We start from the raw sequence: 144179 nt of genomic DNA on the forward strand, positions 1-144179 counted from the left end.
TAAATAGTGCATACAACAACAAGATAAATAGTGCATACAACAACAAGATAAATAGTGCATACAACAAGATAAATACTGCACACAACAACAAGATAAATAGTGCATACAACAACAAGATAAATAGTGCATACAACAAGATAAATAGTGCATACAACAACAAGATAAATAGTGCATAAAACAAGATAAATAGTGCATACAACAACAAGATAAATACTGCACACAGCTCCCAGATAAATAGTGCATACAACAAGATAAATAGTGCATACAACAAGATAAATACTGCACACAGCTCCCAGATAAATAGTGCATACAACAAGATAAATAGTGCATAAAACAAGATAAATAGTGCATACAAGATAAATACTGCACACAGCTCCCAGATAAATAGTGCATACAACAAGATAAATAGTGCATAAAACAAGATAAATAGTGCATACAACAAGATAAATAGTGCATACAACAACAAGATAAATACTGCACATAGCTCCCAGATAAATAGTGCATACAACAAGATAAATAGTGCATACAACAAGATAAATAGTGCATAAAACAACAAGATAAATAGTGCATAAAACAAGATAAATAGTGCATACAACAAGATAAATAGTGCATACAACACGATAAATAGTGCATACAACAAGATAAATACTGCATACAACAAGATAAATAGTGCATACAACAAGATAAATAGTGCATACAACAACAAGATAAATAGTGCATACAACAACAAGATAAATAGTGCATACAACAAGATAAATAGTGCATACAACAAGATAAATACTGCATACAACAAGATAAATACTGCATACAACAAGATAAATAGTGCATACAACAACAAGATAAATAGTGCATACAACAACAAGATAAATAGTGCATACAACAAGATAAATAGTGCATACAACAACAAGATAAATAGTGCATACAACAAGATAAATAGTGCATACAACAAGATAAATAGTGCATACAACAACAAGATAAATAGTGCATACAACAAAATAAATAGTGCATACAAGATAAATACTGCACACAGCTCCCAGATAAATAGTGCATACAAGAAGATAAATAGTGCATACAACAACAAGATAAATAGTGCATACAACAAGATAAATAGTGCATACAACAACAAGATAAATAGTGCATACAACAACAAGATAAATAGTGCATACAACAAGATAAATAGTGCATACAACAACAAGATAAATAGTGCATAAAACAACAAGATAAATAGTGCATACAACAACAAGATAAATAGTGCATACAACAACAAGATAAATAGTGCATACAACAACAAGATAAATAGTGCATACAACAACAAGATAAATAGTGCATACAACAACAAGATAAATAGTGCATACAACAACAAGATAAATAGTGCATACAACAACAAGATAAATAGTGCATACAACAAGATAAATAGTGCATGCAACAACAAGATAAATAGTGCATGCAACAATAAGATAAATTGTGCATACAACAAGATAAATTGTGCATACAACAACAAGATAAATTGTGCATGCAACAACAAGATAAATAGTGCATACAACAACAAGATAAATAGTGCATACAACAACAAGATAAATAGTGCATACAACAACAAGATAAATAGTGCATACAACAACAAGATAAATAGTGCATACAACAAGATAAATAGTGCATACAACAACAAGATAAATAGTGCATACAACAAGATAAATAGTGCATACAACAACAAGATAAATAGTGCGTACAACAACAAGATAAATAGTGCATACAAGATAAATACTGCACACAGCTCCCAGATAAATAGTGCATACAACAAGATAAATAGTGCATACAACAAGATAAATAGTGCATAAAACAAGATAAATAGTGCATACAACAAGATAGTGCATACAACAACAAGATAAATAGTGCATACAACAAGATAAATAGTGCATACAACAACAAGATAAATAGTGCATAAAACAAGATAAATAGTGCATACAACAACAAGATAAATAGTGCATACAACAAGATAAATAGTGCATACAACAACAAGATAAATAGTGCATACAACAAGATAAATTGTGCATACAACAACAAGATAAATTGTGCATACAACAAGATAAATTGTGCATACAACAAGATAAATTGTGCATGCAACATCAAGATAAATAGTGCATACAACAACAAGATAAATAGTGCATACAACAACAAGATAAATAGTGCATACAACAAGATAAATAGTGCATACAACAACAAGATAAATAGTGCATACAACAACAAGATAAATAGTGCATACAACAACAAGATAAATAGTGCATACAACAACAAGATAAATAGTGCATACAACAACAAGATAAATAGTGCATACAACAACAAGATAAATAGTGCATACAACAACAAGATAAATAGTGCATACAACAACAAGATAAATAGTGCATACAACAACAAGATAAATAGTGCATACAACAAGATAAATAGTGCATACAACAACAAGATAAATAGTGCATACAACAAGATAAATAGTGCATGCAACAAGATAAATAGTGCATACAACAACAAGATAAATAGTGCATACAACAACAAGATAAATAGTGCATACAACAAGATAAATACTGCACACAGCTCCCAGATAAATAGTGCATACAACAAGATAAATAGTGCATACAACAAGATAAATAGTGCATACAACAAGATAAATAGTGCATACAACAACAAGATAAATAGTGCATACAACAACAAGATAAATAGTGCATACAACAACAAGATAAATAGTGCATACAACAACAAGATAAATAGTGCATACAACAAGATAAATAGTGCATACAACAACAAGATAAATAGTGCATACAACAACAAGATAAATAGTGCATACAACAACAAGATAAATAGTGCATACAACAAGATAAATAGTGCATAAAACAAGATAAATAGTGCATACAACAACAAGATAAATAGTGCATACAACAACAAGATAAATAGTGCATACAACAACAAGATAAATAGTGCATACAACAAGATAAATAGTGCATGCAACAACAAGATAAATAGTGCATACAACAACAAGATAAATAGTGCATACAACAACAAGATAAATAGTGCATACAACAACAAGATAAATAGTGCATACAACAAGATAAATAGTGCATAAAACAAGATAAATAGTGCATACAACAACAAGATAAATAGTGCATACAACAACAAGATAAATAGTGCATACAACAAGATAAATAGTGCATACAACACGATAAATAGTGCATGCAACAACAAGATAAATAGTGCATACAACAACAAGATAAATAGTGCATACAACAAGATAAATAGTGCATACAACAAGATAAATAGTGCATACAACAACAAGATAAATAGTGCATACAACACGATAAATAGTGCATGCAACAACAAGATAAATAGTGCATACAACACGATAAATAGTGCATACACCAACAAGATAAATAGTGCATAGAGCTCCATTGATAATTTGTGTGATTTTTTTTTTTTTTGTCAGCGCATTCAACTATGTAAAGACGAAAGTATTTCATACGATTAGTTCATTCATTCAGATCTAGGACATGTTATCTTAGTGTTCCCTTTATTTTTTTGAGCATTGTATAATTTAGGCATTTAGAAAGAGATCCTTTAGCCACACCACAACCTCATACCCTTGTAGCGGGAGCACTTTACATGAATTGATGGCCAATCCATGGCTCTTCTGGACATCGGAAACAGTCATTGTCCTTGTCTGACCCACGTGTCAGATCATTTCTTATATAATCCATCATTGAATTACATTATGTGATTAAAGATTTGTAGACATAGGTCATAGTAGTGCTAAGTACTTCTAGGGAGGAGCAGGATTCCATGATGGGATAGAACACAGGTCTTAGTTTTCTTTATTAGTTCTTGTTAATCCTCTTAATTATAATACCCAAGTAAATCCTCTTGCCTTTTTATATATATATATATATATATATATATATACACATGCTTAAAGGGGAACTCCGGCCATAAGACATCTTATCCCCTATCCACCTCTGGGAGCTACACACAGCGCTGCAGCCTCAGAGTCTGCCGGGTCATGACTAGGGGGCGGGAGTATCGTGATGTCACGACTCCACCCCCGGGTGCCATCACACCCCGCCCCCGCAATGCAAATCTATGGGAGGGGGGCGTGACGGCCTTTGGATAGGGGATAAGATGTCCTAGAGCCGGTGTACCCCTTTAATAAATGTTTCATAGGGCTACAGGCTGTACATAGCGATCTCTTCAGCATCATAAAAGAGAGTAAAGCTGTCAGTCACACTGCAGTCCCGCCCACGTTCAGCCACTCACATTGCAAACACGTGCGGTGCTATGCCGTCTCCGCACATACCATTTACTTCTATGAGAGTTAGAGAAACAGCGTAAAACAACTCCCGACTGATGTACATGTGTAACTATGCAATACATGTATTATCTTTTCAGAGCAGACGATAAGATTCTGAATGCACTCCTCCCCTTCCCCCCCCCCCCCACAAAAAACAGAATACTTACAGTACTCTGATCTGGGACGTCTACAGCAGGCGCCATATTGTAGACATGATGTCCCCAGGCCCATCTGTGAACCGTGCAGATATGGTGTATGCCCCTTAGGATTCATTCCCACTACAAAATCTCTGCCCAGAGATATTTTGTGCGAAGATTCCATCTGGAGCAGGTGTCTGCAGAACAAGCTGGCACTAGGACTGCTTGGCAATGCTCTGTCTCAATAGACAGCAATGCATTCCAGAGCAGATTCTACCGGAATAATGAACAAGTTCATTTTTTCAGAAGAGTCTGGGGTCCGGAACTTTCGCAGCAAAACATTCTGTGGCGGAAATTCCATAGTGCGAATGGGGCAGCAAGATCCCAAAAAGCGCAAGAATTGCTAATTTTGGTTCAAAAAAGGAGATTTTTTTGTACTCCCTGTAAAATCTTTTTCTCGTAGCCTTCATTGGGGGACAAAGAGACCATGGGTGTATGCTCTTGCCACTAGGAGGCGCTGACACTAGGAAAAGTGGCAGGATATACCCGCTCACTGGAAGTGAGGTAATCAGTTTTGTCACAAAGCAGTAATAGAAGCCAACCAAGAGACAAGTCTGAAGGACTGTAGAAAGGAATCCCGGAGAAACACTCAAGAACCGGAAAAGGTTATCCGGACAAGAATGAAGACATGGGTGGGTGCTGTGCCCCCCAATAAAAGCTATGATAGTACAAAAAAATCTCCTTTTCTGGGTCGCTCTTGTTGGGGGACACAGAAACCATGGGACGTACCAAAGCAGTCCCTGGGGTGGGAAGAACAACACCAGAGGTAGAGAGTAAGTCCAGAGACTGAACCCCAGCGGGCCGTAAGACTCACGGACGAGACCCTAGGCTAAAAGGCAACCGAGGCCTGGAACTGAGCTTCCGGCAGTTCCCACTGTCCATGGAGATGGACTAGGACGCCAAGGAAGGGACTGTCCTTAGAAGAGACTCTAAACCAACAGGCCGCAGAGCGAGACAAAAGGGGCGATGCAGAGACCTGATGGGCTGAACCAACCTGGAAGGAGGTAAGAAAACAACTCCGAGAAGCACAGAACCAGACAAAGGGAACAAAAAAGAAAAAGGGAACGACAAGAGAACCCCATACAGAGGACCAACCAAAACCAGAGAACCTGGAGAGAAAACACCAGGGAGAGCCGAAGGCGAGTCAGTCAAGGCGAAGACCAGGAACTTTTGGAGAAGAGAGACGGGAACCGTCTCCGGAGAGGCATTATGCTGAAGATCAGAACCAAAAAGCTGTAGGCACCAAAAAACTCTGTCCCAGTGGCACAGCATGAGCACCCGGGGGAGAAGAGTGAACTCAGAGAGGACGCCGCAAAGACTGAACTGCGGGAAGAAACCACAGCCATGCTGCAGCTGAAAAATGGCCCGACTCCAACCCCAGAGTAAATGGACCCCAAAGGAGGAAAAGGAAAGGAGTAACCCGGAAAACCGGAACCGCGACATGGAAATGGAGACGTTCGAGACACCGGGAGGTGTGTGGGGCGCAAAACCAACAACCTCAAAACGCTCCGGGAAACATACTGCTATGTCAGGACAAGAAGAAGAGCGGCACAAAACGACCGCCCCACAATGGAATTGTGGAGAAGCCTGGGCAGGGGCACTACACGTGCCCAGGACCTCAATCATCACAAACAGGACTAGGAGGACCGACCCAGAAAATGAAGGTACACCACAGCAGTCTAGGAGAGAGCCCAAAACAAGGATTAACTGGTCTTGGACCCAGCGGTCGGAGCGAACCAGACCACTCCCAGCAACGTCTCATCAGGACAGAAATGGAGGAAAAAGCAAAAGGGGTCCCAGGTGGGACTCTGGACACAAGAAGGTTACTCCAAAAGATCGGAGTGGCAGTGTAGTGCCACCGACACTGACAAAGGGAAGGATGAGCACACCTTTCCCGTGTATTGCGCCAAGGAAGGAAGAGAGCAATGGCAGACTAGCTATCGCTGAGCTATACATGATTGCATAAACCCCTACTACAGAGGAAAATGCCCTAGCTGCATGAGCAGCAGTAGACAAACAGTAACAGGAAGAGAGTCAGGATGCAATAGTGAGCAGTAGGCACACAAGCAGAACCGGAGAAAAGCACTTCCGATTGCGCCCAGCAAATAAACAAAGGCCAAGCAAGGTACACCACACCCTTCCCTTCTCACTAACACTCCTCCCTCAATTAGTCTCCAGATCCCCGTGCCGAGCACGGGTAGAAGGGGGCGGAGCTACCTGCCGCCATTATGGGTCCCGCTGGCCAGCAAGCGCCAGAGATCCGACCAGCTCAAGTAAAGAAAATCAGTGGCCGCAGAAGCTGGTGGCTGCCCTGAGACAGAAACGGCTGCCGTAACTATGAGTCCACGGGCGGGCGGGGGGGGGTTTGGAGATTATTATGCTCACCCACGGTCTTAATATACTCACCCAGATGGCTTCAACCAGCTTATGGCCACGCTGCATCATGCGAGGCTAAGATAGCGGGGCGAGCAGGGGCAGTAGGGGATCCGGACCCAGGGTACAACCTCCAGGTGCTGGCCGTTGGCGAGAAGGAGTTAACCGTACATAGTCTATGTTGTGCCCCTTTGTTGCATATGAGGGAACAGGTAACGCCATGCTCGTGAACCCCCACCTGAAAATGAGATACAAAAGGGAGGAAAAAAAGCTAACTAAACAGCCCTTACTAGAAAATAATAAAAAAGACCAGGTATGGGGAGCTCCCAGACATGTGTCTTGCCTCCTGCTAACACTAACTAAAATCAGTGGGTGGGTATATCCTGCCAGGGAGGAGCAGACTTTTTTTTTTTCTAGTGTCAGCGCCTCCTAGTGGCAAGAGCATATACCCATGGTCTCTGTCCCCCAATGAAGAGCGACCGAGAAAGTGGAATAAAAAATTATCAAAAGGTAGCAGGTATGGCAAAAATGGAGAAAAAAAAAAAAGGATTGTGTTGTGAAAAGGAAAAAGAACATTAAAAGATTATATATATATATATATATATATATATATATATATATATATATTGGAAAATGGGGCAGTGTTATTAAAAGGGTACTCTGGTGGTAAACCAATTTATTCAAATCAACTGGTGCCAGAAAGTTATACAGATTTGTAATTTGTATTTGTAAATCACTTCTGTTTTCAAATCTTTGGGGGAGATTTATCAAGACCTGACCAGAGGAAAAGTTGCTGAGTTGTCCATAGCAACCAATCAGATCGCTGATTTCAATATTCAGAGGCCTTTAAAAAAAAAAAAAAAAAAAATGAAAGAAGCGATCTGATTGGTTGCAATGGACAAGTTTTTTTTTTTTTTGCACAGGTTTTGATAAATCTCCCCCTTTATTCTTTCCAATACTTATCAGCTGCTGTATTCTCCAGAGGAAGTTGAGTTGTTCTTTCCAGTCTGACCACAGTGCTCTCTGCTGACACCTCTGTCCGTGTCAGGAACTGTCAGGAGCTGGAACAAATCCCCATAGGAAACCTCTCCTGCTCCGAAGAGTTCCTGACGCGGACAGAGGTGGCAGCAGAGAGCACTGTGTCTGGCTAGAATGACTACACAACTTCCTCTGGAGCATACAGCAGCTGATCAGTACTGGAAGGATTAAGATTTTTAAATAGAAGTAATTTACAATTACAGTAATCTGTATAACTTTCTGGCACCAGTTGATTTGAAAACATTTAAAAAGAGATAAAAACTGTCAGTCAGCTAGATTGGCATGAAGAAGCAGGAGGTTCACTGTGGCACAGATCATCCCGTCCTGGGTAATTGGTATAATGAGATTAAGTAGGCTTCTGGGAATTCTCAGTACAGAGAGTGTAGAACAAGGTTTATTTTACTAAAAATTTCTTGGTAATTCTATAGTTAATTTGCATAGTGACATCTATGAGGGCTCAAGGCGATGTACTGAGGAACATTCTAACACCATGAGACAGAAAACACAAAACACAAGCATCTAATGAAGGAAACTGGTTTATCAACTTTCACATTAAAACATAAAAAGGCAATAAGCACAATATATTCTGATGGATTGGCAGGGAAGCTGCGGGGAATGTGAAATCCACAACTATCCCAATGCGCGATCTCCATTACTACTTTATATAAGGGAATAGTTATTATAGCCATTACCTAACATGTTCAAAAAATCTGCTCCTAAGTGAGCCTGAAAGTTAAAGGGGTACTCCGGCGCTAAGACATCTTATCCCCTATCCAAAGGATAGGGGATAAGATGCCTGATCGCGGGGGGTCCCGCCGCTGGGGACCCCCGTGATCTTTCACGCAGCACTCCGTTACCATCAGCCCCCGGAGTATGTTCACTCCGGATCTGATGACTGCCGATCACGGGGCCGGAGTATTGTTACGTCACGCTCCGCCCCCTCAATGCAAGCCTATGGGAGGGGGCGTGGCAGCTGCCACGCCCCCTCTCATAGGCTTGCATTGAGGGGGCGGAGCCGTGAAGTAACAATACTCCGGCCCCGTGATCGGCAGTCATCAGACCATCAGAACATGCTCCGGGGCTGATTGTAATGGGATACTGCTTGAAAGATCACGGGGACCCCCAGCGGCGGGACCCCCCGCGATCAGGCATCTTATACCCTATCCTTTGGATAGGGGATAAGATGTTTAAGCGCCGGAGTACCCCTTTAAAGTAAATGGCCACTTTATGACAGCCCCCATTTAGTGGGGTGTTGGGCCTCTTTTTGGCCTTCAGAACTGCAGCAATTCCTCATGGCAGATTCCACGAGATGATGAAATCATTCTGAAAAGGATATCGGCCTATATGGACACAATAACTTCTCACAGTTCACTCCGCACATTAGACAGAGGTCCTGACATGCTCTTAACCTCATCCCAGAAAGATCTTGGGGTAGGAATAAAGGGGTACTCGGGAGGAAAAACATTTTCCAATCAACTGGTACCAGAAAGTTAAACAGATTTGTAAATTACTTAAAATCTTAATCCTTCCAGTACTTATCAGCTGCTGTATGCTCCAGAGGAAGTTGTGTAGTTCTTTCCAGTCTGACCACAGTGCTCCATGTCAGGAACTGTCCAGAGGAGGAGCGGTTTGCTATGGGGATTTGCTCATGCATACAGCAGCTGAAAAGTACTGGAAGCATTAAGATTGTTATAAGTAATTTACCAATCTGTATAACTTTTTAACACCAGTTGATTGGAATATCTTTCCTCCGGAGTACCCCTTTAAGATCTAGGAACTGTGAAGGCCATGGAGGACCAAAAAATCTACTGTAGTGTTCCTGAAACCAATTCATGACTAGATGTCCTTGTGGATGGCGCATTGTTCTGCTGACAGTCTTCATCTGCTATAGGTGAATCAATTGCTAAGGGATAAACTTGGTCAGCCAGAATACTTAAATGAGCCCTACTGTGCAAATGTCCATCCACAGGTATCAGAGGGAGCCAGGGTCCAACAAGAAAACACTCCCCACAGCATTACACTCCACCTTCAGCTGGAACTGTTCACACCAGGCCATGTTTCCCCACAGAGATCTGGATCCATCTGACCAGGTCATGTTCCTCCACAGAGATCTGGATCCATCTGACCAGGCCATGTTCCTCCACAGAGATCTGGATCCATCTGACCAGGCCATGTTCCTCCACAGAGATCTGGATCCATTTGACAAGGCCATGCTTCTCTATAGAGATCTGGATCTATCTGACCAGGCCATGTTCCTCCACAGAGATCTGGATCCATCTGACCAGGCCATGTTCCTCCACAGAGATCTGGATCCATCTGACCAGGCCATGTTTCTCTATAGAGATCTGGATCCATCTGACCAGGCCATGTTTCCCCACAGAGATCTGGATCCATCTGACCAGGTCATGTTCCTCCATAGAGATCTGGATCCATCTGACCAGGCCATGTTTATCCACAGAGATCTGGATCCATCTGACCAGGTCATGTTTCTCTATAAAGATCTGGATCCATCTGACCAGGCAATGTTCCTCCACAGAGATCTGGATCCATCTGACCAGGCCATGTTCCTCCACAGAGATCTGGATCCATCTGACCAGGTCATGTTTCTATATAGAGATCTGGATCCATCTGACCAGGCCATGTTTCTCTATAGAGATCTGGATCCATCTGACCAGGCCATGTTTCCCCACAGAGATCTGGATCCATCTGACCAGGTCATGTTCCTCCATAGAGATCTGGATCCATCTGACCAGGCCATGTTTATCCACAGAGATCTGGATCCATCTGACAAGGCCATGTTTCTCTATAGAGATCTGGATCCATCTGACCAGGCCATGTTTCCCCACAGAGATCTGGATCCATCTGACCAGGCCATGTTCCTCCACAGAGATCTGGATCCATCTGACCAGGCCATGTTCCTCCACAGAGATCTGGATCCATTTGACAAGGCCATGCTTCTCTATAGAGATCTGGATCCATCTGACCAGGCCATGTTCCTCCACAGAGATCTGGATCCATCTGACCAGGCCATGTTTCTCTATAGAGATCTGGATCCATCTGACCAGGCCATGTTTCTCTATAGAGATCTGGATCCATCTGACCAGGCCATGTTTCTCTATAGAGATCTGGATCCATCTGACAAGGCCATGTTTCTCTATAGAGATCTGGATCCATCTGACCAGGCCATGTTTCTCTATAGAGATCTGGATCCATCTGACCAGGCCATGTTTCCCCACAGAGATCTGGATCCATCTGACCAGGTCATGTTCCTCCATAGAGATCTGGATCCATCTGACCAGGCCATGTTTATCCACAGAGATCTGGATCCATCTGACCAGGTCATGTTTCTCTATAGAGATCTGGATCCATCTGACCAGGCAATGTTCCTCCACAGAGATCTGGATCCATCTGACCAGGCCATGTTCCTCCACAGAGATCTGGATCCATCTGACCAGGTCATGTTTCTCTATAGAGATCTGGATCCATCTGACCAGGCCATGTTTATCCACAGAGATCTGGATCCATCTGACCAGGCCATGTTTATCCACAGAGATCTGGATCCATCTGACCAGGCCATGTTTATCCACAGAGATCTGGATCCATCTGACCAGGACATGTTCCTCCACAGAGATCTGGATCCATCTGACCAGGTCATGTTTCTCTATAGAGATCTGGATCCATCTGACCAGGCCATGTTTATCCACAGAGATCTGGATCCATCTGACCAGGCCATGTTTATCCACAGAGATCTGGATCCATCTGACCAGGCCATGTTTATCCACAGAGATCTGGATCCATCTGACCAGGACATGTTTCTCCACAGAGATCTGGATCCATCTGACCAGGCCATGTTTATCCACAGAGATCTGGATCCATCTGACCAGGACATGTTTCTCCATAGAGATCTGGATCCATCTGACCAGGTCATGTTTCTCTATAGAGATCTGGATCCATCTGACCAGGCCATTGTTCTCTAGAGATCTGGATCCATCTGACCAGGTCATGTTACTCAACAGAGATCTGGATCCATCTGACCAGGCCATGTTTTTCCAGAGATCTGGATCCATCTGACCAGGCCATGTTTTTCCAGAGATCTGGATCCATCTGACCAGGCCATGTTTTTCCAGAGATCTGGATCCATCTGACCAGGCCATGTTTCTCCACAGAGATCTGGACCCAAAGGATAGGGGATAAGTGCCTGATTACAATGGGGAAGGGTCTGACCTCTGAGAACCCCTACGGATCTCCAAAAGAGGCCCTGTCTCTCACCACTTCATTGGCTGGTGGGTCAGCCATGCTCTATGCATTATATATGGGAGTGCCAGAGATACCCAAGCGATATAATAATTAAATCCAATAATCCACAATGTTTCATACAATTGCAAAATAAAATGAATGCTACAGTAATGTAGGATATCCACCGTCCAAACCATGTGACACAACCTTGTTCTAAGCTGAAGGCTGTCCAGACATGATGGTAATGGAGGTACCCTGGTTGGAAAATACTGTTCTAGGCTATTAGGCTGTACACAAAAAAAAAAAAAAAATACTTCTAACCAGGAAGCCACTGCCCCCTAGTGGATATTGGAAGTTATTGCATATAACTGGTTGATTTTTGCTGCTTTGTTATAAATGAACAATCTCTTCAGTAATAAAATGTGTTTAATGATCATATACATTGGGAAATGATTCAACTGTACAAAACAAGGTAGGAAAATCAGGACTGAAAATAAATATATTTCTGATAAATAAAATAGCTATCTGACTGAAGCAGAAGTCATGTCCACTGTGTGCTCGGGTAACATGACGTGGGGTGTTTCCTCCGGGCCTGTGAGGCCAGTTTATGTCTGAGCTCTCGCACTTCTGACATTAGGGCACGTTCCTTACTCTCCAAGGTCTCTCTTCCTCGATCCAGAGAAACTACGAAAAGAAAAAGCACAGATTATATTTATATCTGTACATATCTCATTTCTATCTATATCTCATATCTATCTATCTATCTATCTATCTATCTATCTATCTCATATCTATCTATCTATCCATCTATCTCATATCTATATATCTTTCTATATCTCATATCTATCTATATCAAATCTATCTCTCATATCTATCTATCTAAACAAAGAATAAGTTGGCCAGCACTATTGATTCCAAACTATTATACGGACCTATTCTTTGTTTGTATTACACATATGGGGGAGTGGCTACCTCCATGTTGGTTCTTGCACCCCACCCACCTCTATCAGGTGTATATAAGGTGATTTGGATGTTCCAGATCTTGCAATGCCTGCTGATCTATTCACACAGAGGCATATTCATAGTGTAGGGTCCGGCCCAATGAGATCACCTTACCGTGGTGGGACGGTCCAAGCTATTTGGCCGCCAAATTGCAAGCTAAGTATCTCACTATTTCATTACTACACCATAGCTGAATAGCTTCTCATGTTGTATCTATATACTCATGTTTTATCTATATCTTTGTGCTAGCAGTGTGCTGCTGTATTCTCCTGTTGCTGTATCTATCTATCTATCTTTCTATCTATCTCCTATCTATCTCATATCATATCTATCTATCTCATATCATATCTATCTATCTCAGATCTATCTATATCTCATATCTATCTATCTTTCTATCTCATATCCTATCTATCTATCTCTCATATATCTATCTATATCTCATATCATATCTATCTATATCTCATATCTATCTATATCTCATATCTATCTATATCTCATATCTATCTATCTATCTCATATCTATCTATCTCATATCTATCTCTCTATCTATCTCATATCTCTCTATCTATCTCATATCTCTCTATCTATCTCATATCTCTCTATCTATCTCATATCTCATCTCTCTATCTATCTCATATCATATCTCTCTATCTATCTCATATCATATCTATCTCATATCATATCTATCTCATATCTATCTCATATCATATCTCTCTCATATCATATCTATCTCATATCATATCTATCTCATATCTATCTCATATCATATCTATCTCATATCATATCTATCTCATATCTATCTATCTCATATCTATCTATCTCATATCTATCTATCTCATATCTATCTATCTCATATCTATCTATCTATCTATCTCATATCTATCTACCTATTTGCTGTATTATAGTTTTTGCTTATGAAGGAAATCACAATGGTAGTGTAGATAAATCCTACAATTTGTCCTACATTACAATACCTGGTATAAAGTCTACCAGCCTAATGTGCTACTACTAAGCAGAAAAGACTGGTGAATCCTGGAAATAAAAGTCCAGTTTTCCTTATGAGGCTATGTTCACACGTGGACGTCCATGCTTCCGCTCAGATTCCTTTCTGCCAAGCTGGCAGACGATTTTTTGCAGTTTTGCCGATTCCTTCCAGAATGTGCGTGAAATTTGTTCAGAATTTATGCAGAATTTCTTGCTCTCAACACGCAGATTCCAGAAGAAATTCAGGGAGCCCTGTTTACTTCAATAGGACTCTGCTGAGGAATTCTATAAAAACCACTGACCTGTTCAACGTTTTTGCAGAATCCGCAATGCAGAATTCCCACAGTGGAAAATCGTCCATATGAATGGGACAGCGAAAATTCCATTCACCACAATGTTAACTTTATATAGCAGAATTTCCGAGCTGAATTTTTTTTTCTCCAAATTCTGCATGGAAATTCTGCCGTGTGAACATATCCGGAGAAAGTAACTCACAATGTGTGGATGAGCTGGAAGAAGAGACGTCATTTAAGCAAAGGTTTTGTGGTTTGTTCTGAGCTTCTTTCTCACCCTCCGGGGAATGTAGATTCACGTCACGAAGGCGGTCTGTAAAATAAAGCAAAGTATGAGACAGCCGGTCATATTGGGTGATGTGATGTGCGCCACAATAATAATAATCTGTAGCTTAGGCCTTTACTGACAATATCCTTCTGGTATAAAATTCTAAAAATCCATGATAACCTGCCAGTAAGTGTTGTGCAGCATCACCAAGAGAGCTATGGAACACTACATGGTGTATGGACATATTGGGGTCTTTAGAGCGGCGGTCTTCAACCTGCGGACCTCCAGATGTTGCAAAACTACAACTCCCAGCATGCCCGGACAGCCGTTGGCTGTCCGGGCATGCTGGGAATTGTAGTTTTGCAACTTCTGGAGGTCCGCAGGTTGAAGACCGCCGCTCTAAAACAACAGGTGCCCTTTTTAGCTGCTCTTTTTAGGTCCTGGCCACTGAGCTAATCAGTTTTAGTCCCAGAGCAATAGGAGAGGACCGACAGGTCAAGGAAAAGCACGAAATGTCCGAGAACCAGAAGAAAAAATATAACTGAACTCACCCTCGGACAGACAACCAAAGAGAAACCCAAAAAGGGTGGGAGCTGTGTCCCAATGGATCCTTCGAGAAAGAGATTTTACGGTAAGCATAAAAAATCTCCTTTTCTCTATCGGCTCCATTGGGGGACACAGACCATGGGACATACCAAAGCCATCCCTTGTTAGGTTAGGCAAGATGACATTTCAGACTGCATCCTACAAGGGTGGCGCATAGTGAAGCGACTTATTATAAATGAAAGATGGCGGGAAACTTATTTCAAGCTCGCTCACAAAGCCCTTAATGGTTTCAATATCCTCCCTTCTCCCGATCGAATAACATCTTGCCCGAAGTGCTCTACACCCCTGACTGACCTGTGGCATGGGATTTGGACGTGTACACACACCAAGACATACTGGCACATGATAATGTCTTACATTAAAATCGTATGGGATCTCATTTTACTTTATTCACCCAGAACCCTGCTGTTTCACCAATTCCGCCCCCCGAATGTAGCAGGATGTCCAGGACCTAGGGTCCCCCCATTGGTTCATATCACCTTGCACATAGCTCTCCGCTATCTTTTTGCTTCATGGCTTTCACCCTCAACACCAACTTTGGATATGGTTATTACGCAAATGATATTGTATTGCAGAATAGATAAATTAGACACGAGAGACATAAAAACACGAAAACAGAACAATTCTTTGAAAAGTGGAAGGTCTTTATTGTTTCCCAATACACTCCGACTGAGATTGCAGAAATCATTCGACCGTTTAGCGCAACGGAGTGGTATTGTATGGGTCTGTTGGGGGACACTCTGGGTGCCTTACGCTTACCTTCCTAAGAGTTAATTGTACGCCATCGTTCTCGGACATTGTGACAGCAAATGTGAATCTTAATAGAGGGTACTACATGATGGCCTATATGAGTCTTCCTGTATACCTAACGCAATTGCGTGAACGACTTCTGTATCCTGAGGCCCGCCACACCTTCCGGACTGCTCCTTATCTCAGGGACTGTTTATCGATGGAGAAGTGGCGAGTCTCGGAGAGGACTTTTCAGTGACTGGATGGGCTGAGCTATATGAGCAAATAGTTGTTCTTCTTTTCCTTTCTCATTTTACACAAAAAAGTTTTCCTCTTCTTACTCCTTTGCAAGGAGTATATTTCATGATCTCTATTTATTATGTATAACTGAAATAAAATGTGTTTAAAAAAAAAAAAAAAAACCCGGTTAGGCAGACGGCTGACCCACCGGCGCCTGCAGCACCTTCCGGCCCAGACTAGCATCAGCCAATGCGAAGGTATGAACCCAGTAAAACCTCGAGAAAGTATGCAAAGATGACCAGGTAGCCGCTTTGCAGATCTGCAAGGCTGAGGCCTTGTTCTGGAGAGCCCAAGATGCCCCAACACAACGGGTAGAATGAGCCAAAACCCTGAAGGGAGGGATCTTCCCCCTGCAGCGATAGGCTTCCGGAATGGCAGACCGGATCCACCGAGAAATGGTGGCCTTGGAAGCAGGTTGTCCCTTACGACAACATTCCGTAAGGACAAAAAAGGAATTGCACTGACGAAAGGAAGAGGTGACAGAGAGGTAGGACCGAACGGCCCCCACCACATCCAGATTGTAAAGGAGTAAACGCTCCTTGGGATGAGAAGGAGCAGGACAAAAGGACGATGTCCTCATTGAGATGAAAAGCCTTAGGCAAAAAGGAAGGATCTGGCCGGAAAACGACCTTGTCCTGGTGAATCACCAGAAACGGAGAACGGCAGGAGAGAGCTGCCAATTCGGACACTCTCCGAATAGAGGTGATAGCTATAAGAAACGCCACTTTCCAGGAAAGAAGGACACTTCCCTAAGAGGTTCAAAAGGGGGACCTTGGAAGACTTTAAGTCCCACGGAGGAGAAGGGGACCGATAAGGAGAGGCAGCATGTGCCACTACTTGAAGGAAGGTCCGGACATGAGAATTGGAAGCCAGAGGACGCTGAAAAAGAATAGAAAGAGCCGAAACCTGACCCTTGAGGGAACTGAGAGTCAATCCTGACTGCAAAAAGGAGAGAAGACGGGGAACAGAAAAAGTAACAGGAGAAAAAACCTGAGCTTCACACCAACGAAAATAAGACCGCCAGGTACAGTGGTAAATTTTTGCCGAAGAGGGCTTGTGAGCCTTGAGCATGGTGCGAATGACTTGGGAAGAGAAACCGCGGGCTCTCAAAACCGCGGTCTCAACCGCCACGCCGTCCAATGCAGCGACTGTAAATTGGGGTGGCAAAGAGGACCCTGGAGAAGTAGAGACTGGAGAGCCTCCCGAAACTGCTTCGCTAGTGAAGGAGACCGTGGGGACCGGGACTGAAAAAATCGATCCCTCAGAAGGGAGGCAAATTCGATGCCGTATCCGTTGGACACCACGTCCTTGACCCAGGAGTCCTGAATGTGTGTGGTCCAGATGTCTCGAAAGAGTAAGAGACGACCTCCCACCAGAGAAAAATCTGCGGGTGGGGGTTTCCCTTCATGCGTAAGTGGGTTTGCGTTGCCCGATTTGGCCGCATAACGGCCAGAACGGGTGAAGTCTGACTTCCAAGAAGGGCGCGCCCGGAATAAGGGAGCTTTCTTGTCCCGCGAAGGCGCCTATCTAGACCCTTTATTGGGGCCAAAAATCCGAAAGGACCGGAATGAGGAGGACTTCCTCTGAGAGGTAGTGCGGGCCTTATTTTGAGGCAATAAAGAACTCTTACTCCCCGTCGCCTCAGAGATAATCTCGTCAAGGCGCTTGCCAAAAAGACGGGAACCAGTAAATGGAAGCTCAGTGAGAGACTTCTTGGAGGCGGCATCCGCATCCCAATCCTCAAGCCACATGGAATGGCGGAGAGCCGCTAGGTTACCAACAGCAAAGGCAGCGCAGCGGGCTGACTGCATAGAAGCTGTACACAGAAAGTCCCCAGCTTTAGAGCATTGGAGAACCAGTGCAGAGAGATCCTCTGGGGAGGATCCCGCTAGGATACCCTGACGGAGTTGGGAACACCAAACCGTAAGGGCCTTGGACACCCAGGCAGAGGCGAAGGCGGGAAGAAGGGAAGAGCCTGCTGCTTCAAAGGCACACTTCGCTAAGGACTCTACCTCCTTGTCTGCCAGATCTTTGAAGGCAGACACCTCTGCTAGAGGCAGTGTAGTAGCCTTAGAGAGGCGGGAAACTGGTGGATCCACCGCAGGAGGGGAGGTCACCTTTGAAACAAGGTCCTTGGTGAATGGATACTGCATTTGAACCTTCTTTATTCCCGGGAACCTCTTGTCAGGATTTCTCCAGGCAGATTCCAGAAGGGTGTCAAACTCAGCGTGAGAGCTGAATATTTGAGGTGCTGGTTTAGCACGATGAAAGGATACTTCAGGAGTCACGTCCGAAGATCCTGGGTCCTTTAAGTGAAAGGTGTCTCTTATGGCCGCAACCAATGAGTTCACCGTATCAGCTGTATCCGAGCGGTCCTCTGAGTCAGATGCCGATTCGGAAGAGTCTTCTGCAAGTTCTCCAGGAGAATGTGAACGAGTGGAGGCAGCCCTGGAGGAGGGAGACACCGACCGGGTACGCGGCTCTGGAGAGGAGGAGCGGCGACCCGGGAATGTCCTCTGGAAGAGCGACGCTTGTGCCCAGATGAAACGGAGGGGCGGGACCCACGAGGGGAGCGCCCACGTCTACCTGAAGACTCACGGGAAGAGTCAGAGGAGGCACCCCTAGCACGCTTGTGAGGGCGTGAAGTACGTGGAGAAGGGGAGCCGGTCCCTCTAGGGGGCCGGCGTAGGGCAGACCTCTCCAAGGCAGACACCACGTTACGGGAGGCCTCAGCCACCGAACGGGAGACATAAGTCAAATCAGCCATATACTGAGATAGGGAAGAAACCCAGACTGGAGGGGCAGCCGAATCCACCGGGTCTGTAAGAGCATCCGGGGGAGCCAGGGGATCTGGGGGAGCAGTGGAGCAGGCAGAGCAAATGGGTTCAGCAGAACCAGGCATTTTGGAATTACAGCTGTTACAGACATAATTATAAACTAACGCTCCAGTTTTCTGTGCAGAGGGAGGAACAGTTCTGGGGATGGACATAGTGAAAAAAAAGAACTCTCTCACCCAAGTCTGTGACCTCAGGGCAGCTTCTGTGAGGAGAACTCCGCTCTAGCGTAGTAAGAGAAGGAAAAAATGCCGGCCAATAGCTAGAGGGGGGCGTGCCAGAAGCAGGAGCACTGCTGATTGGCCCCTGTCACCTCCAATCGCGCGCACAGCACTGATTGGAGGAAAATTCGCGCCTCACAGAAGCTCCGATGGCCTGGGTGGGCGGAGCTAGGGCGCCCTCCGCCGAAATACTGAACAAGAAGGTCAATAATGGCGCCCACTCCTTGTCCAGAGCGCACATGTCATTCGCATATGCACTCGCGGGGAAGCGAGCGGGCGAGACGCCGCCGGCAGCAGTTCGCTACCGAAAGCGAAAGTAAACTGGCGCTTTATGCGCCCGCATAGAAAAACACAGTGGCTGTCAGCCGCATACAGTAAAAACTCACACACACACATCCTTAAAAGGATAAGAAATACACTGTGCCCCCTTTCAAAATGCCACTGCTCACCCCCACCCCAGAATGCAATAAAGAAAAAAAACCTGTCCATGCCAGCCTTATTGATAAAAGGTGGGTAAAAAATGAGGGTCTCCAGAGGTTGCAAGACTGTACCTAAAGGAGAAGGGAAAATATACTTACCTCAGTCAGAAGAACTTACCTAATGAAGTCTTCTGTGAGGTCTTCAGTCAGCTTTCTGTCACCTGCATCACGCCCAGCTACCATGTGCGAGCGAGGCGAGCAGGGAATAGGGTGACCCGGACCCATAAGGTACAAACCCCAGGCGTTGACCGTTGGCGAGAGGGGGTTGACAGTACATAAACGTGATGTCTGTGTCCCCGCAATCGCAATGAAAACAGAAAATAAACAGAATAAAAAACCTAACACATCCCTAAAACTAGGAAAATAATAAAACATAAGACCTGGTCTGGAGAGAACTCCAGACCATGTTCACTTCCTTAGGACACTAAGCTAAAACTGATAAGCTCAGTGGCCAGTAAGCGGGTATATCCTGCTGGGAGGAGCCGACCTTTTTTGGTTACCATAGTGTGAAGCCTCCTAGTGACAGCAGCATACACCCATGGTCTGTGTCCCCAATGGAGCGGATAGAGAAATGGAGATTTTATGCGCTTACCGTAAAATCTCTTTCTCGTAGCCTTCATTGGGGTACACCTAACTGATGGGTATATGTTCTTGCCACTAGGAGGCGCTGACACTAGAAAGAAAAAAAAGTCGGTTCCTCCCTGGCAGGATATACCCGCCCACTGGAAGTGAGGCAATCAGTTTTGTCACAAAGAAGTAGGAGAAGCCGACAAAGACGTATGTCCGAAGGACCCCGTAAAAGAATCCCGGTGGACAGGTTCTTCCTAATTTGGTTTGTTGCCTCTAATCCAATCTCTGTTTATTATACTGTAATGATTCATTTTGGCTATATATCCAACGTATACATCTAGTGTAAAGCAGCCCTCGAATTATTATGTAAGATACAATGCTTTTGTTACATTGTAATCGAATGTTCATACATTTTAACTACTGTTGGAGTAGCTGCGACTACTCTTTATCTACTTTTTCTGTTGTGGAAAATGTTTGCTTCTGTTTTTCCTTACTGAAGAAAATTAATAAAAACTATTGAACGTAAAAAGAATCCCGGAAAATGACCCTGAAAAAGATCATCTGGACAAAAAAAGGAAGATATGAGTGGGTCCGGTGTCCCCCAATGAAGGCTACAAGAAAGATTTTACGGTAATCACAAAAAAAATCTCCTTTTCTCTATCGGCTCCATTGGGGGACACAGACTCTGGGTATATGCTGCTGACTCCAGGAGGCTTGACACTATGGTAACCAAAAAGTCGGCTCCTCCCAGCAGGATATACCCGCCTCCAGGCCACTGAGCAATTCAGTTTTTGCTTAGTGTCTTAAGGAGGTGGACATGGTCTGGTTTTCTCCAGACCAAGTCTCATATTTTTTTATTATATTAGGGAATGTGTTAGTTCTTTATTCCTTTTTATTTCTGTTTTCAGGTGGGGACTCAGGAACGCAATGTTCACTGTTTCCCCATTGTGAGAGGTGGCAGGCATCTTGGATGTACTGTTAACCCCCTCTCGCCAACGGTCAGCGCTTGGGGTTGTCCCTCATGGGTCCGGGTCCCCCTACCACCCTGTTCGCCTCGCTATGAGCTTGGCTTGCCGCAGGTGAAAAGGCTGACTGAAGACTACAGTCTGAAGACTTCTTTAGGTTGGTTCTTCAGCATGAGGTGAGTATCTTTTCTCCCTAGGTCTTGCAACAGCTGGAGACCCTCTGTTTTTTGCCCTATGCTGCAGAAGCTGGGGCTGGCCTGAATTATCTTATTTCCCTGCAGGGGGATTGTTTTGTATTATTGGGGGAGCAGTGGCTACAGTAAGGACAGTAAGGGGGCACTTTATTAAGTGCGTGTGAGTTTTATAGTGCACGCACCGCAGGCTTCTCCATGCGGGCGGGTGCACTTTTTACTTTCACTTTCGGCAGCCGCGGCTGCCGACGGCACTTGGCCCGATCCGTCCCCGGGTGCACAGAACTCACTGCAGGCGGCGTGTGCGCTCGGGGTTCGGAGCGGGCGCCATTACAGAGAGAGTCCCTCGGTATCCTTCGGCGGCCCGGCGGACATTAGCTCCGCCCACCTGGCAGCATAAGCGCCTCGGTAGCACAAAATGGCCTCCAATCAGCACGGTGCGCGTGCTGGGGCCGTGCAGGGGCCAATCACAGAGCTCCTTGCTCTGACCCGGCCTCTTCCTTCTATTGGCCGGCGTCTTTTCTCTCTTCCCTCAGCACGCTGCGGAGTTCTCCTCACAGCAGCTGCCATGGGACACAGATTTGGGTGAGACTGTTCATTTTTTTTGTCATGTCCGTGTCCAGAACTGTTCCTCCCTCTAAGCAGATATCGGGAATATTAGTTACCCATTACGCTTGTAAAAACTGCTCTGCAAAAATGCCAGGTTCTGCTGAACCCACTTGTTCTGCCTGCTCCACTGCTCCCCCAGACCCCCCTGCTATTTCTAAGCCAGATGCTCCTTCAGACCCGGTGGGTTTGGCCCGCCCCTCCAGCCTGGGTTTCCTCCCTCTCTGTCTATATCCGACTTGGCACAGGTCTCCCGTTCTGTGGTGACTGCCTTGGAGAGGTCTACCCTTCACCGGCCCTCTAGAAGGTCCCGTTCCCCTTCTCCCTACGCTTCACATAAGCGTAATAGGAGTGTCTCCTCCGACTCTTCCCCCGAGTCTTCTGGTAGACACGGGCGTTCCTCTCGCAGGTCTCGCTCGACCACTTCTTCAGGCCACACACGTCACTCTTCCGGAGGACGTTCCCGTGGTCGCCGCTCTGGCTCTCCTGAGCCACGTACCAGGTCGGAGTCTCCCTCTTCCAGGGCCGCCTTCGCTCGTTCGCACTCTCCTCGAGAGCTAGCGGCCGAGGGTTCCGATTCGGCATCCGATTCGGAGAATCGTTCGGACTCAGTGGACACGGTGAACTCATTGGTTTTGGCCATAAGAGACACCTTTAACCTAGAGGACCCAGGAACTTTGGACGCAGCTCCAGAAGTATCCTTTCATCGTGCTCGACTGGCAACCAAGGTGTTCAGCTCTCACGCTGAATTTGAGGCCATTCTAGAATCTGCCTGGAAGCACCCTGAGAAGAAATTTCAGGGACTGAAGAAAGTCCGAGCGTGTATGCCTCCTGCTGACACTAGCTAAAACTGATTACCTCACTTCCAGTGGACGGGTATATCCTGCCAGGGAGGAGCCGACTTTTTTTCTTTCTAGTGTCAGCGCCTCATAGTGGCAAGAGCATATACCCATCAGTAAGGTGTCCCACAATGAAGAGCGACCGAGAAATATATAGTTATTATACACACAGAAGGAACTTCATTGGGGAACACAGGAACCGTGTTTTAGCTATGCCTCCAAATGAAGAGACTGTAAAATCTTTCTTGTGGCCCCCAATGAAGTGATCAAGAAAAAAAAAAAAGTGTGTGTGTGTATGTATATGTATATATATATACAAAAAAAGAGGATTGCAGCAGCACACATTGGTCAAAAAAATTGAGGCTCTTAGCGCACTTTTTGATCAAAACGTGTCCCCCATCCACCACGGGGAGGTGGCCTCATTTAGGATGGGAACCTAGCACAAATTCTGAGCCTAACACTCAACTATCCACTCACCTCTGCTGGGCATATAGCCTCTGACTGGGTGACATGCTGGATCCATTTAAAACTCTCACAGGTGGAGTTTTAAATGGATCCAGCATGTCACCCAGTCAGAGGCTATATGCCCAGCAGAGGTGAGTGGATAGTTGAGTATTAGGTTCAGAATTTGTGCTAGGTTCCCATCCTAAATGAGGCCACCTCCCCGTGGTGGATGGGGGACACGTTTTGATCAAAAAGTGCGCTAAGAGCCTCAATTTTTTTGACCAATGTGTGCTGCTGCAATCCTCTTTTTTTGTATACTCTGATGCCATGGCAGTGTGCATCCGTGTATTAGGCTGTTGTGCTGGCTATCTTTCTTTTTTCTTGTGTATATATATATATATATTTATTACCGATACCGATAATCGGTGCAGGTTAGGGCCGATAGCCGATAACTTATACCGATATTCCAGTATAAGTTATCGGCTATTTAACCCCCTGCGACACCGCTGCAGATCATTGATTTAAAGTGGGCGCTTTAAATCAATGATCTGCAGTGGCTTTTGCGGGGCCATAGGCCGCCGCCGCCACCCGCTTCTCTCTCCCTACCTGTCAGGGTGGTCCGGGCCATCCTTCCTTCCTGTAGTGTCCGGGGCGTTCCGGGTGAAGATTGAAACGGTCCGCGCTGTCCTTCTTCTCCGGCGGTCATCTTCTCCACTCCGGGCAGGCTCCGGCCTAGTAACGCTGCATAGACGCCGCTGCTCAGTGACGCCCGTACGCAGCGACGCACCTGACGTCACGGCGCAGCGGCGTCTATGCAGTGTACTAGGCCGGAGCCTGCCCGGAGTAGAGAAGATGACCGCCAGAGAAGAAGGACAGCCCGGACCGGTTCACCCTCCACCCGGAACGCCCCCGGACACTACAGGAAGGAAGGATGGATGGCCCGGACCACCCCCATTACGGGTAAGTTAAATCGCCCTTATGGCGACTAAACATGAATTTTATTCACTATGTTTTAATATTGTTTTATGATTATTTGTGATCACGGTATTTTACACTGTTTTGATATTGTAACCTAATTAATTATGCAAAACTATTGCACATGTTTCACCCCTATATATTGTAAGCACTTGCACATGTTATTTGCTTGACAAAGACCATGAGAGACGGTTGAAACGTCGTGGCATCTGATGAATAAAGCCTGACACGCTTTCATCTAAATCGGAGTGCTGCTGTTTTGCTTTGCTGCCTGTTTGTGGGGGCTCTTGACCTGGGCCCGACCAGCTTGCACCCGTGGACAACCCGGGAGTGCGGTCCTTTTTGTTGAACTGTATATATATATATATATATATATATATATATATCTCTACACACTTATACATACACTACATATATGTAGCGCACAGAGCTCTACAGTGTGAGGATTTAAATGGATACTCCAGTGCTCCAGCGTTCTGAACATTTTGTGGCCCCCCTCGTGACGCCCCCCTCCATTCATGTCTAAGGGAGGGGGCGTGTCGGACTGAGGGGTCCCATAGACATTAATGGAGGGGGCGTGTCGGCCGGAGGTGTCCCATAGACATTAATGGAGGGGGCGTAGCTGTGACATCACGATCACAAGGACCCGGTGTTTGTTTAGAACGCCGGGTGCTGCGGGAGGTCATGGGGGTCCCGCTGCTGGTATACGGGATAAGATGTCTAGCAGCGTAGTACCCCTTTAATGAACAGCAGCCCTAAAGGAAAACTGTCAGACAGTTCACCCACACTAAACACAATACATTGGTTTGTAGTGTGGGTGAAAAGGAGTCCATACAGGGGTCACTTATTTTCGTCCACTGGCCGCCAAGTTATGCCCCTATAAAGTTCCTTTCTTTGGTGTATGACTCGCGCTTTCAAGGTGGGTCCCCCGCCGGCAGTCTACCTCCCGCACTGAAGTTTCTTAGCCCATCCCCGTTGTTTGCATATTCATTATCTTCAACTCCACCTCCTAGTGATGTGGAGTCACATGTCCCCTGAGCGCAGTGCTCTGTCTACAGAGCGCATGCGCATGAAGATTTTACCCAGCTGCTGAATGCTGTGAATGGAACCGATGCACGTGCAGCGGCACTACGCAGAGCGAGAACAGTACACAGAGCTCTGGCGTCATCAGGATGTGAGAGCTGGGTAAAATCTTCATGCGCTCTGCAGACAGAGCACTGCACTCAGGAGACATGTGACTCCACATCACTAGGGCGTGGAGATGAAGATAATGAATATGCAAACAACGGGGGCGGGCTAAGAAACTTCAGTGCGGGAGGCAGACGGCCGGCGGAGGACCCACCTTGAAAGCGCGAGTCATAGACCAAAGAAAGGAACTTTACAGGGGCATAACTCGCCGGCCAGTGGACGAAAAAAAAGTAAGTGACCCCTGTATGGACTCCTGTTCATCCACACTACAACCCAGTGTATTGGTTTACAAGGTAGAACGTCCAGCACACAATGTCCGTTGCAATATGGTTTATTGGCATAAAAGCTGATACATGAACAGAACAGAGCGTAAGCCTACGCGTTTCGGGTGACAAGGCCCTTAGTCATGGCAGTGTATTGGTTTAGTGTGGGTGAACTGGCTGACAGTGAAAGAAAGGCTGTCCTAGGTCTTTGTTCATTGGCCATGTCTGGGATTGCAGATGAGCTCCATTTACTTCAGAGCCAAACTGTAATACCAGACACAACCCATGGACAGATGTGGTGCTGTAACAAGAATTTTTTTTTCTTTTTTCTATTGCTGGACAACCCAAATTATCAAGTTATGGCTGGTTTTAGGTTTTGCAGTGTACATTCAACATTGTGGGCACTTTTCTGGAAAATGCTTATGGTTCAGCACTGTGCACAATCATTTTTCGTGCTTTTATTTTGATTTTGGTGCTGGATTACCTCCACCGAGTGGCCGTTCTCTGTTCCCCAATCGCTTTTAATTGTGCATTAGAACCTGTAGCCAGCGCAAGAACCAGCATAACGTGAAGCTACAGAATTGGGTCTTATGCTGACTACAGATGCTTTGGACATAAAGTGGGAAGTTACACACGGCGGCGAACGGGGAGAACAGGCGCTCGGTGAAGCTATTCTGACTCAAAACCCGAAATAAAAGCAATTTAGAAAAATTATTTTTGGGCACAGTGCAGCACTATAATCAGTTTTTATAAAACTTAAGAGATACACTTTAAAGGGGTACTCCGGTGGAAATTTTTTTTTTTTTTTAAATCAACTGGTGCCAGAAAGTTAAACAGATTTGTAAATGACTTCTATTAAAAAATCTTTGCCCTTCCAGTACTTTTTAGCAGCTGTATGCTACAGAGGAAATTATTTTCTTTTTGAATTAGTTTTTTGTCTTTTCCACAGTGCTCTCTGCTTACACCTTATGCCTGTATCAGGAACTGTCCAGAGCAGGAGAAAACCCCCATAGCAAACCTGTGCTGCTCTGGACAGTTCCTGATACAGGCATCAGGTGTCAGCAGAGAGCACTGTGGACAAGACAAAAAACAAATTCAAAAAGTAAAGAATTTCCTCTGTATACAGCTGCTATAAAGTACTGGAAGGGTAAAGATTTTTTAATAGAAGTGATTTACAAATCTCTAACTTTCTGGCACCAGTTGATTTAGTAAAAAATGTTTTTCCACCGGAGTACCCCTTTAAGATCAGAGAGAACTTTTTAGCAAGCAAACCTAAAACACTGTGTATACAGACCAGAATATTCACTCTCGGTCTCCGGCAGGACGTCCTCTGGCTGCACCTCTTGCACTAGGCCTTTATGTAAAAACTTCCTCCTTTCTGCATCTAATGCGGATTGTGAGAGCTGCTCAGTTTCCAGCTGTGACCGTCTGCTCGATACTTCTGCCCACTGAGAATAAACATCACAATATAGAAATGCCTTCTCTTTCAATGGTGAAAGCAAAATATACCAGATCAATACATAAATATATATTAAAGGGGTACTCCGGTGGAAAACTGTTTTTTTAAATCAACTGGTGCCAGAAAGTTAAACAGATTTGTAAATTACTTTTATTAAAAAAATCTTAATCCTTCCAGTACTTATCAGCTGCTGTATGCTCCAGAGGAAGTTCTTTTATTTTTGAATTTCCTTTCTGTCTGACCACAGTGCTCTCTGCTGACACCTCTGTCCGTGTTAGGAACTGTCTAGAGCAGGAGAAAATCCCCATAGCAAACCTATCCTGCTCTGGACAGTTCCTGACATAGACAGAGGTGTCAGCAGAGAGCACTGTGGTCAGACAGAAAAGAAATTCAAAAATAAAAGAACTTCCTATGTAGTATACAGCAGCTGATAAGTTCTGGAAGGATTCATATTTTTAAATAGAAGTAATCTGCAAATCTGTTGAATTTTACGGCACCAGTTGATTTAAAAAAAATAAAATAAATAATAATTGTTTTCCACCGGAGTACCCCTTTAAGGCTTTATATAATGCGGCCTATTAAAAGATTTTTACATAGAAGTCATTTACAAATCTGTATAAACTTTCTGACACCAGTTTATTTAAAAAACATTTTGTTTCCTCTTGAGTACCCTTTAAAGAATCAGCATCGTTACATGGAACAATGATCTTGTGGGTTCCAACCAGGGTGCTTCCAGCTATTGCAAAACAACAACTCCCAGCATGCCCATGGGCATGCTGGGAATTGTAGTTTTGCAACAGCTGTAAGCACTCTGGTTGGGAAACGTGGATCTAAAGGGTTTAAAACGTCGCTTCTGGTAGCTGTCTGGTCCCTGATTTTTTGGGTGCAATGACAGCACCAAGGAGAGCACCATGATGAAAATGTAGGTTGGGGGGGTGGGCAGGGAACAAAGAGTCCTGTGACAGCCTGAACATGAAGAAATCCTATTACAGCATGTACGCTCCTCCGTCAACTCGCTGTAATAGGGCCCTCCATGTAGGAATGTATAGAATATTGGTAATGATGACATTTATAATAGGAGAACACTGGATATCTCTGATATAGCAGTATATGGACAGGGGGTTACAATCGCTTATTTCCCTTGCCTTTCTCTCCTCCAGTTCCTTTAGGACATCGCACAACTGCTTCTCCTGCTCCTTGATGCTCTCCGCTAACTTGGCCACGTCTTCATAATGTTTCCCACGATGCACGTCATCCTGCTTCTGTTTCTGAAGAGCCTGGAGCTTCCACTCAGTCTCTGAACATAACCGGTCGGCTTTGGCCAAACTCTCTTCCAGCAACTGTGGAAAAGACAAAAAAAAAAAAGTGCATGCCCTGTGAAAAGTACTAGAAATACTTATAATCAATCTGTAGAAGTAATTTTTACCCCAATATGTAGTAAAATGGCAAAAAAAATATATATATATAATTTTAAAAAAAAGGAGATTTTTGTACACTTACCGTAAAATCTCTTTCTCGAAGGATCCATTGGGGGACACAGACCGTGGGTGTATGCTGCTGTCTCTAGGAGGTGTGACAATATGGTAATAAAAAAAGTCGGCTCCTCCCAGCAGGATATACCAGCCTTCAGGCTCTGAGCTAGTCAGTTTAAGTTCCAGAGCAATAGGAGGAGACCATCAGGTCAAAGAAAAACCCCCAAAACTGTCCGAGAACCAGAAGAAAAAACATAACTGAACACACCCTCGGACAGAGAACCAAGGGAAACCCCAAAAAGGGCGGGAGCTGTGTCCCCCAATGGATCCTTCGAGAAAGAGATTTTACGGTAAGTGTACAAAAATCTCCTTTTCTCTATCGGCTCCATTGGGGGACACAGACCGTGGGACATACCAAAGCCGTCCCTTGGGTGGGCAGATAAGCAGTCAGGCCGTTCCACTGCCGCCTGCAACACTGTACAGCCCAGACTAGCATCAGCCGATGCGAAGGTATGAACTCAGTAGAAACTTGAGAACGTGTGCAAAGACGACCAGGTAGCCGCCTTGCAAATCTGCGAGGCCGAGGCACTATTCTGGAGAGCTTAGGATGCCCCAACAGAATGGGCAGAATGAGCCACAACTCTGAAAGGAGGAATCTTCCCCTTACAGCGATAGGCTTCTGAAATGGCGGACCAAATCCACCGAGAATTGGTGGCCTGGGAAGCAGGTTGTCCCTTGCGACGACCTTTCGTAAGGACGAAAAAGGAATCACACTGACGAAACGAAGAAGTGATAGAGAGATAAGACCGAACAGCCCGAACTACATCCAGCTTGTGTAGTAAGCGCTCCTTAGGATGAGAAGGAGCAGGACAAAAGGACGGGAAGACAATGTCCACATTGAGATGAAAAGCCGAGACCACCTTAGCAAAAAGGAAGGATCCAGCCGGAAAACAACCTTGTCCTGATGGATCATCAGAAACGGAGAAAGGCAGGAAGAAGCTGCTAATTCCGACACCCTCCGGATGGAGGTGATAGCAACATGAAACGTCACTTTCCCAGAATGAAGGCGGAGAGACACCTCTCTAAGGGGCTCAAAGGGTGCACCCTGGAGGGTACACAGAACCAAATTTAAGTCCCAAGGGGGAGAGGGTGACCGATAAGGAGGAACAGCATGCGGCACTCCTTGAAGAAAGGTCCGGACATGAGAATTAGAAGCCAGGGGCCGCTGGAAAAGAACAGCAAGGGCTGAAGCCTGACCTTTAAGTGAACTGAGAGACAACCCCAGTTCCAACCCCGACTGCAAAAAGGAGAGAAGACGGGGAACCGAGAAGGGTACCGGGGAGAAGTCCTGAGCTTCACACCAACGAAAATAAGACCGCTAAGTACGGTTGTAAATTCTTGCGGAGGAGGGCTTACGAGCCCTGAGCATGGTGTGAATGACTTGGGAAGAGAACCCGCGGGCCCTCAAAATCGCGGTCTCAACCGCCACGCCATCAAATGCAGCGACTGTAAATTGGGGTGGCAAAGAGGACTCAGAGAGCGGCCAGGGCTTGAGGGTCCCGGGACTTGGACACAAAAGGAAGGATCTTCCGATTGTGCCGGGACACAAAGAGGTCCACGTCCGGAATGCCCCAGAGGTCGCGGAGTTGCGCGAAGACCTCCGGATGAAGAGACCACTCGCCGGGGTCGGATGAGGACCGACTGAGGAAGTCCGCTTCCCAATTGAGCACCCCCGGAATATGAATCACCGAAATGGCTGGAACCTTGCTCTCCGCCCAGGGGAGAATCATGGTCACCTCGGCCATGGCTGCCGAGCTGCGAGTGCCGCCCTGCCGATCTACGTACGCCACGGCCGAGGCGTTGTCCGACTAAACGCGGACAGGACGGGACTGGAGACGGAACTCCCAATGAAGAAGACAAGAAGAATCGCCCGTAATCCCAATATGTTTATCGGAAGAAGGGCCTCCTGGGGGGAACAGAGCCCCTGAACTGTCCAATCGCTGAACACGCCGCCCCAGCCCGACGGGCTGGCATCCGTTGTAACAACCTGCCAGTGAAGGGGAAGAAACGACCGCCCTTGGAGAAGAAGGGGGGAGCGGAGCCACCAGAGCAGAGACTGACGGATCCTGCGAGGGAGACCAATCTGACGATCGAGGGACAGGGGGGACCTGCTCCATCGGAAGAGAATCGCCAGTTGAAGGGGACGGTAATGAAACTGGGCAAAGGGTACAGCCTCCATAGTTGCCACCATCCGACCTAGTACCTCCATACAAGTGCGGATGGAGACTGATACCTGGGTCCGAAGGGAGCGGACCCCCGACCGGAGCGCCAGACGTTTGTCCGGCGGAAGACAAATTCGGGCAGAGGCCGAATCGAAGTCCCAGGTAGAGACTGGGTAGGACGGAGAACTGACTTGTCCTGGTTGGCCATCCACCCGAAGCGAGTCAGAGTGTGGAGAGTGACGTCCAGATTCTCTAGAGTCTGGGCTCTGGTTGGAGCCTTGATGAGAAGGTCGTCCAGATAGGGTATCACTGAGATTCCCCTCGACCGTAACAGGCCCATTACTGGCGCAAGGATCTTTGTAAAGACCCGAGGAGCAGTGGCTAGTCCGAAGGGGAGGGCTACGAATTGAAAGTGCCCCTCCGGAACCGCAAAGCGGAGGTACCGATGATGGCCTGGGAATATCGGCACATGGAGGTAGGCGTCCACCACCGAACGGGGAGATTCCATTCAGAAGTGGCGGATGAGAAGGTGACCGTTGAGACGCTTGAGGTCTAAGATTGGTCGCACAGAACCGTCCTTCTTGGGGACCACAAAAAGATTTGAATAGAAACCCCGAAACAGTTCCCCTGGAGAAATGGGAACGATAACCCCCTGGAGAAGCAGAGACTGGAGAGCCGCTCGAAATTGCTTCGCCAGAGGAGGAGACCGGGGGGCCCGGGAGCGAAAAAAGCGATCCCTTGGAAGGGAGGCGAATTCGATTCGGTAACCACTGGACACCACGTCCTGAATGTGTGAAGTCCAGATGTCTCGAAAAAGCAAGAGACGACCTCCCACCCGAAAAGAAACCGCGGGTGGGGGCCTCACTTCATGCAGAAGTGGGTTTGCGGTTGCCTGAATTGGGCGCAAAACGGCCGGACCGGTTGGAGTCCGACTCCAAGACGGGCGTGCCCGGAACGAGGGAACCTTCTTGTCCCGCGAGGGCGCCTGCCCGGACCCTCTGCCTGAGCCAGAGGTCCGAAAGGAAAAGGACTTCCTTTGGGAAGTAGGGCAAGCCTCATTTTGAGGTAACAAGGAACTCTTACCTCCCGTTGCCTCAGAGATAATCTCATCAAGGCATTTGGCAAAAAGGCGGCCACCCGTAAAGGGAAACTCAGGAGAGACCTTTTGGAAGCGGCATCCGCATTCCGAGCGTTATGCCACATAGAGCGGCGGAGAACCGCTAGGTGACCCATAGCAAAGGCAGAACAACGGGCTGACTGCATGGAAGCTGTGCACAGGAGATCCGCAGCTTTAGAGCATTGGAGAGCCAGAGCAGATAGATCCTCTGGAGGGGATACCGCTAAGATATCCTGGTGGAGCTCTTGGCACCACTCCGACAGGGCCTTGGACACCCGTGTCGAGGCGAAGATGGGAAGAAGAGAAGAGCCAGCTGTGTCAGAAGCAAACGTCGCTAAGGATTCTACTTTCTTGAAGGCAGCGGCATCTGCCCAAGGCAGTGTAGTCGCCTTAGAGATCCGGGAGATTGGTGGATCCACTGAGGGAGGGGAAACCACCTTAGTGACATAGTCCTTGTCAAATGGATAACTGTCTTGAATCGTCTTGATTCCCGGGAACCTCTTGTCTGGATGTTTCCATGCAGATTCCAGAATGTCGTCAAGGTCAGCGTGAGAGCTGAACCTTTGAGGTGCTGGCTTAACACGATGAAAGGATACTCCTGGATTGACATCCGAAGATCCTGGGTCCTCCAAGTGAAAGGTGTCTCTTATGGCTGTCACCAATGAGTACACCGTTGCAATTGAGTCCGAGCGGTCCTCTGAGTCAGATGCCGGCTCGGAAACCTCGTCCACCAGATCACCAGGGGAATGTGAATGAGTAGAGGCAGTCCTGGAGAAGGGCGACCCTGATCGGGTACACGGCTCTGGCGACTTGAGAACGTCCTCTGGAGGAGCGACGTTTGTGCCCAGATGACGGGGGGAGGGGAGTTGGGGGCGGGACCCACGAGGGGAACGCTCACGTCTATCTGAAGACTCAATAGAAGAGTCAGACGAGGCACCCCTAGTACTCTTGTGAGAGCGTAAAGTATGTGGAGACGAGTAGCGGGCCCTCTCAGAGGCCCTGCGCAGGGTAGACCCCTTCAAGGCGGACACCACTTCCCGGGAGGCCTCAGCCACCGAACGGGAGACTTGGGTCAAGTCAGCCATATACCGGGTCAGGGAAGAAACCCAGGCTGGTGGAGCGGCTGAATCCACCGGAACCGAAAGGGTACCAGGGGGTACTAGGGGGTCTGGGAGAGCAGTGGAGCAGGCAGGTCAAGTGGGCTTAGCAGAGCCAGGCATCTTTTTATTACAGTGCCTACGGGCAAAATAAATCACTGACGTTCCAGGATATTATTTTAGAGGGAGGAAAGCCCTGGGTACTGACATAATGAGAAAAAAAGACAGGGACTTTCTCACCCTAGTCTGTGACCCTAGGCAGCTGCAGAGAGGAGAACTCAGCTCCGTGCAGCTAGAGTGTCAGCCAATAGGGAGAGAGGGGCGTGCCTGGAGCAGAGGCACTAACTAATAGGTCCCTCCTAACTGAAATTCGCGCCCACGGCGCTGATTGGAGGCTACTTCGCGCCTCTGAAGAGCTCCGACCATGCTGTGGGCGGAGCTATGAACTGCCGAGAAGAAGCAATAATGGTGCCCGCTCCTTGTCCCGAGCGCACATGTCAGCCGCATATGTGCTCGGGGGAACAGAGCGGGCGGCCTGTATGCTGGCAGAGACTGCCGGAGAAAATGAAAGTAAGCCAGCGCCGAGAGCGCCAGGCCCGTACTAGCGCCGCGGCTGTCAGCCGCATATAAGGCGCTGCGTGAGAAGAGAAAATGAGCCGGGGCTGAGAGTGTCCGGCCCGAACCAGCGCCGCGGCTGCCAGCCGCATAGAAGGCGTTGGCGGAGAATGAGAAAGTAAGCCGGCGCTGAGAGCGCCAGGCCCGTACCGGCGCCGCGGCTGACAGACGCATATAAGGCGCTGCACGTACACACACACACACACACATACAGTGAAAAGCACACACACATACAGTGAAGTGTCCCATAAAATTACATGCCCCCAGAAATGCCACTGCTCCACATGCCCCCTGAAATGCCCCTGCTCCCAGAATAAAAAATCCAGCCCCTGTATAAGCCAGCCCCATAACCCTAAAGGTGGGCAAAAAACAGGGGGTCTCCAGAGGTTGCGAGTCCGTACCTAAGGAGAAAAGGGGGGGAAAGTACTTACCTCAGTCAGAAGAACTTACCTAATGGAGTCTTCAGTGAAGTCTTCAGTCAGCTTTAGTTACCTGAATCACGCCTAGCTGCTATGCGCGAGGTAGGCGAGCAGGGAAATAGGGGGACCCGAACCCATGAGGTACCAACCCAAGCGCTGACCGTTGGCGAGGGGGGGTGAACAGCGCATATACGCAATGTCTGTGCCCCCTTACTCGCAATGGGGAAACAGGGAACCGGAGTCAGAGTCCCCACCTGAAGACAGAAAAGAAAAAGGAATAAAAAACTAACACGTCCCTATACTAGGAAAACAAAAAAATCAGAAGACCTGGTCTGGAGAATTCCAGACCATGTCCACCTCCTCAGACACTAAGCTTAAATGGACTAGCTCAGAGCCTGAAGGCGGGTATATCCTGCTGGGAGGAGCCGACTTTTTTTTATTACCATAGTGTCACACCTCCTAGAGACAGCAGCATACACCCACGGTCTGTGTCCCCCAATGGAGCCGATAGAGAAAATTTTATATTGAAGTCTATGGGAACTGGATGTTCAAAAAAAACTTATCAGTTATTGTCAGGTTTTTTAACATCCGTTTTTTGTACTGAGCATGCTCAGTACAGCTTTACAAAAAAAGGGTTAAAAACCTGATAAAAAAAAACCAGATGTAACTGGTAATAACGGATGAACAATGTCAGTTTTTTTTAAGAAAAAAAACATAAAAAATTATGGATGATGGTCATCCATTTTTGTTTTTTTCATCCGTTATTGTATAATAACGGCAGTAAAAAAGCAAGATGATACCTTTAGTGTGAAAGCGGCCTTAAAGGGGGTTCTCCAGTGAGTGTAGATCGTCAATGTTTTATGGGGTTTGTTTGTTTTTGTAAAACGTATTTTAGAATAAAAACAATCTGACTTATAAACAAAAAGAAAAAGAAAACTTTCCCTTTGAAGGGGTACTCCGGTGGAAAACATTTTTTTTTTTAATCAACTGGTGCCAGAAAGTTAAACAGATTTGTAAATGACTTCTGCTTAAAAAAAATCTTTATCCTTCCAGTACTTATTAACTGCTGAATACTAGAGAAAGTTCTTTTGTTTTTGGATTTATTTTCTGTCTGACCACAGTGGTCTCTGCTGACACCTCTGCCCGTATCAGGAACTGTCCAGAGTAAGAGCAAATCTCGATAGCAAACCTATCGTGCCAGCAGTGTCAGCAGAGAGCACTGTGGTCAGAAAAAAAAAAAAAGAAATCCAAAAACAAAAGAACTTTCTCTGTAATATACAGCTGCTAAGAAGTACAGGAAGGATACAGTTTTTTTTAATAGAAGTAATTTACAAATCTTTTTAACTTTCTGGCACCAGTTGATTGAAAAAAAAAAAAGAAAGAAAAAAAGGTTTTCCACCGGAGTACCCCTTTAAGGCAGTGTTTTCCAAACATTGTGTCTCCAGCTGTTGCAAAACTACAACTCCCAGCATGCCCGGACAGCCTTTGGCTGTCCGGGCATGCTGGGAGTTGTAGTTTTGCAACAGCTGGAGACACAATGTTTGGATTACATCTCACCCTTTTCCCTGTATATTTTAAACGTGTACAACAATGACGCACATGTACATCTTTGACCATGTATTTTGGGGTGTAACGTGTGCCTAGAATTATGCCACAAAAACTGTAGTGTGAACCCGGCCTAAAAAAAATTAACCATTTACTCGCTGCATTAATATTTAGACTATAGAGTTGTTTTCCCAACCTGTTTGTCTTTGAGATCAGCCTCCGTTTCCATCAGCCTCCAGAACATCTGTTCTTCCAGGTCGGCCTTCTTCCTGTTTGCATCGTGTTCTCCTTTCACTTCTTGCCTCTCGGCCTCCAGCTCTTTAGCCAATTGCTACACACAAATTTTAATGAGATTTATTTTTTATTTATTAAATTATTATTTTTTTAATTATTATTATAATGATAGATTTTTTATAATTATTATTATATTTTATTTTTTTTAAATACAAAGCAAAAATAGTCCCTATTATTATTATTATTATTTTTTTTAATACAAAAGCAAAAAAAGTCCCAATTATTATTATTTATATTATTATTATTTTTTAAATACAAAGCAAAAATAGTCCCAAACTAGTGACGACTGTGGTCACACAGCCGTACCTGTTCATAGAAGCGTCTCTGAGCCTCCAGCTCCATCTGCCGGATCTCCACATCTTGGACCACAGTGGCTGTCTCCCTTTCCCGTATACACATCTTCCGTTCGATCTCATCGTCCAGGCGTCTTAGTTCGATTTTCCTCTGATCCTGCTGGTATTTCATGAAACGTCTCCTCGCTGCCTCTAGGAGCTGAAGTTCCTTCAGTTTCAGTTCTCGCTTTACAGCTGCCAGCCTGGCAAAAAACCAAGGATTCATTTTTACTTATAATTTCTATTATTGGGGTCCCTGTTGCATGGTGGTGGGGTAGGCAAGGCCCCAATAAACTAGCAGTGTCCAACCTCTACCACAGTGTTTCCAAATCAGTGTGCCTCCAGCTGTTGCAAAACAACAACTCCCAGCATGCCCGGACAGCCGCTGGCTGTCCGGGCATGCTGGGAGTTGTAGTTTTCCAACAGCTGGAGGCACAGCGGTTGGGAAACACTGGGGTCGGTGTTACTGCAGACACTTTACCTTTGCCTTTGCTGCAGGAGCCTTTGTTCCTCCTCGATAAGAAGCTGACGCCTCTGCTGTTCTGCTCCTCGGAGAAGCTCTTGTTGCTGGTACCAGGCTTCATCATCGGCGCGACGTCTCAAAGCCTCGGCCTCCATTTCATGGGACATTTGTCTGCAGATGACAACATTAAAAAAAAAATAACTATACATATGAATACTATACTATGAATTTTAAAGTAGCAGTCTGGAAATTTTGTTTTCCTTATATAGTGCAGCATAGGCTATTTTTAGAGATCAATGTAAAGGGTTCTTGTGTATGCCTTGTACTTACCTGTTTTAGCTGATGCAGCAGGCATGGGATTTTAGCTATATTGATTCTATTTAAATCGCTGACATTTTCTAATGCTGCCTACGTTTTGCACAAATTCTCTGACTTTGCAAAGAGAGGGGGTGGAGTCTCATCACTGTACCTGGAAATCTATTTAGGCTGCTGGCACCGGAGGTCACCAAGGTGAACTGATTAGACTAATAATGTGGATGGGATAAGTTCACATTATGTGCACTTTTGATGCATTTTCTAACTCAAAGTGTGTTTTTCAGAGAAATATTAACGTGTATTAGGGCTGGGCGGTATACCGGTTCTTACCGAATACCGACATTTTTGTGCTGCACGATATGAATTTTAACCCATACAGCAATACCGATTGGGCCCCTCCCCCTCGGGAATGAATGAATGAGCCCAGTGCTGCACCGTCCCCACATCAGGGAACTAATCACAAGTCACCCGCGAGCGCTGTTCTGCCCCCCAATTAATTATCAGCCCAGCGCTATCCCCATCAGGGTAAATACTGATATGTCACCCGCATGTGCTGCCCTCCTCATCCTCATGTTTGTTGCGGCCGCCGGCGCTGACACTCTATACCAGGGGTCTTCAACCTGCTGACCTCCAGATGTTGCAAAACTACAACTCTCAGCATGCCCGGACAGCCGTTGGCTGTCCGGGCATGCTGAGAGTGGTAGTTTTGCAATATCTGGAGGTCGACAGGTTGAAGACTACTGCTCTATATTGTGTGGTATCCCTATGCCCGGGCTGCAAAAAATAAACAAAATAAACTTTAACTCACCTCCCGTTGGTCCGGTACTGGCCTCATCTGCTTCCTAGTGAATGGAACGCCGGAGAGCAGTCAGCCTATCACCGGCCGCAGCGATGTTCCGCCTCGGCCACCGATAGGCTGAGCCCAATGTCATGTAAGAAGCTGCCCAGAGCTTCTTACATGATAGTGGGCTCAGCCTATCAGCGGCCGAGGTGGAACATCGCTGCGGCCGGTGATAGGCTGACGGCTGTCCGACGTTCCCGTCCCTAGTGTAAGGCCGACGTCGGAACATGCGTGAGTTTATTTTGTTTACCTTGTGTCTGCGCTGGCAACAAACAGCACGAGGAGGGCTGCGGGTGACATGTGAGTATTTACCCTGATGGGGGCAGCGCTGGGCTGATAATTTTTGTTGGGGTGGGGGCAGAATAGCGCAGCGCTGGGCTGATAATTAATTTGGGGGGGGGGGGGAGGAAATAGTTATATACCGTGGAACCGCCGAAAGTTACAAAAATACCGTGATACGCAGATTTGGTCATACCGCCCAGCACTAATGTGTATCATTTGATGTTTATTGCTACACTGATATTGACCGCATTATCGGTTTAAATCTACCGAGACATATCTGCATATATAGGACCACTGTTTCCTTTCCATATGTTTTTTTTTGTTTTGGGGGTGGGGGTGGGGGCTCATATAAGTATTAGACCCCTTGGTTCATGGGATATAATCTTATATCTGTAATCCATGATTATCTTGCCGTTTGTAATACTTCCCTGAGGACGTCGTCATAACAGACAATAGAAACGCGTTGGAAGTTAAGGTTGTCCATTTGGGATAACCTTGATGTACCGTGAAGTCCCGTTTGACGCATCCTGGGAACTCCGGTATTCAGATAATCTATATGGTCTCTTTTTTAACCAATTTTTGTTTTTTGTATGGCATACTCTCCTCACTCAGTCTCACTACATTATTGTTTGAGTTTTTAGAGAGACAAGATTAAAAGATATATTTAAGCACCTCTTTCACTAGTATTGATCTACTGGTGTTACCCAGTTCTGAATAAATCAGATAGTGCTATTGGGCTAGTGATGGTCAGTGTGCATGATATGGGCAAAAACTAAACAAAACCTGGAGCGCTTCTTTCAGAGGGTATTCCCATCTTACAATGTGACAGGATACCACTGCGACATGCCATTGACTAGTAGCGCTCCAGTATATTCCAGATTTTTTAATATAAATATTGGAAAAATTTTGCAAAAAGTAGATTTTTCTACACTTACCGGTAAAATCTCTTTCTCGAAGGATCCATTGGGGGGACACAGACCGTGGGTGTATGCTGCTGTCTCTAGGAGGTGTGACACTATGGTAACAAAAAAAGTTGGCTCCTCCCAGCAGTATATACCCGCCTTCAGGCTCTAAGCTAATCAGTTTAAGTTCCAGAGCAATAGGAGGAGACCATCAGGTCAAAGAAGAACCCAAAACTGTCCGAGAACCAGAAGAAAGAACATAACTGAACACACCCTTGGACAGAGAACCAAAGGAACCCCAAAAAGGGCGGGAGCTGTGTCCCCTAATGGATCCTTCAAGAAAGAGATTTTACCGGTAAGTGTACAAAAATCTCCTTTTCTCTATCGGCTCCATTGGGGGACACAGACCGTGGGACGTACCAAAGCCATCCCTTGGGTGGGCAGATAAGTAGTCAGGCAGACGGTAGAGCCACTGCCGCCTGCAACACTTTAAGACCCAGACTAGCATCAGCCGATGCGAAGGTATGAACTTGGTAAAACCTCGAGAAAGTGTGCAAAGACGACCAGGTAGCCGCCTTGCAAATCTGCGAGGCCGAGGATCTATTCTGGAGAGCCCAGGATGCCCCAACAGAACGGGTAGAATGAGCCACAACCCTGAAAGGAGGAATCTTCCCCTTACAGCGATAGGCTTCCGAAATGGCGGACCGAATCCACAGAGAAATGGTGGCCTTGGAAGCAGGTTGTCCCTTGCGACGACCTTTCGTAAGAACGAAAAAGGAATCACACTGACGAAACAAAGAAGTGATGGAGAGATAAGACCGAACAGCCCGAACTACATCCAGCTTGGGAAGAGAAACCGCGGGCCCACAAAACCGCGGTCTCAACCGCCACGCCATCAAATGCAGCGACTGTAAATTGGGATGGCAAAGAGGACCCTGAGAGAGCAGATCCGGGCGGAGCGGAAGGCGCAGTGGAGCGTCGTCCAGGAGCCTGACTACGTCGGCGTACCACGACCATCGGGGCCAGAATGGCGGGAATGTCCTCTGCCTTGAGCTTCCTCAGAACCCTGGGAAGGAGCAAAAGGGGAGGGAACAGACAGGGTAGGGCAAACCCCGCCCAAGGAATCACTAGGGCGTCCACAGCCAGGGCCTCAGGGTCCCGGGACTTGGACACAAAAGGAAGGATCTTCCCGGGACGCAAAGAGGTCCACGTCCGGAATGCCCCAGAGGTCGCAGAGCTGCGCGAAGACCTCTGGATGAAGCGACCACTCGCCGGGGTCGGGAGAGGACCGACTGAGGAAGTCCGCTTCCCAGTTGAGCACCCCCGGAATGTGAATCGCTGAAATGGCCGGAACCTGGCTCTCCGCCCAGGTGAGAATCTTGGTCACCTCGGCCATGGCTGCCGAGCTGCGAGTGCCAACCTGCCGATTTATGTACGCCGCGGCCGTGGCGTTGTCTGACTGAACGCGGACAGGATGGGACTGAAGACTCCAAATGAAGAAGACAAAGAAGAATCGCCCGTAATTCCAATATGTTTACCGGAAGAAGGGCCTCATGGGGGGACCAGAGGCCCTGAACCGTCCAATCCCTGAACACGCCGCCCCAGCCCGACAGGCTGGCATCCGTTGTAACAACCTGCCAGTGAAGGGGAAGAAACGACCGCCCTTGGAGAAGAAGGGGGGAGCGGAGCCACCAGAGCAGAGACTGGCCGAACCCTGCGAGGGAGAACAATCTGACGATCAAGGGACAGGGGGGACCTGTTCCATCGGGAGAGAATCGCCAGCTGAAGGGGGCGGTAATGAAACTGAGCAAAAGGTACGGCCTCCATAGTTGCCACCATCCGACCTAGTACCTCCATACAAGTGCGGATGGAGACTGATACCTGGGTCCGAAGGGAGCGGACCCCCGACCGGAGCGCCAGACATTTGTCCGGCGGAAGACAAACTCGGGCAGAGGCCGTGTCGAATCGAAGTCCCAGGAAGGTCAGAGACTGGGTAGGACGGAGGACTGACTTGTCCTGGTTGACCATCCACCCGAAGCGAGTCAGTGTGGAGAGTGACGTCCAGATTCTCTAGAGTCTGGGCTCTGGTTGGAGCCTTGATGAGAAGGTCGTCCAGATAGGGAATCACTGAGATTCCCCTCGACCGTAACAGGCCCATCACCGGCGCAAGGATCTTTGTAAAGACCTGAGGAGCCGTGGCTAGACCGAAGGGAAGGGCTATGAATTGAAAGTGCCCCTCTGGAACCGCAAAGCGGAGGTACCGATGATGGCCTGGGAATATCGGCACATGGAGGTAGGCGTCCTTGATGTCCACCGATGAAAGGAACTCCCCCTGTTCCAGGGACGCCACCACAGAGCGGAGAGATTCCATTCGGAAGTGGCGAATGAGAAGGTGACGGTTGAGACACTTGAGGTCTAAGATTGGTCGCACAGAACCGTCCTTCTTGGGGACCACAAAAAGATTTGAATAGAAACCCTGAAACCGCTCCCCTGGAGAAACGGAAACGATAACCCCCTGGAGAGGCAGAGATTGGAGAGCCGCTCGAAATTGCTGCGCCAGAGAAGGAGACCGGGGGGCCCGGGGGCGAAAAAAGCGATCCCTCGGAAGGGAGGCGAATTCAATTCGGTAACCACTGGACACCACGTCTCTGACCCAGGAGTCCTGAATTTGTGAAATCCAGATGTCTCGAAAAAGCAAGAAACGACCTCCCACCCGAGAAGAAACCGCGGGTGGAGGCCTCACTTCATGCAGAAGTGGGTTTGCGGTTGCCTAATTTGGGCACAAAGCGGCCGGACCGGTTTGAGTCTGACTTCCAAGACGGGCGTGCCCAGAACGAGGGAGCCTTCTTGTCCCGCAAGGGCGCCTGCCCGGACCCTCTACTGGAGCCAGAGGTCCGAAAGGGCCGAAAGGAAAAGGACTTCCTTTGGGAAGCAGGTCGAGCCTTATTTTGAGGTAACAAGGAACTCTTACCTGCCGTCGCCTCAGAGATAATCTCATCAAGGCGTTTGCCAAAAAGGTGGCCACCCGAAAAGGGAAGCTAAGTGAGAGACCATTTGGAAGCGGCATCCGCATTCCAAGCTTTAAGCCACATAGAGCGGCGGAGAGCCGCTAGGTGACCCACAGCAAAGGCAGAACAACGGGCTGACTGCATGGAAGCTGTGCACAGAAAGTCCGCAGCCTTAGAGCATTGGAGAGCCAGAGCAGATAGATCCTCTGGGGGGGGATCCCGCTAAAGCATCCTGATGGCGCTTTTGGCACCACTCCGACAGGGCCTTGGACACCCATGTCGAAGATGGGAAGAAGAGAAGAGCCAGCCGCTTCAGAAGAAAACTTTGCTAAGGATTCCACCTTCTTGTTTGTGGGATCCCTGAAGGCAACGGCATCTGCCAGAGGCAGTGTAGTCGCCTTTGAGATCCGGGAGATTGGTGGATCCACTGAGGGAGGGGAAACCACCTTAGGGACAAAGTCCTTGTCAAATGGATAATGTTCTTGAATCGTCTTGTTTCCCGGAAATCTCTTTTCTGGATGTTTCCACGCAGATTCCAGAATGTCGTCAAAGTCAGTGTGAGAGCTGAACCTTTGAGGTGCTGGCTTAGCACTTTTGAAGGATACTCCTGGAGTGACCTCCGAAGATCCTGGGTCCTTTAAGTAAAAGGGGTCTCTTATGGCCGCAACCAATGAGTTCACAGTTTCAACTGAGTCCGAGTGGTCCTCTGCGCCAGATGCCAGCTCGGAAGCCTCGTCCACCAGTTCACCAGGAGAAAGTGAACGAGTAGAGGCAGTCCTGGAGGGGGGGCCACCCTGAACGGGTACGCGGCTCTGGCATGGCAGAGCAGCGACTCCGAGAATGTCCTCTGGAAGAGTGATGTTTGTGCCCAGGTGACAGGGGGGGGCGGGACCCACGAGGGGAACGCTCACGTCTATCTGAAGACTCAATGGAAGAGTCAGACGAGGCACCCCTGGCACGCTTGAGAGAGCGTGAGGAATGGGGAGACGAGGAGCGGGCACTGTCAGAGGCCCTGTGTAGGGAGGACCCCTTCAAGGCAGACGCCACTTCCCGGGAGGCCTCAGCCACCGAACGGGAGACTTGGGTCAAGTCAGCCATATACTGGGTTAGGGAAGACATCCAGGCAGGTGGAGTGGCTGAATCCACCGAGACCGAAGGGGCATCAAGGGGTACCAGGGGGTCTGGGGGAGCAGTGGAGCAGGGCAAATGGGCTCGGAAGAGCCAAGCATCTTGGTATTACAGTGCTTACAGGGAAAGTAAGTCACTGAAGTTCCAGGCTTCTGCTTAGAGGGGGGGAATAGCTCTGTGTACGGACGTTATGAGAATAAGAATAGAGAGAAACTGTCTCACCCTAGTCTGTGTCCCCTGGCAGCTGCAGTGAAGAGAGCTCCGTGCAGCTAGAGGGAGAAAAACAGGCCAGTCAATAGGAGAGGGGGGCGTGCCTAAAGCAGAGGCACTCACTAATTGGCCCCCTATGCCAGAAAATCGCACCCACGGCGCTGATTGGAGGCTGCTTCGCGCCTCAGAAGAGCTATGACCGCCCTGTGGACGGAGTTAAAACGGCCCGGGGAAGAAGCTGTAATGGCGCCCGCTCCTTGTCCCGAGCGCACATGTCATTCGCATATGCGCTCGGAGGAATAGAGCGGACGGCCGATACGTCGGCAGAGACTGCCGGCGAAAGTGAAAGTAAGCCGGCGCTCATAGCGCCCGGCCCGAACAAGCGCCGCGGCTGTCAGCCGCATATAAGGCGCTGCGGTCCTATCCCCCAACACACACACAGTGAAATGTATATAAAACATGCCACGTACACACACAGGTGTAAAATGCCCCTGAATATATGCCCCCTAAGGTGCCACTGCTCCCCCAGAATAAAGTTTAGCCCCTGTAGGAGCCATGTCCATGTCCTGAAAAGCTGTTGCAAATCCGTACCTAAGGAGAAAAGGGGAGAAGTACTTACCTCAGTCAGAAGAACTTACCTAATAAAGTCTTCAGTCAGCTTTGTTACCTGCATCACGCCTGGCTGCTATGCGCGAGCGAGGTGAGCAGGTAAATAGGGAGACACGGACCCATGAGGTACCAACCCAAGCGCTGACCGTTGGCGAGGGGGGGGTGAACAGCGCATTTACGCAATGTCTGTGCCCCCTTACTCGCACTGGGGAAACAGGGAACCGGAGTCCCTGAGTCCCCACCTGAAAACAGAAAAGAAAAGGGAATAAAAAACTAACACGTCCCTATACTAGGAAAACAAAAAATCAGAAGACCTGGTCTGGATAAATCCAGACCATGTCCACCTCCTTCAGACACTAAGCTTAAACTGATTAGCTCAGAGCCTGAAGGAGGGTATATCCTGCTGGAAGGAGCCGACTTTTTTTGTTACCATAGTGTCACACCTCCTAGAGACAGCAGCATACACCCACGGTCTGTGTCCCCCAATGGAGCCGATAGAGAAATATAAATAATTTACCTGGGAACCCAACATTTCTGTGTAGTTATATGAAAACAGTGATCACTCAACTTACAATGGTCTCAACATATAATAGTTTTAACATACAATGGTCTTTTCTGGACCATTGTAACTTGAAACCAGACTCAACATACAATGTACAGACAGTCCAGATCTGTGATACCTGTCAATGGCTGGAAGAACCGACCAATCAGAATGGGCATTCACTGGTAAACCCCTGTATTACTGAAGTGCATGCACTGACTGCTGTCTGGTAGCGCCCCCTACAGTACAGGGAGGTATTACATGTTCTGAACTCTTTACCTGTCCCAGGGTTAGCTGCTCCTTTGGACACCAGGTGAGGGCGGCTCCATATTACTTTTTTAGGACACTGTGTACTGTACAGGACCCTGAAGAAGCTCCTGTCCTCTACATAGGGAGCTGTAATCACTGTCTATGTAGAGGACAGGAGCTTCTTCAGGGCCCTGTACAGTACACACAGTGTCCTAAAAAAGTAACATGGAGCCACCCTCACCTGGTGTCCAAAGGAGCAGCTAACCCTGGAACAGGTAAACTGAAGTGCATGCACTGACTGGTGTCTGGTAGCGCCCCCTACAGTACAGGGTGGTATTACATGTTCTGTACTACACAGAACATGTAATACCACCCTGTACTGTAGGGGGTGCTACCAAACACCAGTCAGTGCATGCACTTCAGTAATACAGGTAAAGAGTACAGAACATGTAATACCTCCTCCCTGTACTGTAGGGGGCGCTACCAGACACCGGACAGTGCATACACTTCAGTAATACAGGGGTTTTATCAGTGAATGTCCATTCTGATTGGTCGATTCTTCCAAAATAAGTAGATAATATAGATAAAACAAGTCCTTACTTTTATATGTAAGGACTTGTTTTATCTATATTAGTTATCTACTTATTTTTCTTTAAAGGGGCACTCCAGTGGAAAACATTTTTTTTTATTTTTTTTTATTAACTGGTGCCAGAAAGGTAAACAGATTTGTGAATGACTTCTATTAAACAATATTTACCCTTCCAGTACTTTTTAGCAGCTGTATGCTACAGAGGAAGTTTGTTTCTTTTTTGTCTTGTCCACAGTGTTCTCTGCCGACACCTCGGTCCGTGTCAGGAACTGTCCAGAGCAGGAGAAAATCCCCATAGCAAACCTATGCTGCTCTGGACAGTTCCTGACACGGACAGAGGTGTCAGCAGAGAGCACTGTGGACAAGACAGAAAAGAAATTCAAAAAGAAAAACATTTCCTCTGTAGCATATGGCTGCTAAAAAGTACTGGAAGGGTAAAGATTTTTCTATAGAAGTCATTTACAAAACTGTTTAACTTTCTGGCACCAGTTGATTTAAAAATAAAAACGTTTTCCACCAGAGTACCCCTTTATAATCCTCACTTTTTCCTATTTTTGGATGACATTTTGGTGGCTTCAGAACCAATTCCCAGGTTTCCATAGAGTTATGGTCTCAACATACAATGGTCTCAATATACAATGGTCTCAACATACAATGGTCGTCCCAGAACCAATTAATATTGTAACTTGAGGGACCAGTGTTTGTATAAATAACAGAAGAGCGCGGTGGTGCGCAGTGACTGATCCGCTCTTACCTCTCCCGTAAGTACTCCAGCTCCTCCTGCCGGATCCGCTCCCTCTCTTGGCTCTGGTAATCCACAATAAATTTGGGGTACTTGTTGAATATGGGATACTGCCCCTTAGTGAGGGGCACAAAGTCATTTAAAAGGTTTTGTGGGTGAATTTCGGCCGGCGTGGCGTCCATAACATGGTACGCCTCTTTAATCATTGCAGTGATGTCCAGGTTATTCCGGTGATGGAAAAAATACTGAATAATAATGATAATAAAAAAAACTTTAAATACCCAAAATAAAACTCTTCACTTTTTACATATAACAAAGCAGTACACTGAATTTCCATATGCAATTTTAACCTATAGATCAGTGGTCTTCAACCTGCGGCCCTCCAGATGTTGCAAAACTACAACTCCCAGCATGCCCGGACAGCCTACGGCTGTCCGGGCACGCTGGGAGTTGTAGTTTTGCAACATCTGGAGGGCCGCAGGTTGAAGACCACTGCTATAGATCAAAGTATTCCATGAATAAAAATAAATCTGGATTATATGTTCTATCTATAGAATAGTTATGGCTGCGATTGCTTTTGTTCCTGTTCACACAGAAGAGAAAAAAAATTACCTCAACGTCTTCTCTCTGGCTGCAGTGCAGTAATGGGGAGCGTGAGCAGAGGATATACGCCACCACCGCCATCAGCAGGAAGGACGGGTGATTGGAAAATACATTGTCAAAGAGCTTCAGCCATTCTTCTCTTGTCAGCACCTCGGAGAATAGAGTCTCCAGCAGAGGCCACGCGTAAACCTACACGAGAGATCACACTGTTACATACAACCACAGAGCAATGACTAAACATTCCGGTCCACAAGAGGTGGTAGTATTATAGTAGTTATATTCTTGTATATAGGAGGCAGTATTATAGTAGTTATATTCTTGTATATAGGAGCAGTATTATAGTAGTTATATTCTTGTATATAGGAGCAGTATTATAGTAGTTATATTCTTGTATGTAGGAGCAGTATTATAGTAGTTATATTCTTGTATATAGGAGCAGTATTATTGTAGTTATATTCTTGTATATAGGAGCAGTATTATAGTAGTTATAATCTTGTATATAGGAGGCAGTATTATAGTAGTTATATTCTTGTATATAGGAGCAGTATTATTGTAGTTATATTCTTGTATATAGGAGCAGTATTATAGTAGTTATAATCTTGTATATAGGAGGCAGTATTATAGTAGTTATATTCTTGTATATAGGAGCAGTATTATAGTAGTTATATTCTTGTATATAGGAGCAGTATTATAGTAGTTATATTCTTGTATATAGGAGCAGTATTATTGTAGTTATATTCTTGTATATAGGAGCAGTATTATAGTAGTTATATTCTTGTATATAGGAGCAGTATTATAGTAGTTATATTCTTGTATGTAGGAGCAGTATTATAGTAGTTATATTCTTGTATATAGGAGGCAGTATTATAGTAGTTATATTCTTGTATATAGGAGCAGTATTATAGTAGTTATATTCTTGTATATAGGAGCAGTATTATAGTAGTTATATTCTTGTATATAGGAGCAGTATTATAGCAGTTATATTCTTGTATATAGGAGCAGTATTATTGTAGTTATATTCTTGTATATAGGAGCAGTATTATTGTAGTTATATTCTTGTATATAGGAGCAGTATTATAGTAGTTATATTCTTGTATATAGGAGCAGTATTATAGTAGTTATATTCTTGTATATAGGAGCAGTATTATTGTAGTTATATTCTTGTATATAGGAGCAGTATTATAGTAGTTATATTCTTGTATATAGGAGGCAGTATTATAGTAGTTATATTCTTGTACATAGGAGCAGTATTATAGTAGTTATATTCTTGTATATAGGAGACAGTATTATAGTAGTTATATTCTTGTATATAGGAGACAGTATTCTAGTAGTTATATTCTTGTATATAGGAGGCAGTATTATAGTAGTTATATTCTTGTATATAGGAGACAGTATTATAGTAGTTATATTCTTGTATATAGGAGGCAGTATTATAGTAGTAATATTCTTGTATATAGGAGGCAGTATTATAGTAGTTATATTCTTGTATATAGGAGCAGTATTATAGTAGTTATATTCTTGTATATAGGAGACAGTATTATAGTAGTTATATTCTTGTATATAGTAGCAGTATTATAGTAGGTATATTCTTGTATATAGGAGCAGTATTATAGTAGTTATATTCTTGTATATAGGAGCAGCATTATAGTAGTTATATTCTTGTATATAGGAGCAGTATTATAGTAGTTATATTCTTGTATATAGGAGCAGTATTATAGTAGTTATATTCTTGTATATAGGAGACAGTATTATAGTAGTTATATTCTTGTATATAGGAGACAGTATTATAGTAGTTATATTCTTGTATATAGGAGACAGTATTATAGTAGTTATATTCTTGTATATAGGAGCAGTATTCTAGTAGTAATATTCTTGTATATAGGAGACAGTATTATAGTAGTTATATTCTTGTATATAGGAGGCAGTATTATAGTAGTAATATTCTTGTATATAGGAGGCAGTATTATAGTAGTTATATTCTTGTATATAGGAGCAGTATTATAGTAGTTATATTCTTGTATATAGGAGACAGTATTATAGTAGTTATATTCTTGTATATAGTAGCAGTATTATAGTAGGTATATTCTTGTATATAGGAGCAGCATTATAGTAGTTATATTCTTGTATATAGGAGCAGTATTATAGTAGTTATATTCTTGTATATAGGAGCAGTATTATAGTAGTTAGATTCTTGTATATAGGAGCAGTATTATAGTAGTTATATTCTTGTATATAGGAGACAGTATTATAGTAGTTATATTCTTGTATATAGGAGACAGTATTATAGTAGTTATATTCTTGTATATAGGAGACAGTATTATAGTAGTCATATTCTTGTATATAGGAGACAGTATTATAGTAGTCATATTCTTGTATATAGGAGACTGTATTATAGTAGTTATATTCTTGTATATAGGAGACAGTATTATAGTAGTTATATTCTTGTATATAGGAGACAGTATTATAGTAGTTATATTCTTGTATATAGGAAACAGTATTATAGTAGTTATATTCTTGTATATAGGAGACAGTATTATAGTAGTCATATTCTTGTATATAGGAGACAGTATTATAGTAGTTATATTCTTGTATATAGGAGCAGTATTATAGTAGTTATATTCTTGTATATAGGAGCAGTATTATAGCAGTTATATTCTTGTATATAGGAGCAGTATTATACCAGTTATATTCTTGTATATAGGGACAGTATTATAGTAGTTATATTCTTGTATATAGGAGCAGTATTCTAGTAGTTATATTCTTGTATATAGGAGACAGTATTATAGTAGTTATATTCTTGTATATAGGAGCAGTATTCTAGTAGTTATATTCTTGTATATAGGAGACAGCATTATAGTAGTAATATTCTTGTATATAGGAGGCAGTATTATAGTAGTTATATTCTTGTATATAGGAGCAGTATTATAGTAGTTATATTCTTGTATATAGGAGCAGTATTATAGTAGTTATATTCTTGTATATAGGAGCAGTATTATAGTAGTTATATTCTTGTATATAGGAGCAGTATTATAGTAGTCATATTCGAGACAGTATTATAGTAGTCATATTCTTGTATATAGGAGACAGTATTATAGTAGTCATATTCTTGTATATAGGAGACAGTATTATAGTAGTCATATTCTTGTATATAGGAGACAGTATTATAGTAGCCATATTCTTGTATATAGGAGACAGTATTATAGTAGTCATATTCTTGTATATAGGAGACAGTATTATAGTAGTTATATTCTTGTATATAGGAGACAGTATTATAGTAGTTATATTCTTGTATATAGGAGACAGTATTATAGTAGTCATATTCTTGTATATAGGAGACAGCATTATAGTAGTTATATTCTTGTATATAGGAGACAGTATTATAGTAGTTATATTCTTGTATATAGGAGCAGTATTATAGTAGTTATATTCTTGTATATAGGAGCAGTATTATAGCAGTTATATTCTTGTATATAGGAGCAGTATTATAGCAGTTATATTCTTGTATATAGGGACAGTATTATAGTAGTTATATTCTTGTATATAGGAGCAGTATTATAGTAGTTATATTCTTGTATATAGGAGCAGTATTATAGTAGTTATATTCTTGTATATAGGAGCAGTATTATAGTAGTTTTATTCTTGTATATAGGAGCAGTATTATAGTAGTTATAGTCTTGTATATAGGAGGCAGTATTATAGTAGTTATATTCTTGTATATAGGAGCAGTATTATAGTAGTTATATTCTTGTATATAGGATGCAATATTATAGTAGTTATATTCTTGTATATAGGAGCTGTATTATAGTAGTTATATTCTTGTATATAGGGGCAGTATTATAGAAGTTATATTCTTGTATATAGGGAACAGTATTATAGTAGTTATATTCTTGTATATAGGAGCAGTATTATAGTAGTTATATTCTTGTATATAGTAGCAGTATTATAGTAGTAATATTCTTGTATATAGGAGGCAGTATTATAGTAGTTATATTCTTGTATACAGGAGGCAGTGTTATAGTAGTTATATTCTTGTATATAGGAGAAGTATTATAGCAGTTAAATTCTTGTATATAGAGGCAGTATTATAGTAGATATATTCTTGTATAAAGGAGCAGTGTTATAGTAGTTCTATTCTCTTATATAGGAGGAGTATTATAGTAGTTATATTCTTGTACATAGGAAGCAGTATTATAGTAGTTCTATTCTTGTATATAGGGAGCAGTATTATAGTAGTTATATTCTTGTATATAGGAGCAGTATTATAGTAGTTGTATTCTTGTATATATGGGGCAGTATTATACTAGTTATATTCTTGTATATAGGAGGCAGTATTATAGTAGTTATATTCTTGTGTATATAGGTGGCAGTATTATAGTAGTTATATTCTTGTACATAGGACACATTACAGTAGTTATATTCTTGTACATAGGAGCAGTATTATAGTAGTTATATTCTTGTATATAGGAGCAGCATTATAGTAGTTATAGTCTTGTATATAGGAGCAGCATTATAGTAGTTATATTCTTGTATATAGGAGCAGTATTATAGTAGTTATATTCTTGTATATAGGAGGCAGTATTATAGCAGTAATATTCTTGTATATAGGAGGCAGTATTATAGTAGTTATATTCTTGTTAGTAGTTATATTCTTGTATATAGGAGGCAGTGTTATAGTAGTTATATTCTTGTATATAGGAGAAGTATTATAGCAGTTATATTCTTGTATATAGGAGGCAGTATTATAGTAGTTATATTCTTGTATATAGGAGCAGTATTATAGTAGTTATATTCTTGTACATAGGAGCAGTATTATAGTAGTTATATTCTGGTAAATAGGGGGGGCAGTATTATGGAAGTGATCATATTTCACAAATGGAAAATAAGAGTTTTTTTAATGCTTGAAAACATTAATTGAGGCTGACAATATCAGACACTGAAATATACATATATGTAAAAAGTCATGAGCGTATATGCAAATTTCTTCTTTAGTCTGTGTACAACAGACCATAAAACGACAATAGTAATATATGATGAGCCATGCATACATACAATAATAAATCTCAAAGACATGTGGACATGTCAAGCACAGGCTGTACTGGTTACCTGTGATGTGATGTCATACTTCACAAAGTGCTGGAGAAGCTCCTTGTCATGATGCGCCAACACATTTTCAACCATGCCAAGAATATTGATTGGAGGATTCGGAAAATATTCAAACCAATGCTGACACCAATTGGCTAACAAGAAAAAAGAAATTAAAGTCTTATCAACTAATTTAAATAATCATATAATATGTTCAATACGTTCATAGGGTTAAAGGGGTACTCCAGGCAAAAACAATGTTTTCAAATCAGCCTGGTGCCAGAAAGTTATAGATTTGTAAATTACTTCTGTTTAAAAAGCTTAATCCTTCCAGTACGTATCAGCTGCTGTATGCTGCACAGGAAGTTGTGTAGTTCTTTCCAGTCTGACCACAGTGCTCTCTGCTGACACCTCTGTCCATGTCAGGAACTGTCCAAAGCAGCATAGGTTTGCCATGGGGATTTTCTCCTGCTCTGGACAGTTCCTGACACGGACAGAGGTGGCAGCAGAGAGCACTGTGCACCAAGGAATGATATGCAGATATAGCTTAGTGGTCTCCAAACTGTAGCCCTCCAGCTGTTGCAAAACTACAACTCCCAGCATGCCCGGACAGCCAACGGCTGTCCGGGCATGCTGGGAGTTGTAGTTTTGCAACAGCTGGAGGGCCACAGTTGGAAGACCACTAATGTAGATCAATGTATGTATGTATGCAACTCATTGTAAGATCTGAAGACATGGTCATAGGTATCTAGACACACACTTTCCGATCCCTATTGCAAATCCCTGACCTTTCCCCATACATAAAACCAATGATCTTACTTATCACTGTGGCCACAACTTCAAAGCAGATGAGCTGGTTGTTCTGAAAAAGTTTTACAAATGGAAATGCCAAGAGGGGCAGGTACTTTGTTTCTCCAAATATCGTAGACCAATGGGCCAATGTAGAGAGAGTCCTAGAGAGCAAATAAAAAATAAATAAAAAAATAAAGAGTTAAATGAGTATACAAATCTACAATGCATATATAGTCAGACGAATGATGTAGCCACAATGATGTATATTTTCATGCATATATTTTATGTAGAAAATGTGTCCGTTAAAAAAAAAAATGTTAAAAAAAATTATAAAAATATGCTGGAAATTTGCATCTGTTCTCTAGGCAATGGTTCACATATCGATTTTGCTATGCGCTTGCAGTATACGTTTTCAATTTGAAAACCGCATGCAACAATATAGCAATTTTATATATATATATATATATATATATATATATATATATATATATATACACATATACACACACATACCATTCAAAAACGTACACAACTAGATGTCTTCGGTTATGTACGTTTTTGTACATATACGTTACAATTTACTTCACAGCCACGCGAGACTTCTGCAGTGCTGCTACTACTTCCATCTTGGAACAGACTCTTTTCCATGATGGTAGAAGTAGTTTTTTTTTTTTTTTTTTTTTAAGAGCCGAGGAACGTGCTCTCGAATCACCCAAAGTGCAAGAAAAAGTGTAAACGTGTTACACTAAAAAAAACGTGCACAGAGGATGCGATCTATCGCAAGCCCTTCTCCGATAGGAGAGAGCCCCCCAACAAACCTCACCCTTCGCCTCCGGACCAAAAGATACCTGTGAGGTTCCAGGTTCGATGTCCCTTTTCGCCGAAGCTACTAGGGGACCACAAATGCTCCCGGGCATGCCCCTAGGCGTTAGCCAAGGTATCTGCCCGCAGAGCCGATAACGGTAGGTACCCTGCCAAAGCAGGATTACCCGGGGTGTTTGCAGGGAGGTGCGGAACCTAATGGCCACACACACCTCCCCTAGACCGCCAGGAGGGACACCCAGAAGGGCTACCGCATCCTGACAAATCCTGTGGAAACAACACGCAAAAAGTGACACAGTGAGACAAAAAAAAAAAAAATAAGTGAATGTGTGCAGATATACTGCCTGGACATCCGGCCGGATTTATAAAAATTTCTCTGATCCTAGCCAGAAGGCCGGAATAAAGAAGTGAGTGCCACAAAGGTAAAGAGATCATGGTGCCCGTGCTTCAACTCAGTGACCCCATCCTCCCAGTGAGTTTCGGCACCTCGGGGTCACCACTCCCCAAGGCACTAAAGTACCTCGGCTCTAGACCCTCTCAGCCTCATGGCGAGACCCGGAGGAAGCAGGTCACATCAGGACAGCCGTCGAGCTGATTCCTCAGAACCAGCCCCGGAACGCCCCGGTACACCTGCTCCCTACCATGCAGCACCCATCCCCACCAGTCCCACAGTGGCATTGCCTGCCACCAACATGAAACTAATAAGAACAGATACTAAACTTGATCTTAGCCAAAAGGCCGAGAAGATGGTAGAAGTAGTTCCCCTGGCTGCAGGAGTCTGCAGGCAGCTGTGTTGACTACAGTAGTGCTTGTACTACTACCCCCATCATGGAAGAGTCTGTTCTATGTTGAGGGTAGGAGTACAAGGGCTAAGGGATTGATCACACTGGGTCTCACTTAGGATGCCCATATGAGATCATAATGTATTAACTAGGGTTGCGGGGCAGCACGCTCCGCAGCTATGTAGATTTCATTCTTGGTACTTCATATTCAAATACCCTGCCGGGAGCCCTGAATGGCCGGCACAGATTGGCCATTCACAGCTCTCGGCAGGGTTTTTATTATACAGTGCGGCTCAGTTTTTGTACACAGAGCTGGCGGCCAGGGAACGCAAAGCAATGCCGCCCGCTTCCCCCACAGGAGCCGTCCCTCCTACTACTGCTCCCATCATCGGCACTGTCTGTTCCATGATGGGAGATATAGGAGAAAAAAATTAGAGATGGCGCTTTCTAGTGCAGGTTATCCATGGTATTAGCGGAGAGTTAAACAGAAAGCAAAAGGACCTGCTCACATTTATAGGATGTGCTATATTACAGGCACAACACTGATAATCGTTTTGGGCAGGTCACTGGTCACTGGTGTGTAGGGAGCAGCTGGCCGTCGGTCCTGTCGAGGACGGTGAAGAATGCAGGAGTACAGATGTGGGAGGTGGAAATCACGGCAGGGGTTTCCTTTCCTTCCAGTGAAGATCCGACTGCGGCACTGTAGTGTTACACCGGCGTGATGACACAGCAATCGGGTGTAAAGTAGTCGTACATTTTACTAGTAATCATAAAAAGTGACATACAGGGGTGGACTACGTGTTTCGAGGGGCTCCCCTCCTTCCTCAGGTCCAGAAAGCCGGTGTAGCGATACAGTGCCACAGTCAGATCTTCACTGGAAGAAAAGGAAACCCCTGCTGGGATTTCCACCTCCCACATCTGTACTTCTGTGTTCCATGATGGGAGCAGTAGTGGGAGGGACGGCTCCTGCCAGGGAAGCGGGCAACATTGGGCTGCGTTCCCCGGTCAGCTCTATGTACAAAATCTGTACCGCACTGTATAATATTAAAAACCCAGCCAAAGATTTCCTACTGCAAGCAAACAACGTCTGGAGAACCCCAGCATCTGGGTAAAGTTGTGATCCCAAAAGCTCCAAAGGCTTTCACAGATTCCATAACAACTTTCAAATAGAACTGTAAAACCTGAGGGACCCCCCATTGTGGAGTCTGTCCTGCTTCAATACTCCCCAATGTATGATGGAACTGTACATATATAGCAGTGGTCTTCAACCTGCGGACCTCCAGATGTTGCAAAACTACAACTCCCAGTTTTGCAACATCTGGAGGTCCGCAGGTTGGAGACCACTGATATATGGGATGCACAGAGTCTGATGTTTGCACTTTATATTTTTTGTTGTCTTTTTTTTAATGTTTCCAGTACTTATTGCTGGGATGTCAAATAGAAGCCCGGCTTTTGTATAGGATACAATTCCTGCAGCCATCTTCTCACCTCTGTAAGACTCTGAGAAGCTTTGTGCTCTTGATGGGGTATTCCTGGTGAAGCAGGATGTACTGGGGGTGTGTGCCCTTGTCGGTGAGGCTGCTGAAGGCCGCATAGTTCTCCGGTAGCTGGAGCAGAGAACGCCAGATGAACATTCTGCGGGAACAGTAAAAGCAAAGCCCTTCAGGACAACGTGCTGAAGACATTTCATGACAAGTTATGAGGTTTTCTACTCAATTTTCTCGGTTCTGGCTACATACATGGAAATGAATGGCCATGGGAAGCATAAAGGTGTTTTCACAAATGAACGATTTGTTGCAGAAATTTCTGTATCTAAAAAGGAGATTTTTTAACACTTACCGTAAAATCTCTTTCTCGAAGGATCCATTGGGGGACACAGACCATGGGTGTATGCTGCTGTCTCTAGGAGGTATGACACTATGGCAACAAAAAAAGTCGGCTCCTCCCAGCAGGATATACCCGCCTCCAGGCCCTGAGCTGATCAGTTTTAGTACCAGAGCAATAGGAGCACGAACTGACCGAGAACCAGAAGATATAACTGAACACACCCTCGGACAGAAGACCAAAGAGAAACCCAAAAGGGTGGGAGCTGTGTCCCCCAATGGATCCTTCGAGAAAGAGATTTTATGGTAAGTGTTAAAAAATCTCCTTTTCTCCATCGGCTCCATTGGGGGACACAGACCGTGGGACGTACCAAAGCCATCCCTTGGGTGGGCAGATAATCAGTTAGGCAGACGGCTGTTCCACAGCCGCCTACAGCACTTTACGGTCCAGACTAGCATCAGCCGATGCGAAGGTATGAACCCGGTAGAACCTCGAGAAAGTGTGCACAGACGACCAAGTAGCCGCCTTGCAAATCTGCGAGGCCGAGGCCTTGTTCTGGAGAGCCCAGGATGCCCCAACAGAACGGGTAGAATGAGCCACAACCCTGAAGGGAGGAACCTTCCCCCTAAAGCGATAGGCTTCCAAAATGGCAGACTGGATCCACCGAGAAATGGTGGCATTGGAAGCAGGTTGTCCCTTGGGACGACTTTCCGTAAGGAAGAAATAGGAATCACACTGACGAAACGAAGAAGTGATAGAGAGGTAAGACCTAACAGCCCGAACCACATCCAGTTTGTGGAGTAAATGCTCCTTAGGATGAGAAGGAGCGGGACAAAAGGACGGAAGAACAATGTCCTCATTGAGATGAAAGGCCGAAAAAACCTTAGGCAAAAAGGAAGGATCTGGCCGGAAGACAACCTTGTTCTGATGAAGCACCAGAAACGGAGAACGGCAGGAGAGAGCTGCCAATTCAGACACTCTCCGAATGGAGGCGATAGCAACAAGAAACACCACTTTCCAATAAAGGAGGCGCAGGGCCACCTCCCTAAGGGGTTCAAAAGGTTCACCTTGGAGGACCCCCAGAACCAGATTCAAGTCCCAAGGGGGAGAAGGTGACCGATAAGGAGGGGCAGCATGCGCCACTCCTTGAAGAAAGGTCCGGACATGAGAATTAGAAGCCAGAGGATGCTGGAAAAGAATAGAAAGGGCCTAAACCTGACCCTTAAGGGAACTGAGAGACAAACACAGTCCAAAACCCAACTGCAAGAAAGAGAGAAGACAGGGAACAGAAAAAGTAACAGGAGAGAAAACCTGAGCTTCACACCAAGGAAAATAAGACCGCCAAGTACGGTGGTTAATTTTTGCCGAGGAGGGCTTACGAGCCCTGAGCATGGTGGGTATGACTTGGGAAGAGAAACCGCGGGCTCTCAAAACCGCGGCCTCAACCGCCACACCATCAAATGCAGCGACTGTAAATTGGTGTGGCAAAGAGGACCCTGAGACAGCAGGTCCGAACGAAGTGGAAGGCGTAGTGTGTCGTCCAGGAGCCTGACCACGTTGGCGTACCATGACCTTCGGGGCCAATCCGGAGCTATCAGTATGGCGGGAACGTCCTCCGCTTTGAGCTTCCTCAGAACCCTGGAAAGGAGCGGAAGGGGAGGAAACAGATAGGGCAGAGCAAACCCGTCCAAGGAATCACTAGGGCGTCCACAACTAGCGCCAGGGGGTCCCGGGACTTCGCCACAAACGGAAGGATTTTCCGATTGTGCAGAGACGCGAAGAGGTCCACGACTGGAATACCCCAGAGGTCGCAGATCTGCGTGAAGACCTCTGGATGCAGGGACCACTCACCAGGGTCGGCTGAGGAAGTCCCCTTCCCAGTTGAGCACACCCGGAATGTGAATCGCCGAAATGGCCGGAACCTTGTTTTCCGCCCAGATGAGAATCTTAGTCACCTCGGCCATGGCTGCCGAGCAGCGAGTGGTGCCTTGCCGATCTATGTACGCCACGGCCGTGGTGTTGTTTGACTGAACGCGGACAGGGCGGGACTGAAGCAGGGACTCCCAATGAAGAAGGCAAAGAAGAATCGCCCTCAGTTCCAAGATGTTTATCGAAAGAAGGGCTTCCCGGGGAGACCAGAGGCCTTGAACCGTCCAGTACCTGAACACACCGCCCCAGCCCGACAGACTGGCATCCGTTGTAACCACCTGCAAGTGGAGGGGAAGAAATGATCGGCCCTGAAGAAGAAAGGGGGAGCGGAGCCACCAGAACAGAGACTGACTGATCTGACGAGGGAGAAAATCTTGCGATCGAGAGACAGAGGAGATCTGTCCCATCGAGAGAGAATCGCCAGTTGAATGGGACGGTAATGAAACTGGGCAAAGGGTACGGCCTCCATGGCCGCTACCATCCGACCAAAGACTTCCATGCAAACGCGGATGGAAACTGGGACCTGGGCCCGAAGGGAGCGGAATCCTGACAGGAGAGTCAGAAGTTTGTCCGGCGGAAGGCAAATCCGGGCAGAGGCCGTGTTGAATTGAAGTCCCAGGAAAATCAGAGACTGGGTGGGAGAAAGGAGAGACTTGTCCGTGTTGACCATCCACCCGAAGCGATCCAGGGTCTGGAGGGTGGAATCCACATTCTCCAGGGTCTGGACTCTGGTGGGAGCCTTGATAAGAAGGTCGTCTAGGTAAGGGATCACTGAGACTCCTCTCGACCGCAACAGGGCCATCATTGGCGCAAGGATCTTGGTAAAGACCCGAGGAGCAGTGGCCAGACCAAAGGGGAGGGCTACGAATTGAAAATGCCCCTCCGGAACCGCAAAACGGAGGAATCGCAAAACGGAGGTACCGTTGATGGCCGGGAAATATTGGAACATGGAGGTAGGCATCTTTGATGTCCACCGAAGAAAGAGATTCCCCTTGTTCCATGGATGCCACTACCGAACGGAGGGATTCCATTCGGAAGTGGCGGATGAGAAGATGACGGTCGAGACGCTTGAGGTCCAGGATTGGCCGCACCGAACCGCCCTTCTTGGGGACCACAAAAAGATTGGAATAGAAACCCCGAAAACGTTCCCTTGAAGGGATGGGGACAATAACTCCCTGGAGAAGCAGGGACCGGAGAGCCTCTTGAAACTGCTTCGCCAGAGAAGGAGACTGGGGAGCCCGGGACTGAAAAAAACGATCCCTCGGGAGGGAAGCAAACTGGATTCGGTATCCGTTGGACACCACGTCCCTGCCCCAAGAGTCCTGAATGAGTGTGGTCCAGATGTCTCGAAAAAATAAGAGACTACCTCCCACCCGAGAAAAATCTGCGGGTGGGGGCATCACTTCATGCGGAAGTGGGTTTGTGGTTGCCCGAATGGTTGGTGTCCGACTTCCAAGACTGAATGAGGGAGCCTTCTTGTCCCCCGAAGGCGCCTGCTCCGACCCCTTATTGGGGCCAAAAATCCGAAAGGAAGAGGACTTCCTCTGGGAAGTAGAGCGAGCTTTATTTTGAGGCAACAAGGAACTCTTACCCCCGTCGCCTCAGAGATAATCTCGTCAAGGCGCTTGCCAAAAAGACGGGCACCAGTAAAAGGAAGCTCGGTGAGAGACCTTTTGGAAGCGGCATCCGCATCCCAAACCTTAAGCCACATGGAACGGCAGAGGGCTGCCATGTGACCCACAGCAAAGGCAGCACAACAGGCTGACTGCATGGAAGCGGTGCACAGAAATTCCCCAGCTTTAGAGCATTGGAGAACCAAAGCAGACAGATCCTCTGGGGGGGATCCCGCCTGGATACCCTGACGGAGTTTTGAGCACCACATTGATAGGGCTTTGGACACCCAAGCCGAGGCGAAGGTGGGAAGTAGAGAAGGGCCTGCTGCTTCAGAGGCAAACTTGGCTAAGGACTCCACCTTCTTGTCCGTCGAGTCCTTGAAAGCAGCCGCATCTGCCAGCGGCAGTGTAGTAGCCTTAGAGAGGCGGGAAATTGATGGATCCACCGAGGGAGGGGTAACCACCTTAGAGACAAGGTCCATGTCGAATGGATAATGCACCTGAACCTTCTTCATTCCCGGGAACCTCTTGTCTGGATGTTTCCATGCAGATTCCAGAAGGGTGTCAAATTCAGCGTGAGAGCTGAACCTTTGAGGTGCCAGTTTAGCACGATGAAAGGATACTTTAGGAGTCACGTCTGAAGATCCTGGGTCCTCTAAGTGAAAGGTGTCTCTTATGGCCGCAACCAATTAGTTCACCGTTTCAACTGTAGCAAACCTCTCCTGCTCTGGACAGTTCCTGAAATGGACAGAGGTGGCAGCAGAGAGCACTGTGGTCACACTGGAAAGAACTACACAACCTCCTCAGGAGCATTCAGCAGATGATAAGTACTGGAAGGATTAGGCTTTTTAAATAGAAGTAACTTTCAACTGGCACCAGTTGATTTGAAAATTTGGAAAATTTTTCCGTATAATTTTTTTCCCTCCAACATACCCCTTTAACATACTGGTCTCACACTGCCAGAAACTCCCTTCATGTAACTGTTTAAGGATGTGAGTGTCAATGTCTACTTGTTATTTCTGCCCCCTCACCTTTCTCCATTACTTGACCATAAGGTCAGATCACAGTCAGCAGTCCCTTCCTACCAATGTTCTCATCTACAAGTGAAACACTATAATAGGAAAATAAAAAGTTGAAAAGTGAACATAAAAAAACCTTATACTTACCTTCCTTGCGCCCCATGCTGCCACCATTCCCCCTGAGCGGGTCCTGTTTGCGGCCGGCATGTGTACTGCTCACCAGTCAGCAGCTGAGGCAGCACTGTGACCGCTGATTGGCTAAGCAGGCAGTGCACATCAAGACCCCAAACAGAATAATCAGTGTGAAACGGGTACAGAAAAGATTTTTCTTTTATGTTATGTACCCAGCTGATCAAATGCTTAAAATAAAAATATGACTTGGAATACTCCTTTAATACTGAGTTTCCACTTGGCAGTTTTAAGATATCTGCCATTGCAGTTTTTGAGCCATAACTAAGAGTGGGTTCAAAAGGTATCGGAAATATAAAGCAATGATTTATACTTCTACTACCCCCTTATTCCACGTCTGGCTTTGGATCAATTAGACACCCAGCCTAAAGGTATGTTCACACACTTGTAACTTGCAGCAGTTTCCCGCTGTGAGAAGGGGTACGCCGCTGCTCAGCATTTGGAACTAGGAGCTCATGATGTCATAGCCCCCGCCCCCCTCATGATGTCACACCGTGCCCCCTCAATGCAAGTCTATGGGAGGGGGCGTGACTGCCGTCACGACCCCTCCCACAGACTTGCATTGAGGGGGCGTGGTGTGACATAATAAGGGGGTGGGGCTATGACATCACTAGCTCCCGGCACCAGCGTTCGGAACAGTTTATGGGTCCACAGTTAATGGGTCCACAGAAAATCTGCAATAGTGGCAGATTTTCAGATTGCCGGTGGACCCATTGAAGTGAATGGTAGCGAAACTCTCAGCAAAACACCACACTGCAAGTTATAAGCATGTGAACGTACCCTAAGAAAAGTAAATTCAGAAAAGGAATGATGACAACAAGAACATTACAGGCCCTGAAATGCTTACCTGTATTTTGCTGGATATTCTCCGAACCCCTTCAGGATAGCTCTAAGCCGCTGCTTGCTCAGCCCGCTCGGTAACTCATTCTGCAGATAAACATTTTACTGACATTAAAGGGGTATTCGAGGAAAAATAAAAACAATTTTATATCAACTGGCTCCAGAAAGTTTAAAAGATTTGTAAATGACTTCTATTAAAAAATCTTAATCCTTCCAATAATTATCAGCTGCTGAAGTTGAGTTGTTCTTTTCTGTCTGGCAACAGCACTCTCTGCTGACATCTCTGCTTGTCTCGGGAACTGCACAGAGTAGAAGAGGTTTGCTATGGGGATTTGCTTCTACTCTGGACAGTTTCCGAGACAGGTGTCATCAGAGAGCACTTAGACAGAAAAGAACAACTCAACTTCAGCAGCTCATAAGTACTGAAAGGATTACGATTTTTTTTTTTATAGAAGTAATATACAAATATGTTTAACTTTCTGGAGCCAGTTGAGATATATATATATATATATATATATATATATATATATATATATATATATAAGTTTTTTCCTGGATAACCCCTTTAATACACTGAGGTAACACTTTTCTATTCTGAGCTATAAAACTGTGATGATGCTAAACCATTAGTAGCCAGACACTCACTGCAAATGACAGGCAGTGGCAATCCTACCAATGTCCATCATTAACCCTTTAGTTGTCATGATTAATGCCAATCACAGCATCTAAAACTAAGGTAAAGCTTGCCGGTAACTCAGTCGAGCTTATCGTACCCCCGCGACATGATCCCTGCAGGGGTACGATAAGCTAAAATGGCTGATTAGGGTTCCCTTACCTGCCGCTTACTCACAGATGCAGCCTGGCTTAGGCATAGAATTATACAGTGAATGCAATCTAATAAGGAGATTTTTATGCTTACTGTAAAATCTCTTTCTCGAAGGATCCATTGGGGGACACAGACCATGGGTATATGCTGCTGTCTCTAGGAGGCTTGACACTATGGCAACAAGAAAAGTCGGCTCCTCCCAGCAGGGTATACCCGCCCACAGGCACCTGAGGTAATCAGTTTTAGTCCCAGAGCAATAGGAGAAGACCAACAAGTCAAGAGAAAAACCACAAACTGTCCGAGCAACTAGAAGAAATGGTAACTGAACACACCCTCAGACAGAAAACTGAAAAAGGAACACCAGAAAAAGGGTGGGAGAAGTGTCCCCCAATGGATCCTTTGAGAAAGGGATTTTACGGTAAGCATAAAAATCTTTTCTCTATCGGCTCCATTGGGGGACACAGACCATGGGACGTACCAAAGCCGTCCCTTGGGTGGGTAAGGAAATCAGTCAGGTGGACAGCTGGACCACCACCGCCTGCAACGCCTTACGGCCCAGAGGAGCATCAGCTGATGCAAAGGTATGAATCTGGTAGACGACCACGTGGACGCTTTACAGAGCTGCGAGGCCAAAGTCACGTAGCCGAGTGCCCAGGATGCCCCGAAAAACGGCTGGAATGAGCCAAAACCCTGAAGGGTGGGATCTTCCCTTTGCAGCGGTAAGCTTCCGAAATAGCAGACCGGATCCACCGAAAAATGGTGGCCATAGAAGCAGGTTGTCCTGTACGACGACCTTCCGGAAAAACAAAAAAGGGAGTCACACTGCCGAAAGGAAAGAGACTGAGAGACAAGTCCGAACAGCCCTCACCACAACCAAGTCTCCCAGGGATGAGAAAGGGGCCGGACAAAAGGATGATGTCCCCATTGAGATGAAAAAAATGAAAACCATCTCAGGTAAGAAGGACGGACCTGGACTGAAAACAACTTGTCCTGGTATACCACCAGGAAGGGAGAACGGCAGGAAAAAGCTGCCAGCTCTGAACCCTCCTAACAGAGGTAAGAGCAATAAGGAATGCCACCTTCCGGGTAAGGAGGCGAAGAGAAATGTCCCCGAGAGGCTCAAAAGGGGGGCTTTGCAGGACATCTAAGACCAAGTGCAAGTTCCAAGGGAAAAAAGGGGACTGATAAGGAGGGACAGCATGTGCCACTCCCTGAACTAGGTTCGGACATGATAATTGAACTACAGAGGACGTTGAAAAATAATGGAAAGGCCGAACCTTTGACCCCTAAGGGAGCTGAAAGCCAACCACGACCGGAGAAAAAGGCTGAGTTTCATACCAACAGAAATAAGACCGCCAGGTATGGTGGTAAATCTTTGCAGAGGAAGGCTTGTGAGCCCTCCACCTGGTGCGAACCACTTGGGAAGAGAAACCGCAGATCCTCAGAACCACTGTCTCAAGCGCCACGCCGTCAAAGGCAGAGACGGTAATAGGGGTGGCACAGGAGACCTGATATTGGAGGTCTGGACGATAGGGAAGGTGCAGCGGTAAGTCGTTCAGGAGCCTGACCACGACGACGAACCATGCCCGCCGGGGCCAGTCTGGGCCACGAGAATGGCGGGAACGCCCTCTGCTATGAGTTTCCTCAGGACCTTGAAAAGAGAGGAAGGGGAGGAAACAGATATGGTAGGGCAAAGCCCGACCAATAAACAGATAAGGCAGGACCAAGCTCGACCAAGAGAGAGGAAAGCTTTGGTTGTGGCGGGATGTGCAGAGGTCCACGCCTGGAGCGCCCCAGAGGTTGCAGATCACTGCAAACACCTCCGGATGTAGGGACCACTCGCCTTGGACGGCCGAGGACCGGCTGAGAAAGACCACATCCCATAGACGCCCAGAATGAAGATCGCTGAGATGGCCGGAAACCTGAGTTCCGCCCAGAAGGGAAATTCCCAAGAAGCAAGCAAAGAAAGAATTGCCCTATGCCCCAACATGTTGAAGGGGAAAAAGGCTTCTCGGGGGACCAAGGCCCCAGACTGACCGGTCCTTGAAAACACCTCCTCAGCCCGACAGACTGGCAGGGAGGGACAGGAAGGTACGCCCCCGAAAAAGCAGGGGGGGGGGAACGAAGCCACAATAAGAGGGACTGACAAGACTGTCGAGAGAGAACGATCTTGCGGTCAAGAGATAATGGAGACCTGTCCCACCGGAAGAGAATCACCAGTTGAATAGGTCAGTGATGAAACTGGGCAAATGGCACGGCCGCCGCTAACCGATCCAGGACATCCATGCAAATGCGAATGGAAACTGGAGCAGGGTGCCAAAGTCATCGGACTCTTGATAAGAGTCAGTCGATTGGTCGGCGGAGTCGAAAGCGGGCAGAGGCTGCGTCGAACTGGAGCCCCAGGGGAGCGGTTGGACTTGTCTCGATAGACCATCCAACTGAAGTGAGACAAGGTCTGGAGGTTGAGACTAAGACTCTCCAGGATCTGGGCCCTGGCTGGAACTCTGATCAGGAGGTCATCCAAGTTGTCTGTAAAAGGGCTATCACAGGCACCAGGACTTTGGTAAAGGTCTGCGGAGAAGTGGTCAGACCGAAATGGAGAGCTGCGGAGCATCGGAGAGCTAGATTAAATAAATCCTCCAGAGGGATCTTGAAGACTACCCTGGCGGAGATGGGAGACCATACTGAAAGGGCCCTTGACACCCAGGCCGAAGAACCTGCTGTCTCAAGGCAAAGTTTGCCAAAGTCTCCACCTTCATGTCCGCTGTATCCTTGAAGGTAGCCGCATCAGCCAAAGGCCGGGTAGGCACCTTAGAGAGGCGGGAGACCGGCAGATTTACAGTTGGAGAGGAGGACCGAGCAATGAGGTCCTTGGCGAAGGGAAACCGCGCTTGAACCTTCTTAGTTTCCTGAAACTTCTTGTCAGGGTGCCTCCAGGCGGATACCAGCAGGGTGTAAAATTCAGCGTGAGAGCCGAAAGTCTTGGGTACTGGTCGGGCACAAAGAAAGGAGACTTCTGGAGCCACGACCGAAGTTCCTGGGTCCTTTAGATGGAAGGTGTCTCTTATGGCCGAAACCAAAGAGTACATCACATCAGGCATCCATGCATTCCTCTGAGTCGGAGGCCGAATCAGAAACCTCATCCACAAATTCTCCAGGTGAATGGGAACGAGGTGAGGCAGCCCTGGAAGAGGTCGGGCACAATGAGAGGAAACTTCTGGACCACGTCCGAAGTTCCTGGGTCCTTTAGCTGGAAGGTGTCTCTTATGGCCGAAACCAATGAGTACACCACATCAGGCATATCCGTGCGGTCCAGTGAGTCGGAGGCCAAATCAGAAACCTCATCCACAAGTTCAGCAGGTGAATGGGAACGTGCGAGGTGGCCCTGGAAGAGAGGGAGACGGACCTGGTATGCGGGTCTGGAGAGCTAGAGTGGCGACCATGGGAGCGTCCTCTAGGGGAGCGACGCTTGCTACAGGATGGAGTAACGGGGCGAAGCCTGCGAGGGGAGCGCCCGTGCCTGCCAGAAGACTCAGGGAATGAGTAAGATGAAAAACATCCCTATGACACTGCGATAGCGTCAGTATAGGGGTAGAGCGGGACCCTCTGGAGGGCGGGTAGGGAAGGCCTCTCCAAGGCAGTCACCACATAAGGGGAGACCTGAGCCAAGTCGTATAGACTGGGAGAGGGAGGGAACCCAAGCTGGGGGGCCGGCCGAACCCACCGGGTCTGGAAGACAACCGGGGTAGAATAGCAGGGGGGGTCTGGAGGAGCAGTGGAGCAGGCAGAACAAGTCAGCAGAACCAGACATTTGAGTTACAACTTTTACAGATGTAATGAGTGGCTAACACTCCCGTTAACTGTATAGAGGGAAGAACAGTTCTGGGTACGGACATGGTAAAAAATAACTAACTATCTCACCCAAGTCTGTGTCCCCAGGGCAGCTACTGTGAGAAAAACTCCGCTCTAGGTCAGTCAGAGAAGAGAGACTGCCGGCCAATGGCAAGAGAGGGGCGTGCTAAGAGCAGGGGCCCCTGACTGACTGGCCCCTGCCACCCATATGTGCGCGCACAGCGCTAATTGGTGGCCAGTTCGCGCCATGCAGAAGCTCCAGCGGCCCTGGTGGGCGGAGCTAAAGCGCAGCGGGCCGCCGAAGAACAAAGAGAAATATTAATGGCGCCCGCTCCCTTGCTCCGAGCGCTTATGCGCTCGCGGGGAACGGAACGGGTGAAGACACTGCCGGCAGCCGCCGCTGATGAAAGTGAAAGTAAGACGGGCGCAATGTGCAGCCGCAGAGAATAAAAAGTTACGGCGCGGCTGCCGAAGGGAGCCGCATTAATAACAGTGTCCCACACATAGGTGTGCAATAAACTGTGCCCCACACATAAGTGGCCAGTGCATATAAGTGGCCAAGTGAGATAAACTGTGCCTCACACATTTCACTGCTCACCCCAGTAATAAAGAATAACCCCGGTCAAGCCAACCCCTCAGTAAAAGTGGGCCAAAAACTGAGGGTCTCCAGAGGTTGCAAATCCGCCCATAAGGAAATAAGGGGGAAAAATCCCAGGGGCTGACCGTTGGCGAGAGGGGGTTAACAGTACATCCCAGATGTCTGCCCCCTCAATCGCAATGGGGAAACAGTGAACCGCAGTTCCTGAGTCCCCACCTGAAAACAGGAAAGAAAACGGAATAAAAAAAACTAACATCCCTAAATCTAGGAAAATAATAAAACATAGGACCTGGTCTGGAGAGAACTCCAGACCAGTGCCTACCTCCTTAGACACCAAGCTAAAACTGATTACCTCAGGTGCCTGAAGGCGGGTATACCCTGCTGGGAGGAGCCGACTTTTCTTGTTGCCATAGTGTCAAGCCTCCTAGAGACAGCAGCATATACCCATGGTCTGTGTCCCCCAATGGAGCCGATAGAGAAAATTGCATATAAAAGTCCTTAAACAGTGGGGACTTAAAAAGTGTAAAAAAAAAAAAAAGTCTCTAAAATTATATAAAACCCCCTCCCCTAATAAAAAAAAATAAAATCACCCTTATCTTCGCATTTTACAAAAAATTTATAAATAAATGAAATTAACTAAAAACAAATTACATATTTGAAGTTTTATGTTTATGATGCTGCAGGTAAACAGCATAAGCATAAAAAATACCAAACACCCAAAATACTAATTTTTTTTATCACATCAAATATCAGAAAATACAAAAATTGTGATTAAAAAGTCCCATAAAAAAAATAAAAACTACAGATCACAGAACAAAAATTAGCCCTAACACAGTTCTGTAAAGGGAAAAATAAAAAAAGTTATAGGGGTCAGACTAGGACAATTTTATGAATACCATTTTTGTTAAAAGAAAAGAAAATAGCATTTTTTTTGAAGAGTACAATAATAGAAAAACTATAAGTGTGTGTGTGTGTATATATATATATATATATATATATATATATATATATATATATATATATTTACACACACACACACACACACACACACACAGTCATGGACGTAAATGTTGGCACCCCTGAAATTTTTCTAGAAAATTATGTATTTCTCACAGAAAAGGATTGCAGTAACACATGTTTTGCTATACACATGTTTATTCCCTTTGTGTGTATTGGAACTAAACAAAAAAAAGTTGGACATAATGTTACACCAAACCCCAAAAATGGGCTTGACAAAATTATTGGCACCCTTAACTTAATATTTGGTTGCACACCCTTTGGAAAAAAATAACTGAAATCAGTTGCTTCCTATAACCATCAATAAGCTTCTTACACCTCTCAGCCGGAATGTTGGACCAGTCTTCCTTTACAAACTGCTCCAGGTCTCTCTTATTGGAAGGCGCCTTTTCCCAACAGCAATTTTAGGGTCTCTTCACAGGTGTTCAATGGGATTTAAATCTGGACTCATTGCTGCCACTTCAGAACTCTCCAGCACTTTGTTGCCATCCATTTCTGGGGGCTTTTTGACGTATGTTTGGGGTCATTGTCCTGCTGGAAGACCCAAGATCTTGGACACAAACCCAGCTTTCTGAAACTGGGCTGTACAGTGCGACGCAAAATCCATTGGTAATCCTCAGATTTAATGATGCCTTGTACATTTTCAAGGCACCCAGTGCCAGAGGCAGCAAAACAACCCCAAGACATCATTGAACCTCCCCCATATTTCACTGTAGGTACTGTGTTCTTTTCTTTGTAGGCCTCATTCTGTTTTCAGTAAAGAGTAGAATGATGTGCTTTACCAAAAAGCTCTATCTTTGTCTCATCTGTCCACAAGACGTTTCCCAGAAGAATTTTGGCAAAATGTAGTCTTGCTTTTATGTCTCTGTGTCAGCAGTGGGGTCCTTTTGGGTGTTCTGCCAAAGAGTTTCATTTCATTTAAATCTTGACAGATATTCAAGCTGTCCTGCAGGCTCAGGGAGCATCAGTGTCAGCGCGAACTATCTTTAGAACTTGTTTGGGGCTGCTTATCCCCCATCCGGACTATCCTGCATTGACACCTTTCATCAACTTTTTTCTTCCATCCACGCCCAGGGAGATTAGCTACAGTGCCATGGGTTGCGAACTTCCTGATAATGTTGCGCCCTGTGGACAAAGCCAAATCTAGATCTCTGGAGATGGACTTGTAACCTTGAGATTGTTGATATTTTTCCACAATTTTGGTTCTCAAGTCTTCAGACAGTTCTCTTCTCCTCTTTCTGTTGTACATGCTTAGTGTGACACACAATGCAAAGTGAACCTCTCTCCTTTTTATCTGCTTTCAGGTGTGATTTTTATATTGTCCACCCCTGTTATTTGCCCCGGGTGAGTTTAAAGGAGCATCGCATGCTTGAAACAATCTTATTTTTCCCCAATTTGGAAAGGGTGCAAATAATTTTGTCCAGCCCATTTTTGGAGTTTGGTGTGACATCGTGTCCAATTTGCTTTTTTTCCTCCCTTTTTTGGTTTAGTTCCAATATACACAAAGGGAATAAACATGTGTATAGCCAAACATGTGTCACTGCAATCCTTTTCTGTGAGAAATACTTCATTTTCTTGAAAAATTTCAGGGGTGCCAACATTTACGGCCCTGACTGTGTGTGTATGTATGTATATATATATATATATATATATATATATATACACACATACATACACACACACACACACACACTGCATGAAAACGTATCCCCTATCCAAAGAACAGGGTATAAGTGTCTGATCCAAGTGGGTCCATCCGTTGAGACCTCCCCTGATCTCCTGCATGGCGCCCCAGCTCTCTGCAAGGATCTGTGTCAGCCATGGCAGTAAGCTGAGGCCGACGCGCCCCCTTCATGTTTCTCTAAGGGAGAGGCGGAGATACAGCGTTCTCCTTGCACGGAGTGAAAATCACAGAGTGGTTCCAGCGGTCAGACACTTATTCCCTATCCTTTGGATAGGAGATAAGTTGTCCTGCAGCACATAACTCCTTTAACCTCTTCAGGACATAGGGCGTATGGATACGCCCTGCATCCCGAGTCCTTAAGGACCGAGGGCGTATCCATACGCCCGTGGGAATTCCGGCCCCCACCGCTAGCCGGTTGGGGACCGGAGCCGGATGCCTGCTGAAATCGTTCAGCAGGCATCCCGGCATATCGCCCAGGGGGGTCATTATGTCCCCCCATGTTGGCGATCGCCGCAGATCGCTGGACAATTCAGTCCAGCGATCTGCGGCGATTCCGGGTCAATCGGGTCTCCAGTGACCCGGTGACCCGGAATTACTGGCTGTTCGGGGCCGTCTCTGACGGCCCCGAACAGCCAGAGCCTGCAGGGGTGAGGTGGCACTGGTGCCACCTCACGATCGCCCTGATTCGTCGTCCGGATTACCGGCCGACCAATCAGGGCGCCTGCTGCGGGTGTCACTCCCGCACCCGCTCCGCCCCTCTTCTGGAGGACGTGAGCGGGTGCGGGACGTGCACCCCGGGTGCTGGGGACCCCGATCCCCGGCGCCCCTGTTGGGATCGGGGACCCAGGAGCAGCTGCGGCGGCGGAGACGACGAGGGACTGACCTGTGCGGCGAGGATCGTTGGAGGTGAGTGACAGCCTCCTGCTGTTGCTTAGCAACAGCTCCCAGCATGCAAAAAGGGCATGCTGGGAGCTGTAGTTATGCAACAGCAGGAGGCAGACCACCACAACTCCCAGCATTCCCTTATGGGCATGCTGGGACTTCTGGTTTTGCAACAGCTGGAGGCACATTCTTTCTATGGAAAAGTGTACCTTCAGCTGTTGTATAACTACAACTCCCAGCTTGCACAAACAGCTAAAGTGCATGCTGGGAGTTGTAGTGGTGCATCTGCTGGTTGCATAACTACAACTCCCAGCATGCCCGTTGGCTGTCGGTGACTGCTGAGAGTTGTAGTTTTGCAACAGCTGAAGGCACACTGGTTGTGAAACTCAGAGTTTTTTTTTACCTAACTCAGTGTTTCACGACCGGTGTGCCTCCAGCTGTTGCAAACTACAACTCTCAGCAGTCACCGTACACCATGCACCGTACATGCTGGGAGTTGTAGTTTTGCAACAGCTGGAGGCACACTGGTTGTGAAACACTGAGTTAGGTCACAAACTCAGTGATACATAACCAGTGTGCCTACAGCTGTTGCAAAACTGCAACTCTCAGCAGTCACCGACAGCCAACGGGCATGCTGGGAGTTGTAGTTATGCAACAGCTGGATGTCCCCCCCAATGTGAACGTACAGGGTACACTCACATGGGCGGAGGATTACAGTAAGTATCTGGCTGCAAGTTTGAGCTGCCGCAAACTTTCTGCTGCAGCTCAAATTGCCAGCGAGAAACTACTGTGAACCCCCGTCCGTGTGACTGTACCCTAAAAACACTACACTACACTAACACAAAAAATAAAATAAAAAGTAAAAAACACTACATATACACATACCCCTACCCAATAAAAATGAAAAACGTCTGGTACGCCACTGTTTCCAGAACGGAGCCTCCAGCTGTTGCAAAACAACTCCCAGTATTGTCGGACAGCCGTTGACTGTCCAGGCATGCTGGGAGTTTTGCAACAGCTGGAGGCACCCTGTTTGGGAATCACTGGCGTAGAATACCCCTATGTCCACCCCTATGCAATCCCTAATTTAGGCCTCAAATGCGCATGGCGCACTCACTTTGGAGCCATGTCGTATTTCAAGGCAACAGTTTAGGGTCACATATGGGGTATCGCCGTACTCGGGAGAAATTGTGTTACAAATTTTGGGGGGTATTTTCTGCTTTTACCCTTTTTAAAAATGTAAAATTTTTGGGAAAACAAGCATTTTAGGTAAAAAAAAAAATTTTTTTTTTTACATATGCAAAAGTCGTGAAACACCTGTGGGGTATAAAGGTTCACTTAACGCCTTGTTACGTTCCCCGAGGGGTCTAGTTTCCAAAATGGTATGCCATGTGGGGGGTTTTTTGCTGTCCTGGCACCATAGGGGCTTCCTAAATGCGGCATGCCCCCAGAGAAAAATTTGCGTTCATAAAAGCCAAATGTGACTCCTTCTCTTCCGAGACCTGTAGTGCGCCAGCAGAGCACTTTTCACCCCCATATGGGGTGTTTTCTGAATCGGGAGAAATTGGGCTTCAAATTTTTAGGGGTATTTTCTGCTATTACCCTTTTTAAAAATAAAAAATTTTTGGGAAAACAAGCATTTTAGGTAAAAATTTTTTTTTTTTTTTTACATTTGCAAAAGTCGTGAAACACCTGTGGGGTATTAAGGTTCACTTTATCCCATGTTACATTCCCCGAGGGGTCTAGTTTCCAAAATGGTATGCCATGTGTTTTTTTTTTGCTGTTCTGGCACCATAAGGGCTTCCTAAAGGTAACATGCCCCCCAAAAACCATTTCAGAAAAACGTACTCTCCAAAATCCCCTTGTCGCTCCTTCCCTTCTGAGCCCTCTACTGCGCCCGCCGAACACTTTACATAGACATATGAGGTATGTGCTTACTCAAGAGAAATTGGGCTACAAATACAAGTAAAAATTTTGTCCTTTTACCCCTTGTAAAAATTCAAAAATTGGGTCTGCAAGAACATGTGAGTGTAAAAAATGAAGATTGTGAATTTTCTCCTTCACTTTGCTTCTATTCCTGTGAAACACCTAAAAGGGTTAAAACGCTGACTGAATGTCATTTTGAATACTTTGGAGGGTGTAGTTTTTATAATGGGGTCATTTATGGGGTATTTCTAATATGAAGACCCTTCAAATCCACTTCAAACCTGAACTGGTCCCTGAAAAATACTGAGTTTGAAAATTTTGTGAAAAATCGGAAAATTGCTGCTGAACTTTGAAGCCCTCTGGTGTCTTCCAAAAGTAAAAACTCGTCACTTTTATGATGCAAACATAAAGTAGACATATTGTATATGTGAACCAAAAAAAAATGTATTCGTAATATCCATTTTCCTTACAAGCAGAGAGCTTCAAAGTTAGAAAAATGCAAAATTTTCAAATTTTTCATCAAATTTACGGATTTTTCACCAAGAAATGATGCAAGTATCGACAAAAATTTACCACTATGTTAAAGTAGAATATGTCACGAAAAAACAATCTCGGAATCAGAATGATAACTAAAAGCATCCCAGAGTTATTAATGTTTAAAGTGACAGTGGTCAGATGTGCAAAAAACGCTCCGGTCCTTAATGCCACAATGGGCTCCGTCCTGAAGGGGTTAAGGGGTTAATAAACTTTATGTAACAGTATAAGCGGGACAAAACAAACCTACAGATAAAAACATTTAATAAGACGACGCACCTCTTTGTTATCAGACGTGTTACACTCATCGGGCTGAAGATATTTTGTCTTCACTACTTCTTGCTTGGACTTCCAAGGCCTACAGGGGCGTCCAGTGGAAACGTTCACTTTCTCGGTCGTTGGCCCGGACCTATTAGCGGTAAGATCCTTGTCTTTTGTTAAATCCACAACCTTTACTAGTGGAGGTGGTGGCTGAAATAAAGAACATGGCATAGAGATTAGATTAGTAATTGCGGCTCTAGAGGTAAAAGAAATGACGATCTCGGGGCAAAGATTTTTTGGGCTCGTTCACACTACGGATAGTCCATGCGGATTACGCTTGCAGCAGCCTCCCATAGATTTCAATGGGATTCTGCGGTTTAGTTTACATGTTAAAAGTTCTGTTGTGGAGGAATTGGATTATATCAGTGTTTCCCAACCAGTGTGCCTCCAACTGTTGCAAAACTACAACTCCCAGTATGGCCGGACAGCCAAAGGCTGTCCGGTCATGCTGGAAGTTGTAGTTTTGCATCAACTTGAGGCATTCTGGTTGGGAATCTCTACCCTATAGGATCCCAAGAACCCCATTCTTGCCATCCGTGGTGGCCCCAGAGATCAGACATGCTGGGAGTTGCAGTTTTGCAACAACTGGAGGCACACTGGTTGGAAACACTACCTTTTAGGAAAGAGATTGATCCTTACCTTATTGAGTTCTTTGGTCAACGCTTGGACGCTGTAAAGGTTTATGCTGCCGTTTTCCATGATGCTGGCGATGTATCGACCATTGGGACTTACAGATGATGTCACTATGCCGTCATCATGGCTTCCAATGTCAAACACAAGTTTACACGTCTCAATATTGATAAATCTCATTATCCCATCTTGACTGAGGACGCCTAGAACCTAAAAAAAGTAGATTTGTTTATGCATACCGTAAAATCTCTTTCTCAGAGGATCCATTGGTGGACACAGACCATGGGTACATGCTGCTGCCACTAGGAGGCTTGACACTAGGCAAGAAGAAAAGTCGGCCCCTCCCAGCAGGGTATACCCTCCCACAGGCACCTGAGCTAATCAGATTAGTCCCAGAGCAGTAGGAGAGGACCGACAAGTAAAAGAAAAAAAAAAACTAACTGTCGGAGGAAACCACAGAATAAAAATTAATTGAAAACGCCCTCGGACAGGTAACTTAGCCAGGAACCCAAGAATAAATGGGTGGGTGTTGTGTCCCCCAATGGTTCCTCCGAGAAAGAGATTTTATGGTAAGCATAAAAAAAATCTACTTTTCTCGATCGGCTCCATTGGGGATACAGACCGTGGGACGTACCAAAGCAGTCCTCTGGGTGGGTAAAAGTTTTTTTTAACTTAGGTGGAAGGCTGGACCTCAGCTGCCCGCAACACCTTGCGACCCAGACTATCATCAGCAGATGCAAAGGTATGTACCTGTTAGAATTTCGTAAAAGTGTGTAAAGACGACCAGGAGGCCGCCTTTCAAATTTGCAAGGCTGAAGCCCTGATGCGGAGAGCCCAGGAGGCCGCGACAGAACGAGTGGAATAAGCTGAGACCCTGAAAGGAGGAGTCTTCCCCTAGCAGCGGTAAGCTTCCGAAATGGCAGAACTGATCCACCGTGAAATGGTTGCCTTCGAAGCAGGAAGCCCCTTACGATGACCCTCCCCTCCCGTAAGCAGAAAGAGTCACACTGGCAAAAGGAAGTGACTGAGAGGTAAATTCGAACAGACCGTACTACATCAAGCCTATGGAGCAAACGTTCCCTGGGATGAGACGGAGCAGGACAAAAAGAGGAAGGACGATGTCCTCATTTAGGTGAAAGGCGGCTACCACCTTAGGTAAAAAAGGACAGAACCAGACGAAAAACAACCTTGTCCTGGTGTAAGACCAGGTAGGGAGAGCGGCTGGAGAGAGCTGCCAGTTCCAAAACCCTCCTAATAGAAGTGACCGCAATGAGGAAGGCCACTTTCCAGGAAAGGAGACAAAGAAAAACATCCCAGAGAGGTTCAAATGGGAGTACCCTGCAGGCCACTGAGAACCAGATTTAGATCCCAAGGGGGAGTAGGGGATCTGTAAGGCTGGGTCGCATGAGCCACACATTGTAGAAAAGTCCGGATGTGAGGATTAGATGCCAGGGGACGATGAAAGAGAATGAGAGAGCCGAAAGGGAAGGGCCACAAACGGAAAATGGTCCTCTGGAACTGTGAAGCAGAGATATCGGTGATGTGCTGGAAAAATGGGGATATGAAGGTAGGCGTCTTGGATATCCACCGAGGACAGAAACTCCCATTGATCCATGGATGCCACTACAGAACAGAGAGACTGCATACGAAAATGACGTAGGAGAAGGCGATGGTTGAGGAGCTTCAGATCCAGGCCAGGATTGGATGGACGGAACCCCCTTTCTTGGGAACCACAAACAGGTTCGAATAGAAGCCCGAAAAACACTCCTTGGGAGGAACCGGGATGATCATTGCCTGAGCGAGAAGGGTCCAAAGCGCGACTCGAAAGGCCGCTGCAAAGAAAGTGGAACGGGTGGGGGGGGGGGGGTGCGAGAACGAAAAAAGCGATCCCTTGGAAAAGAAGCAAACTGGATCCGATAGCCGTTGGAAACGACATCTCGGACCCAAGAGTCCTGCACGTGGGTGGAACAAACGTCCCAGAAAAGGGACAAACGCCCTTCCACCCAAGCAAATTCTTCAGGTGGGGGCGTCCTTTCAGGCAGAGGGAGGCTTACGGATGCCCAACTGGAATGGTTATCCGATTTCCAGGAAGCACGGGTCTTGAAAGAAGGAGCCTTCTTATCCTGTGAGGGTGTCTGTCTGGTCGCCCTACTCGAGCAAGGACCGGAAGGAGGTCGACTTCCTTTGGGAGTCGGTACAGTGAGACTTATTGTGTGGTAATAAGGAGCTCTTACCTCCAGTTGCCTCTGAGATAATCTCATCCAGGCATTTTCCAAAAAGTCGAGACCTAGTAAAAGGAAGCACAGTGAGAGATTTCTTGGAATCGGCATCATCGTCAAAGGCCTTGAGCCACATAAAACGAAGTGACAGATTACCTGTGGCAAAAGCCGTACAACGGGCCGGCTACATAGAAGCAGAGCACACATAGTCTCCGGCATTGGAGAGTTGAAGTGCAAGATCCGCCAAATCTTCCGAAGGGGCCCCGGACAAAATGTCCTGGCGGAGTTGAGAAGCCCAGACAGAAATGTCTTTTGACAACCAAGCAGAAGCTAAGGTAGAAAGTAAAGATGAACCTGCTGCTTCAAAAGGCAAATTCTCCCAGATTTTTAATCCTTTTGTGCTCCGGGTCCTTAAAGGATGCTGCTGAATGGCCGAGCAGGAGACTGTCCCCAGGAGTGAATACAGAGGAGTGGGCTCCAAATAGGGGGGCTACAGAGGTTTAGAATCCCGAGAAGGGCTAGAAACCTGAAAAGAAAGAGAGAGAAATACTCACCTTGTCCTTAGAAAACTTACCTAATGAAGTCTTCAGTCAGCTAGTAAACACCTGCATCATGCCAAGCTGAAACAGCGAGACGAGCAGGGAAGGTAGGTGGACCTGGACCCACAGGTACAACCCCAGGTGCTGACCGGTGGCGAGAAGGGGTTGACAGTGCATAACGGGATGCCTGTGCCCCTTCTTCACAAATGGGGAAACAGAACGCTATGTTCCCCGAGACCCCACCTAAAAAGAGAGAAATAAAAGGGAGAGAAAATTCTAACTATACATAAACTAAACTAAAAAATAAGAAAAATAAGCGACCAGTTCTGGAGAACTCCTACTGACACTAAGCTAAAACTGATTAGCTCAGGTTGCTGTGGGAGGGTATATCCTGCTGGGAGGGGCCGACTTTTCTTGTTGCGTAGTGTCAAGCCTCCTAGTGGCAGCAGCATAATACCCATGGTCTGTGTCCCCCAATAAAGCCGATCGAGAAATACACACACATGTGATGTTTAACTAAAGTCTTATAGCGGAGCACACAATGATAAAGGGCCACATGAATATAGCACCGTAATTACATATGTAAGGTATGAGTAATAAAGAGCTAAATGCATGTGATACTGTAATTACATATGTAAGTTATCAGTCATAAAAGGCCAAGTTAATGTAGTACCGTAATGATATATGTATGGTATAAGTAATAAAGGGTCAAGTACATGTATTAATGTAATTACATATGTAAGGTATCAGTAATAAAGGGTAAAGTACATGTAGTACCGTAATTATTTATGTATGATACCTGTAATAAAGGGCTAAGTACACGTATTACTGTAATTATATATGAAGTAGGGATCGACCGATTATCGGTATGGCCGATATAATCGGCCGATAATCACGATTTTAGGCATTATCGGTATTGGCAATTACCTTGCCGATAAGCCGATAATTCCCCACCCCCCGCACCGCCCCCCCCGTCTCACCGCGTCGCACCCCCCACCGTAGTGCTGGGCGGTATACTGGTATGGATTTTTGGCCATACCGCTCGGGCCCCTCCCCCACCCTCCGAGTCAATAAAAAAATAAACTTACCAGTAATGGGGGTGGTCCGGGCCATCCATCCTTCCTTCCTGTAGTGTCCGGCGCCATTCCGGGTGGAGGGTGAACCGGTCCGGGCTGTCCTTCTCCGGGGGTCCTCTTCTCCACTCCGGGCAGGCTCCGGCCTAGTACGCTGCATAGACGCCGCTACGCCGTGACGTCAGGTGCGTCGCTGCGCACGGGCGTCACTGCGCAGCGGCGTCTATGCAGCGTACCAGGTCGGAGCCTGCCAGGAGTGGAGAAGATGACCCCCTGGAGAAGGACAGCCCAGACCGGTTCACCCTCCACCCGGAACGCCCCCGGACACTACAGGAAGGATGGATGGCCCGGACCACCCTGAAAAGGGAGAGAAGCGGGTGGTGGCGGTGGCGGCCTATGGCACTGCAAAAGCCACTGCAGTGCATTGATTTAAAGCGCCCGCTTTAAATCAATGGCCTGCAGCGGTGTCGAGGGGGGATAAGTAGCCGATAACTTATACCGGAATATCGGTATAAGTTATCGGCTATCGGCCCTAACCTCCACCGATTATCGGTATCGGCCCTAATAAAAACGATATCGGTCGATCCCTAATATGAAGTAGATTTTTTAAATGCTTACCATAAAATCTCTTTCTCTGAAGATCCATAGGAGACACAGAGACTGTGGGTATATCTTGCTGCCAATAGGAGGTTGACACTAGGCATACAAAAAGAAGTCGGCCCCTCCTGGCAGAATATAGCCCACCTACTAACTCTGAGCTAATTAGTTTAGCCCCAAAGCAGTAGGAGAGGACTGACAGAAAAGGAACCCAGCAGGTGTCCGAGGGAACTATACAAAACAAGAACCGAACACAACCCCTCAGACAGAAAAGCCAAACCATAGTAACCAGAACAAAGGAGTGGGTGCTGTGTCCCCCAATGGATCCTCCGAGAAAGAGATTTTACGGTAAGCAAAAAAAAACTACTTTTCTCGGTCGACTCCATTGGGACACACAGAGATCGTGGGATGTACCAGAGGAATCCCCGGGGTGGGAAAAATACCCAAAACAGAATCAGGCAGAGGACCAAGCGGCCGCCTTGCAGACTTGCAAGGCCGAAGCCCTATTGCGTAGCACCCACGCGTGGAAGGCGCAGTCACCCAAAAGAGCGGGACCTTCCCCATACCGCAAAATGGTCGCCTTGGAAGCTGGAAGACCCTTGCGACGACCCTTCGGAATCACAAAGAAAGCGCCACCCTGCCGGAAAGAGGAGGTGACGGAAAGATCCTGACAGCGCAAACAACATCCAGACAATGGAGGGAACGCTCCTTGGCGTTGGATGGAGCCGGACAGTAGGAAGGAAGAACGTGAAAGAAGACCACTGTGAAAGGAGACCACCTTGGGCAAGAAGGAGGGAGGCGGACGAAAAACAACCTTGTCCTGGTAAAGGACCAAGAAGGGAGAGCGACAAGAGAGCCGCCAGCTCAGAGACCCTCCTAATGGAGGTAATGGTGATGAGGAAGGTGACCTTCCAGGAAAGAAAGCGAAGCAAAGCATTCCGAAGAGGTTCAAATGGAGCATCCCTCAAAGCCTTGAGCACCAGGTTGAGATCCCAAGGAGAGGTGGGAGACCGGTACGGCGGAGCCGCATGGGCCACGCCCTGCAGGAAGATGCGGACGTGAGGGTTGGAAGCCAAAGGCCATTGAAAGAGAATAGAAATAGCCGAAACTTGACCTTTAAGGGAGCAGAGTGCCAAACATTGATCCAGACCGGACTGCAAGAAGGCAAGGAGGTGCGGAAAGGAAAAGAAAACCGGAGAGACGGACTGAGCCTCACACCACCTGAAATAGGCCCGCCAAGTGCGGTGGTAAATCCTAGTGGAGGAAGGCTTACGAGCCTGCACCATGGTGGGAATCACCCCGGAAGAAAACCCCTGAGCTCTCAGAACCACGGTTTCAATCGCCACGTCGTCAAATGCAGTGACAGTAAATTGGGGTGGCAGAGAGGACCCTGGGAGAGCAGATCGCGAACCGGAAGACGCAGAGGTACGTCGGCAACCAGCTGAATTATGTTGGCGTGCCACGAGCATCTGGGCCAGTCGGGGGCCACCAGAATGGGTCGAACGCCCTCTGCCTTGAGTTTCCTCAGAACCCTGGGCAGGAGAGGCAGAGGGGGAAAGAGGTAGCGAAGACTGAAGGACGACCATGGAATTACGAGTGCGTCCATCGCCAGAGCCAGAGGGTCACGTGACTTTTCTACAAAGCAGGGAACCTGTCTGTTGAGGTGAGACGCGAAGAGATCCACGTACGGGGTCCCCCCAAGAGCGAAGATCTGCACAAACGCCTCCGGATGGAGAGACCACTCCCCCGGATGCACGGAGGAGTGGCTGAGGAAGTCCACTTCCCAATTCTCCACACCCGGAATGTGAATCACGGAGAGAGCAGGCGCTCGAGTCTCGGCCCAGAGCAGAATCTTGGAGACCTCCTCCATCGCTGAGCGGCTGCGTGTGGTGCCACCCTGGCGATTGATGTAAGCCACCGCCATGGTGTTGTCCGATTGGACTCAAACGAGACGACCCTGAAGGAGGATCTCTCAATGGAGGAGGCAAAAAAAATGGATCTCCAGAAAGGACCAGCGGCCCTGGAACGTCAGGTCCTGAAACACACCTCCCCAACCCAGGAGACTCGCATCGGTCGTGACGACCTACCAGCAGAGGGGAAGAAACGACCGCCCCTGGAGAAGGGGGGGGTGTGGAGTGGGGCCACCAAAAAAAGAGACCGACGAACGGAGGAGGGGGGGGGGGGCAGAAGAATCCGGCGATCCAGAGTGGACGGCAACTTGTCCCATTAGGCCAAGATGGCCAGCTGGAGAGGGAGACAGCGGAACTGGGCGAAAGGAACCACCTCAATGGCCACAACCATCTGGTCCAACACCTCCATGCAGGAGCCAATCGGAACAGGAGAGGGGTGCCGTAGTTAGCGGACATCCTCAGACAGGGAGCGCCGATTGTCCTGCTGAAGACGAAATCGGGCAGTCGCCGTGTCGAGAAGGAGACCCAGAAAGACAAGGGACTGAGTGGGAGAAAGGTGGGACTTTTCCCAGTTGATCAGGTGGACAGAGTCTGCACAGTGAAATTAAGTTTTAGGACCATGATGGAGCTTTGATCAAAAGATGATTAGAACCCCCGAAAAATGCTCCTCTGGAGGAACTGGAACAATCACCCCTGAGCAAGGAGGGTACTCAAAGCGACCTGAAAGGCAGCCGCCAAAGAAGGGAAACGAGGAGGATGGGATCGGAAGAACCATTCCCGGAGAAAAGAAGCGAACTCTATCCGGTAACCATCGGATATGACGTCCCGAACTCATAAGTCCTGTACCTGTGCTAGCCACATGTCCCGGAAAAGAGACAGACGTCCTCGCACCCCAGAAGAGGATACGGGTTGGGGCGTCCCTTCAGGAAGAGGGAGGCTTACGGTTACTGGACTTGGCTGAGAAACCACCAGCACGGTTGTCTTGTTTCCAGGAAGGAAGTGCCTTGAAGGAAGGGGCTTTGCGTGCTTGGGAGGACGACGCGGTGCAAAGGACCGAAAGGAAGGAGTCTTCCGACGGGGGTCGGAGCAGTCGGCTTTGTTCTGCAGCAGAGAGCTTTTACCTCCAGTAACTTTGGATATGATCTCATCTAGCCGTTTCCCAAAAAGCCGAGAACCTGAGAAGATTTTTTAAAAGCAGCATCTGCATCCCACGCCTTCAGCCAGATGAGGCGATGAATCGCAACCAAGTTACCTGAGGCAAAGGCTGCACATCGTGCGAACTCCAAAGCAGCCGAAAAGAGGAAGTCCCTGGCCTGAGAGAGTTGACGAGCGAGATCCGCCAAGTCCTCCAAAGGAGCGCTGGATAGGATGCCTTGGCGCGGCTGAGAAGCCCAAACTGAGACGGCCTTGGATACCCAAGTGGAAGCAAAGGTAGGTAGGTAACAAGGACAAACCTGCCACTTCAAAGGCAAACTTCACCAAGTTCTCAATCTTCTTGTCCGCTGGATCCTTAAAGGAAGCTGCATCCGGCAGAGGCAGAGTAGTTGACTTGGACAGACGCAAAACCAGAGGATCAACTGCCGGTGGCGTCGTCCACTTGGAAATCAGATCCTGAGGGAAGGGAAACTGAGCTTGGATCGTCTTGGTCCCTTGAAACCGTTTATCCGGATGCTTCCAAGCCATGTCTAGCAAGGCGTAAAATTCAGCACGAGAGCTTAAAGCCTTGGGCTAAAGACGAGAGCGGCGAAAAGAAACTTCTGGATCAGGATCCGAAGTTCTTGGGTAATCTAGATTAAACGTGTATATCCGGTATATCCTGCCAGGAGGGGCCAACTACTTTTTGCATGCCTAGTGTCAGCAAGATATACTCACGGTCTCTGTGTCCTCCAATGGCACCGACTGAGCAGAGCTGCCCTGAAATACTATCTGCATCATAGAACAAGATGGGGTCACTGACCTGGCTGGAGCCCCCATCAAAGTTATCAGGAAGGAACTCCAGCTGGCGCACACTGCGCACCGTACTGGGCATCTGGACGATTCTGAACAGCTGTTTGGAGCTCAGGCACCACAAATGAAGGTTGTTGGATTTTCCTCCAGCTGCCAACATCCTCCCATCCCTGCAGCAGAAACAAAGAGAAGAAAATCAAACACATGGCCTAAATGTGGTTCTAAAAAAAATGTAATTCATTTCTTTCCCCCCACAGTCTACGACAGTGTTCCCCAACTTGTTGGCAAATCTACAAATTCCCTGTGGCTGTCAGGAAATGATGAGAGTTGTAATTTTCAAACAGATGTAGAGCCAAAGGTTGGGGAACATGAGTCTAAGAAGTATACCTTGTAATGGCAAAGGCTTTATACTGAAAGACGGGTCCGCTCTCCGGAGCTGGCAGCTGGTATTTGCAGGTTAGGGTATCACTTTCCCACGCGAAGATGGAATTGTCTTTAAAGCAACTCAGGATTGTATTACTTAATGGAATGAAAAAAACCTGGAAGGGGGGAAAAAAGGAATAAAAGAAATCACACAGTAAGAGTGAATTATGACTTAGAAAAAAACAATACACAAATGGTTACTGGCAGTGTGAACATGAATCCAGCAGGTGGCGCTCACACAGTATTATCTTATCACAATAATAATCTCATACCTTGCTCTAGTGCAGTAGTCTTCAACCTGCGGACCTCCAGATGTTGCAAAACTACAACTCCCAGCATGCCCGGACAGCCAAAGTAGTTTTGCAACATCTGGAGGTCCGCAGGTTGAAGACCACTGCTCTAGTGCTTAGTAAAGTGAGGGAAATTCTATTCTTAGGGTGCATTTAGATGGGCAGATCTTTTGCGAGTTTTGCGCTGCGGGTTTAGCCCAGGGGGATTTCAAGTGTAGAGTTGTATTTGTTGTAGGTTTAATAATCCATGTGTTTTTTCCCTCATTTATTTAAATGTATTTAAATTTATATTATTATTATCTTAAATTTTTTTTAATTATTATTATTTGCATTTGTGTGGGGGTTTTTTTGGTGCAATTTTGGCCCACGTTGTATTTTCTTTAGCACACGTAGGAAAAAAAATTCTAAATTACATAACAAATGAATAATAATACACATTATAACTAGGGAACCTATTACCAAACAAAATCACCCCAAAACATTCCAATGGGCCATAAGTGAAGAGAATGGGTATTGTGGTGTTGAAGAGTTTCTTGCAGACCATCTATTTTGTGGTCAGCAATATTCTCGACAGAATTCTCTTTGCTTTAGTAGAAAACCTTAAAAGGGGTACCCCACTGGAAAACAGTATTATTATTTTTTTTTATCAACTGGTGCCAGAATGTGAAAACAGATTTGTAAATTACTTCTATTTAAAAATCCTAATTCTTCCAGTACTTATCAGCTGTTGTATGTTCTAGAGGAAGTTGTTTTCTTTCTGAATTTCCTTTCTTTTTGACTATAGTGCTCTCTGCTGACATCTCTGTCCATGTCAGGAACTGTCCAGAGCAGGAGAAAATCCCCATTGCAAACCTATGCTGCTCTGGACAGTTCCTAACTGCTATGGTATATGTCACAACCGCGGACACAGTGATTAAATAATAAAGAATCGGTTTATTGTGACACAGACGACACATTTTGAGAGCCTTATCTGACTTGAAAAAGAGCAGGTGGCTCTCGAAATGCGTCGTCTGTGTGACAAATTGATTATTATTTTATCATCACAGTGTCCGCAGTTGTGACAAATACCATAGCGGTGCGCCCGTTTTTTTCTCCTACTATGAAGCTCCTCTCTGCAACGTGAACTTCGCTTTACATGTGATTTTCACACATACTCGGACATAGAATATGAGTCGGAATGCGCAGGTAAAATACACCATTTGTACTTCAGCGCTGATTGCACAGGGGGGCCCCAGTCTTTGATTGTGTCACTGGGAAACCCTGCGACCCAGTAGTAATGGAGAGTGCCATTTGAATGGAAGCAGGGGCGGGGGTGTTTGAATGGAAGCAGGGGCAGGGGTGTTTGAATGGAAGCAGGGGCGGGGGTGTTTGAATGGAAGCAGGGGCAGGGGTGTTTGAATGGAAGCAGGGGCGGGGGTGTTTGAATGGAAGCAGGGGCGGGGGTGTTTGAATGGAAGCAGGGGCGGGGGTGTTTGAATGGAAGCAGGGGCAGGGGTGTTTGAATGGAAGCAGGGGCAGGGGTGTTTGAATGGAAGCAGGGGCAGGGGTGTTTGAATGGAAGCAGGGGCGGGGGTGTTTGAATGGAAGCAGGGGCAGGGGTGTTTGAATGGAAGCAGGGGCGGGGGTGTTTGAATGGAAGCAGGGGCGGGGGTGTTTGAATGGAAGCAGGGGCGGGGGTGTTTGAATGGAAGCAGGGGCGGGGGTGTTTGAATGGAAGCAGGGGCGGGGGTGTTTGAATGGAAGCAGGGGCAGGGGTGTTTGAATGGAAGCAGGGGCAGGGGTGTTTGAATGGAAGCAGGGGCAGGGGTGTTTGAATGGAAGCAGGGGCGGGGGTGTTTGAATGGAAGCAGGGGCTGGGGTGTTTGAAAGGAAGCAGGGGTGGGGGTGTTTGAAAGGAAGCAGGGGTGGGGGTGTTTGAAAGAAAGCAGGGGCAGGAGAGGTGGGGTGAATGGAAGCAGGGAAGGGTTGAGGTAAATGGAAGCAGGAGCAGTGGGGTGAATTGAAGCATGGGCAGGGTGGGGGTTAATGGAAGCAGGGACAAGGTGGGTGAATGAAAGCAGGATTTTTAATGAAACTGGGTGCAAGAGAATGGGTCTGAATGGAAGCAGGTGCAGAAGCGGGGGGGGGGATGGGGGAGTGAATGGAAGTAGTGGTGGGGAGATGGGGGAGTGAATGCAAGCAGGGTCAGGGTGGGGGTGAATAGAAGCAGGGGATGGGAGGTGAATGGAAGCAGTGGTGGGGTGAATGGAAGCAGGGGCAGAGTGGGGATGAATGGAAGCAGGGGTGGGTGGCTGTGGGGATGAATGGAGGCAGTGACAGGGAGGATGGGTGGCTGTGGGGGGTGAATGGAAGCAGTGGCAGGGTGGATGCCCCCCATCCATTTCTTCCATTCACCCCCCAGCCACTGCAGGGGTGGGGGGGAAATGGAAGCAATGTCGGGAGAAGGAGTGAAAGCAATGGCGCTGGGAGGCTGGAAGAAACATGGGTGGGTGGCTGAAGGCAAAACGGTAAAGTGGTTGGTTGGCTGGAGGCAATAGTGGTGGGTGGCTGGGAGTCTGGAGGCAATAGGGGTGGGTGAGAGGCTGGAGGTATTTGTGTGTGGGAAAGGCTGGAGGCATTGTGTGTGAGAGGGGGGCTGGAGACATTTGGGGGGAGGCTGGAAGTATTGTGTGGGTGGGGAAGAGAGGTTGGAGGCATTTGGGGGGATGCTGGAGGCACTGTGTGTGTGAAACTGAAGGTATTTGTGGGGAAAAAGATGGGATGATGCTGGAAAAGTGCGGATCTAATATGTTTGTTTGTTTTTGCAGGTTCTGTGGTAAAGAGTTGTGGCTGGAAGAAACCATCATGACTGTCCGGGCCAGATGGAGAAGAAAAAGAAAAGTGAACGACTGATCAAAAAAGACATCACCTGTGAGTCCTGTGTATAGCAGCACTGTAATCTACATAGCTAAAAGATATATAGGTGATCTGTATTGCTTCTTTTTAGCCATTTTTTGTCACGTGTCAAATATTATTCGGTAGGGGTGCCCCGCAAAAAATTTTCCTTTTTTTTTGGTGAGGGGTGCCCCGAGCCGAAAAAGATTGGGAACCACTGATCTAACATCTGCTCACAGGGCTGGACTGTGACAAACAACACCCATCACCTAGATGCCATGGGAGTCCCCGGAGAACACAGCACACAGCTAATCTGAGCCTTAATTATCTGTTACAGATTACGTCCCCCGATACTACTTGTATATATAAGTGTCTGTGTAATTATATGTAAATATGTCTGTGGTGTAGAGGTGTTGTGCACTCACCTTTTGTATCCCTACTGACTGGCGAACGTTCAGCTTTCTTTTTCTCTGGAAGGTATCCAAGTCCCAGAGCTGAGCGGTCTCGCTGGAGGTGGTGACTGCGTATCTGCCCGACCCATGTATGGAGATGGACGTGATGGTAGAATCGTGTCCTCGCATCCAGCTCACCAGCTCCTTGTTGTCTGAAAACCAAAGCAACGGCAATCAGTACGATGTGGAACTGCGATGTGTCCTGAGCAGCCATGATACTTTTAGTACCTATACTTCTGTACTGCAGTATACCCTGCTATGACAGATTTACTGATACACCCAGGTTTAGTAGGAGGTACTAGTAAGCATTAAAGGGGTACTCCACCCCTAGACATCTTATCCCCTATCCAAAGGATAGGGGATAAGATGTCTGATCGTGAGGGCATGCAGCACCCACCTGTTACTGCTCCGGAAGCGCTGGAGAGTCTGGTCCCGACCACGGGAACGGAAGATCGTGAAGTCACGACTCCGCCCCGTGTGACATCACGCCCCGCCCCCTCAATGCAAGTCTATGGGAGGGGGCGTGATGACCCCCGCAATCAGACATCTTATCCCCTATCCTTTGGATAGGGGATAAGAGGTCTAGGGGTGGAGTACCGCTTTAAGGCAGTGTTTCCCAGCCGGGGTGCCTCGAGCTGTTGGAAAACTACAATTCCTAGCATGTTCAGACAGCAAAAGACCCGAATAGCCAGCAGCAAGCTAGTGACTCCAATCATTTCCCAAACATATCTGTTTTTTTGTTTGCACCAGATAAAAACCATGGTCTGCTGCACTTTTCAGTTCGGTGCAAAAACAAGATAAGGTTACAAAATTACCTGACTGCTCCTTACAGTACGGTACAGGTCAGGCGGCAGGGACTCGGCAGCAGATCTGGCTGCCGGAGAGTGGAAATGTGATTTCATTGCACCCTTAGGGTATGTTCACACAATGGAATTGCCGCAATTCCGGCAGAATTTATGTGTACACCGAATTCAAACCCCATTGACTTCAATAGGATTCCGCTGCAAAATATAAGACTGTTCTTATACTTTTGCAGAAAGCGGAAAGCTAAATTTCGCTGTATGGGATTGTTAAAGGGGTATTCCAGGAAAAAACTTTTTTTTATATAACAACTGGCTCCAGAAAGTTAAACAGATTTGTAAATTACTTCTAGCAAAAAATCTTAATCCTTTCAGTACTTATGAGCTTCTGAAGTTAAGGTTGTTCTTTTCTGTCTAAGTCCTCTCTGATGACACTTAGACAGAAAAGAACAACCTTAACTTCAGATTAAGATTTTTTGATAGAAGTAATTTACAAATCTGTTTAACTTTTCTGGAGCCAGTTGATATATATGAAAAAGTTTTTTTCCTGGAATATCCCTTTAAATCCCCTTTAAATCAATAGGCTTTAAATTATGGGCGGAATTTCCTACAGAATTCTTCTCCGGAATACAGCACGGAAATTGCCACATGTAAATATAGCCCTAGGCTATAGCAGAATGTCTATGCGGAATTTCGCAGGAATATTACGCACACGCATTTCGTTGCAGCAGAGTCCTATTAAATTCAATGGGATTCTGCTGCACTGTCCACAAGGTGGAATTTCCGTTGCAGATGTTTATGCCGTGGAAATCCCAATTCCGGGGTTCTGAGCGGTCCTAGCACCCACCCAATTATTAAAATGAGCGGAAGGTCCACCCATGTTTTCTGGATGGATATTCCGCACATTTTTGCCCTTGTTAACCAGGCCTTAGAGGGATTGTCTGGGATTAGAGAGACACAGCAGATTCTTCAGGAAAACAGTGACACACCTGTGAGTTGCAACAGCTGGAGGAACACTGCTTAGGAACCAATGTATTAGAAGATTCAAATAAGGAGATTATTTTTTTGTACTCACCGTAAAATCTCTCTCATAGCCTTCATTGGGGGACACCTATACTGATGGGTATATGTTCTTGCCACTAGGAGGCGCTGACACTAGGGAAAAAAAGTCGGCTCCTCCCTGGCAGGATATACCCGCCCACTGGAAGTGAGGTAATCAGTTCTGTCACAAAGCAGTAGGAGAAGCCAACAAAGAAATATGTCCGAAGGACCCTAGAAAAGAATCCCGGAGAAAAAACCCAAGAACCAGAAAAGAGGATCTGGACCAAAAATGAAGAAATGTGTGGGTGCGGTGTCCCCCAATGAAGTCTACGAGAAAGATTTTACAATGAGTTCAAAAATAATCTCCTTTTCTCAGTCACTCATCATTGGGGGACACCTATACTGATGGGACGTACCAAAGCAGTCCCCCTAGAGTGGGAATAACAACCACCAGAGAAAGTGAGACAGTCCGGAAACTGAACCCTATTCATCCGTAAGACAGGCAGACCAAACCCGGGCCAATAGGCAACAGAGACCCAGAAACTGCGTGTCTGAAAGGTCCCACCGTCCAAGGAGATGGACTAGGACGCCAAGGAAGGGATCGTCTGTTGAAGAGACTCAAACCTATGGTCAACAAAAAAAAGGGCTGCCTAGGAAGCCTGACGGCCGTAACCATCCTGGAAAGGGGTAGAAAACCGACAACCAGAAACACAGAACTGGACAGAGGGCCAGCCCGGCTGGAAAACCAAAATAGAAAAGGGGTCCGACAAGAGAACCCCAGCCAGAGAATCAACAGATTCAAGAAAGCATGGCGAAAAATGCCAGGGAGAGCAGCGCACGCCTGAGGAGAAGGCGAGCACATCCAAGGTGGAGACCAGAGTCTCATGGAAAAAAAAAGAAGAAAGACGGAAACCGGCTCTAGAAAGGCACGATGCATAAGATCGATGACCTGAACTTGAAAAGCTGCAGGCTCCAAAACCAAAGTCCCAGGGGAATGCCACAAGCACCCGGGCGGAAACGGACAGAGTCTGACACAGTGCCAGAACAGTGGTAAATGACGAGACGAGAAAAGCACGTCCACGTAGATGCTGAATTGGCCCGACTGGCGTAATCCGGCTGACCAGAACGCCCTCCTTCCTAGGAATACATGGACCCCGGAGGAGGAGACGGAAGGTAACAAATGGCCAAAAAAAGGGAACGGAACACTTTGAGAAGGAGCATCCCAGAATACCGGTGCAGCCGACATGGGAACGGAGGTTCCAGAGTCTCCTAGAAGACTTGCATACCCAGCACCGCGAAACGCTCCAGGAGACATACTTGACGGGACAAGACAAAAGTGCGGTAAAAAAAGACCACCCCACAAATGGATCGCGGAGAAGTCTGTGCAGGAATTCTGTGCCACAACCATCACTAAGGCCCTAAGAACTAGAAGGGCCAAGCTAGATAATAAGGCTAGCCACAGCAGCCTAGGAGGTTGCCCAATACAAGGAGACTCCCCAGTACTCGCACAAGCCAGCGAAGAGGCAATGGGCACGGAAAACCAGCCTTGAACCCCCGTGGTCCAAGCGGACCAGTGTATTCCGAAGCAACATCCCATCAGGACGGGAACAGAGGGGGAAACAAAGGGAACCCAGTCGGCACTCTCAGGATCTGGGTACATGAAGGTTACACCAGAAGACTGTTGTGTCAGATTAGAGCAACTGACACTGTCAAAGGGAAGGATGAAAACACCCCTCCAGGGAGATTGCGCCAAGGAAGGAGAGCAATGGCAGGGCCCAAACAACAGACGGTGGCCAGGCTGGCTTTCGCTGAGCCATACAGTACATGATTGCATAAACTTCACCAACAGAGGAGAGCGCCCTGGCTGCATGAATAGTAGGAAAAAACACAGAAACAGGGGGAGTCAGGCTGCAACAGTGGGCAGTAAGCACACAGGCATAGCTGGTGCAAAGCTCTTCAAATGCTCTCTGCAAAACCAAGGGCCCAACCACGGCCTATGTAGGGGGAAAGGGGGAGAGGACTCCATGTCGGCAGTAGAAGCGATCAGCGAAACAGTCCCCCTGGTGGAGGGGAAAACAAGGGGTGGCGAAAGGAAACTCAGGTACTGACCGTGCTGAGCTCCCTGATCCCTGCAGAAGGAAACAGCCAAAGTACGAAAGGTACTGTAGGAACAGGGAAAGCAGCCCTGCAGCAATGGGTCAAAGTACTGCAACATAGCGCGGTATGTAGTAGCCATGTGTGTCCCTGGAGGGATATGAATCCTGGACACTGGTGCTGGGTACAGAGAATGCAAGTAAGAAGCACACGCAGCAACCAACAGCGTGTGGGAGGAACCCCAGGTCCCTGCGAAGAAAGAGGGGACCGACGGAGCGATCACAGAGCCAATCTGGTTGCTGACTAAGGCAGTAGAGGAGGCAACTGAGCCACTGTGCACCTGAATACCTGGAGCCATAGGGGGGCTGTTGAACAGACTGTCGCCCTATCAGGCCCCATTCTAGAACAGATGTGTTCAACCGCAGCAGACCAGTGGAAACAAGATCACAGAAAGGCCCGAGATACACCTCACCGAAAGGGGTGCAGAGCGTCCATAGCATATGTAGGGACACAGAAATGGTTACCACATGATAGTCGTGGGGCACCAAGACAGCAGCCATGAAGAAACCGCAGACATCCAAATTGCCAGCAGTATGGAAAACAGGTGCAGCACCTAACGGTGTGTCATAACCATGCAGTAGAAGACCCACGTAGGGGGAACAGAGAGTGCTGCTGCCGCTGCAAAGGTCCATGGAATCTACAGGAAATGCCCACATCCCGTCTACGAATGGTGATACACACCAGGACTGCTGTCGCAGATGCAAAAGGGGTGAAGGATGCATGAGGTGCAGGAAACCAAACAGAACCAGACCGACATACAGGTAAAAGGAAGAGAGAATATCCAATGAAACCACATAGTCACGCTTTCGGAAAGTCACAATGAAGAGTCACCGGACTGCAGCTGCGGAGGCAGCAGGAAGGAGGGAGGTTACCTGGTGGATTAGAAACCCATGCAGACAGTGTCTGGCTAATGGGCACAGGGACCATAGAACACACCGGGATACGGCATTCAAAACCACACACTGAAATTGGGTTACCAGCCATGAGAGCAGCAGGCATGTGGAGAGGGACCAGGTAGAGTAGGGAACCCTGCAAACCACATGTGGTGCATGGTATAGGGCCCATGGAATGACCTGGGCGCACTCATTTGGAACATCACCTGGCAGTGGGTTACCGAACTTCCGCCACGGTGCGGAATGTAATGCAGGTGACCCCACACAGTAGGAAACCATACAGACAGCCATCTGGCAGACTGGCATAGGATCCTTGAATGTGCAGGGTCGCTCCTTCAAAGTCCCCCACAGAAGTGGGGTACTGGAGTGCGGCCGATCTGATGGGCGACCTGGTGGGATAGGAGTCTATGCAGACGAATGTCTGGTTGACTGGCATCAGTCCCTAGCACCTGCAGGGACCCTGTCCCACAACAGCGGGGAGGTTTGGGAAACTCCAGCCCTGCACGCATCAGTCCTGTGATAGGAGACCGACAGCAGCGGAAATCGTGCAGACCACAGTCTAGCTCAACGAGGACACCTCCAGGTGCTGGCCTGCGGCGACGAGGACAACAGCACCGATAGGAGAGCACTGTGCCCCTTTGATACATTCGGGAGGGTAAGGAGGCCCAGGAGCCATGGATAGTATCCCCGCTGTCTGGCTTACTGGTATAGGGACCAATGCACACGCAGGGTCATTCCTCTGGCAACCCCCTAGTTATGGGGTACGGGGAAAAATATGGCTACATAAGACTGGTTACCAGCAGTGGAGGAAACCACAGCAGATAGGTTTCCAAATGCCCTCCCGGGAATGAAAGGTCATGTGGTGGACTTTGGAATCGTCCGTGGGTGAGGCAAACAGGACCTGGCAACAGTCAGCAGGGGAAATAGCATAACGTGTATCCCCAGGATTATGTAAGGGAATATGCATCCTCGGTAATGACCCGCCAGAGTGGGTCGCATAAGTCCTGTCTGAAGGGCTGAGATGGAGTGACTGCAGGGATGCAGGCCAGAAGCTTGCCACCAGAGGGAGCTCATTGGTAGGCATACAACCAAGAGCTGAGATTCAGTAAACGGCCACAAGGGGGGGACGTGTGTAACACCTGATTTAATTGATATATATATTATATTATATACATTATTTTATTTTTTTAAAGATGGACTCTATAGCTGCCAGGCCAAAGGGAAAGAGGAGGTTCCGTGCTGGACGACTCCTTCCCTATGCACTCCCCCCTCGCTCTGTCGCCAGAGAGTGCGTGATGGGGCTAAGACCCCGTAGCGCACGCACAACTTCAAGGGGACCAGCAGAAGGAAACAGAAAAGAGACCCCGAATCTGCTCTGCGGAAGAGGGAGGGGGGCGGAGCTATGTGCCTAATCCCCCCTCGGCCATTTTAAATGCCCGCCAGCTGGAAGGGGGAAAGGGAAGGAATGTCCCTGGTTGCCGTATCGGGGGTGGAGCTAAGCGCCGACTCCCCCGGTCAGACAAAGACGGAGACAGCAGGAAAGAAAGAACAGTACTGTCTCCAGCTGCCAAAGTAGGGGAGGAGGGCGGAGCCAAGCCCTGACTCCACCGGCTAAAATACAGTGGCCCCCCGGCTTAACGCGGAAGCTGCGGCGGCAAATACAGCATGGAAAAGTAAACTGTAATGTCCCCACAGCCGAAGTGGGGGGCGGAGCTAAGACAGTGGGGAAGAAAAAAAAAGGAATGTCCTCAGCTGCCGAAGAGGGGGAGGAGGGCGGAGCTAAGCCCAGACTATCCCGACTCAGATATAATGGCCGCCGGTTTACATAGTAAGCAGCAGGGGGAAGGAGGAAAAGAAAACCCCCGTGCTAGTTCCCACGCTGCAGGAGAGGGGACTGGGAGCTCCATTTCCCTGCCCGACAATCATGGCTGCTAGCAAAGTGTAAGTGCCGGGCAGTGGAGAGCAGCGCAGGATTAAGTGCAACTAACCCCACTGTCGATGCGATGGATGAATACACAGCCTGGGAAGGGAGGGGAGGAGATAAGGGAAGGAACACTCCCCTACCGGGAAGACGTCCTCTCATACTCACCTGATGGAGTCTTCGGCCAGCTTAACGCCACGCTGCATCATGCCAGGCTGTCATAGCGGAGCGAGCAGGGGCAAGTGGGGACCCGAGGTACTACCCTGCCGCTGGCTGCTGGCGAGAAGGGGTTAACGGTCCATACTCTATGTCCCATGCCCCTTCATCACAGAAGGGTGAACAGGTAGCGCCAGACTCCTGAACCCCACCTAAAAAGGGAAAATAAAAAGGAATGAAAAAAACTAAACATCCCTAACTATAAAACAAGACAAAAAAGACCAGGTCTGGAGAGCTCCCAGACCTGTGTCTGCCTCCTACTGACACTAAGCTAAAACCGATTACGTCACTTCCAGTGGGCGGGTATATCCTGCCAGGGAGGAACCGACTTTTTTTTCCTAGTGTCAGCGCCTCCTAGTGGCAAGAGCATATACCATCAGTATAGGTGTCCCCCAATGAAGAGCGACCGAGAAATAAGAAATGTCATTTATCTATCAGAAATTAACCCCACAATGACACGTTGCAAGATGTATATATAGTACCTGTGTCAAAACATTTGACAGAATAATCTGCCAAAGCCACAAGGAATTCAGATTTTCTATGTAGATTAAACGCCAGAGCGGTGCACGCCTGATGGGTTCTCTGCACATGATCAAATCTAAGAGAAAAGTATAAGGGGAAAGAAAAGAAAGAGAAAAAAGTAATTTCCTCTATTAGGTCAAGGAATAGAAACATTAGCACAACAGTATGACCTCTAAGGACCCCAGTGATTTACATAGAGGTCCCGAACCTCCACTCCCCCTTACTAGTGTTTGTATGATGTGGTGTTTAAGGGGGTCCTCCACTACTGTAAAAGGTATTTCCTATCTGCAAAGGTCGGACCCCTGCAACCTCCAGGGACCCTTTGCATGGAGAGGTGTGTCGGTACGTGCTCCATGCATTCTCCATGGGAGAGCTGGATATACCCAAGTACAGCACTCATGTATCTCTGGGGGGCTTCCATTAGGGCTGGGCGGTATACCGGTTCATACCGAATACCAACATTTTTGGGCTGCACAATATGAATTTTTCCCATACCGCAATACCGGTTTGGCCCCTTCCCCTTGGGAATGAATTATCAGCGCAGTGCTGTCCCCATCGGGGAACTAATCATATGTGACCCACCAGCGCTGTTCTGCTCCCCCCCAATTAATTATCAGCCCAGCGGGGTACTACTAACATATGTAACCCGCAAGCACTGCCCTCCTCCTCTTTGTTGGGGGCTGCCGGCACTGGAACTCACTGTACGCCAGTGGTCTCCAACCTGCGGACCTCCAGATGTTGCAAAACTACAACTCCCAGCATGCCCGGACAGCCAACAGGAGTTGTAGTTTTGCAACAGCTGGAGGTCCGCAGGTTTGAGACCACTGCTGTATGCTGTATCCCTATGCCCGGGCTGCATACGATACAGAAAATAAACTTTAACTTACCTATGTCGGCCTTACGCTGGGAACGTCGGACAGCCGTCAGCCTATCACCGGCCGCAGCGATGTCCCTTTACGGCCATTGATAGGCTGAGCCCACTGTCATGTAAGAAGCCGGCATCTTACATGACAGTGGGCTCAGCCTATCACTGGCTGGGGCGGGACATCGCTGCGGCCGGTGATAGGCTGACGGCTGTCCGACGTTCCCAGCGTGAGGCCGACGTAGGTAAGTTAAAGTTTATTTTCTTTATCTTATGCAGCCCGGGCATAGGGATACAGCATACAGCAGTGGTCTCAAACCTGCGGACCTCCAGCTGTTGCAAAACTACAACTCCCAGCGTGCCCGGACAGCCGTTGGCTGTCCGGGCATGCTGGGAGTTGTAGTTTTGCAACATCTGGAGGTCCGCAGGTTGGAGACCACTGGTATAGAGTGTCAGCGCCGGCGGCCCCCAACAAAGAGGAGGAGGGCAGTGATTGCGGGTGACATATGTGAGTAGTACCCCGCTGGGCTGATAATTGGGGGGGGGGGGGGGGGGGAGTAGAACAGCGCTGGCAGGTAACATGATTTTCGGTTGGGGTGAAAGAAATACCGTTATATACCGTGGAACCGCCATAAGTTACAAAGATACCGTGATACACATATTTGGTCATACCGCCCAGCTCTAGCTTCCATAAAGAGGGAATAGAGCGCATGCAGACACACAGCTCACTGCATGGGGAGAGACAGGGACAGTTCACAGGGAGATCACAGGGGTCCCAGAGATCGACCCCGACATAAATTCCCCCCCCCCCTTGCACTTATCCCCTAGCCTGCATATATGGGATGAGCGTTAAAGCGTACCTGTCATATCACAGAAAAAATAATGCCTCTATATGTTACTCACTGGGTCATACAGATTCTTTACATGTCTTTTTTACGTGTCTAGCTTCTGTATTTAGCTCACAAATCCCTGTGCTGTGCTTCTTCATCCAATCACAGGCAGCTCTATAACCCCATTCTCTCTGTTTACAGCAGTGTTTCCCAACCAGGGTGCCTCCAGATGTTGCAAAACTACAACTCCCAGCATGCCCGGACAGCCTTTGGCTGTCCGGGCATGCTGGGAGTTGTAGTTTTGAAACATCTGGAGGCACCCTGGTTGGGAAACACTGGTTTACAGACTGGAGTCTGATAGGAAAGTATGTCCAGATACAGATAATGGTATCGGGACAGATACTGGACATTTGCACGAGTACTTGTACTTGTTCAAATGTCCCCGATACCTGCCAGCGTGACTCCCGTCGGTCGGTAAGCCGCCTGCACTCTCCGCAAGGATCAACTCCTATGTTCCCCCTGCGCCAACTCCTGAGCTATGCAGCGCACTCAGCAGCTGAGCGTGCGTCATAGCTGGGACCCGCATTAACCTTTTAGATGTCGCAATCAAAGTTAACTGCCGGTTAGCTCAGGGATGCTGATCAGGATCACCGTTGTCTAATCGCGGTGTCCAAATCAGCTGAAAGGACGGCTGGAGGTCCCTTACCGTGCTCTCTGCTGTCCGATCGTCGCTTCTTTACTGCAGCCAGCCATTGGCAGGCAGTGGTAAAGGAGCGCCGATAACACTGATCTATGCTATGATATGGCATAGCATTGATCAGTGTATGCAATCTACAGATTACATGTAATAGTTAACTATGGGGACTAAAAAAATTGTGAAAAAAGTGTAATAAATATGTGAATGAACCCCTTCCCTAATAAAATTTTGAAATCACCTGCCTTTTTAAAAAGTAAAAAAAAATATATATATAAATATTTTTAAAAAAAAAAGCCCTTTCTCTTATAAAAACTAAAAACTTTCAAATAAAGTATCGGTACTCGTACTTAAAAAAATGTTATTGGGACATCCCTAGACAGAAGAGAGCACAGAGGAGTGTTAGTCCCGCCCTCACTTATTGGACTTTATCCCGGCCTGTGCTTCAGCTGGGACAAAGATGATGCTGCAGTCAGACAGGATTAATTTCTGGATGGTTCGGGGACCCCTAGTGGATTGGTGTTTTTTTATTTTTTTTTATTTCAATAAGCCATCATTTCTATTAAAAAAGAGAAATACTTTCTTATGAAGTATAATAGGAAGGTAAATGTTTTGCCAAGACGTACAGCATATAAAAGTTTTTGATACTGACAGTGCCCATTTAACCCCTTAAAGGGGTACTCCACCCTCAGACATCTTATCCCCTATCCAAAGGATAGGGGATAATATGTCAGATCGCCGCGGTCCCGCTGCTGGGGACCCCGGGGATCGCCGCTGCGGCACCGCGCTATCATTACTGCGCAGAGTGAGTTCGCTCTGCACGTAATGACGGGCAATACAGGTGCCGGAGCATCGTTACGTCATGGCTCCGCCCCTCGTGACATCACGGCCCACCCCCCTCAATACAAGTCTATGGGAGGGGGCGTGGCGGTCGTCACGCTCCCTGCCATAGACTTGCATTAAGGGGACGGGCCGTGATGTCATGAGAGGAGGAGCCATGACGTCACGCTGCTCCCTCCCCTGTATCGCCCATCATTACGCACAGAGCGAACTCGCTCTGTGCTGTAATGATAGCGCGGTGCCGCAGCGGCGATCCCGGGGTCCCCATCAGCGGGACCCCGGCGATCTGACATCTTATCCCCTATCCTTTGGATAGGGGATAAGATGTCTAGGGGCAGAGTACCCCTTTAAGGACCAGGCCAATTTTATTTTTGCGTTTTCGTTTTTTCCTCCTCGCCTTCTAAAATCCATAACTCTTTTATATTTCCATCTACAGACCCATATAAGGGCTTGTTTTTTGCGTGACCAATTGTACTTTGTAATGAAACCTCTCATTTTACCATAAAATTTATGGCGCACCCCAAAAAATATTTTTTTAGGGAGGAAATTTAAATGAAATCCACAATTTTGCACATTTTGGAGGGTTTCGTTTTCACACTGTACAATTTACGGTAAAAATGACGTGTTCTTTATTCTGTGGGTCAATACAATTTAAATGATACCCATGGCTAGATACTTTTATATTTTTGTACCGCTTAAAAAAAAATCTAAAACTTTTTGTACAAAATCAGTAATCTAAAATCACCCTATTTTGACCACCTATAACTTTTTCATTTTTCCGTATATAGGGCGGTATGAGGGCTCATTTTTTGCGCCGTCATCTGTACTTTTCATGGATACCACATTTGCATATATAAAATGTTTATATCCTTTTTTATTAAATTTTTTGGAATAAAATGTGACAAAAAAGCAGCATTTTTGGACCTTTTTATTTTTTTATTTTTTACGCTTACGCTGTTCACCGTACGGGATCATTAACAATATATTTTGATAGTTTGGACATTTACACATGCGGCGATACCAAATATGTTTATTTATTTTTTTAAATTACGCTTTTTGGGGGTAAAATTGGAAAAACTGACAATTTTCATTTTTATTGGGGAGGGGATTTTTCCCTTTTTTATTTTTATTTTATTTTTATTTTTTTATGTCCTATATCTATAGCAATCATTTTATGACTATCTATAGCAATCATTAGATTGCTAATACTGTTCAGTGCTATGCATAGGACACAGCACTGATCAGTCTTATCGGTTATCTCCTGCTCTGGTCTGCTCGATCTCAGACCAGAGCAGGAGACGTTGGGAGACAGATGGAGGCAGGTGAGGGGACCTCCGTCCGCCATTACAGATGATCGGATCGCCGCGGCAGTCATTATGCGCATTGCCGCAGATGCCGTGATCTGTACTGATCACAGCATCTGAGGGGGTTAATGTCGGACATCCGCGTGATCACGGATGTCGGCCATTACCGGTGGGTCCCCGGTTGCTGATAGCAGCCAGAACCTGCGTGCATGATGCTCGCACCGCTCCGATGCTCGCGTTCATACACAGGACGTAAATGTGCATCCTGGTCCGTGGTCGTTAAGGGGTTAAACTAGTGGAGTACCCCCTTTAAATCACATGCACCTCTGCCCTATATAATCTCTATGGGGGAGATTTATTTAAACCTGTTGAGAGGAAAAGTTGCTGAGTTGCCCATAGCAACCAATCAGATCACTACTTTCATTTTTTATAGGCCTTTCCAAAAACGAAAGAAGCGATCTGATTGGTTGCTATGGGCAACTCAGAAACTTTACCTCTGGACGGGTTTTGATAAATCTCCACAGTGTTGTATGTTTTGATCAGTAATTTTCAAAAAGACAAGACCCTTCTCACCTGTTCCTGTTCATGTTGAAGAGATAAACACTTCCTAAGTGATCTCCGGCGAGGAAGCAATCTCCAGGGCCGTCAAATGCAACCTGTAGGAACCGCATCATTTTGGCCTGAGAACCCGCAGTTCCATGGACTATATTCACTATAATCCTGTGAAAAGAGAAAAAAAAAAGTACATGTCAGATTAGTGTCAGATAAATGTTATACAAGTTAAAGGGGTACTCCGCTGCTCAGTGTTTGGAACAAACTGTTCCGAATGCTGGAGGCGACACCAAGAGCTTGTGATGTCATAGCCCCGCCCCCTCAATGCAAGTGGTGTACGCCTCAACTACATTTGGTGTACGCCGCGTCATCTCCACCCAGGTATGGGGCTCAGTATACACACCCATCAGTGGTCCCCGGCGTAGGCTTCCTGTGCCAGATCTTTCCTGACTCTTTGCTTCCCAGGTCTGTAGTCTGCATCACTGCGGTGGAGGAGACGAGCTGGAACAGAACACACAAGTCTATGACAACGACTCAACTCTTGGGATTTATCCTCCTGCAATTGCAAAAACTACAGCTCCCATCATGCCCTGACAGCCAAAGGCTGTCAGGGCATGATGGGAGTTGTAGTTTTGCAACAGCTGTAGACCCACAGGTCTCAGGGCATGATGGGAGTTGTAGTTTTGTAACAGCTGTAGACCCACAGGTGTCAGGGCATGATGGGAGTTGTAGTTTTGTAACAGCTGTAGACACACAGGTGTCAGGGCATGATGGGAGTTTTAGCTTTGTAACAGCTGTAGACCCACAGGTCTCAGGGCATGATGGGAGTTGTAGTTTTGTAACAGCTGTAGACCCACAGGTGTCAGGGCATGATGGGAGTTGTAGTTTTGTAACAGCTGTAGACCCACAGGTGTCAGGGCACGATGGAAGCTGTAGTTTTGCAACAGCTGTAGACCCACAAGTGCCAGGGCATGATGGGAGTTGTGGTTTTGTAACAGCTGTAGACCTACAGGTGTCAGGACATGATGGGAGTTGTAGTTTTGTAACAGCTGTAGACCCACAGGTGTCAGGGCATGATGGGAGTTGTAGTTTTGCCACAGTTGTAGACCCTCAGGTATCAAGGCATGATGGGAGTTGTAGTCTTGCAACAGCTGTAGACCCACAGGTGTCAGGGCATGATGGGAGTTGTAGTTTTGCCACAGCTGAAGACCCACAGGTATCAAGGCATGATGGGAGTTGTAGTTTTGCAACAGCTGTAGACCCACAGGTGTCAGGGCATGATGGGAGTTGTAGTTTTGTAACAGCTGTAGACCCACAGGTGTCAGGGCATGATGGGAGTTGTAGTTTTGTAACAGCTGTAGACCCACAGGTGTCAGGGCATGATGGGAGTTGTAGTTTTGCAACAGCTATAGACCTACAGGTGCCAGGGCATGATGGGAGTTGTAGTTTTGCAACAGCTATAGACCTACAGGTGCCAGGGCATGATGGGAGTTGTAGTTTTGCAACAGCTGTAGACCCACAGGTGTCAGGGAATGTAGGGCGTTTTGCACATTTGCAGTGATATATATAGGACATGATGGAAGTTGTAGTTCTGAAATGGATATAGACCAGGCATAGGCAACCTTCGGCACTGCAGATTTGTTTTGGACTACAACTCCATTGATGCTTTGTCAGCATTTTGGCTGTAAGAGCATCATGGGAGATGTAGTCCAAAACATCTGTAGTGCTGAAGGTTGCCTATGCCTGCTATAGACCCACAGGTGTCAGGGCATGATGGGCGTTGTTGCGAAGGCTAACAGGGCATGATGGGAGTTGTAGTTCTCCAACAGCTATACATTAGAAGGGTTGTACAGACATTACAGAGGCCGGGGCCATAGTATACAGTATGTGTCCGTGCTCTGGTGCATTATAATGTTATAATGAGTGAGTCCTGTGTACAATACCTGGTCTCGCAGCAGTTGTGGGGACACTTGGCAGTCATATAACTGCAGGGATATGGGAGAGTAACAGGAGGCCGTCTAGCCCCGCCCCCTACACCTGAGCAACCGGGCAGCGCAGCGGGAATGAAAGCCACGCCCCCTAACATTAAACGCCCTATCAACTCTACTCTGGAGCCGCTTGGAACTTTGGGTAAACTGCTAGTTGCAGGGCACGTGACGTAATGTTGACCGTTACAACCATAGAGAGCGCGAGACGTAGAGGAAGGGCGGTCACGTCTGTCCGTCTTCAGAGCCGCCATCTTAACTGTGGGGAAACTGCCAGTAGTATAGATGTTACTAGGTAATGTTGCAATCTTTCTAAACTGTCGTGAATTAAACTGTAGGACAGTGTTTCCCAACCAGGGTGCCTCCAGCTGTTTCAAAACTACAACTCCCAGCATGCCCGGACAGCCTTTGGCTGTCCGGGCATACTGGGAGTTGTAGTTTTGCAACAGCAGGAGGCACCCTGGTTGGGAAACAGTGCTGTAGGGTGATGTGAGGAGGAGACATGTAGGAATGGAGAGATTTACAAACTGAGTAGTTTTGCATTGCAACCAATCAGGTGGCTACTTTCATTTTCCAATGAGTAATGAAATCTGGTTGCTATTATATTATAGTGACTTAAAATGAGTAATGGAGCAAATATGACAGAAGAAAACAATATTTTGTAAAACAAAAAGATTTCTTCTTAACGATAATACATGAAATGATGTACTCCACAGGGTCACAACTTCTTCTAGAGCACGGATGGCGAATATCGTCTGTTCTACACAAGTCACGGATGACGTATACATGAAAAAATAATATCTGTGAAGAAACTGAAGGTCAAAATAGCAACGCTTTCATTACGGAGAAATCCCGGAATAATTGAGCTGATACATGGTTCAGAAGAAGAAAAAATATATATTATCCCTGTACTGTGACATCACTGTGTATTATCCCTGTGCTGTGACATCACTGTGTGTATTATCCCTGTACTGTGACATCACTGTGTGTATTATCCCTGTACTGTGACATCACTGTGTATATTATCCCTGTACTGTGACATCACTGTGTGTATTATCCCTGTACTGTGACATCACTGTGTGTATTATCCCTGTACTGTGACATCACTGTGTATATTATCCCTGTGCTGTGACATCACTGTGTGTATTATCCCTGTACTGTGACATCACTGTGTGTATTATCCCTGTACTGTGACATCACTGTGTATATTATCCCTGTACTGTGACATCACTGTGTATTATCCCTGTGCTGTGACATCACTGTGTGTATTATCCCTGTACTGTGACATCACTGTGTGTATTATCCCTGTACTGTGACATCACTGTGTATATTATCCCTGTACTGTGACATCACTGTGTGTATTATCCCTGTACTGTGACATCACTGTGTGTATTATCCCTGTACTGTGACATCACTGTGTATATTATCCCTGTACTGTGACATCACTGTGTGTATTATCCCTGTACTGTGACATCACTGTGTATATTATCCCTGTACTGTGACATCACTGTGTGTATTATCCCTGTACTGTGACATCACTGTGTGTATTATCCCTGTACTGTGACATCACTGTGTATATTATCCCTGTACTGTGACATCACTGTGTGTATTATCCCTGTACTGTGACATCACTGTGTGTATTATCCCTGTACTGTGACATCACTGTGTATTATCCCTGTACTGTGACATCACTGTGTATTATCCCTGTACTGTGACATCACTGTGTGCATTATCCCTGTACTGTGACATCACTGTGTGTATTATCCCTGTACTGTGACATCACTGTGTGTATTATCCCTGTACTGTGACATCACTGTGTGTATTATCCCTGTACTGTGACATCACTGTGTATTATCCCTGTACTGTGACATCACTGTGTGTATTATCCCTGTACTGCGACATTATTATGTGTATTATCCCTGTACTGTGACATCACTGTGTATTATCTCTGTACTGTGACATCACTGTGTATTATCCCTGTACTGTGACAGCACTGTGTATATTATCCCTGTACTGGGACATCACTGTGTGTATTATCCCTGTACTGTGACATCACTGTGTGTATTATCCCTGTACTGTGACATCACTGTGTATATTATCCCTGTACTGTGACATCACTGTGTGTATTATCCCTGTACTGTGACATCACTGTGTGTATTATCCCTGTACTGCGACATTATTATGTGTATTATGCCTGTACTGTGACATCACTGTGTATTATCTCTGTACTGTGACATCACTGTGTATTATCCCTGTACTGTGACAGCACTGTGTATATTATCCCTGTACTGTGACATCACTGTGTGTATTATCCCTGTACTGTGACATCACTGTGTGTATTATCCCTGTACTGTGACATCACTGTGTGTATTATCCCTGTACTGTGACATCACTGTGTATATTATCCCTGTACTGTGACATCACTGTGTATTATCCCTGTACTGTGACATCACTGTGTGCATTATCCCTGTACTGTGACATCACTGTGTGTATTATCCCTGTACTGTGACATCACTGTGTATTATCCCTGTACTGTGACATCACTGTGTGCATTATCCCTGTACTGTGACATCACTGTGTGTATTATCCCTGTACTGTGACATCACTGTGTGTATTATCCCTGTACTGTGACATCACTGTGTGTATTATCCCTGTACTGTGACATCACTGTGTATTATCCCTGTACTGTGACATCACTGTGTGCATTATCCCTGTATTGTGACATCACTGTGTGCATTATCCCTGTACTGTGACATCACTGTGTATTATCCCTGTACTGTGACATCACTGTGTGTATTATCCCTGTACTGTGACATCACTGTGTGTATTGTTCCTGTACTGTGACATCACTGTGTATTATCCCTGTACTGTGACATCACTGTGTGTATTATCCCTGTACTGTGACATCACTGTGTATTATCCCTGTACTGTGACATCACTGTGTATTATCCCTGTACTGCGACATTATTATGTGTATTATCCCTGTACTGTGACATCACTGTGTATTATCTCTGTACTGTGACATCACTGTGTATTATCCCTGTACTGTGACAGCACTGTGTATATTATCCCTGTACTGTGACATCACTGTGTGTATTATCCCTGTACTGTGACATCACTGTGTGTATTATCCCTGTACTGTGACATCACTGTGTGTATTATCCCTGTACTGTGACATCACTGTGTATTATCCCTGTACTGTGACATCACTGTGTGTATTATCCCTGTACTGTGACATCACTGTGTGTATTATCCCTGTACTGTGACATCACTGTGTGTATTATCCCTGTACTGTGACATCACTGTGTATTATCCCTGTACTGTGACATCACTGTGTATTATCCCTGTACTGCGACATCACTGTGTATTATCCCTGTACTGCGACATTATTATGTGTATTATCCCTGTACTGTGACATGACTGTGTATTATCCCTGTACTGTGACAGCACTGTGTATATTATCCCTGTACTGTGACATCACTGTGTGTATTATCCCTGTACTGTGACATCACTGTGTGTATTATCCCTGTACTGTGACATCACTGTGTGTATTATCCCTGTACTGTGACATCACTGTGTGTATTATCCCTGTACTGTGACATCACTGTGTATTATCCCTGTATTGTAACATCACTGTGTATTATCCCTGTACTGTGACATCACTGTGTATTATCCCTGTACTGTAACATCACTGTGTATTATCCCTGTACTGTGACATCACTGTGTATATTATCCCTGTACTGTGACAGCACTGTGTATTATCTCTGTACTGTGACATCACTGTGTGTATTATCCCTGTACTGTGATAACACTGTGTATTATCCCTGTACTGTGACATCACTGTGTATTATCCCTGTACTGTAACATCACTGTGTATTATTCCTGTACTGTGACATCACTGTGTATATTATCCCTGTACTGCGACATCACTGTGTATTATCCCTGTACTGTGACATCACTGTGTTTATTATCCCTGTACTGTGACATCACTGTGTGCATTATCCCTGTACTGTGACATCACTGTGTGCATTATCCCTGTACTGTGACATCACTGTGTGTATTATCCCTGTACTGTGACATCACTGTGTGTATTATCCCTGTACTGTGACATCACTGTGTGTATTATCCCTGTACTGTGACATCACTGTGTATTATCCCTGTACTGTGACATCACTGTGTGTATTATCCCTGTACTGTGACATCACTGTGTATTATCCCTGTACTGTGACATCACTGTGTGTATTATCCCTGTACTGTGACATCACTGTGTGTATTATCCCTGTACTGTGACATCACTGTGTATATTATCCCTGTACTGTGACATCACTGTGTATATTATCCCTGTACTGCGACATCACTGTGTATATTATCCCTGTACTGCGACATCACTGTGTATATTATCCCTGTACTGCGACATCACTGTGTATTATCCCTGTACTGTGACATCACTGTGTATATTATCCCTGTACTGTGACATCACTGTGTATTATCCCTGTACTGCGACATTATTATGTGTATAGCTCATCCCATGGGGAATTTTTAAAACTCAATGTGTCTATGTGTGTATGTTCCACAAAAATGTCCCAAACGGCTAAAGATATTAACATGAAACTTGGCCACATGTTACTTATATGTCAACAACAAACACAGGATAGGTGATTTAACCCTTACTCATCCCCATTTGCCAGGGGCGGGGTTTTTGTTTAAAGTCCCATACAAGTCTATGGGAAATATATGTTACTGCATAACTTCCAAACTGCTGGGGATATTTCGATGAAACTTGGTCACATGTTACTTATATGTCCACATAAAATATAGGATAGTTAATTTAACCCTTAATACTCCCATTTGTGAGGGTCAGGGTTTTTGTTTAAAGTCCCATGCAAATCAATGGGAAATGTATGTGCAAATCAATGTGAAAGATATTTCAATACATGGTACACATATTACAGGTCGGCATAGGAGGACGGGATAGGAGGACGGGATAGGAGGACGGGATAGGAGGTCGGGATAGGAGGTCGGGATAGGAGGACGGGATAGGAGGACGAGATAGGAGGACAGGATAGGAGGACCAGATAGGAGGTCAGGATAGGAGGTCGGGATATGGGGTTGGGATATGACAACAATATATCAGGACGGAATATGAAGTCAAAAGCTTCCTCCTTTGTATATTTTCTTCCCCAACAAGGATTAGGAAGGAAAAAACGGGCAACGCCGGGTACTCAGCTAGTATATATATATATATATATATATATATATATATATAAAATACAGGTTAAATTGTGGGTAGCGAAAGATCTATCAGCCTTCAGGGACTGCCCTAGGTACGTTAGTGAACATATCAAGCAAAATTACCGCCATAGTTAGCATGTTCTTTTTATTCAGCCAATTTTGGGTAAATAAACGGTTTAAAAAAAATAGATTGCCCATAAAACATAAAAAATGGCACAAAAAAAAAGAACAGAAAAAAAAAGTTTGTGGACATCCCTTTACACATTATATTGGTCAATAGTTTAAGCCAAAACCAGGAGGGGAACCGACACAAAGAACAGCTATAAATGAAAGATTTGCACCTTTTTCTGTGCTTTGGACCCAGTGCTTGTTCTAGTAAAATTAGGCTTAAAGGGCTACTCCACTGGCCAGCGTTCGGAACATTTAGTTCGGAACGCTGTGTGCGCCCTGCCGGGGTCGGTCATGCCCCCTCAATGCAAGATTTGCATTGAGTGGGCATGGCCAACCCCCGCAGCGCGCTCACACAGCATTCCGAACTAAATGTTCCGAACGCTGGCCAGTGGAGTACCCCTTTAAAATACTGTGTATGAATATAGCCGTGGTGGCCCAGCACAGCTGTAGCAGTTACTATGCTGAACATAGCTCGGGTGGCTGTAGTCTTACAAGGTTTGCTGGACAGTGAACTCTTATGCACTATGTACCCATAAGTCTATTGCACTATGTACAAAAGCAGTATCTAGTCACATGTCCATTTCTTAGCCAATTCATTCTGATCCTGAGTGATCCTGTACCACCCCTATTCCTGGGATAGGGAGTGCAAAACCCAGATTCTATAGGAAAATGAATGAAAAAGTGTTCCTCAATAAAGGCGCTGGTCCATGGATGCATATAGTAGTTTTATTTTCATATGTGAAACCGCGTTTCAACCCCAGACAGGGGTCTTCATCATGCCTGATAAAGACCCCTGTCCGGGGTTGAAACGCGTTGCTTCACATATGAAAATAAAACTACTATATGCATCCATGGACCAGCGCCTTTATTGAGGAACACTTTTTCATTCATTTTCCTATTGTTCTGCTACCGGTGAGACTGACGTCACCCCGGGAAGTTCCTCGTGGCAGCTGTCCGGCTTTCCTTTCTCCTAGACGCTACTGTAGGTGTTGTGCCCTCAGCGCAACACCGAAGGGTAAGGACCCATCTTTCCCTTTATCCTGATTTACTTTCCCAGACTGTCCTCACCCAGGGGCGCACCATTTGCTGTGTTTTTCTCCTTTTGCATTAAACCCAGATTCTAGTCATGGATAAGTTAGACTCCAAATAGTGAGCATTCATGTCTGCAGCTCTCCTAACTCATGAGAGACCTTGTAGAAGTGAGCCTCAGGTGTAACACAGGTCAGCCACACTTTTACCTAGAAGGGCCACAATAGCAGCATCACTGTCCCAAGACAAGTTTCCTGCCTAGTCAGTTTAGTACCAAACCCACCAGCCTAAGCCCGGGGTAAAAAAATAAAAAAACCTTTATTGTAATCCCACCCTAAAAAGTTCACTTTTATTGTGAAATTAATAAGATCCTGAGTCTCACATTTTAAAAATCAATGGGTTAGATGGTGGTTAGTACAGTATAGGGTGCACTTGCTAGATAGATAGGTATACTAGCTGGTCATCTATTTTTGTGAAGCTGCAGCGTTCATAGTTCGCTCCCTGCCGGATGAATAGCGATGTGGCGTCGAAGGCTCATGATAGGGGATAGGGGATAAGGTGTCTAGGGGCGAAGTACCCCTTAAAAGTACCCCTCCAGAGTATATGTGCCACTTAGTCTGTGCAAATGCAGCGTTGTGAGATGCAGCTCCTGCTGAGTGGTCAGTTTCTGAGGCAACCACCAGATTTCCAGTGAGTTCTGTGCACGTGCCCTTTTCTAACTAAGAGGAGTCACAGAACTCACTGGGCGTCATACGGTTTTCTCAGCAAAATGAACGCCACATACGTTGCATCTCTTAATGCCGAATTGTTCAGACTGTGGCATAGCCACTCTGGAGGTGCATTTTAACTACTCTTGACACCTTACTTGTAAGACATGCCCAGTGTTTGGCTTTTCTCTAAGAGTTATTTTAGCTGAATCAAAGGAACCCGAAAGAAAGAATGACTTCACAGTTTATTGTGTTGTAATAGAATGGTTTTGCTTATTTTCCCTAGATCCAGCCTCACTTATGAAATAACAATATTTGCACTATACTTTTTTACAGAATTGTTTCCTGGTGCAGTTTACTGTGAAAGTGACTGATGCTCTACCCACTAGAGAAAACACAGGTAATATGTTATTTAAAGAACATAAGTGCTTAAAGGGGTTATCCACCATAAGGTGATTTTAGTACGTACCTGGCAGGCAGTAATGGACAGGCTTAGGAAGGATCTGCACTTGTCTTGGGGCTAAATGGCTATGTTGTGAGATTACCATAACACTGTGTCTAGCTTTTTGTGAACTGGTATTTCTTGTTTGAGTTTCCTTTTTTGCCTACAAATCCCATAATTCAATTTTCCCCCCTCTCACACATCAGCCACCCCACCCATTGAAACAAAAATGAGCTGCATCCATTCAAAAGGTCTGTGGTTTTCAATCAGGGTGCCTACAGCTGTTGCATTAGTTGCAGATTGATCTCTCTCCCACCAAGAGATCGCTCCACCCATTGAAGCAGACAGGCTCCCTGTCATCAGCTGACTAGTGATGTCAGGTCTCGGCCACATTGCAACCTGGGAAAAATCTGAGACAACAGTCATTTTGTATGCTGGTAAAAATAAATATTGGGGTGAAAATCACAGAAGAATTGTGAGAAGGTACAGACACTATATTATGAACTACACTAACTTTACAGCCCCTCTAGCATAGTCAAATTTAAAAAAAAAAAAAGTCCTGCAGAGGGTTAAAGGACAAGTATCATGGGAAAAAACGTATCCCCAATCCGAAGGTTAGGGGATAAGCTTTAGATTGCGGGGTCCGAGCGCTGAGGCCCCCGCGATCTCCTGTTTGGAGCCTTGGCTCTCCTTCACACAAGTGGCTGTCCCATGGTTGAAGACTGAATCGGGAAGCCTGGCAGCATATAGTGTTGGGCCCACTAGAGTTCCTTGTTTGGTGTCCCGGTACCGTATTGCATACCGTACCTAGTGCAGAGTTCCTCAAAGTCAGAGTAACTACGTTCAGGTAGGGTCCCCCAGGTGGGACAGTCCCTAGTCGCCTCTCCTTAAGTCTATCTCTAATAATAGTATATGTATATATTTAATAATTATATATATTTTATAGTATGTATAGTACTTACCTTGTTCAGCGTCACAGGACCTTCGGTCATGTGACCATGCTAGTAACATCTATGGTATGTTGTAGGACCTTTGGAGGTCCCTGGGTCACGTGTTACCCACAAATCTCTGTAATGGTGATTGATATCAGTATGGACCAATTAGCATTAGTCCAGCCCCTGCCCATATAAGGGAGCTGTGTCCAATTATCGCTCTCTTGGGTTGCTGCTCTCGTGGATGCCGGCCAACCAGGGCGGTTCTCCGCAACTTTCAAAGACACGCTAGGCCTAACCACCTACCGGCCTCAGCAGAACCAAAACCATGAGTTCAAATCTACATCCCCGCTAATAATAGCGTGACTACTGGACCGCAACTAAATCCCCTAAATCCAGTGGAACAATGCATTGTGTAGAAAGACTCTAAATGCTAAAGTCCCAACCATTGTCAATCTCCAGAGAAAGCCGTTGTTATGCTGAGAGACTGTTATATTGTTGAAGCTTACAGAAAATCTTCAGTAAAAGTTAATACTGTTACAGAAAACTCTCCGGTTGTGGACAATCTATTATTATTTACCTCTCTATCGTTCCTGGGAAGGGCGGCAGTAGGAAAAGCATTATTGAGGAGCCCTCACCCGGGCGTCACGAATAGCAAGGGTTAACAAGCACCCTTTAATATCCGCACAGCTACACTCCCCATACCCTACATCCCCCAGGCTATCACAGTTGATAATATAAATAATTTGTATAATGTAACATAAAATGATATATTTTTCTTAAATGGATTTGATTGTTGTTCTATGTATGTAAGTTCCCCCTCTCATAGACTTGCATCGAGGGGGCGTGGCCTGATGGCACAAGGGGGCGTGGGGCCGATCCCCGCAGCACACACAGCGTTCGGAACTAAATGTTCCGAACGCAGCCGGAACACTGGCCAGTGGAGTACCCCTTTAAATATTGTGAGCAGCAACCCCCATGTGACCATGTGAGCCAATGAGACCCCAAAAGTTCCTTCTGTATAGTGAGGTACAGGGGAGGAGTTAGTCAGTACGCAGTTAGTCCACCATAGTTTGAACTCCTGAGCACAGCTAAGCTCAGATGTGTGCAGTGTTGTGTCTCCTAAGCTGAGGCCTACTTCAGTTTTATTCCTGGTCATCCTACAAGTGTCACTCACAGGAGAATTACAGGTCCCTACTGAATCAGTTACAGTGCCTTGGAAGGACCCTAGTTACCAGAACCTCAAATCTAACAATTCTGTCCTGTGACAAGTACCACAAGTCTCAGAACGGCAACAAGGCTCGCAAGGGGTACGCTGCACTCTCACACTAAGGCGCTTGCTTTAGTGTGTTTCACCAACTTCACAAGCTCAGTAAAAGCAGTTGACCGTAACCTTACGTCGATGTGTTTATTGACTCATCTTGTCTGGCCCAGGAAGACTGCTTCCCACCTTTGGACCCTAACACCCAGGGGCCGCCACACACAGTGACGCGTCACGAACCCCGCCCGAAGCGGGGACCGCCATGCCCCCTCTATATAGCTCTATGGGAGAGCTGAAGATTGCCGAACAGCTCTCCCATAGAGCTATATGGAGGGAGATGTGGCGGCCCCGGATTCTGGCAGTGGTCGTGAAGCACCACTGTAAAGGAGAGCTGGGGCTCTAAACAGGAGATCGCAGGGTGGCCCAGCGCTTGTACGCCCCGCTATCTAAACCTTATCCCCTATCCTTCGGATAGGGGTACCTTTTTTTTCCATGATACTTGTTCTTTTTAACTCAGCTAAGAATTTGTCTAGCACTGCACTGCATTTCTGTAAAGTTAAACCAGAATCTAGTCGCATGTTAAACTCCTAGCCAATAGATGCAGGTGTCCTAAGCCCACCTAATATAATAGAAGTGTGGCGCACTGCCACGGGGTATCTCGGGGTGCGATGGTGTGGTGTATGGGGCAGATGTTGTAGCCCAGGGGCAAAGTGTTATTAACCCCTAAATGTTCTTGATGCCAGGGCGTAGTTTTCCCGGTAACCGCAGAACGGTACTACCGCTATCCCATTGTTAGGCAGGGCAATAATAGTCCAAGACCAGCTTAACGGTAGCTTTGCGGAGGTAGACAGATGGAAATAGTCTTTACAGCTAGGCCAGGATCCCAGAGAGGTGGCCAGTAACACAGAAGAATGTTGCAGCTTACTGGAACTTGTAGTGACTTTAGTTCAGCCATGCAGACTATAATAGACTTGGCTTTAGACTTGACTGGGTTGTAGGTAGTGACAGCAGACATAGACTTGACTTACTGGAATGTGACTGTAGGTGGCTTGAGGCCTCCAGGTAGCTGGACACTAGCTCTGAGACATCTGGTCTTTACTGTGCCTCAGGATCTGAGAGATTGTAATGGCTGCCTCTCTTATAAAGGGGGCTGAGCCAGAAGCCCATAGGCCAAGCTGCAGGTCACCTGGTTAGCTGGTGCTCTCTGGGTAACAAACACATCATGTGAACACATTATCATGTGACTAACTCAAAGGTCCTTAACCTCTTAAGGACGCAGGGCGTACCTGTACGCCCTGCGCCCGCTCCCGGTGTTTAAAACGGGGACGCGCCGTGACCCCGCATCACACCAGGTCGGTCACGACTGCTATTTATAGCCAGGACCCTGGGCTAACAGTGCGTTGCACAGATATTAACCCTTCAGACGAAAATGAAAGTAAAAGATTCCCGGCAGCTCAGTCGGGCTGATCGGGACATCGCGATAAAATCGCAATGTCCTGATCGGCTAGGACGCGAGCGGAGGCCCCCTTGCCTTGCTCTGTCGTGTCCGATCTGCGTTTGATTGCTCCAAGCCTCAGCTACAGGCTTGAGCAATCAACCCCCTATTACGCTGATCCATGCAAAGCTATTGCTTTGCAGGGATCAGGGTAAAAGATAAGTGTGTGCAGTGCTATTGCTCCCTATGGGAGCTATAACACTGCAAAAAAAAGTTAATGAAGGTCATTTAACCCCTTCCCTAATAAAAGTTTGAATCACCCCCTTTTTTCCATAAAAAAAAAAACTGTGTAAATAAAAATAAACATATGTGGTGTCACCGCGTGCGTAAATGTCCGAACTATAAAAATATATCATTAATTAAACCGCACAGTCAATGGCGTAAGCGCAAAAAAATTCAAAAATCCAAAATAGCGTATTTTTGGTCACTTTTTATATCATAAAAAAATTTATTAAAAGCAATCAAAAAGTCCGATCAATGCAAAAATGATAAACGATACAAACTTCAGAACACGGCGCAAAAAATAAGCCCTCATACCGGCCCGTACGCGGAAAAATAAAAAAGTTATAGGGGTCAGAAGATGACAATTTTAAACGTAGAAATTTTCCTGCATGTAGTTATGATTTTTTTAAGAAGTATGACAAAATCAAACCTATATATAAGTAGGGTATCATTTTAACCGTATGGACCTACAGAATAAAGATAAGGTGTCATTTTTACCTAAAAATGCACTGCATAGAAACGAAGCCCCCAAAATTGACAAAATGAAATTTTTTCTTCAATTTTGTCGCACAATTTTGTCGCGCAAAGTAGAATTGGTGGCACAAAAAATAAGCCATCATATGGAATTTTATATGCAAAATTGAACGCGCTATGATTTTTAGAAGGGGATGAGGAAAAAATGAAAATGCAAAAACTGAAAAACTGAAAAAAGAGTCCTTAAAGGGGTAGTCCAGTGGTGAAAAACATATCCCCTATCCTAAGGATAGGGGATAAGTTTGAGATCGCGGGGGGTCCGACCGCTGGGGCCCCCTGCGATCTCTCTGTACGGGGCCCCGGCTCTCCGCCGAGATAGCGGGTGTCGACCCCCGCACGAGGCGGCGGCCGACACGCCCCCTCAATACATCTCAATGGCAGAGCCGAAGATTGCCGAAGGCAGCGCTTCGGCTCTGCCATAGAGTTGTATTGAGGGGGCGTGTCGGCCGCCGCCTCGTGCGGAGGTCGACACGCCCCCTTCCCGCGGGCTGTCGGGGCTCCGTACAGGAGATCGCAGGGGGCCCCAGCGGTCGGACCCCCCGCGATCTGCAACTTATCCCCTATTCTTAGGATAGGGGATAAGTTGCTCACCACTGAGTCACCACTGGACTACTCCTTTAAGGGGTTAAAGGTACTTTATACATAACACACTTAACACTATACATTAGATATAGATTACTATGGGGGAGACACTTCAGGAGGGCCCCTAGGACACAGAAGGACTCAACCTGACAGGGCCTAAGTACTGTACGGGACTATATCCCGTACTGGGACATCACAGAAGTAAAACTTGTTCTTGTCTGAATCAGTGCTGTTACAGGGACGCTCCGATCCCCGCCTCCGGAACGGAGCGCCCGCTGCCTACCTCCGCTGCCCCCGGTCCCCGGCGTCTCCCGGTCAGAGACACCGACCGGGGGCGCGGGTCCTATTGTCCTGGGGACGCGGCTCGCGTGGCGGCTGGCCGCATCCCCCTCCTTCTCACCTGCGCTCCGGCACGCTGCGGCTCCGTCCTCGTCATTCCGGCTCGCGCGGCCCCCGCTCCCCAGGGTGCGCGCGCGCCGTCTATGGTAAATTTAAAGGGCCAGCGCACCAATAACTGATGCGCTGGTTCCTGATTCCCCCACTGTGTCCCTGCCTATTTAAGAGCTCTTCCCCTTCCTGCCCTTGCCGGATCTTTGTGCCTAGTGCCATTTTGAAAGCGTTCCCTACAGTTGTGTTTTGCCTTGCCCGTTGCCGTACCCGTTGCTATTGTCCTCTCGCCTGTGAACCTTGCCGCCTGCCCTGACCTTTGCTACGTCCGACCACGCTTCTGCCTTCTCCTTTGTACTACGCCTGTCTCAGCAGTCAGTGAGGTTGAGCCGCTACCGAAGGACACGACCTGGTTGCTACCACCGCAGCAAGTCCATCCCGCTTTGCGGCGGGCTCTGGTGAAAACCAGTAGCAACTTAGAACCGATCCTCCAGTACGGTCCCCGCCAATCCCTCACTGACACAGAGGATCCACCACCAGCCTGCCGAATCCTGACAGTAAGATCCGGCCATGGATCCCGCTGACGTTCCATTGCCTAGTCTGGTGGACCTCACCACCATTGTCGCCCAGCAAGGTCAACAGCTGGCTCAGCTAACCACTATGATTCAGCAGCTTCTGCCGTTTCAGCAACAGCCAGTACCTTCGTCTGCTTCTGCCGCTTCTTCTCCTCCTGCAGTTGCTTCTGGATCCAGAATCCGTTTGTCCTTGCCGAACAAATACGACGGAGACCCCAAGCAGTGCCGAGGGTTCCTGTCTCAGTGCTCCCTCCATCTCGAGCTACTCTCAGATCAGTTTCCAACTGAGCGAGCCAAGGTTGCCTTCATCCTTAGTCTGCTTACCGGGAGGGCCCTGGCCTGGGCTACACCACTTTGGGACCGCGCTGATCCTGCCACCACCTCTGTACAGAACTTCTGCCGGGAATTCCGTAACGTTTTTGAGGAACCCGCCCGGGTTACCTCCGCAGAGACTGCCATACTGAACTTGACCCAAGGAGGTTCCTCTGTGGGGGACTATGCTATACAGTTCCGCACACTCGCTGCAGAACTTAATTGGAACAATGAAGCCCTCTGCGCTACTTTCAAGAAAGGACTTAATTCTGATATTAAGGACGTCCTTGCAGCTCGAGAGCTGCCTTCTACCCTCTGTGACCTCATCTTGCTGGCCACCAGGATTGATAAACGTTTTTCTGAAAGACAAGAGGAACTCCTCCAGGAGAAAGAAAAGACTCGTCCAAGACGTTTTCCTCGTCTGGCTCCCGTTTTTTTTCGTCCACCTCAACCTGTTCCTGGGCCTCCCACCGTGGAAGCCATGCAGGTGGACCGGTCTCGCCTGACCCCACAAGAACGAAGCCGTCGTAGAGACGAGAATCTATGTCTGTACTGCGCCAGTACCGAGCACTTCCTGAGAGACTGTCCTCTTCGTCCTCCACGTTCGGGAAACGCCCGCACCTAGTAAACGTGGAGAGGCGTTGCTGGGTGTGGATTCTTCCTCTCCACGACTCATCTTATCTGTGCAGTTGTTCCTACCGTCCAAGTCCTCCTTTACGGCTGCCGCCTTCTTGGACTCCGGGTCTGCTGGCAATTTTATCCACGCCTCCTTGGTCGAGAAGTACCGAATTCCCATAGTCCGTCTGCCTAAACCCTTCCTCATCTCTACTGTAAATGGTGAGAGACTTTCTGCCACGGTTCAGTACCGTACCCAGCCTCTTCGGATGGACATTGGGATATTTCATACAGAGGCTTTGGAGTTTTTTGTCCTTCCTTTTTGTTCCTCAGAGCTCCTGCTGGGTCTTCCGTGGTTGCAACGCCATTGTCCTGTACTTAATTGGACCACCGGGGAGATTCTTCGTTGGGGTTCTTCCTGCTCTGACCGATGTCTCAAGCCTGCTCCTATTAAACGAGTCCCGCCATTGCTTCCACCACCGGGTCCCAAGTCTTACCACAATTTTGCAGATGTCTTCTGTAAGAAGCAAGCAGAGACCTCACAGGCCTTATGATTGTCCTATTGACCTGCTACCTGGTTCTTCTCCACCTCGGGGCAGAATCTATCCTCTCTCTCCTCCTGAGACTCAAGCCATGTCTGACTATGTGCGAGAAAACCTTCAAAGAGGGTTTATTAGGAAGTCTTCCTCCCCTGCCGGATCCGGTTTTTTCTTTGTCTCTAAATAAGATGGTTCTCTCCGCCCCTGCATTGACTACAGAGGACTTAATAAAATTACCATCAAGAACCGCTGTCCTCTGCCCCTGATCTCAGAACTGTTTGATCGTCTCAGAGGTGCTAAGATCTTTACCAAATTGGATCTTCGTGGGGCTTATAACCTGATCCGCAACCGAGAGGGAGATGAATGGAAGACCGCCTTTAACACCAGGGATCGACACTTCGAGTATCGGCTTATGCCCTTCGGCCTCTGTAATGCCCCTGCTGTCTTCCATGAATTTGTTAACGATATCTTCCGGGACTTGCTTTATACCTGTGTGGTAGTATATTTGGATGATATCCTTATATTCTCCTCTAACCTGGACCAGCACCGGGCTCATGTTCGTCAAGTTCTCACTCGTCTTAGAAGAAACCGCCTGTATGCCAAGATCGGAAAATGTCTCTTTGAACGTTCCTCCTTGCTATTTCTCGGTTACATCATCTCTGCTCAGGGATTGCAAATGGATCCTGCTAAGCTTTCCTCAGTTCTGGATTGGCCACGCCCCACTGGACTCTGGGCCATACAATGATTCTTAGGTTTTGCTAACTACTACAGGCAATTTATTCCACATTATTCTATCCTGGTGGCTCCCATAGTGGCATTAACCAGAAAAGGAGATAATCCTAAGACCTGGCCTCCTGAGGCTGAAGAGGCCTTCCAGTCCCTTAAATCCGCCTTTGCTTCTGCTCCGGTTCTGTCCAGGCCTGACCCCTCCAAACCATTCCTTCTTGAGGTGGACGCATCCTCAGTGGGAACCGGAGCTGTGCTTATCCAGAAGTCGTCCAAGGGTAAGACCATAACCTGCGGCTTCTTTTCTAAAACTTTTTCCTCCGCTGAAAGGAACTACTCCATTGGGGAGTATTAAGCTGGCCCTAGAGGAGTGGAGACATCTTCTTGAGGGTGCACCTCACCCAGTGAACATTTTCACAGACCATAAGAACTTAGCCTACTTCCAGTCTGCCCAGAGACTGAACCCCCGTCAAGCCCGTTGGTCCCTGTTTTTCGCCCGCTTCAACTTTGAGATTAATTTCCGTCCTGCTGCCAAGAACATTAGGGCTGATGCCCTTTCTCGCTCTTTTGACGTTGTGGGGGACCTACCTTCTCCCCAACACATTATCCCACCTGAACGTCTCATCTCTGTGGCTCCCACGAACTTGCGCCTACTGCCTCCTGGCAAGATCTACATTCCTCCTCGTAAACAGCTACAGATTCTCAAGTGGGGCCATGCTTCCCTTTTTGCTGGTCATCCTGGGGTCAAGAAGACTCTTCACCTAATCTCTCAAAGGTACTGGTGTCCCTCTCTGGAGAGAGACGTCACCAAATTCGTTCAATCCTGCATGGTCTATGCACGTGACAAGGTTCCCCGTCAGAAACCAGCGGGCCTTCTTCTGCCCCTTCCTGTGCCTGAGACCCCCTGGCCATGGACTTTATTACTGATCTTCCCTCCTCACGTGGTATGACAGTCATCTGGGTTGTGGTGGATCGGTTCTCGAAGATGGCTCACTTTGTGCCCCTGCCTGGTCTTCCGTCCGCACCTGAACTAGCCAAACAGTTTTTTCTTCACATCTTCCGCCTCCACGGTCTTCCCAGACACATCGTCTCGGACCATGGAGTGCAGTTTGTTTCCAAATTCTGGAGGGCTCTCTGTGGTCAACTAGTAGTCAAATTGGACTTTTCTTCCTCGTACCATCCACAGTCTAATGGTCAAGTGGAGCGAATCAACCAATTCCTGGGAGACTATCTCCGTCATTTTGTGTCTTCTCGTCATGATGATTGGTTGAATCTACTCCCGTGGGCGGAGTTTTCTTATCATTTCAAGTCATCCTCCGCCTCCAACAAATCTCCGTTTTTTGTGGTGTATGGTCGTCATCCCCTGCCACCTCTGCCTCTAACCACCACTTCCTCTTCTGTACCTGCTGTCGAAGATCTTCTTCAAGACTTCTCTTCCATTTGGCAAGAGACCCACTCAGCTCTCCTCAAGGCTTCGACTCGTATGAAGATCCAGGCCGATAAGAGTCGCAGATCTCCTCCAGAATTCCGTCCTGGGGACAAGGTGTGGCTTTCTTATAAGTACGTCAGATTCAAGGTACCAAGTTACAAGCTGGGCCCTCGTTTCTTGGGTTACTTCAGGGTCAAAAGCCGCATTAATCAGGTTTCCTACCAGCTCCATCTTCTTCCCTCCCTTCGTATCCATAACTCTTTTCATGTCTCCCTCCTTAAACCTGCTGTCTTTAACCGCTTCTCTCCCAAACTTCTTTCTCCCACCCCGTCGCTGGTACCTCTGACATCTTCACGGTCAAATAAATTCTAGCTTCTAAATATATTTTTTGGTTGATTGGGAGGGCTGCGGTCCTGAGGAAAGGTCGTGGGAGCCTGAGAGTAACATCTTAGACTGCAGCCTCGTTCTCAACTTTCTTGGTACCAAGAAGAGGGGGAGACCTAAGGGGGGGGGGTACTGTTACAGCGAGCGCTCCGATCCCCGCCTCCGGATCGGAGCGCCCGTTGCCTACCTCCGCTGCCCCCGGTCCCCGGCGTCTCCCGGTCAGAGACACCGACCAGGAGCGCGGGTCCTATTGTCCTAGGGACGCGGCTCGTGTGGCGGCTGGCCACCGCTCACGCACCGCGTCCCCCTCCTTCTCACCTGCGCTCCGGCGCGCTGCGGCCCTGTCCTTGTCATTCCGGCTCGCGCGGCCCCGCTCCCCAGGGCGCGTGCGCGCCATCTATGGTAAATTTAAAGGGCCAGCGCACCAATAATTGATGCGCTGGTTCCTGATTCCCCCACTGTGTCCCTGCCTATTTAAGAGCTCTTCCCCTTCCTGCCCTTGCCGGATCTTTGTGCCTAGTGCCATTTTGAAAGCGTTCCCTACAGTTGTGTTTTGCCTTGCCCGTTGCCGTACCCATTGCTATTGTCCTCTCGCCTGTGAACCTTGCCGCCTGCCCTGACCTTTGCTACGTCCGACCACGCTTCTGCCTTCTCCTTTGTACTACGCCTGTCTCAGCAGTCAGTGAGGTTGAGCCGCTACCGGAGGACACGACCTGGTTGCTACCGCCGCAGCAAGTCCATCCCGGCGGGCTCTGGTGAAAACCAGTAGCAACTTAGAACCGATCCTCCAGTACGGTCCCCGCCAATCCCTCACTGACACAGAGGATCCACCACCAGCCTGCCGAATCCCGACAAGTGCCTTGGTCAAATGTCAGTCGCTCAGCTCCTCTCACATTTCTCGCTTCCCGAGGAGACTATAAGAGTGAGCCTAGAAGGCAAAAGAGAAGGTAGCTGACGGCTCACCGCTGCTGACTCCAACAACCTGCGCTCAGACTGGCCAGCAGCGCTCCCGGACCAGGCAGCAGAGATACAAACAGGAAACAATGTCCTGCGCAGTATATGGAGTATAATCAGGAGCTCTTTATTGTCGGATCAAATGGATACACACAGGAGCAATCGCCAATGCGTTTTGGATCAGACTGGATCCTTAATCATGGCATTAGGGTGAGCCTAGGTATAGCTAATGTAAGGCATACCTCCTACATAGGCCACATTGTCACTTGTTCTTTCCCTAAAGTACCACTAGGTTGATTGTTCATCTTTTAGCATTTTTCTTCAAGGTTAAATGTACAAGGATCTGGGTGTCTTCGCACTGGATCTCATTTTGGACCAGTGCCCTCCCGTTAAGTCAGGGGAACTTCCACTGTATACGCTTCTTAGACTGTCGGGTCACAGTTTGCACAGTGAAATTAAGTTATAAAGTCTTTTGTCAATTGCCACAATTGAGGGTTAGTGAATCGTATTTTTGATGTGCCGGTTCTTAGAGATATAGGTGTCCTCTAGGCATGTATGACCGTATAACTCCCTACAAAGGCATCAGACTGTTTACATTTTTTCTCTCTAGAATTCACAATGTTTGCATAAAGAGTAATCGCCTATAAATGTACAATTAGTGTGACGGATTACATTCTGACAGTCTGGGAGCAGGGGAGCCATGAACTGATGTGTTTAAACAACCGCACCCTGTGCAACCACACAGGTTCTTATAGTCGGCAGCAGAGCTCACGTCTCCAGCAGCTGTCTAATGCCGAGAACATGAGACCGTCTCACCGCTCATAATGGACTTCATCAAGAAGGGGAAGGGAAAGGAACAGGAGAAGACACCCAAGGAAAAGTAATGTATCCACACTACTATTCTAGCTATAACCTAGAGCTCATGTGGATATCATTAGTTATAGTTTAAGGTCCAACCATCATTTTTTTGGGTGCAGAAAAGCTGAGATTGTCACATGGGGAAGTATCTGTAAAGCTATGAGCAGACTTTTTCACCTACATTTTTGTGGTGCGCCCCCCCCCCCCCCCTAAAAATAGTGTGTATCGAAATAGGCGTTTAATATTTGGCATTTTATCTTTTTTTTATCTTCCTGCCTTTTTCTCATAACAAGTCATTTGATTTTTTTTATCATCAGTTTTTTTAATTGAAGAATTTTGGGGAAACAAACTCCAGAAGAAAATGCCAATATACATGTTTTCTGCCATTTTTTCCACTTATAGAAGTCTATGGGAGGAAAAAGTCAATCATTTATTTATAAAAAAAATAAAAAAAAACTACCATATAACCTGAACCTGCCACTGTGCCTAAAAAACCCACTGAAGGGTGAAAAAACAGCAAAGAAAAATGTCCTGCTGATTTTCCGCAGCATATTTTCTACAGATAAAATGGCGGAAGTTATTGCTACCATTGAGATCAATGGGTCAGTGGAAAATTCACAATATTTTATCGTGATTGGACCTGATATTTAAAACTGGAGCTTGGACAGGGAATGTTTTGCTGATAATGTCCCTTCCCCATCAAATTTCGTTTTTTTCCTCCTCACCTTGCAGGCAAGCAATTCATATGTTTTTTTTTTTGTTTTTTTGTTTTTATATCTTGTATTTTATAATGGCCACCTTCATTTTACAAAAATTTTATTATTAGTGGGGCAAAACTAAAAAAAGAAATGCAATTGAGTACTTTTGACATATAAAAGGGGTGATCCAGGGAACTGAACTTATAAGACACCTATCACCCATCCACAGGATTGTGCAGTGAGCTGTAGTTTTTGTTGCCAGAATTTTGGGTAGATGGGATCGCTTGATCTGCTTTTTTATTCCATGTCTTCTGGGATGTGAAGTGGCAGAAAAACCCTTCCCACAATTCTGACATTGGGAAAACCAGGGTGAATATTTTTTTTAATTAATAGCAGATTTATTATATTTTCTTTAAGTGTTTATTTTATTTTTATCATTCTTTCTTTTTTTTTTTTTTTTTGTTACACTTTTTACTTGTACAGTACACTGCAATATATTGCAGTGTCCAGATGTAGCCGACAAAGAAATCATAGTAACTTGACATCTAGGTGCCAAAGTGCACCAGCACGCCAAAGCGTGCTGGTGCACTTTTGGCACCTAGATGTCATGGAGTGGGCAACAGCTGGAGGCACAATATGGGTCGGGTCCGCTGCGGATCCATTACATGTGACCGTACCTTAACCCCTTAAGGACTCAGGGTTTTTCTGTTTTTGCACTTTTGTTTTTTCCTCCTTACTTTAAAAAAATCATAATTCTTTTAATTTTGCACCTAAAAATCCATAAAATATATGGCTTATTTTTTGCGCCACCAATTCTACTTTGTAATGACATCAGTCATTTTACCCAAAAATCGACGGAGAAACAGAAATAAAAAACATTGTGCGACAAAATTGAAGAAAAAACGCAATTTTGTAAATTTTGGGGGCTTCCGTTTCTACGCAGTATATTTTTTGGTAAAAATGACACCTTCTCTATATTCTTTTGGTCCATACGATTAAAATGATCCCCTACTTATATAGGTTTGATTTTGTCGGACTTCTGGAAAAAATCATAACTACATGAAGGAAAATTTATACGTTTAAAATTGTCATCTTCTGACCACTTTAACATTTTTATTTTCCATGTACGGGGCGGTATTAAGTCTCTTTTTTTTTTTGCGCCATGATCTGAAGTTTTTAACAGTACCATTTTTGTATTGATTGGACCTTTTGATCGCTTTTATTAATTTTTTTCATGATATAAAAAAATGACCAAAAATACACTATTTTGGACTCTGGAATTTTTTTGCACGTACGCCATTGACCAACCAGTTTAATTAACAATATATTTGTATTTCCACACATTTCCACACGCAGCGATACCACATATGTTTGTTTTTATGTTTATTTACACAGTTTTTTTTTTATGGGAAAAGTGAGTGAATCAAACTTTTATTAGGGGAGGAGTTAAATGATCTTTATTAACTTTTTTTTTTCTCTTTTTTTTTTGCAATGTTATAGCTCCCATAGGGGGCTATAACACTGCACACACTGATCTTTTACATTGATCATTGTTATCCCATAGGATAACATTGATCAATGATTCTGCCGCTTGACTGCTCATGCATGGACCTCAGGCAATGAGCAGTCATTATGCGATCAGACACACAGGCTGATCCAGCTGAACCAGCTGAACAGCCAACTGAGCTAGCCAGGATATGTTTACTTTCAATTTAGATGCGGCGATCAACTTTGAACACCGCGTCTAAAAGGTTAATAGCGCGCGGCATCGTGATCAGTGCCGCACGCTATTAGCCACGCGTCCCAGCTGTTTTTAGAGGCTGGGCCCGACCCGCTATGAAGCGGGGCCCCGCCATGGCCCTGCATTATAGAAAGGGAGCTGATTCAGGGCGTACAGGTACGCCCTGAGTCATTAAGTGGTTGAATAAGATCTGCAGCCCTAGACACTTATCCCTTATCCGCAGGAAAAGCTGGGACCCCCCGTAAACAGAGACTTATCCCCTATCCTGCAGGACAGCCAACACGCCCTCTCCTTGTATCTCTGTGGGAGAGGCGGATATGCAACGTTTGTGCATCCCCTGCGGATAAGTATCTAAGACTTCAGCACTCCTTTAAATGGGAACTCTAGTACAGAAGTACTTATCCCCTATTCACAGGATCCCGTGGATAGGGGATAAGTGTCCGATCTCCTGCCCGGCACCCTGGCTCTCTCCGTGCACAAATTACTGTCGACCTCGGCACGAACCAATGGCCAACACGCCCTTCCATGGATCTCTGTGATAGAGCCGGAGATACACAAACGCTGTGTTTCACGCTCTCCTATAGAGATCCATGAAGGGGAGTGTCGGTCACCACTTCATGCCGTGGTTGACAGTAACCCGTGCACTAAGAGTGCCAGGGTGCCCGGCAGGAGAGAGACACTTATCAGATAGGTGGAAAGTACTTATGTACTGGCGTTATGCTTTAACCGGACATATTAGGTGGACGTTCCACCACGTGAAGTCATCAATATTATAAATAGTGCGTGGTGCATGGACGGGGACACATTTTGCATTGTTTCGCCTCTGCTTGTTTTGCTATGGTCAGCTTGTAGAACATGGTTTTACGATCATTCAGGGAACTCGGTGGCTCATGGACATTACTTTTGGATCTGATGGGAGAACTCTGGGGAATAAAAACTCATATTCTGGATCAGATTAACAACTTCTGAACTATTAAAGCTTGAATGATGTGATTGAATATTGTGTATATGGAGCCATGAATGTGTAATAGATAGGAAAGGACATCGGGGGAGATTTATCAAAACCTGTGCAGAGGAAGAGTGGTGCAGTTGCCCATAGCAACCAATCAGATTGCTTCTTTCATTTTCCACAGGCCTCTAAAGAGGCCTGTGGAAAATGAAAGAAGCAATCTGATTGGTTGCTATGGGCAACTGCACCACTCTTTAGAGGCCTGTGGAATGAGGCCTCTTTAGAGGTCTGTGGAAAATGAAAGAAGCGATCTGATTGGTTGCTATGGGCAACTGCACCACTCTTCCTCTGCCCAGGTTTTGATAAATCTCCCCCATCGAGTACAGAGCTATCAGAGCTACAGATTCAAGTTCTATGAATAATGAATATAGACTGGGACATCTTGACATTAAAATGATGATAATGTACAATGGTTCTTCATCTTTGTTAGGATGACTTGAATCATGATCCATGGAGTGATTTTAAATTTGGCTTTTGGTTAGTCTGAGGTACCAGGGGTTGGTCATGGTTGCAATTCCAAAAATGGTCTACAATAGGAACAGTAGAATGAAGGTCGAAGCGGGACATCAGAAGGTAGGTACAGAGTCATCAGGCAAAGCAGAAGGTCAAGCCAGGTGGAGTTCACTCACATAGAGTGGATAGGAATGAATCAGAAAAGGCGGCGTTCGTTCATAGTCTAGTGTCAGCCATTGGTCATGGGCACAAACTAATAGCAAGACCCTGGAAATGTCAATAACATGACCAATAAGACCACCATTAAAACACAAAGAAAGTGGCGCTCAAAGGAACAATATATAAGAGTTCACATATTTATCTAAACTTAAATGGGCACAGTCACCAACTTTATTTTTTGATATGTTGTAGTACTTATGTACTACAACATATCTCTAATATACTTTTATTTTATTTTTTTTTATTAAAATTGTCTAATTTACATTTGAAAACCGGCCACTAGGGGTCTCCCTCCTAGTGGTCGGCTGCAGCCTGGCGTGAAGTCACGCCTGAAAAAGGACTGATGCGGCCGGGCATCGGTCCTTTTTCATTCAGCCTGCGCTCGCTCCCTGCCTGTCAATCAGACAGGCAGGGAGCGAGCGCATTGGCTCCCCGGCCACTTGCTGGGAGGCCACTCCTCCCGCACATTGCCGCCGCCGCCTCGTCGCCGTCGCCTCGTCACCGCCGCCTCGTCACCGCCGCTGTCCCTGCACGCCCGCTGCCGGACTCTGCAGTAAGTGTAATGAGGGAGGGTGGGGGGTTTGTGATGGAGGGAACGGGGTATGGCGCGCGGGGGGGGGGGGGGGAGGGAGACGGAGGGGACGGGCTAGTGCCACATGTAACTAACTAATAGTTTATCTACACAGGGTGCCTCCAGCTGTTTCAATACTACAACTCCCAGCATGCCCTGACAGCCAATAGATGTCAGGGCGATCTGGGAGTTGTAGTGATGAAACAGCTGGAGGCACCCTGTGTAGATGAACTAAGGGCGGAAGTCCCCCCCAGCAGGCATCAGTGACGTGGTGCCTGCTGGGGAAGTCTGCCTGGTAGTGAGCACACTGCCAGGCAGACAAAAGGCTTTTTTAATGTAGTAAAAATAAAAATTTAAAGCAGGGAGGGGATTAGGGATAGATTGGCAATAGGCAAGGAGCTACCCTTTAAGAATCTTCTGCACCTTAGGTGGGCAGATGGCCACCGGAGAGGCCTTTGGCTATGTTCACACAGTGTATTTTGATGCTCTAAATCAGTGGTCTCAAACTGTGGCTCTTCAGATGTTGCAAAACTTCAACTCCCAGCATGCCCGGACAGCCGGAGGGCCACAATTTGAGACCACTAATCTGAAATATAATTTTCAAGCATTTCTGTTTCATTTTTATTCAGGTTTTTGTTTTGTGTATTGTTTTTGGCTTTCCAGGCATGCTGGGAGTTGAAGTTTTGCAACATCTGGAGTGCCACAGTTTAAGACCACTAATCTAAAATATTATTTTCAAGCATTTCTGTTGCATTTTTATTCAGTTTTATGTTTTGTGTATTGCTTTTGGAGGGTTTTCTGCAGTTTTCTACAGTTTGAGTGTTTATGTACAGAAAATTTAATTGGAAGACATTTTTTTTATTAACTGGTGCCAGAAAGTTATACAGATTTGTAAATTACTTTTATTAAAAAAAATCTTAATCCTTCCAGTATTTATCAGCTGCTGTATGCTCCACATGAAGTTGTGTAGTTCTTTCCAGTCTGACCACAGTGCTCCCTGCTGACACCTCTGTCCATGTCAGGAACTGTCCAGAGCAGGAGAGGTTTGCTATGGGGATTTGCTCCTACTCTGGACAGTTCCTGACGTGGACAGAGGTGTCAGCAGAGAGCACTGTGGTCAGACTGGAAAGAACAACACATCTTCCTCCGTAGTATACAGCAGCTGACAAGTACTGCAAGGATTAAGATTTTTTAATAGAAGTATTTTACAAATCTGTTTAACTTTCTAAAGCCAGTTGATGTGAAATATTTTTCCACCAGGGTACCCCTTTAAAGAGGTTATCAAACATAAGGTGACTTTAGTACTTACCTGCCAGACAGTAATGGACATGCTTAGGAAGGATCTTGTCTTGGGGCTAAATGGCTGTATTGTGAGTCCAACGCTGATGCTTTCTTTTTGTAAAATTATTTTCTATTTCCTGTTGGAGTCCCCGCCCCCCCAAACATCCAGTCCCAGGATCCCTTGTTTATAAGTGTGAGGCCACTTTTCTTTCTCCCACACATCAGCCACCCCACCCATTGCAGCATAGCTAGGCTCCCTTTCATACTGTGCTATGGTTGAACTACAATTCCCTGCAGTCCTTTGGAGAATGATTTACCTCCCACCCAGTGGACGCTCCACCTATTGAAGCACAGTCACGCTCCCTTCCAACACCTGACTAATGATGTAATGTCTCAGGCCGCACTGCAACCTGGAAAAGGCTTAGACAACACTTATTTTTTATGCTGCTGAAATAAACATATGGGACAAAGATCACATAAGAATTGTCAGACCAGGCACCAAACACAGGTACTGACACTATATTATGAATGACACTAACTTTACAGCCCCTGTAGCATAGTCAAATAAAAAAAAAAAACATCCCATAATACCCCTTTAAATGGACACTTGAGGTATAAAAAGGATGTTCCATATGAAAGTAAATGTCTGGACATAGCCTACTATTGGTCCCAAATGTAAAACTGGTCTTTATCTCCATCTACTAGTCTAAGTGGTCATTGCATTGTCCATCCCAGGCAATACCTACCTCAACTGGTGGGGAACCTCCATGAACTATCACCTTATTCGGAAGCAAAAATGTTAACCAGGTTAAGAGTTTTTATCTACTCAAGAGGGATGTATCCTTTTCTTTACACACGTCAATAAATTCCGCTATATGTCATGTCTCCCATCTGCCACCTGGAATTAACTCTTATCTCCTTTGTTTGATTCCCATGAAAGGTTGAAAATAGACACCTTGTGTGTACTCTCTGTAGTGGAGATCATGAGGCCGAGGGGGTAGTTAATATTTGATAGTCTGAGTAATTCTATGGGAGGGAGCGAGTGACAATAATGACAGATTGCTGAGTAACCTGCTAATCTGATAATGTAATGTATCCTGTGGTTTCCTTGTTGGTGTAATGGGCCAATACTCTTGGCAGACATCAGGGTCTTTGCTAGTCCATGGACAACGATGGCGACCCATGCATTTTTGGGGGTAAGAGAGGCAGCCTATACACCTAGATGCCATGGTCACTATTTATCGTGGTTTCTAAGGGGTTAAAGGAGAACTCCAGCCTAAATGAATTTATCCCCTATCCTCAGGATAGAGGATAAGTAGTTGATCCTGGGTGGGTCCAACTGTTGAGAACTCCGACGATCTCCAGGACGGGACCTAACGCTCAATGAGGAGCACGTGCTTCATTCATTTCAATAGGACTGCCAAACAGACACAAATACAGCACTTGGGCATCATTGGCGATCCCATAGAAATTTATGGAACGCGTGCCTTCACTAAGGGAGCCGCGGTCCCGTTCTGAAGATCGCAGTCAGACCCCTGCGATCAGCTACTTATCCCCTATCCTGTGAATATATAAGTAAATTTAGAATGGAGTTCTCCTTTAAACAGTCACTGCTGTGAGAGCCTGGCTATCTATTACAGGTGGTTGTACAGTATGGCCGGGTTCATTCTATGGAATTTCTGACCGGAATTCCGCTTCAAAATTTTGGTGAAATTTAACTAATTTCGGTGAAATGTGAACTTGCTCAATGTTATGACGGAATCCGCATCGCACACATTGGAGACCAGAATGTCTGCACAGTCCTTATCCCCAACTGATTTCAGTCGGCATTGGCCGCACTCAGAATCTCTGGCTGGAACAGATTCTCAGTGTGAACCCGACCTATGGATGGCACTCAGCTGGCACTATGGCATAATGGCACTATATGTCATCTAGGGCTCTCTGGTGGTCATCATATGGGCATGTTAGTATAGCGGCATTATATATTCACAGTGCATAGTGACATGAGTTATAAGTATCAGGTGTCAGCAGAGAGCACTGTGGACAAGACAAAAAAGAAATTCAAAAAGAAAAGAATTTCCTCTGTAATAAACAGCTGCTAAAAAGTACTAGAAGAGTAAAGATTTTTAAATAGAAGTCATTTACAAATCTGTTTAACTTTCTGGCACCAGTTGATTAAAAAAATTTTTTTCCACTGGAGCACCCCTTTAACCCCTTAAGGACTCAGCCCATTTTGGCTTTAAGGACTCAGACAATTACATTTTTACGTTTTCATTTTTTCCTCCTCGCCTTCTAAAAATCATAACTCTTTTATATTTTCATCCACAGACTAGTATGAGGGCTTGTTTTTTGCGCGACCAGTTGTCCTTTGTAATGACATCACTCATTATATCATAAAATGTATGGCGCAACCAAAAAACACTATTTTTGTGGGGAAATTAAAAAGAAAAACGCAATTTTGCTAATTTTGGAAGGTTTCGTTTTCACGCCGTACAATTTACGGTAAAAATGATGTGTGTTCTTTATTCTGAGGGTCAATACGATTAAAATGATACCCATTATTACATACTTTTATATTATTGTTGCGCTTAAAAAAATCACAAACTTTTTAACCAAATTAGTACGTTTATAATCCCTTTATTTTGATGACCTCTAACTTTTTTATTTTTCCGTATAAGCGGCGGTATGAGGGCTCATTTTTTGCGCCATGATCTGTACTTTTTTTTTTGATACCACATTTGCATATAAAAAAAAATTGTATACATTTTTTATAATTTATTTTTAATAAAATGTATTTAAAAAGTAGCAATTTTTTTATTTTTATTTTTTTCGTTCACGCCGTTCACCATACGGGATCATTAACATTTTATTTTAATAGTTCGAACATTTACGCATGCGGCGATACCAAATATGTCTATAAAATTTATTTTTTACGCTTTTTGGCTTTTTGGGGGGTAAAATAGGAAAAAAACGGACGTTTTACTTTTTTATTGGGGGAGGGGATTTTTCACTTTTTTTTTACTTTTACTTTTACATTTTTTAACATTTTTTTTTACACTTGAATAGTCCCCATAGGGGACTATTCATAGCAATACCATGATTGCTAATACTGATCTGTTCTATGTATAGGACATAGAACAGATCAGTATTATCGGTCATCTCCTGCTCTGGTCTGCTCGATCTCAGACCAGTGCAGAAGATGCCGGGAGCCGGACAGAGGCAGGTGAGGGGACCTCCGTGCGGCGTTCTGAATGATCGGATCCCTCCAGTGACTGATTTTAATGGGGTGCGGCGTACAAGATCACGGAGGTCCCCAGGGGCGGGACCCCCACGATCAGGCATCTTATCCCCTATCCTTTAGATAGGGGATAAGATGTCTAAGCGCCGGAGAACCCCTTTAAGTTAGAATAATACTACACAAGTTCGATAAAAACTGCTAAATTTATCAAAGAAGCGTAACTGTATTATAACTTTGGTGCAGTATGCTACATTTTTTAGACATTTTCCTCTTATTTTTGCCATATCTTATCTGGTGTATATTTTGCATGAATATTTTACACTAAAAAATTGCACATACTGTTAATATGCAGTTTCCGTAGCTCCTGTACAGGTGGATGTAGAGTAGTGGTCCCAAACTGTGGCCCTCCAGATGTTGCAAAACTTCAACTCCCAGCATGCCCGGACAGCCGTTGGCTGTCCGGGCATGCTGGGAGTTATAGTTTTGCAACATCTGGAGGTCCGCAGGTTGAAGACCACTGGATTTGCATAGTTACACAATACGTCCTCTGAGTTCCCATGCTGGGAGTTGAAGTTTTGCAACATCTGGAGGGCCACAGTTTGGGACCACTGATGTAGAGAATCCTGCATATACACAGACTTCTACACTTTACGAAAGGATGCAGTGGCTGAGGACCACTTCAGGGGGCCAGGGGACCCCTATTCCTAATACAGGTGGACCCACATCTTTTAGAAATGTATTAATAATCAATCAATATTAAACCACAGGCAGAGTCAACACTGTGTTGTACCAGTTCGGGATTTCCACCGTGCTCCCACCTTGTGACCCAATGTATGCTCAGCGGGGCTTCACAGGGTTACACCTCGTAGGTCAATAAATATAATTGAATACTCACAATACAGATTTGCATGTGATCTAAGGCACACATGCTTCTTTTATTCCCAAGTGTATACAGCTAGTTTATCAGTCACGCGTCATACCACTGAGCCATCACATTCTCACCAACCTCCATTGTGCCGTGCAGAAGAGATTGTGTCCTAAATTCACTTGTATCCTATATTTTACTATACTGCACCTGTGAAGCCTTAGCTGTGTATATATTGGATTTCCACTTTAAAGGGGTACTCCGGTGGAATTTTTTTTTTTTTTAAATGAACTGGTGCCAGAAAGTTAAACAGATTTGTAAATTACTTCTATTAAAAGATCTTCCAGTACCCTTCGAGTACTTTTTAGCAGCTGTATGCTACAGAGGAAATTCTTTCCTTTTTGAATTTCCTTTATTGTCTTGTCCACAGTGCTCTCTGCTGACACCTCTGTCCATGTTGGGATCTGTCCAGAGCAGCAATTGCAATTTGCAATGGGGATTTTCTCCTGCTCTGGACAGTTCCTGATAGGGGCATCAGGTGTCAGCAGAGAGCACTGTGGACAAGACAAAAAAGAAATTCAAAAAGAAAAGAATTTCCTCTGTAGCATACAGCTGCTAAAAAGTACTGGACTGGTAAAGATTTTTTTATGGAAGTAATTTACAAATCTGAATTTCTGGTAGAATACAGACATAGCGCACATCTACAATCTTGTATAATGATCTGATTGCTTCTCAGCATAATATCAAAAACTAACAGGTTGTTAGTATACATTTTTGATCAAAAAGTACAAGCCCACTCGCCACGTCAAGGCCACCTATTTAGAGTGGGTCCCTAACGTCCCTAGCATAAAATGGCGTTTTTTTTTTTTTTGAACATGTGCTGCACTCTTCCCCACCCCCTCAGCCCAACCCTATATAGGTGGTAATTAGCCACACTAGGGCCATTTCACTCCTAGCAGCCTCCTAGTCTCACTGGGAGAGCATGGTAAGTGAGCCATTACACCTTGTTCACACTGGTGTGGTGCTGTGCGGCGTCCGTTGCTGCCGTGGCGCTGTGTCTGCGGACGGGTGCGACCCATAGACTGGTTTGAGAGGCATTGGGGCCGTTCTGCCAGTGGGTCGCTCCCCCCCCCCCCCGTGGGCACCTGTGTCGCGGCGGTGGTGGTCGCCGCCCGGTGCTACGCCATTTTATGCTAGGGACGTTAGGGACCCACTCTAAATAGGTGGCCTTGACGTGGCGAGTGGGCTTGTACTTTTTGATCAAAAATGTATACTAACAACCTGTTAGTCTTTGATATTATGCTGAGAAGCAATCAGATCATTATACAAGATTGTAGATGTGCGCTATGTCTGTATTCTACCCGAAATTCATAATTTACAAATCTGTTTAACTTCCTGGCATCAGTTTATTTAAAAAAAAAAAAAAATAATAAGTTTTAAAGGGGTACTCCGGCGCAAAGACATCTTATCCCCTATCCAAAGGATAGGGAATAAGATGCCTGATCGCGGGGGTCCCCCCGCTGGGGACCCCCGTGATCTTGCACGCAGCGCCCCTTTACAATCAGTCATAGCTGCTTTTAGCCTTAGTCATTTCACTACCTATGCCAATGGTGACAGAGGCATCTAAGTGGTTAGAAGCCATGTCTTACTCACTTAAAGGAGTACTCCAGAGAAAATAAACTTATTCACAGGATAGGGAATAGGTAGCTGATCGCATGGGGGGCTAACTGCGGGGGCCCCCCTGCGATCACCAGGACGGGACCCTGGCGATGTGAGGAGCGCGTGTCGTCTACCAGTACCATTTATTTCTATTGGAGCACCGATGATGCCGAGAGCTGTACTCGGGTCGTTTCGGCAATCCCATAGCAATGAATGGAGCATGTGTCGGCTGCAGCACAAGCTTGTTACTAAGTGTCGGGTCCCGTCCTGGTGATCTCGAGGGGGCTGGGGGGCCAGCTACTTATCCCCTATCCTGTGCTACATAAATGCATCTTGAGGGGGCTGATCAGAAGTGACCAAGACATGGCTTCTAACCACCTACATGCCCCAGTCACCATTGGCATATGTGGTGAAATGACCAAAGCTGTCAGCTGCTAAAAGCAGCCATTGGGCACTAGTTTGGGGCTGTCTTAGCCCCTGAACCACACATACCTTATATTAAAAATGTAAATTACCCTCTTTTCCCCATTTTTCTAATAAAAAGTCTAAATTCCCCCCAAAATTAACATACTTTTCATTGCTGCTTATGGAAAGGTCCGAATTATTAAAATATAACATTATTTAAAAAAAAAAGAAAACCAAAAAATAAACCTGGCATGAAAAATTTGAATTTATCCCAAAATTATACCAATAAAAACTAAAGCTCAATACACAAAAAAATGAGAAGGGTTATTGGAATAGGGAGAAAGTAATAAGCAGCTTTAAGATACCTATAGTGACACTTATCTACTGTTTGTCAAATAGGATCAGACATGATGAAACTCAACATGCAAAAACTAACTTCTCCCCACAGTGCTCACCAGGGGACAGGGAGACCCCTCTAAAGGTTGGAACACACGTTGCAGATTTTTTGAAAGCAGAAAATGTGCCAAAAGCAGAAGTGGATCCAGCTGGAAGAGGAAGTAAAGCACCTTTCTAACACTTTCCCTAATATTCCCCTTAGGCTGCATTCACATCTCGTATTTACACTGTGGGAGAGGGGCAAACCGGGCTCTCCCGTACCCCAGCCGGACCAGCGCTGAACTCCATTCACTTTAATGAGCCGACCGGAGTCAAACAGTATACTACGGTTTTAGGTCCCGTCACAAAACTGGATACGGGTCAAAAATGAGCCGACCGGAGTCACCGTTTGACACCGGTCGGCTCATTAAAGTGAATGGAGTTCAGCGCTGGTCCGGCTGGGGTACGGGAGAGCCCAGTTTGTCCCTCCCCTAGCCCGATCCGGTACCCGTAATGTAAAAACGAGATGTGAATGCAGCCTTACAGCTAGATCCGCTAGAAAATCTGCAATGTGTCTTACTACTCTAATGTTTATTGGATGTATATTATTTTTTTTCCATTTTAACATATGGAATATTCCTTTTCTTTATTAGTCCACATATGTGGATCCTACTGACCCGACAACCTGACATGCTCCTATAATAAGGCTGTGTGATATTCAATCTGTTAGCCATGAATTGTATTCAGCTTTACAGTCATCTTTCTTTTTGTCCCTACACTGGGACCACCTAGAAACTGGGGCCCTGATTTATCAAAATGTGAGTGGGAAATAGTGGAGAGATTTTTCCCATAATAACCAATCACAGCTCGGCGTTCACTTTACCAGAGCTCAACTTTTTCCTTCACACTTATTGATAATTCAGGACCTGGAAGTCTTGGGTCATTGTTGACCCCCCTATTTTAAGAAACATATTAATGTTTTCAGCCAACACATTACCCCCCCCCCCCCCCCCCCACAGCAATCTTGTCAGAAAATACCTGCGCGCCCCAGTGGTCATCTTTTATGGCCACCTAGACACGGACGCATGATACAGGATCTGGTGGCCGTCTTCTCTGAAGTAGCAACACAGCCCCTTGCTCCAATGTACAGTGGTCCCTCAAGTTACAATATTAATTGGTTCCAGGAGGACCATTGTATGTTGAAACCATCATATGTTGAGACCATAACTCTATGGAAACCTGGTAATTGGTTCTGAAGCCACCAAAATGTCATCCAAAAATAGGAAAAAGTGAGAATGAAATAAAAATAAGTAGATAACTAATACAAATAAAGCAAGTCCTTACATATAAAAGTAAGAAAGATCTGCTGGGAGCTGTAAATCACTGTCTATGTCAGTGTTTCCCAACCAGAGTGCCTCCAGATGTTGCAAAACTACAACTCCCAGCATGCCCGGACAGCCTTCGGCTGTCCGGGCATGCTGGGAGTTGTAGTTTTGCAACAGCTGGAGGCACCATCTTTGGGAAACACTGGTCTATGTAGAGGACAGAAGCTTCTTCAGGGTCCTATACAGAACACGCAGTGTCCTAAAAAAAGGAAAATGGAGCCGCCCTCACCTGGTGTCCAAAAGGAGCAGGTAACCCTGGCAGAGGTAAAGAGTACAGAACATGTAATACCTCCTGTACTGTAGGGGGCGCTACCAGACACCAGTCAGTGCATGCACTTTAGGATTACACCGGTTTTACCAGTGAAATATCCATTCTGATTGGTCGGTTCTTCCAGTCATTGACACGTTTCGCAGATTCCATAGCATTGTATGTTGAGTCTGGTTTCAAGTTACAATGGTCCAGAAAAGACCATTGTATGTTGAAACTATTGTATGTTGAGGCCATTGTAAGTTGAGGGATCACTGTATACTTTTGCAGTGAGTTCTACCTCAGGCGCGAGTGGGTGAATGGGAAACATTGAAGGAACAGACAGAGGAGGAGGGTTGGAGATGACAGATCATTCCTGCCTGAGTACACACAGTCATCTGTTTAATCATACCACTAATGTTATGACCTGGTCAAGAGGGTCAGCAGGAGGATATGTAACCGACATAACTTTTAGAGAGTCAGACAAGCCCAGTCTAAACTGTCAAATCGAAGCTGAGGTGTTCCATTTGGAAGACAAGATAGTGGTGCATTACAGAATCAGATTGCAAAAGAGAAGTCAGGTGACAAGTCAAGGTACAAAACCAGGAGGACTACAAGGTATAAAATGGCAGGCAAAGAATAGTTGTTATGGTGAGCGCTCCGATCCGGCGCTTCGACCGCGAGCGCTCGTCGCCCTGCACCCCCGGCCAGGCCACGATTCGCATCGTGGGACACACCCGCATGCGAATCATGACCCGTTCCTCACCTGCTCTGCTGTCTGGTTCCCTGTGCTCGCGCCTCCTCGGGCTCGTGTGCCGGCTTCCTGCGATTTAAAGGTCTAGTGCACCGCTGATCAGTGTCTGATCCATTTGCCATGTTATTTCAGGCAGCTCCGCCCCCTCTTCCCAGCTGGATCTTCAGTGCCCCATAGCCTGCGATTAAGCATTCCTTTTGTCTGTTTGCTTGCCCATTTTCTTGACCCTTCCGCTACGTTATTTAGACAATGCCTCGTTGCCGCCTGCCAAAGGCTGTCTGGGCATGCTGGGAGTTGTAGTTTTCCAAAAGCTGGAGGCACCCTGTTTGGGAAACACTGGTGTAGGAGATAAGTGTCTGAGTAGTTGGGGTCCAACCGCTGAACTGTTACCAATCATGGGAGTTCTGTGTACTCATTTTCGTCTGTCATCCTATATAAACAGGGACACTTGGGACCTTTGTTCTAATAATTCTGTGGATAGGTAAACCCTTAAGGACTGTTATTCTCTGTTCTATACATGTAAAGTATAGCCGTGTTTACATACAGTGGTATTGTGCAGTGTGGTCAATCATCCGCGTGTAGTATTGCAACTTGTTTATTAGCTATATGATTTTAACACATGAAGAGTTTCAGGAACAGCATGTTTCACGTTTAATAATATTTGCGGACAAAACCCTCAGTGCAAAACCAACGAAATTCATAGTAAATGATATGTGACACACTAGGAACATGTGAAAACGGCCATAACATTTTATAGCTAGTGGCCAGATGGTGGCGCCATTACTCTTTTACAAATGCAGAACACAACGCTCTAGTTTCACTTGTAAAGTTTCAAAGATGTTCTGCTCAACGAGTACAATAACAGCGATAGCAGTAATTCATATGTAAGTGGGTCTTCCTATTATAGTCCCTGGTCCTGGGGGGAAAGTTGCTGTGTATTCTCCATAATAGTGAATGGGATTTATAATGACAGTTGTTGCTGTATTTATTGATTTATATGTCACCATTGAATCCAATAGAAGTGTCGTAAATACATGTGCAGTGAACCCTTCGTGGTGGTGTCTGGCAGCAGCCCTTATGAGATGTGCCTGCTCTGGTGGGAGCATGAATGTACTCTGAGACTTTAGGAGTTTTTATTTTTATTATTATGTTGCTTTTTGGAATGTTGTCACCTATATTTTAGTTTAAAGGGGTTCTCCACCATAAGGTGATTTTAGTACGTACCTGGCAGACAGTAATGGACAGGCTTAGGAAGGATCTGCGCTTGTCTTGGGGCTAAATGTTGTGAGATTACCATAACGCTGTGGCTATTTTTTTTTGTGAACTGGCTATTTCCTGTTGGAGTTTGTTCCCTCAAACTACAAATCCCATGATTCCTTGTTTGTAAGTGTGAGGTAACTTTTCTCCTTCCCATACATCAGCCATCCCCCCTATTGAAACACACCTATGATCCCTTCAATGCAATAGACCAGTGTTTTCTGACCAGGGTTCCTCCAGCTGTTGCAAAACTACAGTTCTTGCAGAATGATCTCCCTCCCACCCTGCAGTCGCTCCACGCATTGTAGAAAAGACAAGCTCCCTCTGATCACCTGACTAGTGATGTAATGTCTCTGGCCACACTGCAACTTGAGAAAACCTGAGATGACAGTCATTTTGTATGCTGTTAAAGGGGTACTCCGGCGCATAGATATCTTATCCCCTATCCAAAGGATAGGGGATAAGATGCCTGATCGCGGGGGTCCCACTGCTGGGGACCCCCGTGATCTTGCACGCAGCACCCCATTACAATCAGTCCCCGGAGCATGTTCGCTCCGGGTCTGATGACTGGCGATCACGGGGCTGGAGCATTGTGACATCATGGCCCTGCCCCTGTGTGACATCACGCTCCGCCCCCTCAATGCAAGCCTATGGGAGGGGTCCCCACAACATGATCATGGGTGTCCAATGAGCTCCAATGCCGATTCAATGATGCATCAACCATAAAAACAAAAGTGGTACTGATAAAAAACAAACACATCACAACGCCAAAAATAAGCCCCCATACAGTCCAGTATATGGAAGAAAAAAGGCATCAGAAGAGGACAATTTTAAACATTTCAAGTTTAAGGTTTCTGGTACTGCTAAACAATAAATAAATACATTTGAAAACAGAAACATTTCAAGTTTGAGGTTCCTTTAAAGGGGTACTCCGGTGGAAAACTTTTTTTTTATTATTAACTGGTGCCAGAAAGTTAAACAGATTTGTAAATGACTTCTATTAAAAAATCTGAATCCTTCCAGTACTTATTAGCAGCTGCATACTACAGAGGAAGTTCTTTTCTTTTTGGATTTCTTTCCTGTCTGACCAAATTGCTCTCTGCTGACATCTTTGTCCATTTTAGGAACTGTCCAGAGCAGCATAGGTTTGCTATGGGGATTTTCTCCTGCTCTGGACAGTTCCTGACATGGACAGAGGTGTCAGCAGAGAGCACCGTGCTTGTGGCAGAAAAGAAATCCAAAAAGAAAAGAATTTCCTCTGTAGTATACAGCCGCTAATAAGTACTGGAAGGATGAAGATTTTTAAATAGAAGTAATTTACAAATCTGTATACTTGATAGTAGAAATAGCGGAAAAAGTCGGCAACTCACCAGTGCTGGTTCATGTGAGGTCTTGCTTTATTACGAGATACTGTACAAAATGCAGGGGAGAGACAGACAGGTGGGGGGTACAAAGGTGGGCAACGGAACCGTTTCACAAGGTGAACGTGCTTCTTCGGGCCCTTCTTCTTAAGAGGCCCGAAGAAGCAAGTTCACCGTGTGAAACGGTTCCGTTGCCCACCTTTGTACCCCCCACCTGTCTGTCTCTCCCCTGCATTTTGTACAGCATCTTGTAATAAAGCAAGACCTCACATGAACCAGCACTGGTGAGTTGCCGACTTTTTCCGCTATTTCTACTATCAAGTATACAGAACTGTTTGATTTAGTCTGAGCACCACCCGAGTTCCTACAGCAGAGACCGTGATCCCCTTACCCATTTACACCACTCCGCACACAGACTTGGCAGTGCCGAGTCCACCTTTGCTTTTGTCTAATCTACAAATCTGTTTAACTTTCTGGCAACAGTTGATAAAAAAAAAAAAAGTATTCCACTGGAGTACCCCTTTAAAGTAGTACAATAATAGAAAAAAACTATGTAAATAATTTTAATTGCATTTGTGGTACCACAAGTGGTGTAGGGAAATACCTTATCACTTTGTGACGCCAGGGCACCGTTAGCCTATACACGGTCCGAGGTTGGAGACAGCTTCTCCTGGGCCAGACACGGGGGGGGGGGGGGGGGGGGGGGGTAAAAGAACACTCCAACATTAGTTTACAGATAATTGCCTTTACTGAGCAGGGTGCAGATGTTAGAGGAACAGACAGTATGGTGCAGAGTGCAGAGGATGCAGCTAGAGATGAGCGAACTTTCAGTAAATTCGATTCGTCACGAACTTCTCGGCTCGGCAGTTGATGACTTATCCTGCATAAATTAGTTCAGCTTTCCGGTGCTCCGGTGGGCTGGAAAAGGTGGATACAGTCCTAGGAGACTCTTTCCTAGGACTGTATCCACCTTTTCCAGCCCACAGGAGCACCGGAAAGCTGAACTAATTTATGCAGGATAAGTCATCAACTGCCGAGCCGAGAAGTTCGTGACGAATCGAATTTACTGTAAGTTTGCTCATCTCTAGATGCAGCGTAACCCCTTGGGAGCCCTGTTGCCTTGCTGGGACTTATGGTGCTTTCACCCAATAGATTGACACTGACTTGAGAGATGATTGAAGATTGACCCAGGTCGCTAGGGTTCTGTCAAGGTCCTGTAGATTTCTCCGCCAGGGCATGAACTTCTACCATGCGGGTGATCCTTGCAGAATGACCGGATAAGATAGATTTGATCTGGGCCTTCCCTTCTCCACACACCTCACACCTTTACCACATTTGTGCTCTGACTCATTACTAGAGCTAGACTAGAATGGGGTAACTCCTTTCCCCATTACACTATATGGCCAAGAATTTAGCGGTTCCCATTGACAGGCAGGATCACATGGGTTGCACTGCTCCTCTCTTAAAGGTACAATAACACATATAAATAACATATATTGAAATAACATAACATGATAATTATATAAATATATTAACGTTTGGTAAACTGCTAAAACACAATATAAACCGTAATAAGTCCCTCGGTTGGCCCAAAACCTGTGCCGCAGGTCTGCCCGAGGAAGTCCGAAGCCCACAGGACAGCCTTTGTTGCTGGGACACCACACATTGGCCTACAGCAGTGGTCTCCAACCTGTGGACCTCCAGATGTTGCAAAACTACAACTCCCAGCATGCCCGGACAGCCAACGGCTGTCCGGGCATGCTGGGAATTGTAGTTTTGCAACATCTGGAGGTCCACAGGTTGGAGACCACTGGCCTACAGAATACCTACAATGTGTCTCCAGCTTTTGTAAAACAACTATTCCCAGCATGACCGGACAAAGCTTCAAAATAAACATCTATAATACAATGTGTGAACATAGTCTAAGGATATGTTCACACTGCAGAATTCCGCGAGCGGAGATTCAGCCTGGCAGCCGACGGCGGCGGTAGGACCGCGCAGCACTGCGCCGTCACCATTGACGGCTATGCAGTGCTCGCGGACTTCCGCGCAAAGAATGAACATGTTCTTTCTTTGCGCGGAACAATTTCAGCGGCGGAATTGTCCGCCGCTGAAATTCCGCAGTGTGAACGGGTCTCGCGGAAGACCCATTCACACTAATGTTAAAGGGGTAGTCCAGTGGTGAAAAACTTATCCCCTATCCTAAGGATAGGGGATAAGTTTGAGATCGCGGGGGGTCCGACCGCTGGGGCCCCCTGCGATCTCTCTGTACGGGGGCCAGGCTCTCCGGCCAGATAGCGGGTGTGGACCCCCGCACGAAGCGGCGGCCGACACTTCCCCTCAATACATCTCTATGGCAGAGCCGGAGATTGCCGAAGGCAGCGCTTCGGCTCTGCCATAGAGTTGTATTGAGGGGGCGTGTCGGCCGCCGCTTCATGCGGAGGTCGACACGCACCCTTCCTGCAGGCTGTCGGGGCCCCGTACAGGAGATCGCAGTGGGCCCCAGCGGTCGGACCCCCCCGTGATCTCAAACTTATCCCCTATCCTTAGGATAGGAGATAAGTTGTTCACCACTGGGTCACCACTGGACTACTCCTTTAAGTTGACACCGCGGAATTCCATAGTGGAACATACCCTAATACAGTACATAGTAGACTACATGGCTGTCACTATGGTCGGAATTGTGCCTGGTACAGGCCAGCGTATGGAGTAATCCTGACCAGCACTGTTTATGGGAGAACTCCTGCTGTCACTGTATAGGAGATACAGTTTTTAGAATTCATGCTGGCACTGATTATATAGGGAAAGAGACTGGCGATGCTTATGGGAAACTCTGAATGCCAAATTTTGGAGGCATTGTAAGGTCATGTTCACATAGCCAAAAATGTGAGGATTGTCCACCCAGAAATCACAAGAGGATATTCCCCACATTTAAAGGGTACCTCTCATCAAAAAACTTTTGATATATTATAGATTAATGTATGCAGAATAACTTTACAATTGCATGTTATTAAAAAATATGCTTCTTTCTATTTAATTTTCCACTTTGAAGAAATGACCACTAGGGGTCTCCCTACCAGTCCTGGCAGCAAGCATTTCAGACTCATGCTGGAGTCCTAAACACTACGAGCTGCCAGGCTGCTTTGTTCACAAAGGAGAACACTCAGAGCTGCCAGCCTGCTTTGTTCACAGCCTGTTTGGCTGTGAACAAAGCAGGCTGGCAGCTCTGAGTGTTTAGGACTCCAGCATGAGTCAGAAATGCTTGCTGGGACTGATCGGGAAAAATACAATAGAAAGAAGCATATTTTTCATTAACATGCTATTGGAAAGTTATTCAGCATTCATTAATCTAAAATATATCAAAAGTTTATTTGATGAAAGGTACCCTTTAAATGTTCCGGCGGGCGCGAGGACCGCTCGGAAACGCACCGCCTCATAGACAGAAGAGCATTTCTGAGGTAAGTCTATTCTTTCTGCAGATGCCAAAATCGAAAATGTTACTGTGTGAACAGTGCAGCAGTATCCTATTGAAATCTAGGGGACTCCACTTGGAAATTAGTCCTTGTGAACATAGCCTAATAGTTTTCAAGGGTGGGACTTATACTGTTTATCTGGCTGGTACCCTTAGGATCTATTCACACGGGCGGAATTTCCACTTGTGAAATTCCTCCATAAATGGAAGCCCAATAGACTTCTATGGGATTCCACACTTTTGAACTTCCGCATGTGGATTTTCTGCACCAATTCCACACAAAATCTGCACAAGCCAGAAACCACCCAAGGAAGCGGAATTGGAATTGATGTGGACATTTCTCCCATGTGAATAGACCCTTAGGCTAAGTTCACACTACGGAATTTCCGCCTGCAATTCCGCTTTGAAATTGCAGGCAGAAATTCCGCTTATTAAAATGTATAGTGTAGTGAATGGATTTCCGTTTACAAATTCACACTTTGGAATTTGTGAAGCCGATTTTGTGAACGGAAAATCCGGTTGAAAATTTCCGCCTGAAGAATGGCGTTGCTCATTCTTCAGGCGGAAATACTTGCGGAACACATTTCAGTCTATTGGAGACTGCAGTGTCCGCGCGGTCCTACGGCCGGCTGATTCAGTCGATGCTGGCCGCTCTTTGAATTTTCTGCCCGGATATTCCGTAGTGTGGACCTAGCCTTAGGGTCTATTCATATGGTAGAATTTCCGTTTGCTGAATTTCGCCTTAAATTAATGCCCATAGACTTCTATGGGATTCCGCACTCTCATTCACAATTCTGAATTTCCACTTGGAAAATTCCACCTCAAATTAAAGGACATCTGTAGCGTGATTAACACTTATCCCCTATCCACAGGATAGGGGATAAGTGTTTGATCGTGGGGGGTCCGCTGGGATTCCCTGTAATCTCCTGTACGGGGCCGCGGCTCTCCCATGCAGGGGGCGTGCCAGCCGCAGCATGACGTTGCGTCCGGCACGCCTCCTCCATACATCTCTATGGGAGAGGCCGGGAGGCAGCGTTCGTGCCTCCCCGCCTCCCCCAATAGAACTGTATTGGGACGGGGAGGAGACGGGGCCCCGTTAGGGAGATCGCGGGGGGGGGGGGGGGGTCCCAGCGGTCGGACCCCCCGCGATCAAACACTTAGGCTAGGTTCATACTACGGAATCTCCGGGCAGAAAATTTCCGCCCGGAGATTCTGAGTTCCGCCTGCGCGACTGAATAAGTCGGCGCTAGGACCGCGCGGACACTGCAGTCCCATAGACTGCAATGTGTTACGCGGGTAATTCCGCCTGAAGAAAGAGCAACGCCTTTCTTCTGGCGGAAAATTCTAAGCGGATTTACGAAGTGGATTTTCCGCTTCACAAATTCCGAAGTGTGAATTTAACTACACTAGACATTTTTGCAAGCGGAATTTCTGACGGAAATTTTACGACTGAATTTCTGTCGGAAATTCCGTAGTCTGAACCTAGCCTTATCCCCTATATTGTAGATAGGGGATAAGTGTATATTGCGCTGCAGTTGTCCTTTAAAGCCCCTAGACTTCTATGGGATTCCGCACTCTTATTCACACTTCTGAATTTCCGCTTGCAGAATTCCGCTAGCGGAAATTCAGAAATTTGAATGGGAGTGCGGAATCCCATAGAAGTCTATGGGCTTTAATTTAAGGTGGAATTCTGCAAACGGAAATTCTGCCGTGTGAATAGAATGTCTTCACATTACATTCGCGGTGCGGTGGGTCGGGGGGGCGGTCGCTGTGCGTTGGGAGCCGTGCGGGGGGCGGGGCATTATCGACTTATCGGCAAGGTAATTGCCGATACCGATAATGCCCAAAATCGTGATTATCGGCCAATAATATCGTCCATACCGATAATCGGTCGATCCCTACTATATTCCACAGAATAAACATGCTCGTTCTTTTGGCGTAATCCAGATTACGGAATTTTCACAGCGGAAATTTCACAGGATGAACTGTGTAGTGGAATTGTATTGAAATCAATGGAAGGCTTGAAATTCCGTTGTGTCAATTGGCCCTTAAAATCTGAAATTCCATTTAGGAACTTTTTTTGTGGAGCCAATTTATTTATTTAACTTTTTTAGGCATTTTTTGGTGACCCACGGCGATGGCGGGACCACAGGGTGTAGTGGTGTAGCTGGATGGGGCAAGATGGTATTAACCCCAGGGGCAAGGTGTTATTAACCCCTAATGTTCGTGATGCCAGAGTGGTTTTTGGAACCACACGAACGGTATCTCCGTTATTCCAATGGCTAGGTAGTGAAAGGAGAGTCCACAACCAGTTATGGTTTAACGGAGGCTTTATTGAGGTCAGATAGGTGTTATTATCTTCACAGCTAGGTCAGAGTCCCAGAGAGTAGACCAGTAACACGGAAAGGGCCATGCAGCTTGCTGGGACTTGTAGTTATTGTAATAGACTTAAGATAATTGACTTGAGGCTTGACTAGACTGTAGATACAGTGACCCCTCCACCTACGAGGGCCCCGACATACGATAATTTCAGCATACAATGACCTCTCAGAGGCCATCACATGTTGAAGGCAGCATCAACATACGATGCTTTTGTATGTCGGGGCCATCGCATAAACAGCTATCCGGCAGCGCAGACTGCTTCAGCTGCCACCGGATAGCCGTTTACGGTGCCCCGTGTGGTCCGCTGACGATCACTTACCTGTCCTCGGGGCTCCGGAG

General features: G+C 46.3%; 1 protein-coding gene and 1 pseudogene across 1 annotated transcript; both read right to left on the reverse strand.

The window, feature by feature from the left end:
• Positions 1-12562: 12562 nt before the first annotated feature.
• TBC1D31 (TBC1 domain family member 31) lies at positions 12563-101213 on the reverse strand. The gene is made up of 22 exons (XM_056522717.1): positions 101041-101213; positions 99501-99598; positions 99119-99265; positions 93976-94091; positions 86442-86620; positions 82817-82968; positions 82440-82599; positions 74154-74354; positions 73473-73664; positions 61882-61961; positions 55949-56095; positions 52884-53017; positions 52086-52219; positions 46992-47171; positions 46392-46624; positions 36982-37134; positions 36475-36703; positions 36071-36205; positions 28533-28727; positions 27223-27376; positions 14653-14763; positions 12563-12855 (listed from the first exon to the last, which is right to left on the reverse strand). The coding sequence occupies exons 2-22, from the start codon at positions 99575-99577 to the stop codon at positions 12713-12715; spliced, it is 3252 nt and encodes a 1083-aa protein (XP_056378692.1). The 5' UTR covers positions 99578-99598; positions 101041-101213; the 3' UTR covers positions 12563-12712.
• Positions 54337-54428, reverse strand: LOC130274668 (U2 spliceosomal RNA; annotated as a pseudogene).
• Positions 101214-144179: the final 42966 nt, after the last annotated feature.

The sequence above is a fragment of the Hyla sarda genome, chromosome 5 (genome assembly GCF_029499605.1).
Source record: "Hyla sarda isolate aHylSar1 chromosome 5, aHylSar1.hap1, whole genome shotgun sequence".
NCBI lineage: Eukaryota > Metazoa > Chordata > Amphibia > Anura > Hylidae > Hyla > Hyla sarda.

Coding starts and splice junctions, on each gene's coding strand:
- TBC1D31 (XM_056522717.1), bottom strand. CDS start 99,577: ATGCAGACTACAGACCTGGGAAGCAAAGAGTCAGGAAAGATCTGGCAC. Junction 94,092..99,118: donor TTCAACATGAACAGGAACAG/GTGAGAAGGGTC, acceptor CTTTTCTCTTAG/ATTTGATCATGTGCAGAGAA. Junction 56,096..61,881: donor GAATATCCAGCAAAATACAG/GTAAGCATTTCA, acceptor CTGTTCCCGCAG/AATGTTCATCTGGCGTTCTC.